Source organism: Dermacentor silvarum, chromosome 1 (assembly GCF_013339745.2).
Source record: "Dermacentor silvarum isolate Dsil-2018 chromosome 1, BIME_Dsil_1.4, whole genome shotgun sequence".
Taxonomy (NCBI): Eukaryota; Metazoa; Arthropoda; class Arachnida; order Ixodida; family Ixodidae; genus Dermacentor; species Dermacentor silvarum.
In genome coordinates, this window is record NC_051154.1 from 22,785,967 (window position 1) to 22,930,145 (window position 144,179).

General features: G+C 45.7%; 3 protein-coding genes across 5 annotated transcripts; 1 reads left to right on the plus strand and 2 right to left on the minus strand.

The window, feature by feature from the left end:
• Positions 1-12,181: 12,181 nt before the first annotated feature.
• LOC119458118 (ubiquitin-like domain-containing CTD phosphatase 1) lies at positions 12,182-38,394 on the minus strand. Its single transcript, XM_037719943.2, has 7 exons — positions 38,105-38,394; positions 36,609-36,908; positions 33,130-33,228; positions 22,414-22,550; positions 17,375-17,488; positions 17,147-17,277; positions 12,182-12,733 (listed from the first exon to the last, which is right to left on the minus strand). The coding sequence occupies exons 1-7, from the start codon at positions 38,259-38,261 to the stop codon at positions 12,616-12,618; spliced, it is 1,056 nt and encodes a 351-aa protein (XP_037575871.1). The 5' UTR covers positions 38,262-38,394; the 3' UTR covers positions 12,182-12,615.
• An 80-nt stretch (positions 38,395-38,474) lies between these two features.
• LOC119458127 (uncharacterized protein ZK1073.1-like) lies at positions 38,475-45,279 on the plus strand. 2 transcript variants are annotated; one of them, XM_037719952.2, is made up of 14 exons: positions 38,475-38,785; positions 39,261-39,311; positions 39,420-39,486; positions 39,561-39,678; positions 40,095-40,157; positions 40,247-40,307; positions 40,734-40,820; positions 40,888-40,968; positions 41,060-41,104; positions 41,184-41,302; positions 41,491-41,529; positions 41,622-41,754; positions 44,205-44,256; positions 44,336-45,279. In XM_037719952.2, exons 1-14 carry the CDS (start codon positions 38,723-38,725, stop codon positions 44,377-44,379), a joined length of 1,023 nt encoding a protein of 340 aa, XP_037575880.1. In that variant the 5' UTR covers positions 38,475-38,722; the 3' UTR covers positions 44,380-45,279. The 2 variants fall into 2 exon arrangements, with proteins under 2 accessions (XP_037575880.1, XP_049521494.1); XM_049665537.1 differs by lacking the exon at positions 39,261-39,311.
• Positions 45,280-45,281: 2 nt separating this feature from the next.
• On the minus strand, positions 45,282-101,583 carry LOC119458108 (pseudouridylate synthase 1 homolog). 2 transcript variants are annotated; one of them, XM_049665522.1, is made up of 12 exons: positions 101,459-101,583; positions 94,873-95,040; positions 94,658-94,746; positions 89,631-89,869; positions 84,323-84,451; positions 55,454-55,532; positions 53,898-53,943; positions 53,651-53,815; positions 52,980-53,099; positions 48,879-48,949; positions 45,987-46,113; positions 45,282-45,403 (listed from the first exon to the last, which is right to left on the minus strand). In XM_049665522.1, exons 1-12 carry the CDS (start codon positions 101,534-101,536, stop codon positions 45,299-45,301), a joined length of 1,416 nt encoding a protein of 471 aa, XP_049521479.1. In that variant the 5' UTR covers positions 101,537-101,583; the 3' UTR covers positions 45,282-45,298. The 2 variants fall into 2 exon arrangements, with proteins under 2 accessions (XP_049521479.1, XP_037575860.1); XM_037719932.2 differs by having other exon boundaries at positions 101,442-101,580.
• Positions 101,584-144,179: the final 42,596 nt, after the last annotated feature.

A 144,179-nucleotide genomic window follows, 5' to 3' on the forward strand; every position in this document is an offset into this window, starting at 1 on the left:
AAAGATGGCATTCAATATTTACTGATGGCTGAGAAAGTTGCTGAAAAATGTCTGTCCGTGGCTGTCGACTCAGGTAAGCAGCTTGATACTTCGTGCAGGAAGACGCGCGATGAGTTCGCTTACTTAACACGCTTATTTAACACAATAAACAGCGCATTCACATGTACAGATGCAAGAAAGCCGCGACTTCAGCTCTCCATTTAAAAGCACCGAGTCATATCTCTCGCTTTCCAAGGCGTATTTTGACAGTCAATTGGTCAAGCTGGGGAAAATGCAAGGCATAAACAAAAATTTGCGGGCTGCGGATTCGCGAAAAAAAAAAAAAAAAACATCTTGGTTCCCTCGTCAGTCAGCTGGCATTCCTTCTAGCAGATAGCGCTTGAATGCCTTCTTTCGCGTGCAGGCTTTCCATTGGCATGCTGCGCTTGAGCGCGCGGAAATAATTTTCCCGCAAAACTTTGGCTTACGAGTGTAGCGTTTCGGGCAGCATCATCCTGACAGAGGCTGGAGTGCAAAGAAGAAAAAAAAAATAGCGTCAAGGGACATCGGTGCTTTTGTGTGCCTTTTTGTTCGGCACAACTTCTCGGGGTTTCTTATAAAGCGATATTTTCATTATAGCGCGAATTATAGCGCAAATCGTCTCGCGCGCAGCCGTAGCAAGGGAGTTGAGGGGTGGGAGGCGCGCGCCGCGGTGCGGCGAAAGCAGCGGCCACGCCCCTTTCCGCAATTACACCCTCTCCGTCCGATTGGGACGGCCGGAGCAACCCTGCCGCGCGCGTCGATCCAGGCGGCCGTGGACAGACGCGTGAGGCATCTACAGCATCTCCTCCAGAACGGCAGCGGCGTGCGCTCAGACGCACGCGTGACGCAAACAGTCATGCCTAAAGGTCGTACCTTTAGTCTAGAGTGTACTAGACTCTACTTAAGTCGTACCTTTAGTCGTACCCTCTGGGTAGCGTCACATCGCGGCAACTCACTGAACTAAGGCCACGGCTCTTTAGGTGAGGACACTCCCCAGACGCGATCGACCAGATAAAGTAGCAAAGGCGCGCGCCGATCGGCCCGGTGACGGCAGCGGATACCTATCGGCAGTACGACACAACTTCAACACAGAAAACTTTTTATTGGTTTAATCTCCCGTTGGTATAGCAACCGGCGCTTCGCGGGAAATCCGAAATTATTTGAGTGACGCGCGAAAGTAGGTCACCGGGGAGAGGGGAGAACTTGGGGGAGAGTGTATGCGCGCGTTCCTTGTCCGCGCAAGCTATCACCTGCGTTCTAACTGAAGTTGCGTCGTTCCGCCCATAGGTATCCGCTGCCGTCACCAGCCCGATAGACGCGCGCCATTACTACTTTATCTGGTCGATCGCGTCTAGCAAGCAAGCAAGCCGAGAAGTGTCCCCACAGCTAAAGAGTATATATCTTACACCGTGACCAACGGCTACCCGTGTACCCGTACCCGTGTACCCGTGTACTTAGATTTAGGTGCACGTTAAAGAACCCCAGGTGGTCCAAATTTCCGGAGTCCCCCACTACGGCGTGCCTCATAATCAGAGTTGGTTTTGGCACGTAAAACCCCAGAATTTAATTTTTTTTTTAACGGCTACCATTGCGGAGCGAGCGATTGCACTGGCATTGAAAAAATAGAGCAGGCGCTGGTCTTGCACTGCAAAGGCTACGGTGGAGCGAGGCGTGCCCACAACGCTCCGCCTGCTGAACGTCACCGTGGCGCGCAGTTCAAATTTGATTTTCGATGCGAACGTAGACGCCACTACTCCCTATTTTGGCGCCTACAACGCGCCAAACTTAACGAATCAATACACACGTCTCTCTAAGACACTGTCGGGTCGCCGCCTCCTTGCCCAAATACACATCCAACCAATGCCAAGGAGGCATTGATCCAACACACCACCCTTATGGAAGAGCGAGTACGACTTCCTTTCGAGCGGAGATGCGCCCTCCACGTACGCCCTCTTCCTAACATGACACGTGAGGACCATAATGGCCGGCGCCTGGCGCGGGCAGAAGCCCTGGGCCGCCATTATGGGTCAAAACCCGGCACTTATTACGTGGACGCCTCCAGCCCCCACCACGGTTGATGGTACACGGCTGCAGTCGTCCACCAGTCCAAAACAGTTAACGGACTTACATTTCGCGCCCGCGACATAACTCATGCGGAGGAGGTCGCCATTGCACTGGCTGATACCCACTTTGATTCCAAAATCTCCGACTCGCGAGGGGCCTGTCGGAACGTCGAGCAAGGCTGGGCTCCATGCTTAGCCTACCGATTACTTCAAAATTGCACCTACACCGGGGACCCCACTCACCGGAACATAGTATGGGCTCCTGCTCATATGGGTCTCGAGGGGAATGAGGCAGCCGACGCCGCCGCTCGCGCGCTCTCTTTACATGCTTCCTTTCTCGACCCCTAGATCAGGATCCCGAATTGATTTTTGGTTTGGATAGGCACCAAACCAAACCAACCCAAAAATCAATCCCACGTATTCTTTTAAAGACCCTCGCCCGAGTAAAGGTTTATCAAAGACGGAGGAGCGGCTTCCACTCCGTCTCTATACCAACACTATGTTGTGCCTGGCAGCACTCAAACATTTTGATCCTTCCTTCACGGGCAGCTATTCGCACTGTGCGGAGAAGTCTTCGGACATCTACCACATGGCGTGGGCCTGCCCATACAACCCAGCTATACCCCTTCACCCCAACCCCACTCAGAACTGGGAGGCGTCCCTGCTCGGCTGCTATGACCTGCAGGCCCAAATGGTCTTGGTCGAACTCGCCCGGGCACGTATATTGAAAATCTAGAAGGCATCCTTAGCAACAGCGGTTGAACGCGATTGGCTGGAAATGCCGTCGGTGACGCTCTGATGTCACGCGCCGTGAGGATTAACGATAGGTTAGGTTAGGATAGGTTGTTAGGTTAGCGTAAAAGGCTTTAGGTGGCGCGGCGTACTCTCACAGCGGTTGCAAAGGGCGTCGAGCGTCGCTGGCGGCGTTTCCAGCCAATCTCGTTCAACCGCGGTTGCTAAGGCGCTGTAGCGCCTTCTATATTTTCAATATATGCCGCCCGCGTAGCGGCCGACGCCATTGGGTATTTATAGTATCGGGTACATACTAGTATTTGTAAGGGCCGGAACCTTACGGACCGGCTCATGCATGCCTCCATGTACTTCTCTTTTGAGAGCAATAAAGGTTTTTCACCACCACCGCCTTGCTGGCTCGGGCCTCGACGGAGCAGAGCGGGCGAAAGGGGACACCTGCGGCCACGAAAGCATGCCAAGTGTTGCGTAATGGCACCGCCGCGACGCCACGTCACCCTCGCTCTCGGAAGCCTGTGTTACCCGCGCGTTCATTGTCCGCGCAAGCTCTCACCTGCGTTCTAACTGCGCCTCGGTAAAGCCAAATGAAAATGTGCCAAGCGTCTCAACGCGCTCGTTTCCCCGTGAGGAGTTCGTAAGTCTAATGGCGAATTCCATTGGGAGAACAGGAGCAGGGCGCCGAGCAGTGCGGAGTCGGGTGACAGCGCAGTGAGAGCAGGGACACTCGACCCGCCACTGGAATACGGCGTGCATTCGGAGAGCAGGTGGGAGGGGGACGTGTGAGGAGAAATGTACCATGTGACTAAAGCAGTCGACGTCCCACCATTCTCGGCAGGAGAGCGGCAAAACACGCGTGATCGTCTTGTAATCTGTCGGGCGTAACTGTCACCGTTTGCGGCCACGTACTACATACTTTTGTGCAGCGCCGACGCATCCCACAACGTTTCCGCCTGCGAAGATCATCTGAAACTGCAACTTGAATCTGAAGTTGAGGTCCAGCAGCTTTCGCTGCTGTCACCGTCGAGCGTCTCAAGCACTTCAGCAAGGCGAAGACGCTTTGTTGCCGCTGTCCCCCGCGCATCCAACGAGAAGCAAGGCGGACTAGAAATGCCAGGATCTGTCGCTAAATCGCTGCGAAGCTCGCTCGTATCACCGACGTCAAAAACAGCGGTGCCAAAACGCCAACTACGCTTGGCTGCCGCCATTGCCACCGCGCGCGCCGGCTGAAGCAAAATAAAAAGAAATTAGGAGGATATGACGGTTTAAGTCACGTGACTTCCTCCGTACTCCGCTTTTCTGGCGAGAGCAGTCCGGACTGCTCCCGGCTGCTCTCGGCGCAGCGAAACTGCTCTTGTTCTACCACTGGATGACGGCTCTCCCACTCCTGTTCGACCACTGAAACACGTCGCCTCTGGAACGAGCACTTTCAGCGTGCTTCTGAGTGCTCCTGTTCTCCCAATGGAATTCGCCATAAGGACTGCTCAGCGGTGTTCAATTGGACATTAATGCTTTCGCATTCACAAATCATAAGAAATGCTTATGTGTCTTCGGATTTTTTTTTTTTTTCGTTCTCCAGCCCGGTAAAATTCCCAATGTGCAACACGCTTAACAGCCATCGGGAAGGAGAAAGGACGAGGGAGCGGCTTCAAAGGAGGTTTGCTTTTGTGAACGCTAGGCGCTCCCTTCTAATATTTGTTCTTTCCTCCATAGCGGGTGAGGATGTATGACCGAAGACCGCAGATAGGGCTAGCCACCTTGCCGCAGATCTTATTGACCCTTTTCGCGGCGCTCCCGCGGGCGCTGCCATGTTTGATCACGTGGTGACGCGTCCATTGCTTGCCTCAGCTGCCTCCGTTGCCTCCGCGTTTACAATGCAAGCGCGTGACGCCGGTGCGGCACAGCAAACCTCCGTTTCGACGCATATTGTAGACGGTGACTGTGCACACGACACGAAGCTTTGGCCACAGCTTTAGAGGAGATATGTAAGTGCTTTTAGAGCTCATTGCGCCTTGTCCAAATGGCGCGAGCAGCGTATACGGAGCTTGTACTAAAAGCGGTGCTAGAAATGTATTCCAAGCTGTCCGAACTTTCCGCTTATGAATTAAATCGGGATCAGTGTTCTTTATTTGGCAAACATTTTGAACCAGCGGCTTGCCATATTTCTGACTCAGTAAAGTTCCTCGGTGCGGCCACTATCTGATTGTTTATTTTCAGCGTAATCACTCGCGGGTAAGCTCTGCTGCGATAAATTTGTTCTTGCTGCGCACAAAGGCTTGGAATTTAAATGTTCTGTACTCTGCGGTAGCTCGTAGCATGGTCCCAAGGGATTATGCTCGTAGCAAAGACGTATTATCGCTGGTCCCTCGCTTACTCTGCGGACCGTCACGAAACATTAAGCTTCCAACGTATTCGTGTCAAGTGTGCGCCTATTCACTCACACGTTGGCGATAGGGTGGGTGTAAGTTTTCGTGCGAGTAAGGGTGGATGTGTGTAGATAACGTGCGGGAAACTTACTATGCCAGTAAGTGGCACTACTTCATTTTGTAACGAGCGGTACTCATTCCCAAGTGCCGACGTTCCGGAGTTGAAGTCCTTTCTTTGGAGGTTAGCTATACAGCGCAGGCGAATGAATTATATTTTTTTATCTATGAGGAAAGCCGTGCATCGCGAAGGGCGGCAACACGGGCTGCGACATAGGTTGATTCATTCATTAATATGTGAATCACTATTTTTGCAGCGAACTAGCGCGCACACGTCTTCCCTTTATCGTTACACATTTTTCAGTATGAATTGGGCACAGTGCATTAGCGCACACCCAGTTGCATTTTCGACAGCTGGTCGCACAGTAGCAGGGCAGAAGCAGTAATGGTTTCGTATTCGTGCGCATTCGCTGAGGCAACGTATGGCGCGCGGCCGAAAGCGCCATCTCGTTCCTCTAGAGCTAACTGCTCCGCGAAAACGGCGTTACGCGAAGCAAACCTAGTGTTGTTTCCAGTACAGTGGAGTACTTGCTGCCAGTAATTTTTTCGTTACTGAGTTTAATTGGGTATTTGTAATTAATTATCTAACTCGAGAAGTACTGTCCTAATTATCAAAATTAGAGCAACATGAAAAACTACCGATACAGCTTTCTGTTGCTCAATACATGCTACATAAAAGTGTTTTTCCGAGCGTGAACGAAGCCCGCAAATGCACGCAAAGTGCCTCGAAGGGCCAGTAGTCGTGCGGCAATTCCGCGTGTATTCGCGGGCTTCTTTCACACTCGGAAAAACGCATTTATGTAGCACGTATTGGGCAACAGAGCTGTATCGGGAGTTTTTCATGTTGCTCTACAACTTTCTCATTGACACTTTGATAATTAGGACAGTACTTCTCGAGTTAGATAATTAATTACAATTACCTAATTAAATCTCAGTAACGAAAAAATAACTGGCGGCTACTCCACTGTACTGGAAACAATACGCACTAGGTTTGCTTCGCGTAACGCCGTTCCTCTTTTTTTTTTTTTTATTATCGTGCTGCATGATAGCTGGGACACCCTGTATACAGCTGGGACACTCTGCATGTACACCAACAGCACCGATAGTTGCAGTCATATGGCGCCACATGTATCAAACGCCCGCCTGCTTTTACAGGTATAGCCCCCGTCATACTTTGCCCAAACAAGCCTTAAGCGCCTTTTCTTATTCTACTGCGTGGGGTGCTAGTGATTTCTGGATGGCTGCCTTGAATTTCCTAGTTTAACGAGTATTCTTTCAAAATACTTAATGTACGAGTGCTCCTTACAATGTTTGTCCAAGTTAAACCCCTAAAAATGTGTCTTTGTTCTAAGTCTGACGGACGGCGGCTGTACTTGGATGGTAGTGCACGAACTTGGGGGCCGGCAACTAGCAAATTAAAAAATCCGCCTATGCTTACCTTACGGCATCAATGGTGCCAAATTCTAGGCCCTCGCTTAGCTTTTTTTTTTTTCAGCGTGACAGTGCGTTTCCAATTTATACCATTTTCGTTTTGTTTAATATATATCAGCATTTTAATAGAAGTTGAATGGAGGAGCACGCAGCAAAAGCTTCCACCCTTTTCCTCTAATCACCCAGCTAAACCTAACCATTGTATGCAAGGACAGGAGTTGGCCGTGCAGTGGGACAGGCCGTTATTGGGGAATAAAAAGAATCGTAACAGTGGAACAATTCAAGGAGTACTAACCTGCAATAATCAACTTATTCTTTGCGTTAGGTGGAGGTGCTGGACCTCAAAATCCTTAGAATACTGGCAAGCCTCTAAGACTCCCTCTAAATTATTTACTATAAAGCTTTTTAATGAACCTAAATGGAGGAGCACATAGCAAAAGCTCTTCCACCTTCTCCCTCTAATCACCCAGCTAAACCTAATCATTGTATGCAAGGATAGGATTTGACCGTGCAGTGGGACATGCCGTTAGAGGGATATAAAAAGAATCGTAACAGTGGACCAATTCAAGGGGTACTGACCTGCAATGATCAACTTTCTTTGCGTTAGGTGGAGGTGCTGGACCTCAAAACCTTAGAATACTGGCAAGCCTCTAAGACCCTCTAAATTATTTACTATAAAGCTTTTCAACGAACCAGTTTCGGTTTCTAGCAGGTTACATGTTGTGATTCCAGGACTGCAGATGGGAGCAAGACATTGTGAAGTTAACACTCGTTTAGGCTAGCTAGGTTGTCTGCTACTCACTGCGCGGCCCAATGTAGCAGCATAAGACTACCTGGCAAGCGGGAACGAGCGTCAAAACGTCAAGATATCCTCCTTCCACATAACCACCTACTGGGTCATTAAATCCCGACACAATCGCTTGCTGGGAAGCGAAACCAAAACTGATTCATAGAATAAGCTGTTATAGTAAATTATTTTGTGCACTCCGAGGCTTGCCAGTATTTTTTTTTTTTTTGCGTTTTAGAAGTCTAGGACCTTCATTTAACCATTTAACAAAAAAATAAATAAAAAGATGTCAAAATGACACGCCAGTCACATGCAATGCTAAAGCATATTCTGGGTGTAGAGCAGCATGCTCTCCTGCATATGGAAACAGAGAGGCAAGTATGATGGCTAGTAGCGATCCTGCAACCCCCACCCTCCAAGTCCCTTTTTCCACGGTGTGCAGAGCTGACGATCACTACGCATGCAAACAAATAACCATAGTGACAGATGAAAATGGTGAAAGACAGTGCAGGTGCTTCAGCCTACATGCTGTTCAGGTCACCATATATAAAAAATGGCACATCTGCAGTAAGCAGAGTTAGCCAGGTGTGCAGAGAAATCAGCTTGAAGCAAAAGAAATGCAACTAGCTCAAGCTGTCACCTGCAATTCAGTAAAACCATAATACAAGGGTGCCTGTAAGATACAGGCAATTTAAAACTAAACTTTAATCCCTGAAGATTTCTGCATACATATACACACTTGCCAATGCTGTAAAGTTGAAATCAAGAAGAGCAACAGGGGGCTGGTCAAACTGTCCTGCATTTCATCAGTGCAAAAATGTGCTTCAAGCAATAGCACATACAGCCCAGACTTGAGCTGCCACTTTGCCATTGTTATTTGCTCAGACTAACTGAAAGGTTTCGTTCCTTGGACACTCTACCTGCTTCTAGTACCCTTTTGAGAAGGCATGATTTGTATGGCTTCATTAGTGACCCTTTACTGAAAGAGCTAGGTCACTAAGTGTCTTGTTAAGGATTGGTGAATGCAATTCCATTTTTGCTTCCCCAGTGGCATCTAAACCATTAGCAGCAGCACATATAACACACTGAGCTGAGCTACATGGTATGAAAAGTATCTGAAGCCAGATGCAAAGTCAACATAGAAACGGTACTGACAATACTTCAAGAATTAACAAATGAGGGAAATATTTACAGAGGGAGCTTGGATGGGATCAGAAACTGCAGCCACACAATCAAGACACATATGCAGAATCCAGGAGACTTGGCAAGTATGTATATATGCAAGAAACTTTCTTTACGTGTATGCCAAGAAAAGATACAAGAGCCAGAGACTGTCCTGTTAAACACATCTGAACTAGGACTTCCAACAGCTGCAGAAACACAGATGTTGGAACTTGATTTGTACATACCACTGGCAATGTGCTGTAGCTGGAGCTCATGTGAATGTATATACTGTATCTTGCGTCTAAAATCTCATTGTGTCTCAAGAGTAGTTACTGGGGGCTGGTCAAGGGACAGTGGACAGCTCAATGGACTTAAGTTGGATTGCATGCATGCATCGGTGTTCACAAAGCATGTACATGATCATCTTAAGTGTCAATAAATGGACATATTGGGTCTACTGCTGGCATTACATCACATATGCATTACATAACAGGTGTGATTCAAGTACAGTTTATCTCTAAATGTGCTTCATTAAAAATACAAAGGGAGGGTGGAGGAATGGTGGCATTTTCACAACCTACACTTTAATATATGCTGGGCAGAACTAATATAAAAAGCAAAGTCTGCCTGGAGGTTCGTCTACGGAATTACCACCCATGTCATGCCAGGAACCTTTGCTAAATAGTGTGGTCATAGCCGATTCGCTAAGCATGGTATGTCTCCAAGCAGAAAATAACTTTTCCTGGAAATCTACATACCCCTCAGTTATGCAAATTGAAAGATGCCAACGGGATGCTGTTTTTTTTTCCACTAGCTACTCAATAAAAGAAAGATAAAAAAAAATGTCACAGTTTCGCCCTAAGGGCGAAGCAATGAATGCGATAGCAACACAGCAATGTCAATCGAAGTAAGGTGAGCGGCTTTGGTAGCAATATGAAATGTTGTAAACATGAGCTGATTAAGTAAGCAGGTGTGCTGCGATGTAAGTAGACCAACATGAAGAGAGACTCGATGACCACGAGAAGGCGCGTGTGAAACGGTGGTGTTGATGAGAAGCGCTTCCCGTGGGCAGCACGTGCGAAGGGACACACCTGTAGCGCTGCACTGCCGATCCGGGCAGCATTGCATGTGTAGCGTGCGTTGGAAAATGTGGCCCGACTATTACTAACTGAATGAACAAGCGTGGTGTGAGCGCGCACAAACAAACATGAATAGATCACACTGAATGACTGCAGACAACGACTGTCAAAACGCTGGCAGCAAGAGCATACGCCACAGCGGGCGAAGGTACGTGCGGTCTATCGCTTCAACGGAAACTGAGCGGCAAATGCACAGCGCATAAAGGTCAGAGCCGTGTGGAGATAAGAGACGGTGCGGGCGAGCGATGAGCGCGGTTGTTGGCAGAGTAGAAGAGCGCCCCCCACCGCTCCCTCCGGCGCTGGCTTCCCACTTCCTTGCTTGCGCGTGGGAGATTGAGTGCGTTCGCTCTCCGTGATAACTGTGCGTCCCCGCACGCTTCCGCTTGGGCATACGGCGTGCGGCGAAGATTTTATCTATACGGAACCTCCCGGCGACGGCGATGGCAGAAATCCGGTTGAAGTGTCCATATAATTGCTATCGCAATAAAAGTATTGCATAATGTTTCACTCTCACCTTATCCAAGGTCGTGCAACAGTCAAGAAAGTGGTTCCTTTATCATACAGGTTAGGCAAAGTAATGCTTACATTATTCAGCATAATGCACTCTTAATTGAATTGTACATTACCCCATGTGTTAAGTTTCAGAACTACAAGGTTGGGACTGCCTAAAGACATTTCGGAGCAATTTTTGGAGCAAGTAAAATTGCATTTTGGAACAGTTTGGAGCAGACAATATTGCATTTTGGAGCGACTTGGAGCAGAGTAAATTACATTTTGGAGCAGGCCAATCTGAATTTTGGTGGAATAATGGAATATGGCAGCACAGTTTGAAACCACGATGAAACAGAGGAAAAAACCAACAAAAGCGTGTAGTAAATGCAGGCTTTGTAGCTATAGCGTACTAGAATATGTAAAAGTGGGTCGAGCGGCGGTACAGCGTTTGTTTTTCTGTAAAGCCGAAAACATCGGTGGAACTACAATCGAACTATATATTCCCGTGCCGACGCTCATGATGATAGCGGAAAAGGTTCTGAAGTTATGCGGTCCAATCGACGCGCTAATATAATTTCTTGGTCACCATATGTCCCCGCACACCCAGAGAGCCGCCGTCAACCCTGGGTTAGGTTAAAGCTACGTAAAGCTATTCCAATCTGTCTTTATTGCGATATCAATTACATGGACACTCCAGGCGCATTTCTGCCGTCGTTGTCCACCGTGATGTTCCGTATAAAGTCCAGGGGTGATAAAATCGTCGCCGCGCGCCGTATGCTGTATGTGCGAGTGAAAGCGTGCGAAGGTGAGCCGACGATGGCAGCCGAGTCTCGCGCGCGCAAGGGAGGGAGCACGCTGTCTTTCGTCACGCGCCAAGCAACATGGGGGGAGGAAAGGGAGGGGGGGGCGTTCTCCAGTGGCTGCTGCGTATGGGGTGCGCCCTATCTTGGAAGCGATCTGCGGTGGAGACAGAGTGCGAGTGCTCATAGCTTTGTGCGCGCTGTTTTCGCCGCTTAGCTCGACTTGAAGCAAGAGGCAGCACGAAGGTCTATTTGCTCGCTGCCGCGCTTCGTCGGTCATCGAGTGAGACGTGTTCATGTTTGCTTGCGTTCGCGTAACACCATGCGTGTTAATTTAGTTAGTAAGCGAATGTTTACAAGTTTACACGGCCGACAGAACTAGTATCCTTACTTCGTATAGCTGTCTACTAATTTGCTATCGCAATCAATGCTTTGCCTTCCGGACGAAACTGCAACTTTTCATTCCAAATCCACTATTACTGCTTCGCGATATGTCAAAATGTCTCAGGCCTCGCCAATGTGGCATAAAAACAGATGGGAGTATTTCTACAGTATACTGGCCCTAGGGACAGAGACGGTCACCCTCTGAACTCGCGGCAGCGTGCGCCTCCCTAATATCTAGTTCGCTCGCATTGCCCCAAGCCTGCTTTTCGTTATATTGTGCCTCAGCTAGGGTGCGCTGCGCCGCTCGTATTTTAGTACACTCTAAATACAGCCGCCCTAGCCGTTCCGACAGCAATGACGACAACCAGTGGCCGCGCGCGTGCCTGATACTTGCCGGAAGCACCGAAAAGTCCTGTGTTCACAGCATGAAAATCATGAGAAACTGTGCAGGAAGCGCCGTTGCACAGTCTGCGGAATGTGAACGGCCGCACTCTTTTTCAGAGAACGAATCAGCTCGCTGTTTGTGGCCACTGCCGGAGCACGCATGCCGAAGTCATTCTGGCACAGCGTGGCGCAATTTTGGTCAATTTTCCATCAAAATGGCGCAATTGGCGCGGGATTCCCACCCGTGGTACTAACTTAGAAATTAAACAACAAAACTGCAAAAGAAAAAAAAGAAAAAAAAAACTTTATTTCCACACTTACTTGTGTTGCGGCATCCATTGCCTTTGGAGCATAAGAAACAGCTAAAATAGCATTCAGAAGTTTAAAGGCATTTGCAAAGAGCACTCCTAGTGCTCACTGCAAATGAACCACACAAGCACACGTTTGCACACAAACATACACTGCGACCTCAACGAGCAATCACAGTATTACTCCACATAACTACACACCGTGGAATGGTATTGAACAAAACTTCACTGTTGAGGTCTGCAGGGGATGCACATGATTATAAATGCAACATATGAGATTGAAGCTTTCAATAATTTCACACCACGACACTGCACACCAGAACAAGCTGCTATGCACCTGTGAGTCAGTAGTTCATAACTCAAAAGAAATGAAAACAATAGTTCAATGCAGAATTGTTTCACACAATTTGGTTCACGCCTGTGGTTCCTCATTCCCATCATCGGATGCAGGAGCTTTGGATTTCACCACTGCAGGCAACGTTGGTTCAGCTGGCTCTGCTTCAGATGACCGCAGTGTCTTTGGCATGTAGCTGCAAATATAAGAACAGTGGCTTTGTGAACATGCATGCTCAATCAATATGGCTTTCACTTGCTTGTTTTCACAAGTGAAGCTTCAGCCTGGAGCCTGAAGCCCGTTTGTCAGGGCAACTGCTTTCTTTGAAAGTGTTAATTGCATAGCTCTACAGTATACTGAGTTTGCACATTTCTCATCGCTAATTCAACATCTTCATAAAACTGTTTTATTTCTTCCTCATTGTGACTGGAGGTTGGGGCATAGGCTTGTACTACCTTCATTCGATACCTCCTATTCAGCTTAATTATGACGACTGCTACACTCACATTAATTCTGTAGAACTCATCAATGTTGCCCGCTCTGTCCTTAGGAATTAGAAATCCTACCCCGTATTCTTTCTTAAGTGGAAGACCTCTGCAGCAGAGGATATGGCCATTAGTCAGCACTTCATAAGCCTCCCAAGTTCTAACCTCACTAAGGCCAATAATATCTCAGGCAACGTCTCATAATTCTTCAAACAGCCCTGCTAAGCTAGCCTCACTCGAGAGGGTGCGCGTGTTGAACATTGCCAGTTTCAGTTTCCAGTGGCGACCTGTCCAGATCCAGAGATTTTTAGCACCCTCTGCCGCGTCGCAGGTCTGACCGCCGCCTTGGTCAGGTAACATGCAGGTTACCTGACCAAGGCGGCGGTCAGACCTGCAACGCTAGGGACTGAGGGCCATGGGTTAATTGCAAGAGTCATGAGGGAGGCTCCTTCTATAACTAGCGATGAAGTTAGAAGGGCCTTGCAAGACGTGACCCAGGGAAAAGCGGCAGGAGATGATGGAATAACAGTCGATTTATTCAAAGATGGAGGAGACATCATGCTTTAAAAGCTTGCCGCACTTTATACGCAATGCCTCATGACTTCAACTGCACCAGAGAACTGGAAGAATGCCAATATTATACAGTGGAACCTGGTTGATATGATCTTCACAGGAACTGGGAAATAAAGCGTATCATCCGAAAATCGTATCATCGAATGTGTTATCTAACCAAATCGTATTATCGGGAAAAGAATAAAAAAAAAGTATCATCCCAAAAAACGTATTCTGCAGAATCGTATCAGTGAGGTTCCACTGTACTAATCCATATGGAGGGAGACGTTAAAAAATTGAAGAATTATTAACCCATTAGCTTGCTTTCAGTATTGTGTAAAATATTCACCAGGATAATTTCCAAAAGAATCAGGGCAACACTTGACTTCAGTCAACTAAGAGAACAGGCTGGCTACAGGAAGGGATATTCTACGATGGACCACATCTATGTCATTAATCAGGTAATCGCGAAATCTGCAGAGTAAAGTCAACCTCTCTATATGGCTTCTACAGATTATGAAAAGGCATTTGATTCAGTAGAGATACCAGCAGTCATACAGGCATTGCGTAATCAAGGAGTACAGGAGGCATACGTGAATATCTTGTCAAATATCTACAAAGATTCCACAGCTAGCTTAGTTCTCCACAAGAAAAGTAGAAAGTTACCTATCAAGAAAGGGGTCAGGCAAGGAGACACAATCTCTCCAATGCTATTCACTGCATGCTTAGAAGAAGTATTCAAGCTCTTAGACTGGGAAGGCTTAGGAGTGAGGATCAACGGCGAATATTTCAGAAACCTTCGATTTGCAGATGACATTGTCCTGTTCAGCAACACTGGGGACGAATTACAACGAATGATTAAAGACCTTAACCGAGAAAGTGTAAGAGTGGGGTTGAAGGTTAATATGCGGAAGACAAAGATAATGTTTAACAGGCTGGCAAGAGAACAAGAATTCAGGATCACCAGTCAGCCTCTAGAGTCTGTACAGGCGTATGTTTATCTAGGTCAATTACTCACAGGGAACTCTGATCATAACAAGGAAATTTACAGAATAAAATTGGGTTGGAGTGCATACGGCAGGCATTGCCAAATCCTGACTAGGAGCTTACCACTGCTATTAAAAAGAAAAGTGTACAATCATTGCATTCTACGGGTGCTAACATATGGGGCAGAAACTTGGAGGTTAACAAAGAAGCTCGAGAACAAGTTAAGGACCGCACAAAGAGCGATGGAACGAAAAATGTTAGGCGTAGCATTAAGAGACGGGAAAAGAGCGGTGTGGATCAGAGAGCAAACAGGCATAGCGGATATTCTAGTTGACATTAAGAGAAAGAAATGGAGCTGGGCAGGCCATGTAATGCATAGGGGAGATAACTGGTGGACCATTAGAGTTGCAGAATGGGTGCCAAGAGAAGGGAAGCGCAGTCGAGGACAGCAGAAAACTAGGTGGGGTGATGAAATTAGGAAATTTGCAGGTGGAAATTGGAATCAGCTAGCGCAAGACAGGGGTAATTGGAGATAGCAGGGAGAGGACTTCGTCCTGCAGTGGACATAAATATAGGCTGATGACGATGATAGGCAGGCTAGATATTATATAGCTCAATCCTTTCCAAGGGTCAAAGAGCATAAGTCGGTGTGGAACCTACTCAGTTGTTTTTTTAAACTTCTTTTTCAACTGTCCACAGCCTATCCTGCTTACTTCCTGTTTTCTGGGAAAACTAAACCGGATGCACAATGCCTGCTCACACGTGACCTCTTTGCCCCCTCTTCTATTTCCCGCTAATTAGCCCACCTAATTCCCCCTTTCAAACATTTCCAGCTCCCTGACCCAGCCATTGCCTTACTGTTTTGCACCAACTTATTCTCCTTGCTCTTTACAGTGAATGAGCTATATAAAGCCGTTGTTGCCGAGGCAAAGAGAGGTCCTCTCCCTCATTGAAACGTTGTCTCCAGGCTGAATCATCCCTCGTTTGTCCACTCTTGACCAATTCAAGTCTATGTCTTCCTGTGAACACTGTCTTTCTTGTAATGTGTGCATTTTATGAAAATGAAAACATCTTAGGAATGTTTGCAATTCGAAGAAGAACATTTATCTTTGCCAGGGCCTGAAAAATACAAATACACCTGTAGCAATGTTGGCACAAAGCTGAATCTTGCTGAGTTCAAATCATGCAAAGCAGTCCCAGCTTCTCTAACAGGCTGTTTACAGATTTCATTCCAAAGTAATGCATTTTTCTCGCAGTTGTGTCCAAAAATCCTTATCTTATATCCCTTTGTGACAGTCCCTAACTAGTCTCAGTAAAAACTGCAGTGCTTTGAATAACCTGCACTTTGGTGGGAAGTAAATCCCCAAAGCAGCTAACATTCTAGCCATTAATGCTCATAACAGGCATCAGTTTGCAGGTCACAGAAACAGGAAAATCAGTTGCAGCTGATCTAAATGCAGTGATTTAAATGTGCAAGACAAGGCACACATGAACCATCAGTGATGCAAACCTCACCTCACCAACCTAATTAAACCAACACAAGACAACTGCCCCTTCCTATGTTCTTTTTAAGTATACTTGTCCAACAGCCCACCTGTACCCACCCTATTCACTTGCAAATTTTCTTATTTCATCACTCCATCTGTTTCCCTACTTCCACCGTATGGGTTTCCCTTCTCATGGTATCCATTCTGTTATTCTCATAGAAAACCATCTGCCTGTTCTGAACACTGCATGTCCTTCCCAGATGCCCCCTTTTATTATTCGGCTAGAGCACCCTAGAACATCCTTCCCCCTATTCATATAGAATACCCTACACTGTAGCTGTTCAAAATGCATGTTGCTTTTCTTTTTTTACCTGTGGGCAACACACTTCCATAGGTGTTGCTGCAAATTAAAGCAGCCAAAATGCTGGCATGAAGAGCTGATACGTAAAGATAGAGATGCCAAAGAAAAAGCAGAAGTATTTATGCTTTCTACAAAACATGATCCAGCAAATCCTGCTATGCTCCATATTTTTTAATACTAAATAACTGAAAACTAACATTAGAGGTCTCACACATTCCTGCAATGAAAGATACTGCAGCAGTCTATTTATGGTGCCTTATTCTAGCCTGTTACTGCTAGCCCTGGATAATTTTCCATAGAATGGATGGCCACTACTAAAAAACAGTGAGTTTGGTTCGTAGAGTCTTGAATTCAGACAGGCTGTTCAGTTTGTGTACAATGAATTCTCTACATTTGGTACGCACTTGGGCTGGTTAGTGCGTAACTTAATGTGTGCAAACAGCACAAAGATGGGACATAGCAAAAGTGACAGCGTGTTGTCTACGCAGCAGGACAACATGCTCACACACACACACACACACACACACACACACACACACACACACACACACACACACACACACACACACACACACGCGTAAAGTTTTACGTGTGTGTGTGTTGTGTGTGTGCGTGTGTGTGTGTGTGTTTGCCCCTAGTGTGTGTAAACAATCCTCATATACACATTAACAGTGTTTCAAGCATCACCGACATGAGGTCCAGGGTTAACCAGAGTGGGAAGAAAAACTGAAGCTCACGTTTCCCAGTTGCGGTGGTTCAGTTCTGTGAAGTCATCAACTGAGCAGGCTATGTCCTTCAGGTACCGAGCCAGTCGTAGTAGCTCACGGTCAGTGGATCGGTGACGATGTGCATTCCGGAATGGCTTCACCTGGCAGGACAGCATTTTCATTCAACAGGTGTGAGAATGAAAGGTATGAAGATAACAGTAGCAAAATTTATTTAAAATAACACAGGCATTAGCTTACCCTCAGACCAGACTGTGGGTTCATGAGAAAATTTCTGCGAATGTCATCAATCATGACGGTGTTCTCGGGACGGTAAATTGGAACAAGGCCCCATACCAGTGCCAGTGGTTTGATCTGAAACACAGTATTTATGATGCTGAATGCTCATAGTGTGCAGAAGCCTCCAACTGCGCAAAAGAAAATAATAAATGTATTACAAACTTCATCCTGCTCAGCCATGCATTATGTTATGCTAATGCATGCAAAAAGATATTAAAATTCCTGGGAATGCTGTACAAGGCCTGTATTTCATAAAGAATACGTCAAAGGGCCCCTAATCAAACGCCAACATTTTTTTTCACACATTTCAAATGAACATGCGCAAGGCTACACGGCACAGGGACGCCGCAAATTTCTGTGCTTCTCTCCTGGCCTTTCCGGTGCTTCTCAGCACACCGTGATGTCAACACGGTCCTCCAGGTGATGCCAATAGGGTAAACACTGTCGATTGGTCAACCTATGAGAACCTACGACTTCCAGTACGTGCTGCGTGTTTAGGTTTGTGATTCACAGTGCCACATCGCGTGCGTTTCAAGTACACATCTACAAAAGTAAAATGCACACACATAATGCAAGTCCTTTTCCACACCAACGCAATTCTTCAGCTTTCATTTTTATTAGAGGCAACAGTGATGTAAACCCTGCTAACGGCAATGGCAAGTCTTGGCGAAACACAGCTATATGGTATCACGTTGGAGGTTTGGCAAAGCGCCGGCAGGTAGCCGGGCCTCCTTTGTCCGTTTGCTTGCACTTTCTCTTTTCTATTTGTGCGGTGAGTTGCAGGACCTCTAACAACGTATTCTAAACAAAGTGGGCAGTGATTGCATATCATTCACAACACAGCATCTATCGCGGCACTGCTTCCCAGCAGCACAGGCATGGGCTGGCATGGTAGCGACAGCGAGTAGCTGAAAAATGCTGAGTCGTGGTAACCGGATGTGGACGGTGTTTTGAAACAAGGAAAAAAAAAGTACTAACGTGACACGTTGGTATGATGTAGTGTCACCGTGCCATTTAGAAGAGTTTCAAGGCGTACATGGCAAGGAGAAGAGCGCACTCAAGGAGAGAGACGCGACAGAGAGGGAGAAACAAGCAACAGCCGCATTCTTGATCATCAAGCACCTGTAACTCTGCTTTTATGGCAACATTTTCAAACATTCTTGTAGCTGCATGTTCATATTAGACATGTGCACAACTGCTGTTATATGACAAATTTTTGACCTAAAGGTAGTTTAGGGGCCCTCTAAGGGGGGACATGGGTCTTCGAAAAAATATATATATATACAGTAGAACTCTGCTGATAGGTTTTTCACGGGACCGTAAAAAGAAAACGTAAGAGCCAGAAAAAACAAGAGCTGAGAAACGGGAAAAATTGAGAAATAAGAGTAGTTTTGAATTGCACACAATATTATTTTAATTCTTGCATGTGAAAAAAAGTCGTAGTTTCGCCCGAAAGCCTAAACATTGCTGTATCGGGAAGCGTTGCGCGTACAAACGGACAAACACAGGAAAAAGACGTGAACGGATAGAGCGCATCCGTTCACGTCTTTTTCCTGTGTTTGTCCGTTTGTACGCGCAATGCTTCCCGATACAGCTATGCACCAACTCGCCCAGCAAGAAGTTCTTCTAAACAGCCTAAACATTGATTGCGATAGCAAATTAGTAGACAGCTATACAAAGTAAGGATAGTAGTTTTATCGCCCGGATAAACTTGTAGACATTTGCTTATTAACTATATTAACAAGCATGGTGTCAGCGGCCACAGCAAAAATGAACACATCACACTCGATGAGCGCGGACACGCGCTGTCAAACGCTGGCGTGAAGAAGCGCCGCTGCAGCAGCAAGCAAAGTGATCTTCGTGCTGTTGTCTATCGCTTCAACGCAAACTGAGTGGCGAGAACACACAGCACGCACAAAGCTTTGAGCCGCCGACGCACCTACACTGCCTAGACTCTGCTCCCAATGCAGATCGCTTTCAAGATATGGCCCGTGTGACCGTGCACTGCCAGGCAGTACACAGTTGATGCCAGAGTACAACGCCGCCCACTATCCCTCCCTCCCTCGCTCGCCGGTGCCTTGAGTGCAACAGAAGAAGGCGCGCTTCCTCCCCGCTTTTCTTTCTTGCGCACCCGAGATTTAGCCCACGGTCGTCAGCTCCCCTCGCACGCTTTCACTCGCACGGCGACAGCGTTATCACCTTTGGACTTTATACGGAACATCTATGCGCCAAAACCAATTTTAGGGTCACAACGTGTCATAGACAGCATCTTTTGATAGCAAATACGGATCTTAAAGGTCATGCTTTTGCTGGCGGAAACTGAAAATATGTCATGGGTGTCGCTCCGGCACTTTGGGCGGCCAATCCCATCATCCAGCCACCAAGCCAAGCGACATGAAAAGTCAAAATGGCCGCTCAGGCCGGCACGGGGTGGCAGTTTAACGTATGAAGCGGGAACGGTCCCACAGTTGCGACACAACAGCGGGGTTACCAATGAATTGTGTTCTATGGGAGCTCTGCCGGGACCGGCCGAAAACGACGTAAGAGCCGGGAAAATGCAGCACTCGGGAACGTAACAGCGGGGTATATATATATATTTTTTTAATTTCTGTTATTTTTTTTACCTACATATCATGGCGCACATGTTGACATAAAACTAGCTCAAAACAAGATGTCGTTGAGGAAAATAATGCTGTATTTATACTTCGAACTGCTCAGTTTCACACAAGAAAGCACTGAAAATAACCCATTTTGTGCCGTTTGCCATTCCAAAACCATTTATTTGAGCCAGGCCATCTTGGCCTCGTTGGAAGAGCACCATTCTGGATTGCTTTCCTGTTAAAAATGATTCTTCAATGCTGCTTCAGAAGAAAAGTATATGGTTTTGTAGCTTTAATGTATATTTTTTTATTCTTATTAGGTTTCCGTGTTTTTCTTGAAAAATTATTTTTGCAAGTCACAAATTTTGAGGGCGGCACCGTCTCTCTGCTACTCATTCAATTGTCCCAAATTATTTATTTTTGCCTGTATGGTGGGGTCAGGGTCCAGAACCCCTATAATAATTATAGTATTTTAGGAGAAGGCAACATTTTGAAATCTTGTAGAAATCAATAAAAATTCGCACCTGCAATGTTGCAACTTTATAATTTCATAACTTTGTCTAAAATATAGATACAATCATTAAAATGCCAAGTTGCACTCTTTTGACATTCAGAAATACACCTGCTTCATGTTAGCTCTCTTGCTAGAGTAGCTGGGCGTCCACAACACTACAGAAGAGATTATCCTGACTCGCCGTTGCAACCAGGAACTTCACCTGAGCACCACCACTCAGGGATGCCACATCCCTATGTCGGCCTCTCTGTCTCCACGTCCCCCTCCACCACCTCTACCGCACTTTTGTCATCCTGCAGCGCACTTCTACGAATCGCGCCATTACCTCGCAACATGAATCCCTGTGTACACGCACAACGCTGCACGGCTAGAATCTGCTATTTTCAGCATTTCATCCACACTCATCCAAACCATCATTTCTATTACACAGACGCTAGCGTCTCCTCACTCGGATCTGCGATAGTGGTTCTTTCGGGCAGCTATGCTATTTTCCATAGAGAAGTCCCCTCGGTTACAGATCCCCACACTTGCTGAACTACACGCCATAGTAGCTGCATGCCGCTATCTTCCCCCCAACCAACCGCACCTGCCTATCATTTTCACAGACTCCATGGCTGCCTGTCGCTTCTTATTGTAGCGAGAGCTACATTGGCAGTATTCTTGCCGTTTCGCTGTGGCCGCACCGCGAGCTGAGCCGTTGCCTAGCAACTGCCGCAACTGGCAGCGCCGCTTGCCACGCCATCTGGCATGACGTCAGAGGAGGAGCCGGTGAAACCGCGTTGCAACAACAGAGGAGGAGTAGGCGTTGCATCGTATATATAGAAGAGGTGGCTCGGCGGGACTCGTCGGCAGATATGGAAAGCGAGTCGGAGACATAGGTCGGCAGTGTGGGAGAATACTCACTCTTAATTCTTTCCAGGCCCTGCACTCACTCACATTCACACTCACCTCCACACAAACTCACAGCACTCACTTCCACTCACTCGCACTTACCTCCACTCACGCACACTCACAGGCACTCAATCGCACTCACCTCCACTCACACTCACTGGCACTCACCCCTTTGAAATGAGTGCGAGTGTGAGTGAGTGCACTCATAAGTCACTGTGCCGATCTATACCGCTCACAATTCGTGTATATTCATAACGAAGCTTCCAATTTAACACCTGTTGCATCGGGAGTGGGCCAAGGCAGTGTTTTGGACCCAGTTTTATTTTTAATATACACAAAAGATCTGCCTTCCCAATTACATGGTAACATCCGTCTATTCGCTGACTATTGTATTTCGTACTGCAAAATTAATCACAGTGATAATTACCATATACAAAATTCTGCCTTTTCTTGGTGTCAGGAGTGGTAGATGACTCTAAATGCCCAAAAATCTGTAACGCTAACAGTAAGTAGAAAGAAACAGATATCTGAGTTTACTTACATTAATAATGACGCACTTCGCATTGCCAGCAGACAGTGACAATACTATTAGAAATTGCAGTCACTGGTAACGTTTTTGCGCCGAATCGTTACAAAAGGTAGCACTGTTCCTTACTTCGATATTGGTTTATGGTAAATCTTATAAATCGGGAAAAAATAAGTTTATTGGCGCTTGCCGAATATTAAAAAGATATTGAAGCAAATTAAATAAGGCAATAGTCCAACAACGAGAAAATGCTCTGAAATTTGTGAAGTACAAGTACTGCTGATGGGTACTGGAACAAATTCAATAAAGGGAAGTTTGGCATTCATTTTTTTTAAAGAATATTCAACCTCTTTTCCACCAACTGAGAGAAAAGAGTATTGAAAGAATACTTCACCAATATAAACTGATTTAGTATTGTTCTTAGGTGTTCCTTAAAAAAGTAGCAAAAATATTCTGGGAGTGTACTCACATCGATTACACCATATTTTGATGTGTGCAAGGTGATCATGGCTGCAGAGTCCAAGAGGAATGCAATCTTGTACTGTTCGTGGCGAGTCACGCCAAGCTCCCAAAGCTTGGCATCAATCCACTTCATGTTAGTTGCAGCTGAAAATGATGCAACGAGCACTTAGATGTACAAATTATCAGGAACACTATTTTTTACATAATTACAGCAAATGCAGCTAAAAAAAAAAAAGAAAAATATTGAGAAAGGGAACAGCATACCTGTACTTTCAGATATCTTAACTGTTTTGTTACCGTGCCTATAGAAATCAATCAATTCAATTGACAGTTTTTCTGCACTTTGTTAAACATTTCCATTGGGATTCTTCTACTAGCAACAACATTGCACCATCTGAAATGATGACTGAACTTTTGTCAGATTTGACAATTTCTGGCAGATTGGAGATTTTGGAAAAAATAAAACTTCAACTGGAGGTATCGTCGAAAGCTGCCTCCAGTGCTCCTAGCACTTCTTCAATAAAAAGACAACATTTGCACTTTCGTCAACATAAGTCACAGCAGCAGTGAAGACACGGAAGCTTCTCTAGGGTTGTCAATTTTCCAATCTGACATATAGGCTGCATTAACGATGTCTAATTATCGGGTTTTACGTGCCAAAACTACCATTTGACTATGAGGCACGCTGTAGAGGGGGACTCGGGATTAATTTGGACCACCTGAGGTTCTTTAACATGCAGCTAAATCTAAGTACACGGGTGTTTTCTGCATTTTGCCCCCCATCGAAACGCAGCTGCCATGGCCCATTAACGATGTCTCAAACAACAGTAGATGCAGGCATGAGTGCATGTTATTTTGATAATTGTGTACAACTAATATCATGAGCAACTTTACTCCCCTCCTCCCGTGGGTTGCTTTTACCCATCAGTGCTTCGACAGTGTATGTACAAATTATGAGCAATCCTTCCTGTCGTGTGGAGTCTTCCCTCACACAAGAGCACATATCTGATTTCATACCGACCTTCGACCGAAGCTTGACTCTGACATTTTGAACACTGACTGAGCATGTGCCCTTATTCATTACTGTACAATATGTACAACACTCAACATTACTGTACAGCACTGTACAGGAACTGAACAAAGCGTGTGGAGGCTCCAGCACCACTTGAACGCACACTAGACTACCTTGCCTGCACAGAAAAGCTGATCGAACACAATATTCAACTATGAGGAGACTTCTGCATGCTCGCTGACCTGACAACCATTGCTTCATAAGCCTAAAGAATGCTGTTAAAAACCACAGAGGAAGATTTTTTAGGAGTAGAAACTCCCGTCAGCGCGGGCACTCGCGTGCGACCATATAATGTCACATTAGTACGCACCGACGGGGGCGCATGCAGTGGCGGCGCCCTGCGGTGCGTCATGCAAGCAGCAGCGAAAAAAAAAAACGAAAAAAAAAAAAAGCGGAAGCACGGCGGGCTGCTCAGGCGCGTTCTCTTCGTCGGCACCCCTGTCTCCCGCTGAAAGCAGACGCCAAGCAGACGACACGGGCGTTCGCTTCAGCGTGCACACCGTAACGTTGTTTTTGTGGGCCTTTAAGTCAAACAGCAACTGTTCTTGTCGGTGTCTGTTCGAGGGCCATAATACTAACAGCGCTGATACGTGCAGTGTATCCTTGTTCGTAATTTGCTAGCCTAAGATGGGACGCAAGTGGGACGCGTGAGTGCCCTCAGTAGAACTTGTGAGGCGCGCGGCCGAACGGGAGCAACACACGTGACCGGTTGCCTTCATTTCGTTTCATTTATCATACCCTCAAGACCACAAGGTATTACAAGGCAACCAAGATGGCAATTATTTCTTTCTCGGCCGCCAGCATGATAGTGGCTCCGCGGGCTTGTGACATTTTCTGGTCGCCGCAACTGGCGGAGTTTCCACTCCTAAAGGTTTCTTGCTCCGTGTTAAAAACAAACCAGGCACCTGCTGAAATGAGTAAAAACAAATGCTCCCTGTACAATAGGAACTTGTCCGTTTTTACATTTGCAAAGCTACTGCTTTCTTCATAGCCTGGGCATTACTATGGCTAGTATTGACGCCAACAAATCCTCATAAATATCTTTTGTGTGATCTGACTTAAAAAGGTGGCAACTAGGCACCAGGTGCATATTTTGTACATTCCGGATTTTTTCACTCTCAGCACTTATACTAAAAATAGCAAATTATTACTTTCATAAGTGTTCCTCAAGGTGCTTCTTCGAAGTTTCACATAAGAATTGTTAAAAATTGTCTGAGTAGTTATTAATGCTATATATCCATTTAATTAGAGGAACAACAACAAGCTTCTTAGAGTAATTTGCGTCCCACAAGCGTTGGCAATAGCACCTCAGTTTTGCGTAGGAACAGTTTCATATCTATGGCAGAGCCAGCGATGGAAGGGTTGTTAGCGTTTGATCCTATGGATGTAGGCAGTTTGTCGGAGAGCATGTTGCCTCTGTGCCCTGGAACTCAGCATATTACGATATGTTAAGCAGTGTAAGCTTTGCATAAAGCCAAGTGAAGCTTAGTATTTACAGGATTCATATGTTTCTGTAGCAATGATAGAGCTTTAACAACACTTAATGAGTCAGTATAAATAACTAAATAACTGCCTTCTAAGCTGGATATTGTTGATGTACTTTAGAGCCAAGAGTAGGGCATAGGCCTCAGCCATAAAAATACTTGTTTCCGGGTGCAGAGCAACGGATTCCATGAACGATGGGCCCACCACTGCACAGCACCGGCAGGCAACTCTGATGCATCCATGTAGAATTCTGGGCATGAGTATTTTGCCCGAAGTTCAAAGAAGTGCATTTGGATGCGTGTGTCTGGGGCATGCTTTGCAACTTCTACAAAAGACAAGTCACAATCTATGTGCTGCCACTGCCATGATGGTAATGGCTTTGTTGGAGCCATTAGGCTCAATAAGTGGGACACTTATTTCGTCGCTAAGGTTCCTCATGCACAGAGAGAAGGGCTCTCTCACTGCAGGTTGGTTGTGGGACAGGGTGGCGTTGGGCATATCGCTTATGGTTGAATAAGTGGGATGTTCATTGTTTTCATGTTCCATATTTGCACGATTGTAACACTCACCTTTTTTTAATAAAAAGTGTGTTCAAGTTTGCATGTGCATTACAATCGTAACCAATTCTACTCAAAATCAAAAACGAAATCGCTTTTTACTAAAAAAGAAAGCTCAATGCAAGGTAGCTAGCCACACTGCCATCCAACGGAAATTATTTTATGCCTTGGTTTGCAGTCGCCATCTTCCAATTTGCTGTACATGTGGCATTTCTAATGCATTAGATAGAAATCAAGATTACTTTCTGTGGTTGGTAGACAGCGGAAAGGAGGTGTCGTCGGACACCGATAGCGACTAGCCGCTAAGATACAGCTGGGTGCGTGTCTGTGAGCCTTTGTATGTCCCATAAACTTGTTTCAACACAGTACGCGTCGACTCAGGTTTCGTTACTTGATGTGCGCGGTATAATTGGCACCAAGTTATTTTTGTTTATGTTTGGGCGGTAATATAACAGCGTGTTACAATCGGGGGCACGTTAGAATCATGCAAATACGGTGTTTTGAGAAAATACATGAAACTAGAGTACGACCTTTGAAGATGAAGTGACCATTCATTAGATCCTATGTAGAGCCTCTCTACAGGACTTGTCCTGAAGGCACTGGTCGCCAAGCGGATACCCATATGGTGAATAGGGTCAAGCATCTTCAAGGCGCTTGGACTGGCAGATTTATACACTAAGGCCCCATAGTCTAAGCACGTACGTACAATACTTTCGTACAGATTCATGAGGCACTTCCTGTCACTACCCCACGTTGTGTACGATAAAATTTTTAGAACATTCATAATTTTTAGGCATTTGTTCTTAATATATTTTAAAAGGGAAATAAACATTACTTTTGAGTCTAGTATGATGCCTAAAAATTTGTGTTCCCTGTTCACACATAGGTGCTGTCCGTGCAGCACATTATCAGGACCTGGGACCAGGCCTCTATTTCTTAAATAAGGACGCAGGAGCTTTTAGAAGGATTTAGCCTAAATTCACTTACACTCTTTATTGAGGCCAAGTTGAACCTGTCATGCGCAGACAGCAAGATTGCAAGATTTGAATCCTATGTGCACGTCATCAACAAATAGAACATACTTCGTGGAATGAACGACCATAAAGAATTCATTTTTACAATAAAGAGAATACAACTAAGCACTCCATCCTGTGGTACCCCAGTTTCTTGACTGAAAGGACTGGATAGAGCATTGCCAACTCTGACACAAAAGGTACTGTAACTTTCTATTACATTAAGCATGTTGCCTCGAATACCTATTTCTGAGAGGTCTCGCAAAATTCCAAAGCACTAGGTAGTGTATAAGCCTTTTCCATATCAAAGACACCCAAGGCACCCACCAAGATAATATGAAAATAAAGGAGAAGTGGAATGCAGCAACAACAAAAGATAGAGCACTTTGGGGCCACAATAAATATGAGGTGGTGCGTGGAATCTGGAAAGGAATAATGGTGCCGGCGCTAACGTTCGCAAATGCCATTCTGTGCTTCAAATCGGAGATCTTGTCGGGGTTGGAAGTCAACCAAAGATTGGTAGGCCGGTTGGCTTTGGGAGCCCACGGTAAAACACAAAGGAGTCAGTGCAGGGTTACATGGGTTGGGCCTCTTTTGAAGTCAGAGAAGCGCAGAGCAAAATTAGTTTTGAAGAAAGAAAGACTCGGGAACATGGATCAAAATAAATGGGCAGCTAAAGTGCACAAGTATCTGTACTTAAAAAAGCGTAGACACAGACTGGAGGAAGAGGCCAAGAAAGTTGGCAATGAAGTACAGGGTAATTGAAAGTGTAGATAGACAACCAGGAGTAATCGGAAAGAAAGAGAAACGGAGACAGGGAATAGTATGCAAAGAATGGAAACGAAAAAGACCGTGGAGATTCACAAGAATGAGAAAAAAAGAAATTAGAAGGGAAAATTGTGCGATAACACGAAGGGAAATTCCTTGCTATTTGAGGCTCGAGCTGGTTGCCTCAGGACAAAAAACATACTGGAGCAAATATTTGCAATTAGATGAGGCATGTGTATGCTGCAGCAAAAATACGGAGACCATGCAGCACATCCTAATGGAATGTGAAGGGATTTATTCAGCGAGACCAGTACGTAACGTGCAACCTCCAGAAGCGCTTGGATTTAAAGTAGACGGAAGTATCAACCGGTCACAGCAGTCGAGATAAGCAAGAGATGTTTAGAGTATTGGTAGAAAAAAAATCAGGGAAGAGACTGATACGACCGGATCCATTACAGGCAAAGGTAGCGGTGCAAGGTAGATAGAGAAGATTAAAGAGATGTATACAAGAATGCTAGAAGGAAAAGCATTGATAGCATACCTGAGTAATTCAAGCAGGCTAGGTGACGATTTGTCTCAGCCCCAGTTTCAAGGGGATGCCAATAAATCATCATCATGTACCTTTGTTAACTGTGGAAAAGGCTGGACTAACACACGTGTCAATAAATGGGCACAGAATTTCAAACTCGATCACTGCTTAGTCAGTGCCCTATATTCAAGAATGTCCTCCCAGCAGCAGAATTCCAGCATAACTCGGCGGCATATTACTGTAGCCAATGTGCGTCTCGGCGATCAACCCGAGACAGCTTCTGCAGGTGTTCTTTGGTTTCTGCTTCTTTTATTTTGAGAACAAAAGAACTGCAGACCAAATTCAATCGCGATACCCACACCACTGGGTGCCAGAGCGTGAAAAGCAAGATGTCCGATGTGGTTTCGGACTGTTTCAGAACAGAGGACGCAGCGGTGGCCCCACAATTCCAGAACTCACACAAGCCACGCCAATGGTAGTCGCTGTTGGTGAGAGGGGCTTAGAGGCAGCAATTTCAAACTGACGTTTAAAATGTGCACTGAGAGCTATTTTCTTGTGTGCATAACCATATTGGCCCCTCTACTCTGTTACAACGATAAAGTGAGTATAGTTGTCATGGCCCCTTTAAGACAACTCTGTTCATATTAATTCCTGGATCCAGTTTGGGGACATTTAAGTTTCACATCCATTCATTGAAATATTGTTAAGCTTAATTAATTTTTATGTGCCGTGTGAAATGGCAAAGAGGCACCTAAAGATGCATGGTAAAAGCAGCTGAAGTCGCTGATATTTGCTATACATGTGTGCTAAGGGGGCATGTGGGAGTAAAAAGAAGGTTTTCACCAAAAGTATGCAGCCTTAGATTTATGTTGTCTTAGATTCCTCAAGGCTCAAGTAATAAAGAAGCTTCTCACCAAGTTTGGTTACTATCTGCGCTGTAGAAAAGAATAAAATTATCTTTTTTCACATGATGTTACCGTGCGCGTGCTGCTGAAAGCACCCATGAATGCTGTTGTCAAAACATGGCTGCACAGTACAGAAGGAAATGAATGTGGAATTAATGGCTTGTTTGAAAGATGTTTTTTTTTTTTTTTTGCTTTTTAGCCATAGGCTATTTTAGCCATGATAGGCTGCAGCATAACGTGCAGAAAAAGTGCTAGAGACAAGTAATATTTTCAGCGGTGGCGAGACAGGATGAGTGGCAAACCAAAATTTAAACTTGGTTTGTTGGAAAGACAAAAAAAAAAGTGTATTTTCAACCATGGTGAGTCTGCCTTGACTGGAAAACCGATTTAAACTCAGACAGGAGGGTTACTATCAGATTACAATCGGGATAAAACATAGGTTTATGCTCACATGTTATAAATGCCAGGACACATCGTACTGCCTTTAGGAGAGACATTGCAGAAGAGCTTGTTCCTCTATACAACAAGCTTAGCCCTTCACAATGTTCCAGAACACAGATGCAAAATGCAAACAAATTATTCATTCCGTTAGTGTAGAAGAGGTGCCCCAAGACCGAATTCACGTCCTTGAGAATGGTGGAGACTAATACCCGTGCCACACGGGCAAAGTAAAGTGCACTTTGAGTGAGTGCACTTCAGCGCGCTGAGTGTCACTTTGGCAGCACGCTGCTACACGAGAAAGAAAAGTGCTCTTTCAAATTGATGGCCATGGTGAACGGGAGTCAGGCGGGAAAGCATATATTTGCTAATATAAAAATGTGTGCACGAAAACAGTTCATTACTGTTAGAAGCAACATTTAAAATCCACCTTTACAAGCGCCTGCAACGATGGCAACTTGACCAGCAACAGTCAAAACGACTCGATCTGCCCAACAACTGCGCCGCGCCGCCATTACCCGGCGTGGTCGTGAACAGCCCGAGAGCGAGAGTAATTTTTTTATGTTCTTGTTTTTTTTTTGCGGTGTGGCACAGTTTATCATTTTGTAACGTTAGCAATTTAAAACAATGTTATTAAAAATTACTCCTGACTCTGCTTTCAATAATAATTTACTTATTTCTTACTCATTGCTAACGAGCCTACACACTTCGCCGCCGCGAAGTGTGTTCGCCGAACACACTCGCTAGCGAGTGTGCTCTGCAGTGAGTGTCACTAAGCGTTCCCGTGTAGCAGCCTGCAAATGACACTAGCTGCGAAGTGCACTCGCTCAAAGTGCACTTTACTTTGCCTGTGTGGCACGGGTATAAAGCAGCCTTGGCTGTGCTTTAGGATGCAGGTGGCAAGGGTGCAGGTGACAAGAATGCAGGTGGCATCAAGAGAGTTTTCTAGAAGCTGGAACTGGCGACCGAGTATGGAGCACAGACAAGTAAGCACATTGAGGAAGCCGCTAAGGAGAGCATCTCACAAGCACTTGGCAGCTCTAAAGTTTAAGGAAACAGGAGAAAACTTCAATCAGTTGCCGCTCAGCAATGTCAAGTAGAACAGGAGGACCCAACATATGCAGCAGAGGCCTTTAATTGATCACTAATGCCAGAGAAATAAATTAGCATGCTTTGAAATTGTTTGAGTTCTCCCAGTTCACACTTTTTTGCCAAACTCAGCACCCAGGAAAACTATCCTTTCCTAACTGTACTGCCAAAACGTGCTTTCAAGGTGGTTTCTAGACTGAAATTTAGCGAGGAACAAGACTATGTGCTTCCTGAATTTCGAAATCGCTTTGAAAAAAGAAAAGAAAATCTGATTTTTGACACACACTGCAAAGAAGTAAAATTTTGTTTTCAAATGATGCAAGCTTATATAGAAGCGCATAAATGGCAAGCAGCTACCCTAAACCCTTTGAGGGTCGAATTTTTTTGCCAAATGTGACCCCCAGGGTTGATTTTTTTTATTGCCGATTTAAGTTCTTCGAAAGAACCTATTTCGAAAAAATATGGTCGTAATTTTTTTAGAGTGACAGTAAAGTGAGGAAAAAATCGTTTGTGTTGCAAAATACACAATGTTTATTCACGAATAAGAAGGTAAGCGCACTGAAAAATGATTGTGTGCACGTCCGGAAACCGAAACAAGTGAGAAGCCTTCGTCTTATCACCAAAAAGGTGTGATAGAGCTTTGCGGTCTCCAAAAAAGGAAACGCAGTCACCCTTTGAGAGATTTGAAACCAGATAGCCATCAGTTTAGTGCGTGCAACAAGCGGATCCGCCGCAGGCGAAAACCGTAACTTGCCGCCGGTGCTGCGCGCGCGCCCGGATGCGCAAGCGATAGCTGACGTGCCGTTGCCATTAAAAAAAAAAAAAACGGAGAGGCATTGGCGCCAGTAAAAAATTCCACGTGTTTCCATCGAGTGGCAGCACATGCCAAGCGAAAGAAATGACCGAAAGAGGTGCGGTTTTTAAATGTACAAGCGATAACGTACATGTACGTCATTGACCACTTTGAAGGTGTTCGCGGAGGACGTGCATGTACGCCATTGACCCTGAAAGGGTTAACCTGTACTATAGGCCATACCATGAAGTATCAAGAAAAAATGAATATTTCAACTATTTTTGGAGTGATAGTTCTTTTAAGCCGGCACGCTTAGTTGTGCAATGTGATGACCGTAATTTCTTTTTGCTGCCACTAGAATAATAGAATTTCTAATATATTCTAATGGCAGTAAGTTTATTCATCCCTGAAAATTTCCTCAAAACAGAAGCACTGGTTCGAAAGGTGATGCTTAGGGCAGAATCCCCACTTAACATTAAATTGAGCATATGAATGAATCTCATGATGTTGAGGCAATATATGGAAAACAAAAAAATGTGCAGATCCCACGCACTGCGGAAATCGATGTTATGTGAAGCTTTTCGCAGGTACCTGGCTTCTTTTATCTGGGGTTTTACGCGGCAAAAATTGTGAGGCACGTTGTAATGAAGGGCTCCGGATTAATTTTGACCACCTGGTGTTCTTCAACGTGCACTGCAAACGCAAGCACACGGGCGTTTTTGCATTTCGCCTCCATCGAAATGCGGCCGCCACAGCCGCGATTCGATCCCGCGATCTTTTGCTCAGCAGCGCAACGCCTTAGCTAACTGAGCCACCACGGTGGGTGAGGTCCCTGGCTATCCAGCATTGTTTGGGGAGTCACAAAGCGTTATCAGGCGGAGCACCGTGTTCGTTCAAATTGAGTAGATGTGCGAGTGATGATGTGGACAACTGCAGCAAGACACCAGTAAAGAGTAACTGCGGTCGCTAAGAACAGACAGCCACAATAACACAGCAACTGCATTCAAGTGAGGCCATGAGCCAGCAGGCGAACCCCGTATTACTTCTAAAAGGTGTGAGAACTAGATTATACAGCTTTGCTGTCTTTGATGCCTCAGTTGTCAAATTTGCAAATATCTGTGAAGGATTTTATTAAAGAGGCCCAAAACGAGGCAATACAGGACCCTATCTCCCAACTTATTGCAAAATACCTGGTATGAGGCAAAAAAACACTTCGCATTAAATGTGCACATACAAGATGGTTCTCAGACTGAGGACCATGTGGCAACAAGAGAGCTTGAAGAGCAAAAAATGCATCATGCTTAGCATGAAGTATGATACAAATTCCCTAATTTACATGGACATTTCGAAGTTTTTTACATAGTTGTATAAATATTTATGTGCTAAAGCTGTAAAAGCACGAGAGTAAAATGCAGCACTACAATGAACTAGAGTAGAGTGCATGCCGGCTACTTTGTAGCTATTTAGACAAAGATTAGATGTGGTATGTAGAATATTTTTTCTTGCTCCAAGAGTTAAAATGAAGCAGCAAAAACAGCTAGCAAACCTGTGCCATCATGGCAGACAGAAGGCAAAAAAAGGAACAGGCAAGAGGAAACCGACAGAGTTCATCATGGACTGTTTGCTAATGTTACCTTTTCCAACTTGTATAAATAATGTACTTCATGTCCAATGTAACAACCATGGCCTTTTATTCTACATGGCATGCTTCCACATTATGCAAATCCCAACCCATCTTTTCTTGGTCCCCAAGCTCAAAATACCTTCGAAAGAATGTTATGCTGAACTGTAGGAGATTCACGAAGATGAAAAATAGAACAGGTGACATCAAGAAAAACGTACTCCAGAAAGTCTCTTGAAAATGGAAGTACGGCAGAAAATAGCGCTGCCAGTACAGTGGACCACTTTGGGATATTGCTTGAAATGTTTTAGAATGAGTAGTAAAGATTTTAGAATAAATATAACATTTTTTTATTGTTCCTCGAATTAAATGTGTTTATGCTGCAGCTTACATGAAAAGTACAACTTGTACAGGCACTATGGCTATTATGTAGACTACATTGAGAATACTCACACCAAAATGCAATGTCATAGTCCTCGTATGCTGATGTTAGAAACTCATGAAGGAATGGTCTCATCAGCTCGACTATGGACTGAGCAGTCGTTCGATGATCTGCAATCAAGGATGGAAAATGTTAGGGGCTCAGAATGGTACTTAATTAAGCTGAACATGAAAAACTTTGCATGTGCTGTCGGGTACAACATAGGAATGCTTTCAAAAGGAGTATAAACAGCTTTTACATGTTCTCAGTATTAACCCTTTAGCCGCCAACCCCGAGCTTTACTCCGAGTTTGTACCAATATCGCCAACGACAAGTCACACTCGTCCGGCCCGATTTTTCGCTCCTTCCGCCGCCAAAGACGTATCACTGTCGTCAATTGCTTTGCTTGCAATTTTTAACCCTAGATGTGAAAAACTGCCTTTCACGCGTGTTTTAAGCCTGGCAACAGGCATTTCATAATGGCGCTTCGCAAGAAGAATGCTGGTGGTGGCGATTGTGCTTCTCGGAGCAGTACAGAAAGCAGCGTTAGTGACAACATGGAATTTGTGTCCGACAGCAACTCGGACGTTGTCTTTACCCTGGATATTGCTTCAGATGACGAGAGCGACGGCGATGACAATGACGGCGATGACAACGACGGTGACACACTGAGCAGTGCACGTGTGTGGCAGCGCGTGAACACCAATAACCCCGGCCACCTGTGCCTCCACGGTTTGCCTTCTCTTCAGTGCCCGGAATCTTGCGGCAGCCCACTGACGAGAATGACATTCTCGGCTGGTTTCATGTATTTTTTGACTGGGGCATCATTGACCTAATCGTCACGGAGACGAACCATTATGCGGTAGCGTACTTTGCTGCTCGGTGTGCCAATCTACACAGAAATCAATGATGCAAAATATATTTTCAGAATCAGAATTGCATGAAAAAATTTATACGACTTAAAAAAAAATGGCAATGTTGGTACATTTTTCGGAAGTTAAATTGGCGATTAAAGGGCTAAAAAAAAAAAAAAGAAGAAAAAGCTCAATTTCACTCATTACACAAGCAGAGATGGCCAGAAATAAACTCCAGATTTGAAATTGGCACACCAGCCTTGCAGTGAACACTGCATTAGAATAAGTGAATTAGCAGATGGGGTAGCACAACATACAAATAAGTTCACTTTTACAATGCAATAAAGTGATTTACAAACGAGAGTAAAGCTCAAACAATGCAAAAAGATAATTCCGACAGAACCCATCTGACGATGAATGCCCGACATTATTGCGATCATCATTGAAGCAATGTAGCGACACACTGCGTCTTGAACGTATTAAACGCATGCGTCTTTAATGTTAACAATATTGCTATGTTAGCAAGCCTTGTTACTGTTTTCTTTTTCTTTTACACGTGAATTTTGCTTGATATATTCCACATCTTCCTTATTCTATTTTCCGCATTTTGCAGTGGTCACTCGTTCATCAACTTCTGGTATTTGTCATTTTTTTTTTTTCCCCTCTCGCGAGAATGGTTGCAAGTGCTCATATATGCGTATTTTGTTCCTGATGCCTTAAACTCCGTGTGATACTAATCTAATGTTTGTTAAGTTGTATTCCTTCAGTGTACCTTCCATTAATCTTATTTGGTCATCGCTTTCATTTCTTTTTCTGATCATTGCATTTGTTGCATTGCTTTTGTATTTCTTTTTCATGTGTGTGTGTATATATATACATACGTGTATATGTAAATATTTATGTATTCTGCCCCTCCTGCTTGGGCCCCCATTTGGGCCTGCAGTATTGAATAAATAATAAAAAATAAAATAACTACATTGCCAAATCCTTCTGTGTAGCCGACTCGCTCATTCTCTGTTACCAACATCTTCACTTCTCTGCAGCTCAACGTTCCTTGCTCAATGCACGCTCCCAGTCCCATTCTATTCAATTCACTTCTTTCTGCATACTCGGCTGCTTTTGATGCTCACTTTTTCACTTCTCAATCACCGACTTCTTTGATTTTCTGTTGCCAACTTCACTTCTAGCCTCTTGTGCTGCTTGTCTATCCGGGCACCTACCCAGAGGCACATACCCACTCTAGAGGATCAGCCAAGAATGTTCACCAGCTAGTGTCACATCCCCAGTCGCACATATCCCATGACCCAGGTTGTCTATTCTTGCACATACCCAGTGGTCAAAGTAGGCTTGAAAGACGTTAAAAATGAACGAACACACTGAAAAGTGTGAGAAGTCCCAGAGAAGTCTAATCACATTACTAGAATGTTGCATATCACCTTCAGGCACTACAAGCACAATTGAGCACGCATAGGTAGTGCATTAAAATCAAAAGCACCGATTCAGATTATATAATATTTAAAATATGTGGCAGACATCGTGAAGCACTTCTGATTGGGCCTGAGCTGCAAGTTTGAATAATAAGTGTAAAGTGTTTTAGTGAAATGAGTTGAAAGTTAGGTGACTGGATGTTTGCCCTCGCAGTGTCAGTTTCTTTTCATGTAGCGGGTTCACTTCTTTGCCTTTAAATTTTCACATAGCGGGTTCAGTTATTTCACTGTTTTCACAATGTTTTACATCAGGCATATATTTCAAGTGTGTGAATAGTTGCTTTACAAGCAAGCCAGACATGAAACAGTTGAGATTCTCATAACTGACGTCTCTGTAAGCAGTTCTCACATGGTGTCTACATTATGTTAACTAGAGAAAACTCTTTGAAGAATAAAAAATTCCCAATTTGTTCTGCAGCTGTTCGGTTTCCACGATTCTGAAGGCACAAGAAATGCGATGAAACTAAATGTTCAATGGATAGAATTAATTGGCACTTGAAGGAGATCCAATGGTTCAAGTTTGCACATTCCAAATTAGTGAATTAAGACTATGAGTTTCTGATGTTATTTGAACTTATTTCAGCACCATTTTTTTTTAATTTATCCAAACCGGTGACCTATCTCCACTCTTTCATGCATGATGACTATGCAACACAATATAGACTAGACTAGCCCTGGGCTCTTGCTATGCTGATCTACAGTCCTAGGCCTGTGATACCCATGTTGTGGAAATGACAATTTACAGGCCATCAGGCATAATTCTTCGACCAATATAGTTTAACAATGCACACAGAGGATGCATCACAACAGGTCATGTTTAATGCAAATCTCACTCACGGGTGAGAACTGTGATGATAACCAATATATTTATATTATGTCCCTTGTCATGCATTTTCCCTATGTTCTATCCATCAATGGCCTAAGAGCACTTGACAGCAATTGAAATCATTCTATTAGACATGTTTGTTCTGCCCCACACAATACCAGATAGAGTACAAACTTGCATATACCCAGCAGTAAAACACTTCAAGTGGCATTTTCATGCGGCAATTTTTTAAGTTTCCTAGAGGCAGTACCTTACATTTGACAGCATTGTTTTTTTACTGTTTTCTCACAACTAATAGATAAAAAAATAACACAAAGTTCAGAAGCTGCTTTTGGTGGACTTGCCATAGATGGTGTAGTCGATGTCAAGCACAAGCAGCCGTTTCCCTGGCCTTGATTCATTCAGCCATTTGACTTTGTAGCTTTTGATTCGCTTTTGAATTTTGTTTAGGAACTCTTCGCGGTTTTCAATTGGTACATCCTTGTCATCTTCGTCATCATCCAAGTCATTGATTACATCTGGAAGGTCATCTGGTGGAGTAGAAGCATCCTGAATACTTTTTTCCAGGCTTCCAACCATCATGATCTTGGAGTTGGGCTCTAGCTTGAGATCTGTAAGACGCACCGATTCTGCTACTGGCTTTCCTGGGGGAGGGGCAAGGGGAGAGATAAGAAAATGGGTCACACGAGAATTTATATATATATATATATGTGGCTGAAGCGAGCAGAGAACATTTCTCTGTTATGCAAGAATGTTTTAGGCAACCAGCGCCTAGAGCCTCTTCCCGATTATATTGCAGGACGATGCAGACACGCGCCCCAAGCCCACACATTTTTCAATATTTCAGCCACTAATTTTGATTACATAAAACTTTACAGAATCGAGCACTGCGGTTTAATTTACCAAGTGCGCCACATGACGAATCCCTTGTTGTCTATCAAGACAAATGTTCAAAATTAAGAATCGCTTAGAAAGCAAATTGCGCCAAGGTTTAAATTCTGCAAAGGAAGCTAAAGTTGCAGGCTGCTGCACAAGCAGGCTGGCAAACACGGCCGGAAAATCTCCAGCTCGAACTAAACACTACATTAAGCCAGAGAGCTACAAAACGCATATAGAACGCAACGTCGCGTTGCACTGAACGCAGATTTTGGCCCCAGAAATAGCATTCAGTCTTCTCAATAACTGTGTTTTAATTAACTCCCAGACAAACACGTTTAAACTTCCCAACGAACGAACCTATTAACTGCTCAATGCACTAAAAGTTAACGCATATCCGATTATCGTTGCACGACGTAGCGTTGACACCCCGACGCGTTCAGAAAGCTCCAAGAGAGCTGCTCCAAACTGCAGAACAGATCGCAAGCACAGAACATTTCAGCGGAAGCAAAAATCTTGCCGACCAAACATACTGAACGCCAGCAGAAAATCCCTGCTTGAACTTAACGCAACTAGGAAAGCACAGCGTTCACACAACACGAGATCAAGCCACACTTTGAACAATGTTTGCACTACAAGTAGCATTCAATTTTTATCCACAGCGTGTTTTGACATGCAAACATACAAGTTTACAAGTTAGTTTGATCCAGTTTGAACCATATTGTTCTACGAGGTATAGCGACCACGACGCGTTCGAGAGAAGGGAAAAGGAAAAAGACAAACTTAAAAACCTCCACGACAGAAACTTGAAACTACAGAAATAACAGATCCCAAGCCCACAACATTCAGCAACGAAATCAGCAAGTCTTTCCACCCAAGTCGGTTGGCAAACGTCGGCAGAAAATCCCAGCTTGCACCTAAACATCACTTCGAACGCACAAATAACCAACACCACACCAATTACCTTTACACTTGACGCCGACAAGTTTTTGTCGCTCAGGAAGCACCCCAGTTTTTTCAAAAATCGCGTGCTTCAAGTCCATCACGCAAGCGTGCAGCGGCAAGTCCGGAATCAAATATTCCTTTCCAGCCCATTTTACTGTAAGGTTCACCGTGGACATCGTTCACCGGCTCGATTAACTGACCTCACATGCGGAATGACAGAACCGATATGATAACGGTGACTACATATATACACAGACGCGGCCAGAGACATTGAGCACTGAATGGCGGAATCCTGGGAGTTCGACGGCGATGATGATGATAATGTTGAATGCGCAATAGGCTCAATACGCACCTAGCGTCGCCCTACAAACACGCAACGAACAGCTCCGTCAACGGAGATGCCCGTTTCGACGACACCTGACTTTCCCCTTTACTTCTACAATACTTCGTAATTTATGTATACACCCAAAGTGACAGTATTCCGCATATACATTTTTAATATGCTACTCGAAAGAAAACAAACAACGCAGTCCGTCAAGGTAGCGGTACTGCGCCCAGCAACCAAAGTTACTGCACGCGCATCCGCGCAGCAGGTCTGTTGGTTCTCGTTTGCGAAGGGCAAAGAGAAGAGCAGATAATGTGTGACAGCAGCAAAATACCGTCACTTCGGGAACAAATTTCCGAGGACTGCTACACCGAGGCAAGTGCAGTTACGCATGATCCAGTACAGCGGAAAGTGCAACTGCGCATTGGCAGCCACTTTCTGCAGTGGTTCTCGCTTGTTCGTAGTTTCGGTTGTGAGATCACGCGCAATCTGCAAAGCGCTGGCGTCGGATGTATTTGTGACGTAGAATGCATTCAGACTTATAGCAATCTCTCAATTAAAAAGTTAAATAGAAAAGACTGCGAGGGGTTCTTGTGACACCTTCCTGCGCGCGAGCTATATTGCAATACCTACGCAATTGCGCGTGTGCATATTCTGCGTTGGCTAAAAGTGCTGCTAAATATTCACTTCATTCAGATGAACTGCCCTGCAGTTGGTGCGCCCATTTCACGTAGTGCCTGCTTGAGAATACCTGCGCAATGGCACCATTTTCTACAAATATAGATAAAATAAATGAAATAACAATTTGGATGAATCACCTGGCCTTTCAATAAACATTTGCTTTCTCCAGGCTTTCGTCGTGAAAACGCCAAGATGTGGAAGCTTAAATGTACACGTGCAGGTACGAGTCCGTAAACGCGTACATGTCCTTGACATTCGAACACCATTCATGTAATACTGTTGACAGCTAGAGCTGAATGATGGCTAATCACCTAACCTTAAATTCCAGGGTGACCTTTCCACTGTAAACCCCAGAAAACCAATCTTTCTGACTGTGCACGATGTGGGCTCAACTTGTAAGTTTTAAAGTAAATATGTAAACATATAATACACCTGGACAGTATGATTAAAATGCTTTCGTTTCTTTCAGACTTGGACTTTGTCCAGTTTGCAGCTCATCCTTGCATGACACGTGTTTGTGAGAAGTCTGTGTTTCTTCACATTGAAGTTCCCGGGCAGGCATACAATGCTCCAGACCTATCAGAAGAGTTAGTGTCCTTTGTTTCTCATTTAACAGCACCGATGCCCACAGCACAGCACATAATGCTAACTGCCAAATCTGCTCAACATGAAGTTAACACCATCGCACAGTTTCACAATTCTAAAGTAGTGCAGGAGCTGCATAATTTTGAATGAGGTCTCAGTTACCATTGCCCAGTGCAAAGAGGAGTAATTCGATCTTGAACTCGCACATATTTGCTGCTAATATATCTGATCGATGCGACACATTTTGCTGAGGTACGATTACTGCTAGAACTGATTCTAGCTGATATATATGGTGCTGTGGCAGGTCTAGAAGGCTGCAGTCCTTTAAGTTAGTGTGATGTCACTGGCGTTTTATTCTGTGCTAATTGTTGTTAAGCCATTAACTATATATAAGAGTTGTTTGGCTTTGTTTGCACAGCTACAAGTTTCCATCCATGGATGATCTCGCTCAGGATATGGCTGATGTGTTGCACTACTTCAAGTATGTGCTGTCAATAAGCTTTTGTTTTTGGCTTGCAATGGCATCACGTGCAGCAGGACAAATGTACTTTGCCTTTGATATCTTGATAGGGTTCCATACTGCGTTGCTCTTGGTGAAGGAGCGGGGGCAAACATCCTTGCTAGATTTACGGTAAGGCAATGTATAAACATGTACAGCTGTGCATAAATGGCCTGTTCTTGCATGGATACCTGCACGAACCTAGCCACTTAGTTGAAGCTGCCACCAAAAATGAGATAAAATGATTAAAATTTCTCTTTTTATTTATTTTAGCTTTTAATGCATAAAAGACACAGGGACAGTTTAGAATGACGTAGACAAAGCGCAAGCCAAATCTCTTTGTCTACATCTGTCTAAACTGTCCGTGTCTTTTGTGCGGTAAAAGCTAAAATGAATTACCAACATGCCCAAACTTACATTCTTTCATTTTTTTCTTAGATTTCGGTCCTAGCTTGCACAAGTACTCCTGCTTTGTAGTGTACTGCAGTGCTTACACTCATGCTGCATCACTTATCACATGCGTCACATACTAAGCATATATGATTTATTCTACTGCAGATGAATTGTCCAGAGCTTGTTTTGGGATCCATCTTTATTCACTGCTCTTGCACAGAAGCAAGCTTGGTGGAGCTCTTCAATTACCAGGTAGTCTTAGATTGTGCTGGACTGATTATTTTTCACACCCATTACATTCAATCACATTCTTATGCAGGTTGTCTACTGGTACCAGGGTGGTAAGAAATCTGGCCCACCACCTATGGAACACTTTCTTGTGTTTCACAAGTTCGGCAAGGTAAAAAAAAAAAAAAAAAAGCAGAGCCACCTGCAGCTGCTGCCATGACAGCAAGGATGTGTCTTAATGCCTGCGTCTCGCCAAATCTCAGGTTCTTTCTAAGCTGCTGGAACAGAGTGGACTCTCTCAGCTTGTGGTAAGGAAAGAAATAAACAGCTAGATGCATGCATATGTACATCATAATGCAGGTGGAATATTAAAATGTTTTTCTGCAGAACGCGGATGAAACATCTGGTAAAGTGGCTCAGGGAAACTCTGCACTCAGCTATGCTGAAAGCGTGAGGCAAAAAGTCAACCGAAAGAACTCAAGTTTCTATATACAAGCTTACCTCACGTACGTTATATGCTTTTGTAGTGATAACTAGGTGTGTTAAATGTGGCATGAAGCATGTGCAAAAACTAAAAGGCACTCGGCATCACCTGTGCAGTCCAATGACGTATGCATTTCACTCCACTGAATAGTATATAAAAGTAAAATGTTCTTCATTATTTTTTCTTTTGGGTGGGGGGGCCTGAATATAGTCGAAGTGACATCTCAAGCTCCTTGAAGAAAAACCTTAAGTAAGGATGCCACTTCAGTACTACTGCTGCATATCACTTTATTTACATATACATTAATCAGAGTTTCCAAGAGTATGCCATTGTCTTTACAGAACTGACATACTGCTGGTGACAAGCAGTACACAAGCGCATGCAGACACGGCACAGAACACTTACAGCAAAATTGATCCTGCAAAAGCTGCCTTGCTCAAACTTGATGACGTTGAAGACATCCTTAGTGATGCAGTAAGTTGTTTGCCTAATTTATTCATCTAAGTAGAATCGGATATCAAAGGGCAAACCCGGTCATTTTCCCACCATATTGACATAATTGCTGTGTTGTGGAACTTGTAACCCCTTCCCTTCAATACCCTAATATATTTCTGAAAATATTGTGCAGTGTAATAAACACACACATACGGACATGAAAGAAACAGAACGACAATTGAAACTGTGATGATGATGTGATGTGTAGGGGCACTAGCATAGGCGACATAGCAATGTTGCCGCTGTTGCGGGTCGGAGATTTGCATTTATCCTGCCGCTGCTACCAGTTTGTTGAGACTCGGGTAGCGTTTAGGCCGGTGATCCTTCAGCCAGAGGGATGTGTACATCCGGGAGTAAGAGCGAGAGAAGAAAGGGTTTATTCTACATATTTAGAGTGGCTCCAAATATGGAAGCCCACTCCATGGGGGGAGCACTTTGAAAGTCTCAGCTCACTACATGTTTGAGCACATATCAGAACAGGTCAGGACACACCACTGCACTCAAGGTGTCTCCTTATAAAACATCGGTCTTCCCTAGTTGACCCGACTAGGGAATCAGATGACCTTGATGCGGCCAATCAGACGAGCCGTCTTGTTCGCTGAACTCCGCCTCTAATGTTGCACCTTCGAAGCAAGGACGAGGCAATCCGGAAACAGGGGGTTGACACTCCTTCCACGAAAGTCGGTGACCTGTTTCTTGCCCTCCGACGGTCATCTTGCCAGGGTCGGGAGAATGGCCTTTGCACTAATCCCAGTGTCTAACGAAGGGTGGCGGTTGTGGTCGGTCACTTCTAAGTGAGCTTCTTTGTCATGGCGTCACTGCCGCTGTAGGGCACTGTCGCCGTCTGGACGACGCTGATGAACGAGGTGGCATCGGGGGAAGCACCCAAAGAATTGGCACTGCCAAGTTGGGGCGCTTGTTTGCCCGTGTCGTCGGTGTCTGGCACTGTCGCCGTCTCGGCGACGCTCATGAAAGGGCCTGCCTCGATGGGAAACAATCAAAGAATGCGCCCGGCCGATTCAGGACGCAACACCACATACTAGTAATGTTTGCTAGTGCACACAGCTTTTTGTATAATGTCTGGAATGGGTAAGCACATGCAAGAGTGATATTTTTTTTGGAACTCTAGGAGAATGATAGCATCAATTTGTGAAGCAGAAATGAATGGACAGGGTATCTTCGTGATGCAGTATGTGCGGACATGGCTGTAACTTTAAAATTTATTTTCAGAGAAATAAAACACCACATAGCTGTGTAATTTGGCATTAATGATCAGGACACGCATCAGAACATGCAATAAAAGCTTGACATGCGCGGCGGTGTTCAAGAAACCCCCAGAGTTGCCCTTTAAGCAAGAAATGGTGGTGAAGTCACCGTGTTTCAGCATGCCACTGCTAGTGCTAATGTAGATGTATTAGTGGACACAGAAAAGTGGCTCAGATACCTAAGCACTGAACTCAAGCATAGAAAACACCATGGTACTCTGTAAAACTCCACAGATGTCCCGGCCAGTGTTATGCAATTTGAACTCAATTACGATAGCTGAAAGGGCACTCTAATTATAGTTCACACCTTACGAGCCCCTTTAACACTGAATACTGCTTGATTCATGGGGTTTAACGTCCTAAAGAAACACTGGAACTATGAGAGGACACCGGATTTGAGGACACCAGATTAATTTTGGCCACCTGGGGTTCTTTAAATGCACCTAAATCTAAGTAAATGAGAGATTCTGCATTTTGCCCCCATCGAAATTCACAGCCAGGAATTGAACACATGACCTAACACTGAATGTTGCATAAATAAGGGAGCCAGGTATGGACAACTCTGGCGAAATCGCTGGCTCGTTAGAGCTCAAATTTTACACAGAAGTGGTGCTTGCCAAGTATGCATGATGTTAGGGTGCATTACTTGCCTCTTTCATACAGAATACATTGGAAGTATGCAACCCTGCAGTGATAAAGGGAAAAAATGGAGGCCTTCTCAGTAAAAGAAGGGTGGCATCGTATGTCATTGTTAACGCAAACTGGAGTGTGCGGTGTCATCACGACAACGGTGACAGATGATGCCACTGTTCCATTGCCGAGAAATCTTATGTTTTACGGTTGGTTTAACTGCAGATGATGCTTACTTCAGACTTTTTCCCAAGTAAACTCAAACATGGTACTGCAAAGGCATGCCATAAATTCCACCTTTGTAGGGAATTTTAATGCAAATAAGCCAGCAATATAGCCAGAAGGGTGATGTACACCTGGCTCCATTATTTACACAACATATAGCACAGAATGTCAGAAAAGGAAGTTGCTGTCTCACATTGTCATTCATTAAGGGCTTATTGCGGATGTCAAAAAAATTGTGAATCCTGGCTTGTTTTAACATACACATGAATGCTGTTCCTTGCTCTTTAATTGATGATGCATCTGTTTCAGCCTGAGAAGCTTGCATATAGCCTTGTGTTATTCTGCCAAGGCTTAGGCTTACGTAAGTACTTATTTTTTTATCCTGCTACACTGTTAGACTGGAGCTGACATTGATAAAACGTCATACTGGTCTGTTGCAGTGAGCTCGTTGCCAATAACCACCCTGACATCTCTCCTGAAATAGACGGAAACATCTGGATTTTGCCAACAAGTTTTGCACGTATCCTGCTTGAAGCGTTCAGAAGGTGCTGGTGTTATTCAAGAATGTTAGTCACAATGTTATCTCGCAGTTGTTCCTTTACAACTTTCCAAGTGAGATAGGCTGCGAGCAGCAGGAAGACTAAATATAATGAGGCGGTCATGTTTACTGCACTGCACGTTAATGCAACTTACTTCCTTAAAGTTAATTCATTGTTAAGCTTTATGGAGCAAGTGGCTTGGTTAATACTTATTTACCAAAAGTGCATTTGATCTTACTTAGCTGGAAGGACTCCTCTCTTTGTATCCTGGGCATCAAATACTTCCAAGAATGCTAATGTAATAAGAGCTCATTACATTTGAAGGTTGCAAGCAGTTACGAGACAGGTGCAGTGGCCTGAATGCAGACATTTTTTCTTGGGTCACACAGCATAAAAAAAAAAAAGACTTTGCTCTGCATTGCACTATATTAGCACCCAAATATGCTATGCTAGCACTTTTATTTCAGCCTACAATGACACCGGAGGCTACAAAGGACACAGCCTATGATGTTTGCAGACATACTAGATGAAACTGTCAGCACTAGCATTTTGGAACACTTCATGCCCTGTACAGCACAGCAACATACCACAACACTAAGGGTCTAATAGTAGTGGTGCATACTTTGTGGGCATAGATTGTGTTACTTTTTGCAGGAGTGTGCTTCTTGTGCACCTCCTAATTTATTAACTTTTTTGCCCTTGAGGTACAGACAAGCGACCTGCATTCCCAAGTGCACTATCCAAATGAGTGTACTGTAATAGTGATATGTGTGACTGCAATTTCTGTAAAAGGCCACCACTAGGCCCTAGCAAAATGTGAATAAAATAAATGTGCATAAGAACAACATGGCTGTGGTTATTTTATTATACAGCTTGCTTTTTGAGCTCTATAGATGCCTCTGCACTAGTGCAGTTTTCTCCTGTATTGTCAGTATTCTCCTTCTTGAGGCTGCAATCTTGAGTTTCCTTCTAGTGATAAGAAAAACAAAAACAGTGTACTGTTAGTACAATATCCCAACAGACAAATGTACATTACATAGCTATTACCCCCGTATTCTAGAACGTCTCTCCACTCAACACTCCACGTCGACTCAAGAAAGTTGACGGCAGTGCGGCCCCTCAACAAAAGTGCCACTGCGCTTCATTGATTCTCCGCACCAATGCTTGGTAAGTGTAGCACCTTCTTTAGTCGAGGGGTGGCGCTACACTCAACTCAGTGGAGTGGAGCAAGAACTTCGAGTTGAGGATGGTTTGAGAATACGGGAGTTAGTGTCCATGACTCCAGTTGAATTATGCATATATGCATACACAGATTGCACATTCGTTACAGAGCTCTTAACACACATTACAGTTAAATATATATATATGCATCCACAAAAGAAAAGGGAGGGAGAAGGGGGCAGGGAACGTTTAAAAAAAAAAAAAAAAAGCTGCACGAGGTTTTGTAGCACATGACTAAGGCTGACCACAATGTAATTCAGTACAAGAAAATTTTAAACAATAATTGAACACATTGATGTTTTGAGCACTGCAGAAATATAGAGCAACTTGCCTCATTGTATGGACCATCATCATCACTGCCAGCCAAATTGCATAAGTCTGCATCTTCAAGCGTTGGCGGTCCTGGCTCACGCACACTGTAGGAGTGGAGTGGCAAGTTCTCCATCCAGTTCAACATTCTGACGAGCACAGCTATCGGAAATACAAGCCATGCATGAACAGTTGATTCACACGTGAACTAAGTGCTTACTACAAGGTATACACGACTAGCCTTAGATAAATCTAAAGTGGAGGGAAGGGAACCACAGGACACACATAAAGTGAATTTCAAAATTAAGCTTTATATAGAAAGCCGTAATCGGAATCGTTCCCATGGCAAAATTCACAGTATGCACAAATTCTTAGATACATGTGAGACAAGCAAGCAAACAGCACAAGGTGACAGTACAATGTGCCCAGGGAGCCTGTGCCTTTGCTACAGAAACTAGTACTTGGTAGGGTTACGTATACAGGGTGTCCCAGCTAAAAGTAGCCATTGTTTTAAAAACGACGGAGTGTGCTAGGAGGCTCAAACCAACTCAGTGGTGTTGAGGATCGCGTGTCCTAGTCTGCGGTATTTTTTTCGTTTTGCAAAGTCAATTAGCATAAACTAATTGCCGAACTTTTTAAATATTGACTTCACCAAGAAAGTGCCAATACGAAAGTTGTAGATCACATTTAAAAATGGCTCACTGAAGTGTTTGCAATTAAGTACCATAGATGGAGCGTCTTGTAGTTGCCTTTAAAGAAAGCCTGCGAAATACAAAAACAACACTATTTCAGCGCTCCCAGGCAACCGATCAAGAAACGAAATCCGCGTATCTGTACAGCGGTTCCGGGACGGGCTTGGCGTTTCCGAAGCCCACAAGGTACGCACCAGCAACTGTCGCTAGTAAGAGATAAGATAGCAAACGAATAGAAGAACAAGACAACAGCATTTTCCTTCCCGATTAAACAGTTCCGCGGTCAACATTTACTCAAGCCCGAGCTTTTTCCCCCCCCCCCCCGCCTCCTTGCCTTGCGTGTTCAGGCTTCATTCCACAAGTGGAGCGAATTATATGTCTATGCCACGTCACGTCGAAGCGCGACACACCTTCATCACTGCCGCTCGTTCTGTGCGCCTGATCACGACAGGGCATGCGAGTGAGTCTCGAAAAAAGGCATGCAAACAATGTCCTTTACTGATCGGTCATTTGGGGGCGCTGAAATAGTGGCGCTATCACGCGGTTGTTTTTGTATTTCGCGGCCTTTCTTTAAAGGCAATTACAAGATGCTCCATTAATGGTACTTAATTGTGAACACTTCAGTCAACCATTTTTAAATGTGATCTACAACTTTCGTATTGGCACTTTCTTGATGAAGCCAATATTTAAAAAGTTAGGCAATTAGTTTATGCTAATTAAATGACTTTGCAAAACGAAAAAAATACTGAAGATTAGGACACGCGATCCTCAATACCACTGAGTTGGTTTGAGCCTCCTAGCACACTCCGTCGTTTTTAAAACATTGGCTACATTTAGCTGGGACACCCCGTATATAGGGTTGTTCGTTTTCGGGTAAAACCCGATTTTAACCGATTTTTACACCCGAACATGCTTTAGGTGAATCAGGTTATACCCGATTTCTCCCCGAATACCAAAACCAAACAAAGAGATTTGCCCGAAACTCGCCACAAAATGGTACTGCACTGTTAAAGGGAACATCTCAGACAAAGACGAAAACCGGCTATAACGTTATGGAAATTGGGAGCCGTCCTGGATCTATTCCAGAAGCGTCTGCTGAGCCAGTCATTTGATGACTACCGACCTCTCTTCAATTCCGTGACCGACGACGTGGATTCGCTTCATGGCGTGTTTAACTAGTACTTGCTGGAAGCAAGCCCCACTAACACAGCTGTCGAACTCATTGAGTATTGGCATGACTCTACCGCTCGCTACCCCAGGCTGAAAAATGCTGCACTGACGTTCTTGTGCCTGGCTAATGGAAGCTGTGATGTCGAGAGAACTTTCTCTCAACTGAGATACGTTCAAAGATCGGACATGTCTCGGATGGAGACTGACATGTTGCGCATGCAGATGATAATGTATGTTAACAAGGATGTGTAAAAAATCTATGACCAGCTTTTTGTGAATAAAATGTTTAATTTCCTAGAAGTTGGAAATACTCTTTACTGTCATTATTACTTATTAATTTCCAAACAAACGCCGAACTTAGGAGTATTTGCGAGAAAATCCTGATGTCCCCCCGATTGCCAGCTTGAAACAGATCCATAGTTTTAACGCGTTTGCGTTAGAAGCTCGTGATACATTAAAAAAAAAAAAACGAAACCCGAATGTAAACTGTTACTTAGTATATTTGTAAATTTAACCCGAAAAAACCCAAATTTCTGAATGGTTCCACAAAGAACCCGATTTTTCCCTGATTATCAGCTTGACAAATAGCACCCGATTTTTATCCCCTGAATTTAAAAAAATATAAAACCCGAAAACGAACAACCCTACATATATATAGCAGGGTTACACAGCATAGCTTGAACCAGTCCCTTAGGTATGCCACTTGAATGCAAGCATGCATTCTGAAGTTATACCTTCTAATAAACTTGCATGGAAGGATATGAAGACTAAATTAAGATTTACTGAACAGTTAGCTTCTGCTTAGCTAGTACAAAATAATTTTGCACACAGTACGAGAATTCATGTGAGGACATACTATGCAACAACTTGACAAAATCTCTGAAGTTGCAGTTACTGACAAGTATCACTGACAGTACCAACTATACAAGCTTCAAAGGCACAGCTGTCTGAATGATTGCACTTACAGCTACGTGAGGGAAAGAAAGTTGAGCTAAAGATTCTAAAAATGTGCAAGAAATTGAACACAAGCAATTTAACAGCCAAAAGGATACGACTTTTCGTTTTTCTCTGTCTCCACAATTGTGGGGAAGATATGCTTCTCCTTGAATGCTTGGATCAAGTCCTGCATTCAAAAGCAAAAGATGCTCATGGCTTGCCCTTCATCTCAATCCGCAACAAGGCAAACAAACTATTCAGCTTTCGCACAAAGCAGTGTAACAATGAAAAGCCACTTAAACATTACCAATATGCAAAAGGTCAGCCTCAAAAGCCTGGTTATATTTTACTACACTGGAATCTGTTAATAATGATCGAGTTCTGCTACGCATCAAGCAAGAACAACTCTAAAAACATTATGAAAGTAAAGTGTAGATATTGGATTAACACTGAATATACAGTACCAAAATCTGAGCACGTGCGTTACCACTGTCACAAAATTGTTCTGTATGAAATGCCTCACAAATCTGTCTGCCTTTTTTAGGTTTTTGTAGAACAAACGGGAGTATGAGATCTGGCAAGCAGCTGCATGCTGTAATGCAAGGGTAAGTTTCTGCTTTAACCAGTTAACCTGTTGAAAGCAGGGCTTCATGTTCTTTGACCATCTCATTAGTGCAGTGACTCATCTGGTCAAAGATTAGTACACACAACAGGAGCATCTAAGAAATCACAGGAACTGCACATGTTGTGAACTTAGTAATGTGTTTTGTGCCACGAATGTTAAAGTCACACTTATGCTAAGCATTGTGCTACGCATCAATGCTAAAGCACTGGTGCTTCAGCAGACTGCATATTGAATTTTGTAAAATGTAAGGTATGATATGGACAAAATAAATAAATAAGTAAATAAGTAATGAGCTCTCTGAGCAAGCAACATTACTGCTTGCGGGGCGGAGATGTAATTGCTGGTTGGTATGAAGAGCTTGTTCAAGTGTTGTTTAATTGCAATGAGCTGAAACAAAAAGTACACAAGGAAGGTGCAGCCACACAAACTAATGGGATAAGCAGTTCGATGGAGTGGCTGCCCTTTTACATGGCAGCAATAGTGTAATAAGTACTTTCACACACAACTACCTTCATAGACTATATATATATATATATATATATATATATATATATGGTAATGAATGAGAGAAGCAGACAGCCGGCCGTCCACCAGAACGCCTGTTTTTCTCTGCCTCGTCGTCTTCTCTCTCTGTCCACGCCCGCCGTCCGAGCGTGCGAGCCCTCAGTGCGTCTTTCTCTTCATTACACTTAGCCACGCTGCCAAAGATAGCTCAGGTGGTTGTCAGGGCGCGCTGGTGATGGAAATCCACAATCGACATGTCTTGGGAACAGGAGTCGTCATCGTTAGGACCGTTCGGTGCGCAACAAGCTTCTCTGGGGGTCGGTATTGAGTGTCGCACTCTGGTCGCACGTCTCGCCGACGATTATCTCATCGCACTTGGCAAAGTACGGCATACTGAACTGAGCTGGCCGCACTGACGCTTCGTGCAAACAGCGAAATCCTCTGCTCAACTGTCGCGCACCTCTTCACAACGTCGCCGGTGACTGATAGAAGCTCGCCGATGCACTCGAATCTGCCAAGCTCGACAAAATGTCGACTGCTGCCGAGTCGTCTATGTCCAAAACAGAGTCAAAAGAGATGCCTGGTCAGGAAGCCGCTATATTTTCCACGCTGGAACCAGGGAACAGCTGTTTCTGCGCTTGCATCTGTGGGCTCTTGTCTGTCTGATAGGAAGCTTTGGGAGGCACGATAAGGTCTTCGATAATTACGGTCTCGGCAATGCCAGCCGCCTTGGCTTCCTTTAGTGAGACCTCACTCAGTGCGGAGCGAATGGCCGCATGTTTGGCCAACGGTTGCTGCGAAATCCCGACGCATGGCTCTGGCGGGTCCAGAAGTATATCACTTGCGCAATCCATAGAAAGATCACGGTTGCGGACCGGTAGCTGCCCATCATCACAGCTCGACGGGCCCATGATGTTCAGAGGCATAGACAGCCATCGCTCGTGAACTCGAACTTTGCTTCCGCTAACCATTGTTATGGGTTGAACGGAGCTTCTGGAAAGCCTGAGCTCGGAGGCCGCCTGGCGGTGGGTCACAGGAAGAGCAGTGGTTTGCCGGGCTATTCCTGCCGGCTGGAGTGAAGCCGACGGCGTCACCCGATGAGCCGGCGCTTCTATGTGCCCAAGTGATGGAGAGCCTGTAGGTCACGTCGCTGACTCCTGTGGATGGAAAGTGGGCATGTCCAGGCGGTGCATCTCGCCAGCCGCGACCGCGGAACATTTCTGGTCGGAGTTGCCGCAGGCACAAGTGAGTGGGCGGAAAGCAGCTACCAAGGCTTCATTCACTCCATTCTGCCCAGGACCGGCACTTGTGGCCTTCATAGTTGTCCCACACCTTGGCACCACTTCGAAGCCACCCCGCAGCAACCAGCCATATCGTGTTGTCTGGCCAGGCATGGTGTGCCCCGAGCGCATTGGCTGCTTGTACGCACAGAATAGGGTCATTCGGAAATCCGTGGAACTACGGTACTTCCAAGGCAGCCAGTGTTGGTAAGGCTGCTAGCGGGAAACCGGATGTGGTCAAAACGATGTAATCTAGCTGCTGCAACAGCAGCGAGATGGCTCGCACGACCTTCGTCAAGCTGCCGGCTGAGCCACCTGTTGAGCCAGAGGTGGAATCCGCGCACCCGGAGGCGGCAGCAGCGGCCGCAGTACTCAGGCCAGCCGGACCAGTGGCCAAGGGAGCGTGAACGGCATCCGTTGAGCCAGGACTGGTGGCGGCAGCGGTATTCACTGCAGCCGGAAGCATGGCCAGGGGAGCATGAACGGCATCCCTAGCTGGCTGAGATGGCCATGATGTCATGGGGCAGTGATCCAGGGCATGGGAAGCGTGGACGGCATTCCTGGGCCGCAGGAGGAATCTACGATGACGAGGATCCATGTCTAAACTGCGTGGATCGGAGGACGAGGTAGTCCCAGGTGCGGCATCCATGACAAGGGAAGTGTTGACGGCGTTCCCTCACCAGAAAAGACCCAGGACGACGAGATACAGGAGGATGCAAGGCCTCCGCAGTATGGTGCTGAAGGCTGGAGCGCCTTAAGACTGGGTTTTCGTCGAGTGCGCCATTGTAATGAATGAGAGAAACAGACAGCCGGCCATCCGCCAGAACGCCTGTTTTTCTCTGCATCGTCGTCTTCTCTCTCTCTGTCTGCGCCCGCCATCCGAGTGCGCGAGCCTCAGTGAGTCTTTCTCTTCATTACAATATATATATATATATATATACACTTAATATGAGCATTACAATAAAAGAAAAATACAACTAATGTCACCACTATAAATGTAACATCTTAAAAAAAAAATCCACAGTATTTTTCTACGTGAATCAGATGCATCCAGCCATCCCATTTATCCCAAAAACTATTGTGTAGTTGTCTGACTATTTAACACACAGATGACAAGAGGAGTATGCATATGCCAAGTATCAGGGTCGCATGTATTAAATGGACCAACACTTCTGCTTAGGTCAGAGGTACTGCCATATAAGTAATAAGTGGTACTTCAATTTCAATGTATCAGCACAGAATTAATTACCAATGAGCGAAGTGGTATGAGGACATAAGCATACTGCATGTGGGAAATGAACATACCCCAGGGGGGGGGGGGGGGGGCTATTTTGTAGGAGTCCACTTAGTCGACTGCCCATTTCGGCTGTCACCGATTGGCTCCAGCTGCACGAACGAGAAGGAGCCAGCCAGTCTCCTTCCTTCTTGCTCATGCAGCTGGAGCCAATCGGCAACAGCCGAAATGGACAGTCCACTAGGTGGACTCTTACAGAATACCCCCCCCCCCCCCATGTCTGTTTTGTCATAACAAGAGAGATACATATGGCAACACACATCCAACATACACAGAAAGAAGAAAGGAAAGAAACAAAAAATAGAAAAAAAAATATAGAAAAGAACAAAAAAATGGTGGGGTTTAACGTGCCGAAATCACAATTTGATTATGAGGCACGTCATATGGAGGACTTCAGATTAATTTGGCCACCTGGGGTCTTTGACGTGCACCTAAATTTAAGTACAAGTGTGTTTTTGGATTTTGCCCCCATTGAAATGTGGCCGTCATGGTCGAGATCATGTGGCAAACACACCTGCTTTGCCTCCCAAGAAAGTGGCTCATGCAGACCGTCTCCACCGTAGCGCTTGTTGTAGCGGTCGTAGTGCAACTGCTCCAGCATCAGACCTAGCGCTGGCGCAATGGGGATGTCGAGCTGAAATTGTAAATAGACATGAAAGGTATGAAACCTACACTATGCACATACACATTTCATTTTGTACTTTTTACTCCTCACAATTGCCCAGACCTTGCGCATGAAGAAGGGTTAAATGCCAAGTTGACAGAAACATTGCAAATGCGAAAGTCCACTGAACAATCAAGGTGTTACAGAAGTTACAAAAAAAAAAAAAAAAACAGTACAAAGCTCTAATTTATTGTTATTGTACATTTTTTTTTCAGTAGTCACAGAAGCTATCAGTCACTAATTGATTCATTAAACTATCTTTAAAATATCATGTGCTGCTTGTATGCCACATTTCTGGTAGCCCCACCATTGTGGATGTATGCTGCCAATGGTTATTAAAGTACCACTCCTGCACAAAGAACCAAAGCAGCACTATATGAAATTGAGGCGTTTGAAAGAATACATCATCACTGCACCAATGCTAACAGCCAGGTTGTAATAGGCAGTTATAGTAGCAAAATGAAAGTAACTATGCATAAATTGCCGACGCCAATGCTGTGAGAAGTCAGAAATTCACTTGCCCGTTCAGGGCCCCACGCCCGGCGAATGGTGGATTGGTCTGTGTACCCACGCATGATAGCAATGAGAAGGCCAATCATCTTTCGTATCTGGTGGAGCATGAAACTCTGGCCCTTGATTTGAATCTGTAGAAACTCCAGATTCCCCTGGATAAAGGGCTTGCCACACTGAAATAGACAGGACTCAAGAGTCAACTGCAGGTGACAGAAGAAACACAAACAAGTATGGACAAAATATAAAAGTTCTTGCCTCTGCAGATATCATGAACCTCATTGCACTGGGGTCCTCAGATTTCCTGATGAAAAAAAGAGTTGTACACACTTTTTCAGCCAAACACAAAGACAGTTTTTAACACATGTACTACAGTCGAACCCGGTTATCCAGAGCCCACATATAACGAATTATTGTGTATAACGAACATCTGTAAAATCCGCCTGAAAACTTGTATAAAATCTGCATTTTATATACCGAATTACCTATACATTGAACTTTTCTTTGATCCCCTACCAGATTCAATATATCCGAACTCGACTGTATAGTGCGGGAATAAAATGTTAATGTGATAAATCTAGAAAGCAAATTGAGAAAAACTACAAGGCACATGTTTCTTTTCATGTTTGTCAGTGCGACACCGGTGCAATTAATTCACAGTAGCTTAGTATGGGGTTACAGTGCATTTGGCACTGTTTCACCACACTCACACATCACAGTTTCAAGTAATTAAGCAGAGGAGGTCTTCTACTTTCTTCCTTCCCATTTACACTTCATTTCAGAATGATAGTACTAAACCTTTCAATAGAATTGACAAAACCAACTAATAACTTGTCACGGAGGCTCAATCGGTACAGCATTCCGCAGCTGAGTGCAGGGTTGTGGGTTCAATTACTGGTTATAGCAGCTGCATTCTGATGGACTCGGAATGCTAAAACAATCGTGTACGAAGCCTTGGCTCATGTTAAAAAAAGCCCTAGGCAGTGAAAAAGTTCATCTACAGCTACCGCATTATGGCATCTCTCATAGCTGGATTGTGATTTTGGAATAGGCAACCAGTGCCGAAACTTTGCGTGCCAACAGCAGCACTGTAACACACAGCCTAGCGGGTGTAGAAAACAGTTTATCGTAGGACATGCTTCGATTTCGCATCAGCGAATTCACCGCTCATCTTGAGGTGCACGTGTCCAGCATCGGACCTGACTGAGCACCGGCGTGCTAAAATGTAGGCGCGCATTCGCTCCTCAAAACGCGCTTTGCTAAGGACAGAGCTTGGCTCAACGCACCAAATGTTACTAAGCAATGATATGAGCGCGCATCTATCATGGTTCAAGATATCGTACCATTTTCATGGTGTCCCTATTCAACGACATCAGCATATTTTAGTAGGACACTCAAACTTCTGTAGCGTTTCCTGGCCAATGCTGGTTCCCTCTATAAAGCCCCATAATTTAATTTTTACAGTGCAATAGTCAAATGGTACATGTTAAAAGTAAATGCCATTCAAGTAAAATCTGCAGCAGTTGAACGAAAGGTGCCCAAAGTGGGTACACCAAGGTTGGTTTAACCCTGACACAGTTACCTGCTGCTGAGCGTGAGGTTGCACCAAATTGAACTTGATTCACAAACTGTTGCAAGCAAAGCCTAACCTGCCTTCGTGATTTTTATTGTATTTGTATATATACAAGAATATGACCAATGCAAGGTGCAAGGGTTATCTACAAGGCCATGGAATGGGGCTAGCAATGGTTGAGGACGGATGGTTTTATATAATTTAATGCACTTTTATGAACACAACTTGACCTCAAACTTACTTTCCAGACGTAAAATTGTGGTAGTTATGGCAACCTTTGTACAGTGTTAGGATCTTATTTACTTCGTCTATTCTTTCACCTGAAAAGTAAAGAAAAGGTGATGCAAACAGCAATTAGGTATTTTTTAACCCTTGTTTAGACTACAGTGAGCAGAGATAATTTTTGCTAACACAAATGCGACCACAAATCTACAACTACAACACAAAGTGCATACTGTTCAATAACCATGTTTTCATGTCAACCATGCAATGTAAATTAGCATTACACAACATGCAGCACTGTCACAATCCCACTTAAGATTACCTAAGCTCAATGCAAATTTAGCAAGTATTGCGCACCGAACTTTAGTGAAAATTTTCCTAAAGTATAATTTTACATTTTGCCATATACAAAGTGCCCTCCTATTCCTGGGGGAAGAAAAAAAAATTCTGTAGGGAGGAACCTTAGCTCAGGCATGTTTTGTGGCTTCCAAAAGGCTAGATAATACACTTCCTAAAGTGTGCGTGAGGTGCCTGGAGCCACAGCATAGCTCAAGTGCACTTGGGAAGCTTGAAAGGCATGTGTTGGTGGGAGGTATGTCAAATGCATGCCAGTCTCTGCGTCCAGCACTTGCCTTCTCAAGATACCCACATGGGAGCTATCTTGCACATAGGCAGGGTTCATATAGAACATTCAACTGAAAATTCAAGTACAATGAAAGAATTTCAAGGATGCCAAAGGCCAAAATTCGAGGAGGTGGAAACAGACATTATTCACACACATACACAGGAAAAAAGCGAAATCTTTTTCTTAGCTGTGATTCCTTGCAGCTAAGTAGCTGCTGAGTTGGAGACACGCTTTAAACTTTTCAGGTGGCTTTTAAAAGTTGATTTCCCATTGTAACAATGTCAATCGCCTTCTAGCATGATGGTTAGTAGTGTCCGGCTTCAACCAAAGAGACTCATCGCGTTAAAGTCAAATGGCTGAAAATACTTTCCACCAGGCATTTCTAGAACCAAGGGCTAGAAAATGGAGCCATGATGGCTGCAGTGTGAACCAACTAGAAAACAAGTCATGGTCCTCTCATATATTCAGTCCTCTCAATAGTCGTGGTATAAACACGAACTTTGACCATCAGCAGAGTGATTAATTATGATTTGATTTAAAAACTGCTTTCACTAATGCATTTATTGCATATTTTAGTATCTACCTATCCAATAATATTAGCTTTCTGCTGAGCAGTTTTATCCCTATTGTCTCCAGAAACAATAAAGTGGTACAGTAGGATACAAATTAAAAAAAAAGAACAGCATTTGGCAACAAAGGCACACGGACCGCGCGGGGTTGTGTTATTCTGCCAGCCAATCACAAAAGCAAGCAATATCGTCATCATGCGACCTTTTCAAAATGGCCTCGTACTTGATATGACTGTAATTGTCATACTTGTACGTTCCACTATAACAGACGAGTGAAAAAGTCTAAAATTACACACCTATAATTTTATTTTTGTGGTTACCGCCTTATTTAGGTAACAGAGAAAGCTTGAAGTACGAACTATTTGCAGCCTCGCGGAGGAACAGTGGCTGGCGGTTATGAGGGCGTCGGTGGGGATTCACTGCAGACTTAAGTTGTATCCGACTGTAGCTTTATCTATCTTTAGGAAAAATTATTGCATATTTTAATCAACACGAAAAAGTAAACATGTTTGTGTATTTTCATCATGTCTTGGCCATTAAATACATAAAATATCTCAAAATAAATGTCCCCCTTAACTAGACATGGCAGTAAAATCTGAATGGGAGGGGGGAGTTTGTAAAAATGAGGAGAATCACCAAAACACAATAAAAGACTAGTGTCCCAAACAGCTAACCTGAGGACTCTTCTCACTGAACCAGTTCAGAGAAATTACCGAGCAGGACACTGTACCTCGAAGAACCAATTTCAACCTTAGACGAGCCTCAATGTTGATACAATATCCAGAGTTTTATGGCACACCCTATTTCTTGCACCAAAGATCCTACCAAAAGAAACTTATTAACTTCTGTTGCAAACACTTGTTCTAAAGGACCGCAGCTTTCATCCACGCTTTTAGCTTTCTAACACTCTCACTGGCATCCCATATCACTGTGAGGTGAGGTTTCAACTGCGTTCCAGAGAGAACAGTGAAGAGTTGTTCCTCTTGCAGGGATACTGTCAGGTTTTTCTTGTGAACAAGTCTTGCAACTTGTCTTGTTATGAAGTTGTGCCATTTGCAGGGTGTCTACCAAGTTGACATTTTCTGATTCCCCGAGTTTTCCAGGTTTTCCCTGAGTGATGTTGCTAAATTCCCTGAGTGAAACTGAACTTTCTTTTACATCAAAACGGGCTGACACCATGTTGCCTGATGCTGTCACTCTTTAGTAAGCATGTTAAAAAAAATGCCGCAGTTTCACCCGAAAGGCAAAGCATCAATTGCGATAGCAAATTAGTAGAGAGCTATACGGAGTAAGGATAGTATTTTTATCAGCTGTATAAACTTGGACATGCAGTAGCACCAGCAACGCGCAAACACCGTCGATGTTTTGCCCGCGTTGGTGACTGTTGCCGGTGCCTCAGGAGGCGGCTCGGAGGTTTTTGACGAGATCAGAACGGGACACTTGTCGAGCAGCGTCCGAAGTCTTTACCACCTTCTCGCCTCACAACATTTTTTATATAAATACGCATTTGGTGCTGCAGCTAAACGTCGCCTCCCCTCCCTCCCTCCCTCCATTACCGCAACTTTCGTGCCCTTTCAATAAAATTACAGCTAATTTAGTAATTTTTCCCTGATACAGGCACAAATTCCCTGAGTTTTCCCTGAGTATTTCCAGAATATTCAAAATCCCTGAGAATTCCCTGTTTTCCCGGTTTTCCCCGTTGGTAGACACCCTGATTTGGTACAGAAGAGGTGGAGGGACTCGCACTCTTGAAGTATGTGAAATGTAGTTTCAGGCTTCACAGCGCAGTGTCGGCAAAGTTTCACTGCGGGATCAGAACTTTGCTTATTAGAACTGTTTTAGGATAAAGGTTCATACGAAGGCGCTATGCACACACGCAGTCGCCATATCTCATGTACTTGGATGTGTGTGACACCCAAATGTTTACTAAAGGTTAGTTCTGGTGTGCCACCAAGTACTAGCTAGCATGACTTCAATTGAAACTAAATTCTGGGGTTCTGTGTGCCAGAACCATGATCTGATTATGAGGCATGCCATAGAGGGGAAATTCGGATAAATTTTGCCCACCAAGGTTCTTCAAAGAATGTGCACCTAAATTTATGTAATGAGCATTTTTGCATTTCAACCCCATCGAAATGTGACCACTATGGCCAGGATCAAACCCCTGACCTCGAGTTCAGCAGTGCAATTTGACAGGTAGCATGACTTCAATTCTTCCACACTTAATAGCAGAAAAGAAAGAACACCCATGACATGCATGTCATGGGCTAGTTCCATTTGTTACTGCATAATTAGCACACAAGAGTCAATAAAAGAATGCTTCCCCTTCAAAGGGACACCAAAAAGAAGCACTGTATCAGTTTAGACTGGTAGAGTATTCAATCATAAATCTAGTTAAACGTCCTTGTGGTAGGAAAAGAAAAGTATAGAAAATAAAGGCCATGCTTCTCTTCCTTGAATTTCACATCCAAATCACAGCACCGTTGACATCAACGCAATGTCAGACTTCATCGTATTTCCCTTTACTACTGTACGTATTTTAGCAGTTTTTATGAAGGATAAATTTCTGAAGTTTCAAGGTCAATAGAGAATTTATCAGCGGAAAGCCAAGAGCCTGAGCTGGTATGTTCTGGCCTGCTACTCTCAATAGGGGAAAGAAAAAAATACATCCCCTCTCCTCGTTCCTGATACGCAAATTATGCCTTTGCATAATTTATAGAATACAATATTATCCTAATGGATTCATTTCTTACTGGCAAACACTTAAAGGGGGACATACAACAGAAACACTAAACCAGTTTAGACTGATAAAGTATTCTTTCAAAACTCTATTTTCCAAATTTTTGTGGTAATAGGTTGATTATTAGAAGAGAAAACAAAGGACAAGGTTATGGTGCAAATTCTTTTAATTTTGCACCATAACCTCAGTGCTACATCACTTATTTCAAAGCATATTTTTGTATTTAGGCCACTGTAGCTAAGTAAAAGTTTTTGAAACTCTTAAGCCTTTGGCTCTTTTAGATAAAACATTAAACTAGACCCTAACAGACACCGTCAAAATCCATGACATCATGGAGAACTGGTGTGGAAACTTCCAAGTCTTTGGCACCACTCGTCTTTTGCTTTTGTGTATTTTTTTTTTTGCCTTATTAAGCCTCCTCTCATGATAAAAGTAGCTTTTTAAGTATTTTATAAAGTTGTTTTACTAATATGGGTCAAATTATTTTTATCTTTAGTGCCCCTTTAAGCAGTGTCAAGCACTTGCTGTTGAAATCCATGACACCATAATAAGCTGGTGTGGTAACTTCAAGGTGGCATCACCAGCTGCTTTCTTTTCTTTGCATCTTTTCCGGCTAACAAGGTCTCAGCTCGCAGTAACCCTGACCTGTTCAGCATTGCAGAAGTGCAATTTACTTGCCTAGCTTAAACCCCCCTAAGGGAATCTTAATGACCTCGGGTTGTCATAAGTGGTCACTTTTTGGCTTATGATGAGCTAGCCTCGTCATGGGTATTTCTCCACTTGCTGAATGGCTTGTGATGTCAGGGTTTTTAGCTTCACATAGTGGTAGACATTATATCATCACTTCTATTTTCCACGCATAAGAGTCACTTGCATGCAAGGTTACCCTTCTGCAAGATTTTTTTCCTGCAATTAAAACAAACATGGTATCCTCTGTACGGAGTGGGAATGGGATATATTCCTATCTGTCAGATGATGACAGTCAAGGCGATGAAGATATTGTTTAACTTTTGAAGTGAACATGACTGCTAGTTTCCAGTAGTTTCCATGGCATTTGTTATGGAACACTACAACTTTTACTACTGTCATTCAAAAGAATCTGCTTCTTTTTAGCAAAGTTCCAAGTAGGCAGAGAAGTCGGTGATATATTTCTGCAACTATATAATTTATTCTTTGTCATATGAGATTTGCAGTCATATTTCTGTGTTTTATTAATGTTACTGAAGCAGTTCATGACAAAAAGCTATTATGGTACCATTTTCAAAAAAAGAAACTAGCCTCTGAAGGGTTAAGGTGGGACACGGTGCAAGGGGAGGCGCTGCGGTCGCCAGAGGGAGCAGACGCTTCTCGCATCGGCTTCGTCAATTTATGATTGTTTCTGCAGGTTTTTTGAATCCTACACCCGAAAGCAGTACATCATTGGAAAGAGCAAGTCATCGCGAACCCAGGAATATTAACTTTTTGTGTAAGCGTGAACTTTACGAGTTTTTACGGCACGAAAATCGCACGAGTCCCGTGTGGGCGCGACCAGGCCTAACGACGGTTGGGCCTGGCACATCCTTCGTTGGACTCGGGAATTGAATGAAATACCACCGAGATGGAGACAGACCGAGGCAGAAACCAGGCAAATCCCGAACAACGGACCCGACGAGGCAAAACGCATTTCCGCGGGAGAAGACGCTGACGGCGTTGCGAACGGTTGGATCGAAGTTACACAGAGAAGAAGACAGCGCATGAACGCTAATGAGATGGCGGGAAAGGAGGACACCCGCTCGCGAAGCCAGATGTGTCGAGGCGGCCAAAGCATAGTGAGCAAAGTTCTATGAGCAAGTAGGATGCCCAGACTGCCGAGGGATGATATCAAGATAATTGTTCGACCGAAAGACGGGCTGAATATAAGGAACACGTGTGGAACGAGTCTCGGCGAGGCTATACGCAAAGAAGCGGTAGTGGGCGACGACGAGATGAGCACGATCTGTCCCAATCCCACACAAAAGATCCTGATGATAAGCACACCAGACGAGACAACAGCGACGAAAATCGCTAAGATCAAGGTTTTGACGATCAACGAAAGGAAGTACTAGACGAACGCGTACGCTTCAGCGCCCGAGCAAATGGTAAAAGGGATTATTCGCAACATACCCCTGAAGTATATGCAAGACCAGCTCATGCGTGGGCTGGTGAACACGAGAAACCCTTTTTTAACGTACGCCAAGCGGCTCGGCAGTATGACCACCGTGATATTGCTGTACAAGGGAAACGAGTGCCCACATGGGCTGACTTCAATAGCATCATGATAAGAGTATCTCTGTATCGGAAGCAGACTGACTTTTGCAAGGAGTGCGGCAGGCTCTGCCACCGACCCGACGTGTGCCCAAGACCGGAGGTCAAACTATGCCCGACCTGCGGATCGAAGAACCCAAGCAGTGAACACGAGTGCACGCCCAAGTGTCGGACCTGTGGCGAGGCGCACCCCACGGCCGACCGAATGTGCGAGGCAAAATACAAGTTGCCGCACATAGTGAAGCAGAGAAGGTGGCAGTCGAGAAGCAGAGAAGAACGAGAATGCACTCTGGAAGAAGGAAAGACGACCCCTCAGTGGACCCTATTCCCATCGGGGTACAGTATAGCGGAGGGAAAAGGCCAAAGTCGCTCGAGATTCGGATCCCTCTCGCCGATAAGAAGATGGAGCCGAAGTCGTAACAGACGTAAGTGCAGAAGTCAAAGCCGGAGTCGGAGTGGAAGCCGCAACCAGAACCGAAACCGCCCCCTGCCAGACGGCATGCGGGCCACACATGGCGAGACACAGACAGGGCCGCACAAGGTCACCTCTTCTAGCATAGTCGCGGGAAGAAATGGATACTCTGTAGAGAGCACCCCCCTCTCTGGCAGCACGGGGGGAAACCCCTGACTCCCTCCTGGCGGCAAGGATAGAGAAAATGGAACGAGAGAATAAGGAACTTCGAGAAGAGCTGGGTAGGGCCAGAAAGCAGAACGAAAAATCAGCAAGGAATATTGACGAGCTACAGGAGATGCTGAACGATCTCTTGAAGAGCATGAGAGGATCCTCCGGAGGGATCCCCTCCTCCTCCACCTCCCGCGAGGCCATCGAGCGAGGCGATGCGACCGCAACAGGAGGCGAAGTAGGGGAGACGGGCATGTGTTATGGCGAACAAGCACCGGCGACGGCAGGCTCCAAGCGCAAGGGCACGAGCAATGTGCCACCTATGGAAGACACTGTCGACCACGCACAAGCACCGAAGAGACCCAGGTCAGGAGCCAGAAAGATAGACGCGATCGAAGAGATGGTGAACAAACTGACAGACAAGACAGAGCGAATGTTTGACATGCTCCTGACAAAGCTGAACGAATTCGACGTGGGACGGAACGCGCAGCACGCAGCAGTCAACACCTAACTGGCGGCCATGAATAAGCGAATCGAAGATCTGGAATGCTGGACGATGCAGCTGCAGCAACAGCAACATCACCACCAGCTGCCTGGAAGGGCCGGGGTACTGTCACCACAAGCGGTAAACGTACCGGCCATCCTCACCAGCAGCAACAACGCCAATACCACCCGCACCGGAGCAGGAGGGACGCACGGACAGTAGTGTCCCCCCAACACCTCTGCATAACAATCATGGCTGTGTCCCGCAAGTCCGACAACAGACGCATAGTCTGGCAGTGGAACTGCAGGGGCTTCAAAAACAAGAAAGCAACGATGGTGCAATACATTAAAACGCTTTCGAATAACAAACTTCCTGTTGTGCTTGCCTTGCAAGAACCTTTCGACCATGCCCAGCTCCCAGGCTATGTTACGTGCAGTCCCCCCTACGAATGCACGGGAAGGGACGTCAGGGTGTGCACCCTGGTTAAGTGAGGGATGGCCTTCATCGAACACGAACTCGTGCTCCACGAAGAGTCGGACATAGACCACATCCTGATCGAAGTCGTGCCGAGTAGTGAAAGAAGGAAGACCGGCCTCTTCGTGCTCAACGTATATAGCTCCCCCTTGAAAAGAAACTGCTCTCACACTTTCGACGCCCTCTTTCGCAAAGCGATGGCGAAAGCCGCCTCCAATCCCCTTGCTGATCTGTGGAGACTTCAACGCGCTGCAATGGGAATAAGGAGCCGACTCGCCGAAAGGGAAGAGGCCAGCTGGACTGATGGACGAGCTCGGCCTGACTGTACTCAACGAACCGGCGTCGCACACCAGGATCGGACAGGGAGTGTGCCACGACACATCCCCCGACCTCTCCGTCTGGTCGGGCACGGGCGTGGTCACTTGGTCGAACTCCTTCGAGGACCTGGGGAGCGACCACAAGATCCTGTCCGTGGCTGTGGCGGAGGATGAAAGCGAGGAGGAAGTCTGCCGAAAAGCCAGAATCGTGGACTGGGACAGATTCCGGAAAAACAGAGAACGTGCCAAGGAGGGCCCGATTGAAGACATCAGCGAATGGTGCAGAGAAATACTTGTGGACATAGAGAAAGCCACCGATGAGATCGAATGGGCGGACTGGCGACAAGAACCTCCCAGAGAAGGAGGAGACAGATCCCGTGGAGTCGGGGACAACGGCGCTCTCCAACCGTCCAGAGTGGACAGCCAGCTGGCACATCTCGTTGCGGCCAAGAAATCCATGCAACGGAGAGCGAGCAAGCAAAAACTCAACAGGAAGATACGCAAGAAGATCGCCGAAATCAACCGGGAGATCGAGACGCACTACGCCCGCTTGTGCGAGCAAGAATGGCAGGAGCTGTGCGACACGATGAACGGGAACATGAGCGCGGGACACACCAGAACGGCGACCTGTGCTGAGATGGCCAAGCTGCGACACAAGTACAAGGACGACCTGGAGGCCTTCACGGAGATCTTGCAGACGCACCTCGCTCGACCAGAAGGGAAGAGTCACCCCAAGTACCATGGGGCTCCCAACGAGGAGCTGGACGAGGACTTTTCCGTGCAGGAAATTAGAACAGTCCTCCAGCTATTGAAGACCAAATCGGCGCCCGGTCCTGACAGGATTACCAACAAAATCCTGAGGAACCTGAACGACGACGCCATCGAGAAGCTCTGCGAGTACATCAACGCGTGCTAGAAGGAGGGCCAAATTCTGCAAGAGTGGAAGACCGCGGACGCTATACAGTCAAACCTCAATATAACGAAGTTGTACTTGCAGCAAAAAACTTTGTTATATTGAGAATTTTGTTACATCAATAGAACTAAGATGGGGAAATAAAAATAGTTCGTTACATAGTGAATTTCGTTAAATCGAGGTTCGTTATATCGAGGTTTGAATGTACTCATACCAAAGCCGGGCAAACCGCTGGAGGTCCGAAACATGAGGCCGATCTCCCTCACGTCCTGCATGGGGAAAGTGATGGAACATGCCTGCCTCAACAGGGTGAAGAAGCTTCTCGAGAAGCGGGACACCTTCGGCAGCTACATCATCGGTTTCCGGAAGGGACTTTCCACGCAGGACGCCATGCTGCAGATCAAGGAACAGGTCGTGAACGCTCCAAGCACGCACGTGAGTGCCCTGCTCGGGCTAGACCTCAAGAGCATCTTCGACACTGTGAAGCACATGGCCATACTGGACAAGATCAGCCGACTCGATCTCGAGGCAAGGTTCAATCGATATGTCAGCAGTTTCCCGAATGGGCGCAAGGCGACGGTCAAGATCGACGGGGTCATGCCGTGAATGATCCGAATGGGGGGTGTGGGAACGCAGCAGGGCTTTGTACTTTCCCCCATGCTTTTCAACCTCGTCATGATTGGCCTGCCGGAGCGTCTTGACGTGATAGAGGGCATTAATCACATGATCTACGCAGATAAGGTGACGGTGTGGACCACGGAGAACACGAGCATCGGCGAAATGCAAGACCGGCTGCAGCAGGCCGTCCGGGAGGTGGAGCGGCACCTCGAAGACACGGGACTCGTCTGCTCACCAGACAAGTCGGAGATCCTGCTCCAAAGACCGTGCAAGAAAGGACTCCTCCTACAGGGCGTGCGAGACGCCCGTCGTTTGGGTGTCCGCGTCACGACAAGGGAGGGGACCCGAATACCGACGGTTTCCAAGTTGTGAGTGCTCGGCCTGTGGCTGGAAGAGAATGGTGCCAACCGCGAGCTGGTTGCCAGACTGCAGAAGAAAGTGGCTGCCGCCACACACCTCGTGCAGCGGGTCGCGAATAAGAGGAAAAGAATGAAGGAACACAATGCGACGCAGCTGATACAGGCGTACGCGCTGAGCCACATAGCGTACATCGCTGCGCACGCCGACTGGAACAGGAGCGAAAACGAGAAGCTGAACGTGGCGATCCGCAGGGCGTTCAAGACCGCCCTGGGTGTACCCCAGTACACGGCCACCCACAGGCTCCACGAGCTGGGCGTACACAACACGCTCGAGGAGATCGCCGAAGCACAGAGAATCGCGCAGCTGGAGTGGCTGTCGGGCACTAGAACAGCAAGACGAATCCTCGACCTGCTCGGGATTCGATACCACGAGGGGCGGGGACAGAAGGAAACACTTCTACCAGAAGTCAGGGACGCCATACAGACGGAAAACATGCCGAAGAACATGCACTCGGTGCATGACGTGCAAAGACGTAATGCAAGGCGGTAGCAATCTTCCAGGAGCACAGAAGACGAGAAGGCGTCCTCTTTGTCGATGCAGCCAGGTACCCGTGGCCCGCCGGTGACGGTGATGGCGACGGGGGACGACCACCACCACTGCTGCTACAACGGAATGTGCGAAACGAACCGGAGTTACCATCACCACCATCACTACTACTGCTACAACAAAAACGGCAGCAGCAACAGCGGCAACATCAACGATAAGGCTGGACGGCGGTGGCGGCACCTGCCTTCTCCATGGTGGTCGTAGATACGAAGGGAAGGATCCGAGGCACAGCATCAGCGAGGCTGCCGTCAGCCGAAGCAGTGAAGGAGATGGCCATAGCCCTCGCGGTACTCCACGGAGGTGCGGAGGATAGCCTGATCATTAGCGACTCCAAATCAGCAATTCAGAACTACACCAAAGGTTGGGTGTCCGCGGATGTGGCGCGCATGCTCAACGCTAGGGCCAGGGTCTTCGGGTCCGCCACGATTACAAACAAGTCCCTCAAATCGTTCCCCGCGCACATCGGGGAGCTTGGTAGCAACAACAACAGCCGAGACAACTACAACAGCAATGCCAACGGCCGAAGACACACCGACACCCCGCCCAACCACAATGAGCGCCCACCTCGTCGCCAGACAGCTTACCCGCCACGACGCGGTCACCCAGAGGGCAGCCACCGCAGTTGTTGTGCGGGACCCCAGCGGAGGAGTGGCGGCGATGGCGGCGGGCACCGCGTCCAGTGCCGCCGTTGTCGCTACCAACAGAACCGAAATTGCGGTGGACGAAGCTGGGGACCACGGGGATGCCGACCGCGATGTCGAGGAGTTTCCGGCCACGTACCGAGAGGTGCTTGGCCACTGCAGGAAGGAACGAAAGAAATATCCACAGCCCCACAGGCGGCTGGACAGGTCCTAGGCGGTCGACCTGAGGCGGTTGCAGACGGGCACCTTCACCAACCCCTACCACCTGCACCGCCTGTGTGGCCCGCACTGCATCCGTCACCCGGCTGCCCGTGGTGCGAGCACGAACGGGCCGATATGGCCCTTTGCTTTGGGAATGCCAACGCCATGAGGACGAAGGACCAAAAAAATCCGGGAAGACAACAGCAGGACCCTCTGAAGCAGGGCACCTCGCTGAGAGATGGCAAGCCGCCCTCCTCAGTGAGGCACCCGAAGACCAGGAGTGGGCCGTCCAGCGGGCCAGGGCCATTGCCGGGGATCTCGGAAGATTTTCTTCCAGCGATGCACCCCTGGCAGCCTAGCCCCGGGCACCAACAGCAATAACCGTTGGACAATTAAAGTTTTTTCCTATCCTATCCTATCCCACGCTGCAAGAAATTATAATTTTTCAGTTAAAAAAGCACCTTTCAAATTTTTGCAGTTTTGTGCTCTTTCATCATTCACAATTGTGTATATCAACAGAGTATTACCACATTTTTCAGATTAAAGTCCGCACCCGCTGGTCTACTGGGATGAATTTCGACTGAAAAATAAGCTTTTTTGTAGATCGTCCACAATTAGTAGACAACCAGTTTTGTTACCTTGACTCTGTCAGTACATGCTCAATTTCGCTATACATATCCCTTAGTACAGTAAAAAGTTGCAAGCACAGTTGGGCCTGTTTCCTTTTCTTTTTTTTTTTCAAATGTGTCTACAAGCTTAAAAAAGTAATGTATGGTCCAGACCCACTGAGAGTCCCCACTGTGCCAAATTTCAACATCTATAGTCTGTGCATAGTCCTGAAAATACGGTACTTGCAGCACTGCTTTAGAAAACTAGCCATCCACATTCACTCAGCAGCCGGTGCTGAGTGGTCCTTTTAGAAACAACTGCAATTTTCAAACTGTGCTTGCACAGCAAGAGAACACACCCGTGCCACATGTCTAATACTGTTAAAAAGCTTGATTTCCAGAACTTTTCTAGGTGCCAAATTCGTACCAATATATATATATATATTGCAGGTGCCACTGTGATGGCAACTATATGGCTATGAGAAGAGTCAAGTGGCCGATAAAAGAGGCACTATATTAGCAATACTAAATTTCGATTGGGAAGCCATGCCACTTCACCACAGTAAAAAATAAAGGCACAGAGATGCGACAATGTATGCTTTGGGCACTGTCGTCTAACCCTTACCGAGCCCATCATCAGAGAGAGACATATCATTTCTTCTCTGATGCTGTTAGTGTGAGATCTCTATACATTGCTTTCTACAACAGTCACTGAGCTAGATAGAAAGCCCATGCCCACTTAAACACACAGCTTAATAGGCACTATTGGACAGCTGCTGTGAGTCACGGCAGCTAAGTGTATGTTACCATTTTTTATGTGGAACTTATAAAAAATCATAGGTGAAGCGGCAAGAAGCTCCTGCTGCATTTCACTGCATTTCATCAGGACATCAGTTTTCAGACAGTTTCCTGCAATAGTGGCAACTGCTAAGCCACAAGAACAACTTCCTGATGGGTCACTGAATAAAGTTGGTGGAAGTGCTTGTGTGATGCTTAATTACAACTTGAAAATATTTAAATTGAAATTGTTTATTTGCATCCTGTACATTTACAGATGGGGGGGACTGTAGAAAAAAGCTATCCTTCAATAGCTTGACGTGTCTACAATCCCTGTTTCTGCAGGGAGGCAGCATAACATATGCGCACATACATATACAGTGTAGACCGCTTATAACATAAGTCTCCAGAGTCGCGAATATCCGCACTTTAAGCGGTACCGCACTATAACCAAAGCAACAATTTTCAAGGCCCGCACATATGCAAAACATGTGCACCGAGCCGCCATGCGTATGCGACAGTCGAGGAATGCGGCTAGAACGTTTGCATTCAATTTACAGTCGAATCTCGTTAATTCGAAATAATTCACACGGCGGCACCTCCGACCGGCATTGCTCCGGCACCGCCATAGAGTAAAGGGTTAGGAGAATGTCGCGCGCGAACAAAAAAAAAAAAAAAAAGAAAGAAAGAAAGAAACAAAAAATGCGGCGGAAATTTCAATTTCACCCTCTCTCAAATGGCAACGTCGCCGATTCTGCGTTGCGCCGGAACATTCGTGTACGTGTCGACGTCCCGGCCACGCTACCGTAGCCACGCGTAGAAAATGTCAGTGAACCCTTCTTTATCCTTTATGCTTCCTCTACTTTCTAGTCACGTGTTGACCTTGCACGCTACGGCTACGGCGCAGAGGGAAGCAGCGGCGCTGTCCCAGGCCGGCCAACGAAACTGCCCACGCCTGCAAACGCCCGCTTCCCGATAACGGCAGAAAACGAAACTTCGGGGAGCTGGCGGCGGGCGCGCACAGTGACAGTCGAAAGTGAGCGAGCTACGAGGGGAGCCACCGAAGCGGCAGAGTTGCCGAGGCGAAATCCGCTTCCCTGTCGCCCTCCTCCCTCACATTCCACGGTCTCCGCGTGCGCCCTTCGCCGTGCCGTGCCGGCGCCACCCGCTCCCTGAAGTTTCGTTTACGGCCGTTATCGTGAAGCGAGCGTTGGCCGCCATTGGCAGTTTCGTGGCCCTCGCTCGCTATGCGCACCGTGATATTTCACGACTCGCACTCAAAATTCTGGTTTTAGCCTCACTGGCTGTTCGTTCGCTACGTGCCCTTCTCCTCCACTTCGTCTCTCTTTCTTCCTCGAGCACTCCTTGGGGCGCCCGTTTGAGGGGAGTGTTCGCCGTCTCCGGTGACTTCCGTAGTCCCAGGCAGCCGCACTGTAACCGATATTTAGTTTCCTGCAACTGCACTATAAGCGATACGTGTATACATGGAGTGCTATGGGAAAAGTAACGGGAGTCTGAAAAGACCGCACTATATCCAGTCCTGCACTATAAACGGTTACGTTATAAGTGGTCTATACTGTACATACATATACATACATATATATAGCTGTATACATAACCTCACTGACATGTTTCTCACTCACACTTTGCTTCATGTGCAGAAACAAATGCAAAAACACAGATACATAATGCTACCAGATGTTACATCGAAACCGTACACATCAGTTTCAGTTCCTTGGATGACGTAAAAAGATCAAATCAGACGGAATTATAATAATTTAACAGTGTTGGTATTATGTATTTAAGGCATTGTTTCCCATAGTTTAAACGTTGTGTTGGTACTAACGAATCCTCAAAGTGTCTTGTAACATAATTTGGAGCTTTTCTCTGAAGTTGGGCTAGAGTACGGAGGTTGCTGATATTTCGATGGATTTCCAGTTTGTATACATGACTCAGACAATATCTGTAGAGATTGTGAGCTGGGATCACACCAGAATTATTAAAGAAAGTTATTGTCGATGCTGTGTATAGGAAGCAGCGTTATATGCATGGCAGAGATACTTCTTTTGTAACAGGTGAATAATGTTCTAGATTGGTGGATGTTGTGTTAACCCATACTAATTGGCAATGGTTTAAATGTGATTAGAAAAGTGAATTGTACAGCAAGAGTTTAATGCGTGTGGAAAGAATGTATCTCATACGACCTACTACACCAGTTATTCTACTTATTTTGCTTAGAACGTATTTAACGTGATTGTCCCAAGACATGTTCGCTGAAGAGATGACACCCAGACATTTGAAAATCTCGACTATTTCAATACTCCTTGAGTTTAATACAATGTCTTGATGGGGAGGTATTTGCTTGTTTTTTGGTCTGAATATAACTGCTTTTGTTTTGTTTGCATTTACCTTCATTAAATTCACTCTCGACCATTCCTCTAAGGATTTCATTGCATTGTTACATTGTTCTATAAGAACATGAATATTATTACCAGTGAAAAAAATACTCGTGTCGTCCGCATAAATAACAAACCTTGCCTGAGAGTTAATATTGATGACATCATTCAGATAGATATTGACCCTTTCAGGGTCAATGACGTACATGTACGTCATCGCTTGTACATTTAAGAGCGCACCTCTTTCGATCATTTCTTTTGCTTGGCATGTGCTGCCACTCGACGGGAACACGTGAAATTTTTACGTTTTTTTTTTTTTTTTAACAGCAACTGCACGTCAGCTAACGCTCCAGGGCGCACGCGCGCGGCAGCGGCGGTAAGTTACGGTTTTCTCCTGCGGCGTCTCCCGCTTGTTGCACGCGCTAAACTGGCTATCTGGTTTCAAATCTCTCAAAGAGTGACCACTTGTTACTCGATCGTTTATCGCTCACTGCGACGCGATTACACCTGTTCCCAAGCAGGTGCGTATATACACAAACAATGCTGCTGTTTTTGCATTTCCTTTTTTGGAGACCACAAAAGCTTTATCGCACCTTGTTGGCGATACGACGAAGGCTTCTCACTTGTTTCGGTTTCTGGACATGCACACAACCATTTTTCAGCGCGCTTATCTTCTTATTCATGAATAAACATTGTGTACTTTGTAACACAAACAATTTTTTCGTCACTTTACTGTCACTCGAAAAAATTCCGACCATTTTTTTGTGAATAGGTTCTTTTGAAGAATTTAAATCAGCAATAAAAAACATCAACCTTGGGGGAGCATTTGGCAAAAAAATTCAACCCTCAAAGGGTTAAAAAGTAAAGGCCCTAGAATACTTCTCTGTGGCACTCCACAATGGACAGCTCTAGCCTTAGAAGTAAAGGTGTCAATTTTCAGAATTTGTGTTCTATTAGATAAGTAGGATTTGACAAGAGATAATGCCTGTCCTCGTATTCCATAATAGTTTAATTTCTCCAATAAAATGTTATGATCAACTAAATCAAAGGCCTTAGAAAAGTCTACAAAAATACCAACAACTATAGCTTTGTTTTCAAACTCTGTTAATATACATTCTTTCTGCTCTACTAATGCTAACTCAACTGTTTTTTTCTTACTAAAACCAAATTGGTGTGGTGTTAACAGGTTATGTTTTTCAATAAGCTTTGTCATCCTCGAATGCAAAATTTTTTCAAACACCTTTGAAAAGATTGGTAAAATAGATACCGGCTTGTAATTTCCCAAGTCATTGCAATCTCCTTTTTTTTATAAAGAATGGTTACTTTCGCAGACTGCATTTTCACTAGAAAAATTGCAGATTCAAAACAGATGTTAAAAATATGGGTGAGTATTGGGGCAATAATTTCAACTACATGTTTAACTGGGCATACTTGAAAACCGTCAATGTCACAACTACTGCTATTGTTTAAGGTTTTTATAATTGACACAACTTCATCCGGTGTGACGGGCTGAAGGTATATTGTGTTCTCATTGTGAGTGCAAATATATTTACTAGCATGACAGGTCGTAGCGTGAGTACTAGCCATATCTGTGAAAAAATTATTAAATGCATCAGCTAGTTCAATACCTGATAATTCTTTGCCATTAATTTGTAACTGCGATAAAGGCTTGTGGCAATCACTACGATTCAAAAGTCGGTTCAACCTCGACCACAGTGGACTTTGTTTATGGCTTTCAATGTCCAGGAAAGAGGAGTAGTAAGTATGCTGTGTGTGCATGCCGTAACTTCTTAGTTAACTTGTTTGGATACTTTTTAAATATGGCAAGGTCATCTGTTGATCGCGTGTGGAGGAAATGTTGGTACAGCTTGTCCCTCATTTTCATTTCATCGCGTAAATCAGGTGTAATCCATGGTTTCTGGGTTTTTCTACTTTTCCTACGTGTCCTGGAAGGAAAGCTGTGCTGGTATAGGAGGTACAATATATCAATGAACATATTGTAAGCCTCAATGGCATCTGCTGGGTTAGTTATCACATCCCACTCTACTGACAAAAGGTATCACAAAAAGATTTCAGAGTCGTGTCTGTAATTAATTGGTATGAGAGTGGTGGGAACTTCTTTCCTCTTAATCCGCTTATTTCAGCACACAGAAACACCGGCAAATGGTCACTGACAGAACAAGATAAGACTCCAGATTTATTGTGTGATTGTAAGGAATTAGTGATAAATAAATCCAGAGTTGACTGGCCTTCAGGCGTAACCCTAGTAGGCGTGGTGAATAAGTTGGCAAAACCGTTTGATAAAAGTTGCAGTGGCTTAGCTCGGCTATGCCAGGATATACATAGCGTTAGCAAAGGTTCAGCTGATTATTCTTAGCTTTCCTGGTTGTCTAGATTGTCAAGGATTAGCTTGATTGTCATGCTTACTGCTGCTCCAATGACACACACGCGGTATACGTATTATGTGGCACATGTATTCATTCCTCCTACGCTCAACCGCTAATTGCCAGGCAACTACTTCGGGATCCGATGAGTCAAGCTTCTCCGTTCTTCTGCGCTGTTGAGCAGCATTTGCGCTCTCCTTCTCCATGGCTATACCACACTGGCAAACGCCAGTCAGAAGCGCAGCGGCTCCAGCGCAGTGTCAGACGGCGACTGCAAAGCGAGCGCGCGCCGGCGCCAGTGCGTCTACCACGGCTACGACGTCACTCCTCTGGAATGCGCAGACCGGCGGCGGTGAGTCGCGCGCGGCGGCGGCGGAGTGCGCGAGAGGTGCCGGCTCCGGTGGCTCCGGTGCGCAAGCCGTGTGACATCACTGATCCTTGCGCATGCGCAGCACGGCTCTTGATGTGCCGCGCGAAACGGGCTTGGCTAGGCCAGTGTAGCTAACGCTACAATATAACCATATTGAAAGAATTCGATGACTGACTATTCGAACACATGTCAATGTTGAAATCTCCAACAGCTATTGAAGTTTTGCAATTATGATTTTGAACCACATATGCAAGAAATTGATCGTAGAACTGTATAAACGCCGGTATATCACCAGTCAGTGATCGATAGCACACAGAGAATACATGCTTACCAGTGCACAGTGACAATATTTCATAGTCAGGTGAAAGCACAGTACAGTGTAGACCACTTATAATGTAAGTCACCGGAGTCGCGAATATCCGCATTATAAGCGGTACCGCACTATAACCAAAACAACGATTTTATTGCGATAGCAATTATATCGACACTCCAGGCGCATTTCTAGATGCCGTAGCTGTCGCCGCGAGGTTCCATATAAAGTACAAGGGCGATAAAGTCGTCGCCATATGCTGTATGTGCAACTGAAAGCATGCGAGGGTGAGTCGGTGATCGCGTCTCAATCTCGCACATGCAAGGGAGGAAAGTGGGAAGGAAGCGCGCCGTCTTCCGTCGCGTGCAAGGCTTGGAAGGGGGGGGGGGGGGGGTGTTGCGTTTACTCTGAGCGCGCATGCCCGCCCGCAGGGGCAGCTGTACCTTGTATGCCATCTGCGATGGGGGCACAGTCCCCTGTGCACTGTGTTTTTGCGGCTTAGTTCGCTTTGATGCGAGCGGCAGCTGCCACGCTTCCTCACTATAAGGTTCTGATAGCAAGTTTCCGCGATCATCGTGTGAGATGTGTTCATGTTTGCTTGTGCGTGCATGACACCATGCTTGTTAATGCGCCGAGGGCCGCGGCGACAGACGTGCTTTCGAGCGCTACCGCCCTTACGTCATTCTACCCGCACCTCGTGAGGAATGCTGGGATGCGTGGCCGGCACGGCTTGGTGCGCCAGGCGAAAAATATGAACGGAGCTATTCATGCGCAGCAATGTTGGAACACGCCCGATCGCGCGAGACGCGCCGGTTGTTCGCCACCGTGACGTTGCGGAGCTCGACGTGTGTACTCGCGTTACGTTGGAGTATATCTGCTGCTTGAGGGAGCGTTCGCTGTCTCAGTTGACTGCCAAACTTCCAGGCAGCCGCACTGTAACCAGTATTTTGTCTCCCGCAACTGCACTACAGTTAAACCTGGATATAACGAAATTGACAAATTCCCGAAGAACTTCGTTATAAAGAGGACTTCGCTATATGCAGGTTCAGCACGAAAATTTGAAAAAGAAATGCTTAACGTATGTACTATCGCTCAAGATTTACTCCCAATACACTAAAGCTGCAATGAACAAAAAAAGTCCCAGTTTCGCCCAAAACGTGAAGTATCGATTGCGACAACAAATTAGCAGACAGCTATACGAAGTAAGGATAGTACAGTCCAACCTCATTAACACGTACCCGCGTAATGCGTAATTGTGGTTTAAACGTAGTCACGAAGATTCCCCCCCCCAGCCCCCATTGAACCCAATGTATTGGCTGACCGCTTAAGCCGTAGTCGCTCATTGCCCACCAAACGGTTAGTGCGTACTATTTTTCTTGTTCTACACACACAGGCACAAAATCGGCAAAATCTCATGTGCGTAGACGTTCCGATTCTCGAGTTGCGACGCCTGGACGACAGTCGCCAGCGATAGTGAACTTACAACATGGCCTACCATGACGTATTTCCTGCTCGTACAGTTGTTTCCGATTGCCGCGCACAAAAGCATGGCCTTTGAGATAAGTTCCCGGTAACGCGGAGAAGCTGCCGGTAGGGGGTGCGAATTCGCTGTCGCCGTCGGAGTAGTAACCGCGCAGAAGCACATTTTATTGCGAAGCGCATTTGTGCAGTCACCGTGGACATCGCTTTGAGGTTCCGTGTAAAGTCCAAATACGGCAACATCGTCGCCGCAGGGTACGCTGTGTGTGCAAGTGAAAGCTTGTGGGGGTCAGCCAACTCAGTAACAAAAGAGTGGCACTCCCAGCACGTTGAAAAAAAAAATCTTTTTTTTTTCCTTCGGCAACATCAACAGGAAAAGGAGAGTGTCGGCTTGGCGGCCTGGGGCAGCTGCAGCAAGGGGCGGGATCAGGTTTGAATGAATGGAGGGGCGAAGGTCACACCCACGGCGGCAAGATCGCCGGGTCGAGGGATGCAAGCCCACGTCGCACACGCACGCACACGTGCGTTTGCTCTCGATCGCCTCGCAGTCGCCGTGAATTCGAACGCGCCAAGCGCGCCACCGCCGCTTCGCATTCCATCGCGGCGGAGAAGGTGCTTCCAGTTGCTGCTCGCGCAAAAATGACAAAATTTTGGCCGAAATCTCTAGGTTGTCGGCGGGGAAAATTCGTTATTTTGAGAGGGTCTCCCGCTGCCACTTCGTTACGTAGAGGTCTCAAATACATGTGCTTCTATGGAGTCACGGCGGGGAATACAAAAACTTCGTTATATCCAGGAATTCGTTATATGGAGGTTCGTTATAAGCAGGTTTAACTGTATAAGCGATACGTGTATACATGGAGTGCTATGGGAAAATTAACGGGAGTCTGAAAGACAGTACTATATCCGGTCCTGCACTATAAGCGGTTATGTTATAAGTGGTCTATACCAGGCGCGTAGCCAGGGGGGGGGGGGGGCTGATGGGGCTTCAGCCCCCCCCCCCCCCCTCCGAAATTTTTTCGTGGTGTAATGCACCGCCGACCAGAACAACCACTGGCGCCGGGAATCGTTCTGGATTTTGTCTACAATGTCTTTTTGACGCTCGAAGAGACATTTCGGTGCGAACATTGCAAACTCGGGCTGGATTTCGTGGCAACGCCCATGCACTTGGAGTCCCATAACGCAAGGAGCCCCAGCCGAGCACAAAGTTTCAAGGGCTTTTCGATAGCGAGCGGGCGCGTCACGGCATCTCGCAGCGGCACCGGAATCTACGGAGCGCATGGATTTCAATTCCGAAACTTGATGGGTATTAAGTTCTCATACAATTTTGACGAGAAAAGTGCACTGACATTTCCAAAGGCGTGCTTCTGATTTTTAATTCTGGAACTTTCTGGGTTTAATGTTTTTATAAACTTGGGCCACCATGCACGCACTCGAACGTGCGTGTCCAAGCCGTTCCAGAAATGGAAGCACGCGCTCGCAATCTTCCACACACACGAAAATATTAAATATCACCATGACTGTCAGCTGACATCTGATAATTTTCTCCAAAAATTTTCAGGAAGCGCGCCCAATGTGATCAATAAGGTGGACCAGGGCAGGCAAAGTAAAATAAGAGAAAACAGAAGAAAGTCAACGGCCTATTTAATTTGAGACAGTTCTTTTTTGCGGGCGCCAAGGTCTGGCTCTCCGTGGCGTTAGGGACACTGGTCTTATGGATTTAAGCAAAGCCCCCGCTGAAAATACTGGTATTTCCAGAGCGCTTCTACGCATGCGAGTTGATTGTGGAGACACATATCTCAAGAACCATTTGTAAAGTTGCCCCAGTAATGCCTCGTATTTAAACCAGACGTACAAAACCAAATTATAGAAATTTGTGGTGAAATTATCAAAGAAAGCCTAGATGCAAAAGTGAACGCTGCAGGCTGCTTCTCCGTACTTGCTGACGAAACGACGGATATTGCTGGAATCGAACAGCTTACTGTTTGTGCAAGGTACGTAAACAAGGATGTCAACGATATCGAAGAAAGGAAGGAAGGAAAATAAGAGGTGAAAGGCAGAGAGGTTAACCAGGTTAAGTGTCCGGTTGGCTACTCTGCACAGGGGGATGGGGTAAGGGCAGAAAAGATTAGAAAACAAGAGAAGATTAAAAAGAAAAAAAAAAGAAACGCACCAGTCCGCACATTCTATAGTTTTTCACTAAGTCCTGTTTCTTTTAAAAAGCGTACTAGCGCTTTTAAAGCAGTTCGTTCCGACGTCGGCTGGGACCAGGGATCAAGAATTGTGGCTTCCGTAAGAGGACGGCTGTCTACCTTGTCGAGCGTGGTGCTGAGGAAACAATATCGAAGTGTTTTTAGGTTTTAGTACAGGAATAGATGCCCTCTCTCATGGAGACTGCAGGTTATATGTACATGTGTACAAACTGCTGCAGATTCTAGTCACCCTTCCAGTGCCACTGCCAGGGCAGAGAGATTTTCAAACATGAGATTACTAAAAAAACCACTTGCGTGTTACAATGTCTGAGGAATGCATCGTTATGCTGGCGCTTCTATACACCCACAGAGACGTCACCATCAACGTGTCCGAAGTTATTGAACGCTTCCCTAAACCTCCCCGATGAGTGAAGTTTATCGTTTAGATAGCGAAGCAGCAAAAGTCAATGCCTGTAAAAATATCTGTTCCTTCACATTCCTATATAAGCTCGTAATTATGAATACGTATGACTGTTTATTAGCTTTTAAAACCACAGAAGTTTTCACCGTTTATTGTAACAGTTAGCATGATGATCAAAATTATCCTGGGAATACAAAAATTACGGGGACATCAATAACCAGTTTTGACAAACCTTGCTCATTGAAAGCCCGGCACATGCGGCGTTTCCCCAAAACACACTCGGATGTTGGGTAAATCAACTTGCCGCATCATCTGTGGCTTTCGTTTGTCCTTTTCTTTCCTTTTTAGCTACATGTTCTTACTTATTTTTTGAAACGAAGCAATACCCTTCTTCAATTTGGGGCGCAGAATAATTGTTGCCGCTGTGCAGGCAGTTAAAATACACATTTTCGTATTGATTTCTGCATTCTTTTTCTATTATTCTAGCCACATGGTGCTGTCGCGATCGCAGCATGGCCCAAATGCATATCACGATTTCTGAGATCACAGTTTTGTTCTTGCCTGGATCGTCTGTCTTTATACTCGTATGCGTGAAGTTTACTATCTGTGACTGCGCAACATGTTTATTTGTCCTGTTTGACGCATTATTTAGAGTTACGTTTCCTTAGATACGTAAATTTATTGCAGACTTATACGTATATTTAAATATCTTGTTGCGAGGTTTTATGTACACAAGCAGTGAACTTGGTTTCACGCGACACTTTCTTGCCGTTTATCTTGGCATTTGTATGTTCCATTCTATCTTCGCATTTCTAATGTATATTTTGCGGAACTTCTGCTTTTTATATGTACTCACTGTTGCGACTATAACTTCGGTGCAATTACAATATACGACCGGTAACATCTGCTCCTGCGCAGTCCATTGCAACGAAGGACAGCGTCATTGCGGTTTTTCCCTGGTCGTTGCATTTGTACAAAAATGTAAACAAGGTTGTTGAATGACAAAGATTCATCAAAATATTTGTCCTCAACTTGTTCATTTTAGGGCGTTTACGTTTTTCATATCAGCTGCATGCACTACTTCGCTGGTTTCGAATTGATATAGTTCCAATGTTCACGTGATATTTTTTTTACTTATTAGATAGACCAAAAAAAAAAAAAAATATGGAAGCATTGATATCAGCTATTTCTGCCGCAATTTTTGGGACATACGAAGCTATTCTTTTATAAAACAAACACGTAATTTACTTGTCTTGACAGCTCGTAGCGTTAAATAATTCGTTTTCAGCATCTAATTTATAATGGCATTGGCAATGGCATTGCGGTTATTATTCATGTATTTGATGCCTCGACAACTTTTACAAGGAGGAAGCCGCGTTGCAACTTGAGCCCCCCCTGAACAAAATTTCTGGCTACGCCACTGGTCTATACTGTATAAGAATCAAGGATTTGACATTCAATGTCATCTGCAATCAGCAACGCTACTCCACCCCCTCGAGAGTGTGACCTGTTTAAATAGTATTATAATTAGGCAACCTAAATGTATCACTTTCAGAAGTGCTCCATGTTTCGGTTAGCATGATAACCGAAAATTGAAAAAAAGGTGCGGTAAACAGCTCCTCCAAGCATGACATTTTGTTTCTCACAGATCGCGTACTTAGGTGGATACATTTTATGGAGGCTGTAGTAAATGTTGCTACAATTTCATTTACATCGTTTGGTAAGTAAAACTCCACTTCATCATACATCCTTCAGGTATTGCAACCAACTGCACTGTTTAGAGCTCCTCAAGTTTATCCTTATCCTTAATGTGAACTGCATGAGCTCCCTCGGTCTTCCGAACAAGGACTTTGCCGTTGACGTGCCAAACAAACTTATAACCCTTTTGTTTTGCCGCTTCTTTCGTAGCCTCCCATTCGTTTCTTCCATTATCATCCCCCATTGTGACCCTCTTTCTTCCACTCTTCCCCTTCCCTTACGTAGAGTAGCAGGCCAGATGCTCCATTTTCCGGCCGACCTCTCTACATTTTCCAATTATTAAACTACTTCTTCTTTCGTAGCCCGCAGAAAACTCCCTGCTGTACTGAGTCAAATTTTCTTGACAGAAAATTCGAGGGTTGTCGCCATTAAGGAGTGAGTGAGTGAGTGAGTGAAATAACTTTATTGAGGTCCAGAGAAGACCCAGGGGACACCCCGCGCCACCCGGCTAGTCCCACGTAGGGACCGGCAAGCCGAGCTTGACGGCCCGATCGCGGGCACTCTGGACGGCCAGGGTTTGGTCGTTGAGTTCGGAGCTGCCCAAAAGCGCAGCCCACCTATCCTCGCTGAAGGCGGAGCCGATGGCTTCACACTCCCACAACACATTAAGGATGTACTTTTTCTTGAGCCACGCGTCTCTGGTCTCTTGCTTTGTGAAGCGAATAATAATTCCTGGTACTTTGCCTTGCTTAGCGAGCAGCCGATGGAGGGATGCAATATCAGCCTTTGTAAGCTGAGGTACTTTAAGCTTATCAGCGACTTTATTTAGAGAGGTCATCAAGTTTTCACCCTCCACAACAGAGATTCCGTGAACTTCCAAGTTCAGTCACCTACTTCGGAACTCAAGATCATTCACATGCCGTATATAAGGTCGCATTCTGCAGATACATGTACCTTTTCTCTTATGTTTCATATGTCAGGGGTTTCATATGTCATGAAATTCACAAAGCTCGAAAGGTACTGCTAGGCAAAAGCGCTGAATTCTAGACAATAGCCTAAAATATGCCAACGATATGTTTCAAGAAACATATACATAAGCATTGGTAAGGAAGGGTGACATTTCTGATACATGAAGCTCATTTTTCTCACTGAGTTTTTTTCACATAAGTCTGAAGTAAGAAAGTAAGAAACACTATGCAAAACTTTCTTAACTCTAGGCTGTTTTATGAGCTAAAATTTATTCATGAATGAAACTTTATTAATTTCAGCTTTAAAAGGCCCCACGTAAGATGGAAGCATTAGTGTCAGTTAAAGAAATGTTTTCTTTGCAAAAGAAAAAAGAAAATGAATTTAATAATAAAAGAAAAAGAAATCCATAGTTACATACCTTGGGCCTTCCTTAGACAAACAAAAACAAATACACAGTTACATACATTGGGCCTTCCTTAGACATGAAGCGGACTACTATATATATTTTGGCACAGTCGACGACGAACATGTGGGTTACGTTCTGCATCGACCAGACGTCGCCGCAGCATGTTGTCTTCAAGAATTACCAAGTGCAAGGTGAGCCGGTTTTTCTCGTATCGATCTTTGTAAGGGGTTTTGGCAAATTCCACTTACTGAGGACACAAAGAAGTACACCGCATTTGTTACGCCTTTTGACTTATTTGAGCACAATCGCCTGCCGTTCGGTTGGAAGAACTCTCCGGCTTGGTTTCAAAAGATTATGAATGACATATTGAAACCGCACCTAGGTATTTTTTGTAATGTCTACATAGATGACATCATCGTTTTTTCAAAGACTAAAGAAGAACACCAGAATCATCTCTCTCAAGTCCTGAGTGCCCTCAGCGACGCCCACCTTAAAGTCAACTTCAAGAAAAGCGCATTTTTTCAAGAGAAAGTTGTGTTCCTCGGCAGGGTGTTCGACGGGTCTACTAAAAGCACGAAGCACGACTCTGTTGAGAGAATTTCAAAGTTGGTGAAACCATACGATGTCCACTCTCTCCGGGTGTTTCTAGGCCTTGCTGGACATTTCAGGTCCTTCATCAAAGACTATGCGGTCAAGACCAGGTGTCTTACACGTTTGATGCAAAAGGACGTGCCTTTCCAATGGGATCTGGAGTGTGAAAGGGCCTATGGTGAACTTGTCGAACTGATATCGTCAGATCCCATCCTACGCATACCAGACTTCTCATTGCCTTTCGTGCTCAATACTGACGCGTCGCACTACGCAACGGGCGCAGTTCTATATCAGAAGCCACCACGACAATCTGATCATCAAAAGCACTACGTCGTTGGATATTACAGCTATACATTGAAGCCTGCTGAAGTCAATTATACTACCACAGAAAAAGAAGCGCTGGCAGTTTTAAAAGCTGTGCAATATTTTAGAACCTATCTAGAAGGCGCGAAATTCACTATTTTTACCGATCATCAAGCTTTGACTCATCTCCTAGGCATGGCACAACCAAAGGGTTGAATCGCGAGATGGGTTAATTACCTACAACAGTTCGACTTTGACGTATCACATCGGCCTGGCCCACTACTGACAGATGCGGACGCTATGTCTAGATTACTTGTCCACGAGACAAGCGAACATCCACAAGAAATAAATCACGTAAAGTTGTGGGAAGGCACTGAGGAAATGAAGTTTGTGGACGGAAGATATCACGTGCCATCGACAATGGTTCCCAAGATAGTTCAACTATACCATGACAGTCCAGAGTCGGGGGGACATGACGGCGCACTTACAACAAACTGCTGAAAAGGTTTACTTGGCCAAGTATGAAGGACGACATCAGAAATTACATTCGCACGTGCCACCTATGTCAAGTGAACAAAGTGAAATTCAAGCAGGCGACAGATGTGATGATAACCCCAAAGCATTCAAGCATCCCATTTGAAGTCATTCACTTAGACTTCGCGGAACTTAAAAAGAAGGGAGAAGGCACAAAGAAAACTCAAGCGTTTTTACTCAGTATCGACGAATGCACAAGAATGATCACTGCCAAGGCAGAAAAAGAAGTCGCCAACAGTGTTATTGCTCTTCTTCAAGCTCAATGCTTCCAAAATACAAAGGCGATAGTGTGTGACAATGGCCCGGCCTTTCGGAGCAAAAAGTTAGCCAACTGGACACGAGATCATGGGATAACAGTAAAATTTTGCTCACCCTACCATCCTGCAGCAAACGGCCTTGCTGAACGTGCTATAAGGGACATCAAGCAATTCATGAAGATGTACCCAAAACTCCGAGGTGGCTGGAAGTGCTGCCTGGAGGCTGCTTCAAGACACCACAACCGTTCTTATATGAGCGGTTTAGGATGCAGTTCTATCTTTGCCACTTCTGGAATTGTGCCTACTCTTCCTGCGGATTGCGAACTCAGCATCCTGGAGAAGCTTACGCTTAGTGAAGCCAAGAAAAGCGAGAAACAAGAAGACGCCTACAGACAGCGCATGAAGAGGAACTTCGACAAGAGGCGGAACAGCGACATACCAGATATAGAAGTAGAAGACCACGTCCTAGTCAGGAAAGGAATTGGAAGTACCAACGCTACGTTTTACGGACCTTTCCCCGTGGTTAAAACGGCATCGCAGCACGGTGTATTGAAGACTATTTGGTACCTGGGAGCCACCGGCCAAACAGAGTGCGCCTCAATCGGCAATGTGTTCAAATATTACACCAGGAGGTGTAAATAAAAGAGGCCGGGGAGGGTGAAGCGGACTACTTCTGGAATGTGAAAAGAAGACGAAGAAGAGAAGGGAGAAGAGGAAGAAGAGGGGTCGGCGAAGAATAATATTAAATGGCGAACAACACCCGTCTTACCGAAGTTATGTCTGGTGATTAGTTATTCTACTCGGACCGCTACAAGACAATGTAATGCATAATCTTTGCAAGCCATCCTTTAATTTCCAAACAATAGTTTTTCCAAGCAAGTGCTTGTATGAGCCAACAAACTTGCCAAAATTGGCCCAGAATAATTAAATGTGATAAAGAGGCTTATAACTGGCGTAAATATATCCTTTAAAATTATTTAAACCTGGCTGGCAGTTTAAAATTTCCCTTTTCATGCACTGTGTCCTCCAAGTTTAGTGTGCTTTTAATTCCACCAGAAACAGAGTCTCTTCCTCTCCTTGCATCTTGAATTCTGACTGTTCAATGAATTCATTTCGCCCATGCAAGTTCCAACAATACTGCTCACACTTCACACTGTGCATTGTAAACAAATGTTTTGGGGCACAATCAGTAGCACTCACAAAAGCAGGGCCCTCCCCTGTTTGACACTTTCAGCACAGGCGAAGTTTTGAGGAAGGGTTGCAAAAATCCTTAAACATTCTCCACAGTGGGTAGAGAGTGTTCTTGCTTTATTTTTTAGAAATTCATCGCAGTCAGCAACAACAAAACAAAAGCCTAATCATTTATAAATTATCTACAAACCCCCTTGCAGCTTCTAAAATGTACTTCAGCAAGCCCGGGGTCAGAGGAGCAACAAGTCTCTTCTGGGCTGCAAACCAAAAGGAAAAAGGCCTCGACAAGCTTCACTCGAATTTCATACATATTAAAAAAAAAATGTTATGTGGATCTTGTGTCCCTATGAAAAGGGTGAAAATGAATAAAAAACATGCCTGTCAATCTCTAGTGTGCTTGTCACCACTAACACAGCAGAGACCCTATAACCACTAAGTCTCTTTAACTTCCCAGTTTGTTACCTCTGTTTCTGCTTGCAAGCATGTTTGTTACTTAAAACATTCATCCAGCCTCACACCTTAATGCCACAACAATTATGAAATAAAACATACTTGTAATGCGGTAGGACTCATCAGGCGTAACTCCTGGCGGTGCAAATGAAAATGATGGTAACATGTAACTGTAGGTGCGGGAATCACAGTTGTTTTTGCAGTTGAAGCCTCTTGTTGTGCGCTTGATATCTAGAATGGCAATTACAACATTGTTAGGGCCACAACAAAACAACAACATTAAAGGCAGCAGCGTGGACAAGGTGGAGAGGCACAGTCTTCGTAAAACGTTTTGGAGTCACTTCAAAAACAAGGTTTATTGTGCTGGGCCCTGTTGTAGGGCTTGCTCCTCTACACAGTTGGTGTTCAACTGCACATAAAGATGTGCAGCAGTTTACTTCTTAATGTTTGGGGTTTTGGGGCAACTGAAGTTCTACAGGGGTTTCGGAACACAGTCCCATTGTAGATCTGGTCATGCAATATAAATGCAACCCAATTAAGCGACCACATTAGCCTGTATTCTACTTGCTCATAATGCTGAATGCTTGCATCTCGGATACTGGTAAGGCTGTCCACAAGTTCTAAAACAGCGTTGTGTAACGGTTCAAAACTTTTCACAACAGACAAATCATTATCATAGATGGCGCTAGACATTCTGTTATGGGGAGGCACCAGAGATTTTCAGGGAGGCGTAGTGTTTTGAGCACTTGTTTCATGATGAATAGCTGCTGCAATTTGTTCCAGCAAAAATGGAGACCTCTGTAGTTGAGCACTGCACGGGTTCGGGCCAACCCGAAAGCCCGGGCCGTCCGAAGCGTTTGTCGGCGGGCTCAGGCCAGGCCCGGGCTTAAAGCTGCGGGCCAGGGCCGGGCTCGGGCTTGAGGCCGCGGGCCCGGGCCAGACTCTGGCCCGCTCATTAAAGGGCCTAAGTAGGCCTTCAGGCACACGCGACCGTTATGCATTGCATGGTGCAATGCATTCTGTGCCAAGCTGAAGTGACACGTGCAAGATGACTGTATATCTATCAAAGAAAATAGCAAAACAGATGAAGTTCTCATTTTTAACAGGGGAGCTGTTTCAGCCGGGCGTAATGTGTCTGCTGAATCAAAAAATATGGGCCGATCCTGGCAGTGCAGAAAGGGTCCAAGCGCAATGGCACATACACCTAATGGTGGGGACTACTTAAACTTAGTCTGTCATCGATAGCCAATCGATAGCCAATCAATAGCTAATCAATAATCAATCAATAATCAATAAATTCCAGGAAATGCTGGGGATGACTTGGTAGTGCTTAGCCTAGCCCAAATACATGGCCAATATCTTGCAAAAGACTATCGATAGCCAATCAAAAGCTAATCAATAATTGATCAATAATAAATAAATTATAAGTAAATTCCGGGAAATGCTGGGGATGACTTGGTAGTGCTTAGCCTAGCCCAAAAGCCAGGACTAGCTAGGTGCCCATCAGCTCCGCTGTCTCTTTAGCATTGCGCCGCCAGTGCAAGCTATGGAAATTTTTTTCTTTTCCACAAAAACGAACATTGTTTCCGCGTAAGGAAAAATAAATTATACAAAGAATCGCTCCTCAAACCATTTCCATGCTACCGCTTTTGCGATTGCACTATTACCAGTGTCGATACTTAGCATTATTTTAGTGGTAAGGCCAGTTACTTTAGTGCTTTAATGCATAAAACAGCGTTTTCCTCAAAAACTTAACAGGAACGCTCGTGTATTTCGTCGGACACTTCGAAAATTAATGTCTCGGAACTGGTTCAGTCCTGAGAATTCGTTCCAAGTGGATATGCCTTGCGAACTCAGCGGCTACAATTCATAGATTAAAAGATGTGCCGTAAAATAATTAAAAAGTTATTTAGTGTAATTACATTAATTATTCAATTTGGCATTTTGACCATCCATTAGGCCACCCATGTCAGAATTAGCTTGGAACTACATAAAACAATTAGCCTCCTTAGAGTGTCGTCGCATTAATGCGAACGCAAGAAATCCTGAGATATGGTCAATTCCATACTTCAGAACACTCTATAAGCATCAGTCGTTAATACATAATCTACCATTCACTTTGAAGAAATACAAAAATGTTGATAATTTCAGTAAGAAAGAACTCAGCTCATACTTTGTTCGCTTGTAATGTATCTGATGTGATTATTATACTGCCTTTGTGTATGGTTTTGAGTATATAATGTACAACCTGTTTCGTTTTCTTGGCAAATGTTAATATCTCGAAACTGGTTTAGTGCTGATAATTCGTTCCAAGTGGATACGCCTTGCGAACTTAGCGGCTATAATTCGTAGATTGAAAGATGTGCCGTAAAATAATGAATTAAAAAGGTAATTAGCGTAATTATGTTAATTCTTCAATTAGGCACTTTGATTTCTCGTGGAAGTAATGGCCGCCTCATCGAGTAGTTGAGATCAAGGATTATAATTGTGCATTCTGCCACAGGCAATTTTTTAAAATTTCGTTCAGCTAAAATGAAACACCCTGTATATTTGCATGCTAAATGACATCATAGAACCATATCGTACAAATCAAGGTTAGTGCATGCGCACCAGCGGAAAAACAGCAGCACAGGCAACGAGCCGGATTACTGATGTTCCCGTGGGAGAAACAAAGATTTTGGTCTTTTATTGTTTATATACTGCAGCTGATTAAACCTCGAGAAGGTGAGGTTGACAGATACGGTACAATCTGTAAGTAAAAAAAGAATTTTTTTTTCTTACAGGCCAGGCCTGGTCATGCACACGTGGGCCCTAGCTAAGCTTAGTAATGAACACCCAGGCCAGGCCCGTGCTCAGTAACGTGGGCCCGGGCTGGGCCCGGGCTGGTCTCGGTCATGTACTATCGTGAGCAATATGAGCTCGAACACGGGAGCGCGTGGAAAATAGCCTCAAAACCTAGATAGCGTCATACGTGGATGGCGCTGCCGAAACCGGAGGGGAAAGGACTCTTCCGCTAACTGTTGGCACTCCCGCTTCGCTAGCGTACAAAATAAAATGATAAAAGTGGCGTATCCGAACGCTCAGCCAACACCGCCTAGATTTAATACAAGCATGACCTGTGCATTATGGCAGTCTACGTCACAGCCGATATCTCAGCAGCTGCATAGCCTGATGGGTCATTTGATGTAGCTGTGCACGTTGATGTGAATTGATATCACCGCTCGCGGCCAGTGACAGGCTACACGCTACCGTTTTGCAGCAATGATATCGAGGCGGGAGTGTGAACAGCCAGCGGAAGCGCAGCGCCCTTTCCAATTTGTTTCCAAAAGCGGCCGCTGCAAATCGGCCGATGTAGGGTTCGAGGCTATTTTCCACGCGCTCGCGTGTTCGAGCTCATATTGCTCACGATAGTACATCCGGGCCTGGGCCGGGCTCGGGCCGAAAAATCAGGCCCGTGCAGTGCTCTACTCTGTAGTACCAACCAAATTTGTGAGTGGTTATAGTAATCAAATTGTATAGTACAATGTTTTCACTGCTACAATCTTGATTGTTTTACATGCTAGGTACCAACACATGCCAGCATTATCTGCCATTGCTTCCTTGCACTCATCATGGGAGCTTTAATGACAATTCTTTTCTTACGAAGTACAGCACCCAAACTTCACTGCCGTCACTCAAGATTACCTAAGTCTTTAATAAATTCTGTACAACGTGTTAGCATCCTGTCAATGACGGTAAAAAAAGTCAGCGACGATAAAAAATGCTCACTGAGGTAGGGGTGTCAGCAAAAATTTTAGGGAGGTGTCTAACAACTAGCCTTCTCTGGGCACTGTCCTTGATCATGAGAAAGCTGAATTTCCTTGCAGCCTAAGTATGCACTAAACTAAAGAAATGAATGGCAGAGTGCCTCACCACCACAGGGCACTTCTGTGTACTGTGTGCCCAGGAGACAAAAATATTGTTTTTTTCATAGCTTTTATGTTCCAAAACCTTCTGTTACCACATTTATGCCACTAAGGAATGTTCAACAGTCAAGGCATTACAGCTGAAGTCAGAATTAACCCTTTAATGAAGGCACATATAAATACTGGAAAATAATTTTTATTTGTTATGGAAATGTGCAAAACACATCGAGAATAACCACAATCAGCGAAAAAAAAAAAAAAATTCGCAGTAGCTTTTCCAGCATTAGGGGGGAAAACACCAGGCAGAAAACTGGAAGTGGGCTTCACCCCAGGCCGCATATGGCTTCATTTAGAATTTGTACAGACAGTTGTCTGTCATGTATGAACTAAAGGTGTACATTTCAATTGCTTTACATCACATATGTGACACCACTACAGCCGGAGATCATTCATCAATCTGTCTCCTCTGACCATGCGTTCAAAACAAAGCAAGTTGCGTGCTGAACTACTTCTACCTCGTCATGTCTTGCTGCCTGTCATTCAGTGTTGACCGAAGACATAGCAAGGAACTTTGTACTCAATACCGAAACTCAGCAAGAAAAAAACACTTTTTCTGCTATGTTGCCTGTAGACAGCATTCGTCTAAAGCGTTAATAATACACTTGTATTGCATATCAGATCTGCTGACAACTATCACCATGTGGTGCATCTACTGAATAAGATCATTTATAGCTAAACACAGGTGTACCAAGGCAAACTCATTTAAGCAGCCATTTAGTGTGGCCAGGACGTAGAAATTCACATGTGGCTAGGAAATATGAGAGACATCCTCTGGTCAGTTTTCGACGTCAGTGTACTCTCATTGTCCCATGTCAAGCTGCTCAGAAAAATATACAGCTCCTGCAATACACTTGAACTTGACTGAAATTAGAGTTTCTTACAAAAACTAGAGGGAACTCTGGCGCTAGTGTCTAAAGGAGCTGCAAGCATGGTATTTCAGCCTACATAGAAATCATGGGATAGTATATGGATTTACCAAAACTTCATCCTGGCTTCAAACGGCTTTGCAACTTGGGAAAATAATCATTTTCAGCAAAATATTGCATTATAAATGCAACAATTTGCAATGATTATGCATGTGCACATAAACTTATTGAATTCATGCATTTAAAAAATGTGAGTGCTTGTAAGCTTATAAAGTGTAATAGATAATGTCACAAGAATGTATGAAGCCACAAGCACAAAGATTAGCAAAATTTATGTACGACCCATCAATTTCATGGCAGCTGAATGACCGCAACACCAGAGTCAGCACCGCAGTCTAGTAATTTTTGTAGAAAACTTTATGACTAAAACTGCGTCTGGCCCCTTAAAAACCATCAGAACAATGGTACTTGAGCATCTTGTTTTCCTGGCAAAGCTATGTAATACTCCTCTAGTGTAGCCAACGGCATCACAATCCTGGAACTGAGGGTACTGAACTGACAAGGCTGTTTACCACTCACCAATGACTCTTATCTGATCCACAAGGTGGCTGTTGATCCTGGTCACCATTTCATCAATGCTGATATTGGTGGGTAGTTTGAGGGACACCACTTGTCGCACAGCAGAGACTCCTTTGTCTGTACGAGCTGCACGCTGAAACTTCACATTCTGTGGAATGTCTATGTGCTCCTTCTGTATAAGCTGCCCCTTGTACAAAGCAGTGAGCAGGTCATCCTCTATTGTCTTGGTTCCTGGATTCCTGTCAAAGTATTTACAAATCACTCATCAGGAATTGTGCCTTAGGGTTGGCACCAGCAAGTGACAATGTTGTGTTGTAAGTGCCATGTGTAAAAGATGGCATTTATCAGAGATAAGCCTTTGTTATTAATAAATCTTTTCAGTTCCACTTTCACATCACAAAAATTAACTCATTTCCCTTTTCACAGAAAAACAATACATTAACATTGAATGAGGTAATATACATATTCCAAATTCGGTGATGAGGGGGAGCAAGTCATTTCTCAATGATCTGTTTAATCTGCTGGCTGCGCTGTAGATTAAACAGCTCAATGAAAAACACAGCCCCAGGGATGCTCTAGAAAAGCATTGTTTCTCCAGAAACACTTCGAGGCTCGCCCTGTGTATGCAGACCGCTGAGCCCCTCATGTTTCCACAACAGCAGCAGTCATGAAGCCTGCAGTATACCACAGATCCTCTTTAACATCAACATGGTATTTTGCAGGGCTAGTGCAATAATATGCTGGCTGAATCAGTCAAACTTCAACAATGGAATTAACAGATATCCTAGAGGTACTAAGATAAATCTGTATCGGTGTTTTGCGTCAATGGACTATATTTTCAGATTCTAATACCCGTGCCACACGGGCGGAGGGGTGTGTGCTTCGCCTCCTCTCCATGCCGTGCACATGTTGCCTTGAGATGGGACATGGGACATTCATTCAGGAGGTCCCCCTGACAGTTGTTACTTCGGGACCTCCGAATGTGTACTTACACCCACCTTGTATTTGATTTTGTCGTCAAAAATAAATATTGATTGATTGATTAATGAGATGGAAGGAGAGCATGCACGTGGGTGCGCACTATGCTCTGGAGAGAGAAAGAGACAGAGAAGGAAATTGTAGCAGCACCAACGAGGCAACGCGCACAGCTGCTGCCGACGCCATCCGTGTTTCCCCATTCCCCCATGTTCGCGCAGAACGTGTGCGGTGTACGTGACTGCAGCAGGCGCCTCGGGCAGACCAGCCACGCCCTGTCAAGTGTGGAGGCGCAGCTTGGCCGTGACGTAACCGGGGAGATAAAGCTCAGAGCCGCCGCGACGGCGGCAGAACTTTCGTTGACTCTGTGGCGAGTACATGTAGCCTTGACATGGGACGACCAAAGAAGATCCAGGCACCCGAAGAAGCCGCCGCTCATCTTGAAGTGCGTCGTGCGCCCAAGCGAGAATCTGCGCGTCGGCGGCGAGCCGATTCAGAATGCCGTGCCTAGCAGCACTTAGCATTTCCTAGCAAAACTTAGCCAAGCCTAGCAAAACCTGGAAGAAGCTAAGTCGATCACCAGCTCCGCTGCTTACTCCAGCCTTGCACCACTAGTGCAAGCATCCCACGTTTTTTTTTTTTTTTTGCTTTTCCATCCCCTTAACCCTCTTTCCCACACAAAGTGGCAGGCCAGAGACGAAGCTCGTCTGGCTGGTCTATCTGTTCTTCTTACGTATAATGATGTTCTCTTTCTCATTTGATACCAGCCAGCTAGGAACAAAATCCACTATTCTACAGATTTAAAGAAGATGTACGGATCCCAGGCACTGTAGGAATTAGCAAAGCCAAAAAAATGTAGGCAAGGTGAGTTGCTTATCAGCAAGTGCGATGGGTGTAAAAGAACATGCACAGTGGATGGGCCATTCAGTCAATTTATGCTGTTATTTTCCATGTTCATGCTAGACTTCCTAGCCTTTCTACCTACAGAGAGCATTATTCGAATACTATACTGGTGGCAATTAGGAATCTGCAACAATATAACTGCAGTATTTTACTAATGCACGAATAGAGGACTACGGTCAGCATTAGTGTTTGGTGGCTAAAGTCAGACAAGTGCTCTTCAAAGTCAACCTCAGTAACGCTAGATTGCCTGGCACCACCACTCAGTTAAGAGAACGGCTTACATGGTCATCCGAAAGCTGCTAACTGCCTGCCTCAAGTTGATTTTCCACTTCCCATATTATTGCACTGTCTTGTAGACTATATTTAAGATCTCCTCAAAACAACTTTTACTAATGTCTTGAGAGCCTTTGGTAGTGGCACCAAAATTAACTCTTACTTGATTGATTTATTTCAGTTATTGTTCAGACCCTCTTGATAGTTTACGGTAGAACTGGGGAGGTATTCGTAAATGTCCACCTAGTAGACTGTCCATTTTGGCTGGTATGAGTGAGAAAAAAAGCTTGCACCTGCCTCCTTCTCGCGTGTACTGCTATAGCCAATCAGCAGTGGCCAAAATGGACAGTCCACTAGGTGGACACTATGTTTCTGACTTATTTTGTGTGGTTCTAAATAAAACTCAAGCACCCATGATCAATACTTAGATATGGAGATACCTGTGCAACAACCTACACATTACATGTGCTGTGTTCACACATTGTTAAGGGAAGCCCATAAGATACCTCAGTAATTATCTGTGCTGTCATAGTCTAATATCTTTATCACATCACATACAAAAAAATACCAAGTACAGTCAAGTTCACTTATTGCAAACCTGAGCACCGTACAAGATTACTTCATTATGCTCTGATATCCACAATTTTAAAATTTACTTAGAATCATCTTGGTCATGCAACTGTTCTTGAATGTGGACACAATAACCATGGCTTCTGGACTATTCAGTTAAGATAAGTGGTCATCACCAAGGGCTCCGGTGCAGACCAATTGCTTTGAGAAAATAGTGTGGAAATCTGACTGAGTACACTGACAATTAATGACAGCCAGTCTTAGTTTAGGTTTAGCAAACTGAAGTTTCCTAAAAGATTAGTTTTTTATGGCTTAAACAAAGTTGCTTACAATGGTAATTTTTGCTGAGAGCTCCACAGCCTTTCTTCTTGAGGTCAATGATGAACCTCGTGTATAATGATGAACCTCGTGTACAGTGAAGTGGTGAACTGACAGTGTTTGACAGCCAAATAGTACTTTGGCACACAGTTCAGCAAAGGGAAACACATGTGACTATAGCAAGAATGAGACAAAACTTGAAATTGCTAACTGCACGCCTGCACAATTTATGTTTTCACATCTGGTTAGATTAATTTGACCTCGTGCACTGTCCAGTGGTAGAGCAAAATCCAAAAACTGAGGAGGAAACGAGGCACATAAAACCAAGTGTTGCTTTCCCAGGCAAGTACGGAGGCCTTGTGCATTCACATCAAACCTCTTATGTCTGTACATGTTCATTCTGAGACAGTGTCATTGCTCGCATGCAAACTACATTTTTTTAAAACTGGGGGGGGGGGGTTAAACGTCTAGAAACTTCACAGTGAATTATGAGGGATGTGAATATGGAGGGCTCCCAATTAATTCTGACCACTTGGGGTTCTTTCAACATGCCCCCAAAGCACGATACCATAAGCATTTTTTCATTCCACCCCTATTGGAATGCACCCACCACAACCAGGATTGAACCCACAATCTCATGCTCAAGCGCAACGCTATAGCCAGTGAGGCGGGTGAAGGCAAACTATGATGTATCATTTACTATAAGTGGTCTTGCCTACAATAGTGATGCAAGTTACACACAGAACATGAACTTAGAATGAACACAGAATTGAATATTACACACTAACTACTCGTATTTGAAAATGAACTATTTGGTATTTTTTAATACTCAGAACTAGCCAGATATTTCACAGCAACCTATGTACTGTAAAAGCCTTGCTACTGTTCTATGCCTGCTAAACAAAGTATTGCAAATTATCAGAAGAGAAGCAGTGCAAATGAAAAATTTCGAGGACGCTCAAGTTTCGCCTTTAAGAGTGGAACGCGATAGCATTCAAAGAACCCTGACTGCTTCTCACACTTCCTGGCAATGCAGCTTATGTAACCATAATGTTTACCGGAAAACACTGGCGGTGAACGCTATGCACGAAGGCGAGCTTTCTGCTAGAAAAGCGGCCTCTTGTGTGGGCCAATCCCGGAGGCAGTGCACAGCCGCGCCAAAAAAATTGCATAATTTTCAGGTTTCTGTTATTGTTTCGCACTTTTAATATTTCCGTCCGAGAAGATTTAACATAAAAGGCATGTGCTGTTGGCACTTTGTTTCATGACATTTGTTTCTGGGCTGCCATTCTCAAAATTCAGAGGAATAACTTTGTCAAGAATGTGAGACAAGGTATGAGCAACTTAACGCTATCGCGTTAAAATGGGCAACACAAGCTTTGTTTTTGGGTTCATGCGGGAGCCTACACAATCGTAATTTTGGTTTGTAGTCACTTAGTGCTTCAGGAAATTCAGTCATGTAGCAGTTTGATAAATAAATATTCCTGCTGTAAATATATGTGTATGCGTTTGACTATTCGATATTTAATACTTCCTATACATATTCGAAAATGTTGATATTAGCCCACCTCTACAAAAATGCTTTTACAGCTACGACAATTCAATGGAAGACAAAAGAGAAGAATGCGCAAACAAGCTGTCAGGCATTATAAAAAGGAAATTGTCTATTGATTGTTATTCAGTAAAAAGATGGATTTAAAAGTCGGGACATTTGGCCACCCCAATTGGGTCAAATCGGGGCTTGGGATCCCGTTTACACAAAAGTCAGGCCTGTCCCACTAAATCTGGGACAGTTGGCAACCCTAGTGCTGTGTCATCTTCCTGTATCCTTGTCTCAAGTGTTGCTCGAGTGTCATGAACCATCAAATGGCTCAACGAAATCTGTCAGCTTCAAAATGCATGCACATTCTGCAGAAAATAATGAAAGCATACATGGGTGCAATTTCATTAGTGTATACCATGTTAACTTGCTCGAATACAGTAGTTACCTTTGCATTCCTAGATAGTCCTTTCCATTGTAACACATACACAAGGCCATCTTCTTTGCCTTCACTCTTAGGAATTCTGCGTTTTGTGCCTTGGGTGGACAAGAAAAAAAAGTAGGGTTTGTAACTCAGAACAGAGTACAGAACAGAGAAGGAGTAATCCATTCTGTGTAAAAGTAAGAAAATGTGTAGATCATAAGGACAGAAAGCAACAATACCTCACTATCTGACTTCAGCCGCTTGGCATCTTTTTCTCCATCGTTGTTGTCCAGTGCATGTTTCTTTTCTATGACATTCTGCAGTTCTGACATGATGCTGGTTATGAAGGGCCACCTAACTGATTCTTTCTTCCCAAATGCCAAGCCTAAAAGGTGCCTCAGTGTCCCCTGCAAATCAGAGCATCCCAATCAGACAGCCATAACACAACTCTATTAATGACACAATTACCTATCTAAATTCAGTCACCAGTGTCCTTTAAAAATTAACAGAAGCATAAACATCCATTCTGAAGGGTCCCTGCAAGACATTGTGGAGGTGGTAAACAAACCTGCCCAGTTGGTAGATAGACAATGCTGTCATTCACACCTAAGCCCAAAATTATTCCCGTGTACACAACAAATAGCCTATAACATTGCTTGAGAAACAACAAACAACCTGCCCTTTCACACAATGCTTTAAAATCTCTGCCACTTCTAATACTTATATGGGCACAGAAAAAAGGATGATTACTGGTTGAATTTACACATTGTTAATTAAATAAAATTCTGGGGTTTTACGTGCCAAAACAATGATCTGATTATGAGGCATGCTGCAGTGGGGGAGTCTGGATTAATCTTGACCACCTGGGGTTCTTTAATACTAGTGTCACAGGTACACTTCTGATCGTGATCGGGGCCGATCCGGATCGGATTTCTTGATCGCGATCAATAATCATCTCTGCTACACGGTCCAACGATCCAGATCAAGTTATCGTCGGCAACTCTCACAACTGCATAATGCCTTGGCTACAAAAGAACTTGGTTTCCAGTTATTCTTGTGTTCTTGACCTTGCGTTTGTAAGCAGCTCGCTCTCGGACTGCTTTGTTGTTGTCAAAGATGGGATATCTGATCACAAATTACTCATTTTAGCGCATCCTATTTCTGGCTTGCGATCACCAGTTAAACCTTCTGACACTTTTATCAGGGACTATACGCATGCGGATGATGATGCAGTGCTTAGCTATATGGAATCCTTGTTCCCATATTACAGTGAGATAAAAGATGTTAATGAGTTATGGTCATGTTTTCAAGACATGATATTTCACTGTGAGCGCAGTTATGTGCCGCTAAAAAAGAAACGTATCAACAGGAACTACCCATGGATGAATCGAGATCTGATTCATCTGAAACGCAAGATTAAACGCTGTCGTAAACATGGCGACAATAAACAGCTTCCAAGTCTAGTACACACTTTTCAGGAAAAAATGCACCGTAGCAAGAAACCAACTTTTTTCCTGCACTTTGTCCTCTTTCATGTTAGAACCCAAAACATTCTGGCGCTATTTGTCTAAAGATAAAAATGGTATCACAGAGATAAAAGCATCAGGTATAAGCATTGATGATCCCCTTCACAATTTCTAAAAAATTCCACGCATTTTTTCAGTCCATTTTTACGCTGACGGCGTCGCACGCACACATGCACTTGTTACACCAATGCCTGAAGTTCACGCACACATGCAATTCTTACACCGATGCCTGAAGTTAACTTAAGCAAAGACGGTATCCTTAACCTTTTGCGTGAACTTAATTTAAAGCAATCACCCGGTCCTGACAAAATATCAAACGTTTTTCTTAACAGATATGCGATTTGGGTGGCAGAGTATTTGTATGCAATATTTACAACCTCGTTAGAATCTTGTGTGATACCCGATGACTGGTGCTCCGCAAGGATAGTCCCAATTCATGTCTGGATCTCCATTAGACTTAAACAACTACAAACCAGTTTCCCTAACATCCACAATTTGTAAGCTGCTAAAACATATTATATTTAAGGCGATTATGATACATCTAGAAAATAACCAACTGCTTCACGACAATCAACATGGCTTTAGGTCTGGTCTGTCCACTGCAACTCAGCTAGCCGAGATAATCAATGATTTCGTAAATTCACTAAATATGAAGAGTCAAATTTACACAGTGTTTTTTTAGACTTTTCTAAAGCGTTTGATGCTGTTCCTCATGATAATTTAGTAACTAAACTGCATGCTACTAGTATTGAACACAACAATGTTCACAGGATAGCATGCTACTTAGCTTCAAGGAAACAATATGTGGCTGTTAATGACTACATCTCTGACACACTAGATGTGCACTCAGAAGTACCACAAGGGTCGGTGCTTGGTCCACTGTTGTTATTGGTTTATATCAATGACATCTATTTATCAGTGCAACCAACGGTGAAGATCCGACGTTTTGTGGACGACTGTGTTGTGTATACTAGCATCAATCAGCACTCTGATCAAGTCAGACTAAATGATGCGTTGTATTCAGTCAGTGCATGGTATGACAAATGGGGCTTGAAGCTCAATACTTCGAAAATGGCGAGCATAACATTTAGTAACAAAAAAGAGCCTTCAGAATTTGCTTACACCATTAAAAATGCTTATGTTAAAAAACTCGGCAAGTGAAGTATTTGGGTCTTACACTCACGAGTAACTTAAGTTGGGAATCCCATATAGATAATCTTTGTAGTAACGCACTGAAAAAGCTGGCATTTTTAAAACGGAAACTGTGTCATGTGCCACTCGCCGTAAAGTTAACAGCATACAAAGCTCTCATCGGGCCAAAATTAGAATATGCGGACTTAATCTGGCGTCCGTATCAACAATATTTAATTACAATAATAGAAAGGGTGCGGAACTTAGCCTTGAGGTTTATCTATTCTGCCTATTCATGTCTCTCGAGCGTATCTGTCCTTCGCGATAGGGCAAAGATGAAAAAACTCGATCATCGTAGAATGGTGTCCAGATTAAAATTTATCTATCAGCTTCACCATGGTCACGTTAAAATAGCATGTGAACGTTATATAACCGAGCTGTCCATGCGCTTTGATCGCACAGAGCACAGCAAAACAGCTAGGCAACCATTTAGTCACCTAAACATACATCAATATTCCCCATTTCCTCATGCTATTTCACTATGGAATAAATTACTACAAGAAGTAGTTAACGTTAATATGACACAATCGTTCGTTCATCTTGTGAATAACTTTTCTTTTGATTGTACTACACTGCAATGAAGGAAATTAATCAATTCTCGTGTCTGTTTTATATTAATATTAGGTAAAATGCTGAATGCAGTGTACTGTTGCGTGTGCATGGTATATCACTGCCACGGCCGCTGGATAAAAAAAGGTGCGGCCTGCCGCGTCGGGCGCGCTGCTATGGGAGCGAACGTGACGGCCGTAGTTGCATTGTCGACCGCTTGGCTGTGCCGAACGGCGCTAGCTGAGGGAGATGGAACGCGTCGGCTTGCACGCGCGACGGCGTTGCAAGCGCATTCCTGACGCATTTGCTATGCCAATGCCAGACAACAGTCCCTGGCGTGTGGCGCCACGGCGGATCACACCATTTTCGATGCACGCGGCAGGCCGCACCTTTTTTTTTATCCAGCGGCTGTGTCATTGTTTTTTAGTTGCGAACTACAACTACTGTTTCTGCTTCATATTTATTGTTTATAATTCTACATTGCAAATGTTGATGTCCCTGTATTTTTGTTTCTAGTCTTGTTTATTACAATTGATGTAACCACTCCTGCTTGGGCCCGAATAGGGCCTGCAGTATTTGTAAATAAAAAATAAAAATGCAGATTTGCAAAATATGGTTAAATTTGGACAATATTTCAATTGTACAGTTTACTATTGTTGATAAAAAGGTTTTTGAGCGTTTTTTATTGAACTACCTTCACTTTCTGTTTTTAGCACTTTCAGAATACTTCGCTAGAGGGCGCAGATGTCAGCCTGCGATCGGATTCACAGATTGCGATTGTCCGGATCCAAATCCCACAAGATCGTGATCACAAATGACCGTGTCGCAACACTAGATCCGGATCAAGCTCAATGTGAATTAGCCCTGATCGCAATCAGAAGTGCCCGTGTGACACCAATATAACATGCACACAGGCGTGTGTGCATTTTGCCCCCATCGAAACGTGGCCGCCCCGGCCAGGATATGATCCCGCGACCTCGTGCTTAGCACTATAGCCTACTGAGTAACCACGGTGGGTACACATTGTTGCTACAAATGCCCCTGTTCTCAGTAAAAGGTACTCAGCAATGCGATTATTTATCAGCTTGATTTTGATGAATAAAAATTTATGTTCATTAGGCCAAAAGTAGCGAGACACAACTTCTCACCCCTCACCTCAAAGAGCAGTCCTCAATCAAGTTGTGCAGCAGCCTATTTCTTGGCAAACAACACTGTCATCACTAAAGTTTGTCTTGATCTGTCTGCTTGTGCGTGTGCATACTCGGGTGCCTTTCGTGTCCATGCATCCTATACAAGCAATAAAACTCTGGGGTTTTATGTGCCTCGTATGATTATGAGGCACACCGTAGTGGCGGATTTCGGATTAACGTAGTGGGGGATTTCGGACTACTTAGGGTTATATAACATCACCTACATCTAAGCACACGAGCATTTTTTAAGTTTGCTGCCACCAAAATGTGGCTGTCGTGGCAGAAATTGAACCCATGACCTCTTCCATGCAAGCATTGTGGGGCCATTTCAACAAGGACCAACATGTTTGTTTGTACACATCAGTGGTGCCTTTTTACTTGTAGTTCATGGTGGGTCAACAACCTGTTTAGCAACAGGAAACACATGCTGGATTAAAGGTCAGCCAAAATATGGCTGAACAGCTGCAGCAAGACCTGACAAAACATAACGAAAAAAATCTAAGCACTTCAGCACTTCATGCGTGTTCAGTACCAATCTCAACACTCAGCACAATTATGTGTGCCGGGAGGATCATGATGTGCATCACTATAGACTGCCACACACCTTTCCGCACTGTAAAGGAACAATGAAAATGGGGGAAAAGCAACAAAGTCATTGTAGGGACAACACTTGATTGCCAATAAGTGCTCTCATTACAACAGCGTTCCATATCTTTCCTGGAAGGTACCAGATAAGATCTGTTAATATCGTGCATGCATACTGCGAACTGCTTAGTTGTGCAAGAGGGTCCACAGTAAAGGTTCTTCATAACTAACCATTTGCAAAAATATTGCTGCGCATGCACAAGCAACAGTATTTGTAACCATGTAACCTCGAAAATAGACCAGTGTAACAAACTATTGTTCCCATTCAACATCTTGCCCTTTACCACTGGTGAACTCAGCACACGCCTCTACTTTGCCAGAGCCTGCGTGTGTGGGGTAACTATGAGGACCTGGAATTTTCACAGAAATTTTTGAAAAGCTTTTGTGCTTGTGCTTTCTCCCTGGAAGGCCAGGGGACTCAGAGGGAGAAATCGAGCCTGAATTAGAGTATGTGGTTAGAAAACATCAGGTGGCGCTCACTATTTTGCAAATTGTCAACTGCATTTAACCTCAAGACAACATTTTTGAGAATGGAAAATCAGCTCCAAGGAAACCATAAGGTAAAGGAACCTTCATGAAAGGGCAACACTGTCATCCAACCAACAGTAGCATGAACAACAAATGTTTTCCCTCAGGGAATCTTTCAGAACCGATTTGCCACATTCAGTTCCCTTTGAGTTGTCAATTCGGCCTTGCTTTGCAATCCAGTATCCTCCTAGCTAGTTCAAATAATAGAGCAACCACCCTCTGAGAAACACAAATTTCTGGTGGAAATTTGTGTCATAGTTAGCTCCATTTTCGAACTTGTTGGATGTGAAAGTTGTCTTCCACAGCCAGTTAGGTGCAAGCAGTTGCACAGTCCCTCTTAGTACCGTAAGTTCGTTCGGTGGTCAGTGTAATGGCAAATTCGCAAATTCAACTTGCCATTTCAGAGTGTGTATTGTTCGTACATGAAAGTTGTGCCAGGTAACTTAAAAGCCACGTTATGATGAGAATAAGTGGGTCAAACAATGCCAATTAGCCTTCATTATCACTGTTTGTGCCCACTTACGTAAACTCGCAGTAATGCTTATTTGGTGTCTTACACGACCTTTGAAACGCTGCAGGGACGCTCTGAAACAAGTCAAATATGATCTGCTTAAGTGACGAAGTTGAAATTGCCCCCATGATCGGGGCTAGCGCTCTCCTGTGCGTCGAACATGTTCTTCTGCAAGTTCCGGTTGATATATTGAACGATGAAAGACTACTCGTGTTAAGAGAAGTTAACACTACGTTGGCTCGACTACAACTGTAACAGGTCGAATCCTACAAGCATGTCACACGCGAGAGACTGAAAACTTTGCCGACGCAGGTAGCCCTATTGTTCTACGATGCGTAAAACGTTATTTTATAACACGCCGTGAACCCGTACGTGTATTCTACCCGTGTGGACACGTGTATTCATCCCGTACGCCAGCGCACACACAAGTTGCGCGACTCAGCATTCCAACAGCAGTTCCGTGAAAAACGGTGGAAAACAATACAGCAAACTAAACTTTAAAAAGGCACTTTTGTACTTGCAGGTGCATGCTCAAAACACGCAAAAATCAGCGTCGAGTTTGCACAGCATCCGGATGAACACGAGTCCCCACCGCACAGTTGCTAAAGCAGCCCTCATCCCAATGATGTGTGCCAGGGAAAATCAAATGTTTACAAAGATCAACGTACACTCATATGACCCTCACCACCATAGAACCGAAGTCACCAGGATAACGAGGCAAGCGCCAAGAACAACTTTCGTCCAAACGATCGCGCACAACCATTCGCCATGCGGTTTGGAGGAGGAACGGATAAGGAAAAAACAGAAGCAGACGAAGACGTTAACCTAGATCAGTTACCTACATAAAGGCAGCACTGCTCACGTTTAAGTTAAACTGTCAGTCCCCTTATTAAAAAAATAATAATAATAATGAATATGCGTGAGCGTAAATAGCGTAAATTTAAACACCATGGCGACAATGACGCACTTTCGGTGTCTGCAATCGCTTCCGGCGCTAGCCATGCGCTTGCAGCTTGAAGTGCGCGAAAATGACACCCTAGGGAAAGCATAGCCTCTGAGATTCGCAATGATGATCACTACTAGCGAGCGTTTGATGGTAAGTTCACTGGAAACGCTAATTCACCAATGTGACTAGAGAGTAATGGGTCACTATAGTGGCCTAAAATACTAGCACAGTGGCCAAAGTGATTGGTGGGGTCCAAATTGCATTTTTATATACGTCTTCTTAACTCTTTTTTTTTTTTTTTCTTCCTCAAGACTTCTCTATCTACCCTGTACTGCTAGCTATGCCTGTAACAGATCACACAGTATCAATATCTTTCCTGTTTTGTAGCGTTAGCTACACTGGCCTAGCCAAGCCCGTTTCGCGCGGCACATCAAGAGCCGTGCTGCGCATGCGCAAGGATCAGTGATGTCACACGGCTTGCGCACCGGAGCCACCGGAGCCGGCACCTCTCGCGAACTCCGCCGCCGCCGCGCGCGACTCACCGCCGCCGGTCTGCGCATTCCAGAGGAGTGACGTCGTTGCCGTGGTAGACGCACTGGCGCCGGCGCGCGCTCGCTGTGCAGTCGCCGTCTGACACTGCGCTGGAGCCGCTGCGCTTCTGACTGGCGTTTGCCAGTGTGGTATAGCCATGGAGAAGGAGAGCGCAAATGCTGCTCAACAGCGCAGAAGAACGGAGAAGCTTGACTCATCGGATCCCGAAGTAGTTGCCTGGCAATTAGCGGTTGAGCGTAGGAGGAATGAACAGAAGAAGACAACTCCAAATACTGTGTTGGGGCCATAGAGACGGCAGCGTGTTACTTCACTGATCACCGAGCCGTCTTTGTGGCAATAGAGAAGCAACGTGACGTTGAGCAAAAATAAATATACATGTGCCACATAATACGTACACCGCGTGCGTGTCATTGGAGCAGCAGTAAGCATGACAATCAAGCTAATCCTTGACAATCTAGACAACCAGGAAAGCTAAGAATAATCAGCTGAACCTTTGCTAACGCTACGTATATCCTGGCATAGCCGAGCTAAGCCACGCCAGTATTTTTTTTTTTTTTCTGTTAGCTATCCATGCCTCATAAATTGACGCCCTCTGAACTTAAATTAGAATGTTAAAGGCTATGCTTTTGTTGGTTGCATGAGGCGGAAGCGATTTCGGGAGCCTGAAAAACGTCATACAAGGTTGCCTCTGAGTAACAAAAACGGACATTTTTGCAGACTGCATGCGCCGAAAGTAATGGAGAAGCCAGAAAACGTCATGACCACCACGCTAAAAAAAAAAGAAAGAAAAGAAAACGTTTTTGCGGTTAGCAGTCGCCAGAGGCACTGCGATGCTAAATCTCGTGTGCGCTTCCGCTCGGGAAGCGGCTGCTACACGCTGCGTAACGCATGCTCCGTCAAAGTGTATGTCGCCGCAAAGTAATGATTCTGCAGCACTTTGCTGCCCAAAGCAAATCAAGCATTTGTATATTGTGCTCTTTATCCTATCTATACGATTGCGGGCTTGCCACTGCAATGCTCGGCTGTACGGCTAAGCGGACATGTAGGGAAATATACGGGGAAGGCTGCCAAAAATTAAAAAAAAAAAAAAATTGAGCGCTCAAGACGAAAACGCGATTTTTGGAAAACCAGGTTATCGGAAAGGCCGTTATCAGGTGACAAGCTATGTGTTTTAATTTTGTCGCTAATTAATTAAATATACTATAATGATATCTATCACCTCAGGAACAAAATGGGGCCCCTCAGAGTCATCATTGCTCCAATTGTACCAAGCACTATTCATCGCAGTAGCGCACCCAGGATCTCTGCCAGGGGGGGGAGCAAGCACTTTGCATAATATGCAATTTCCTTGCTTTAGTCAGAGGAATCAACAGGAAACAAAATGCCTAATAATTATAATAATGACACCAAGGATGATGATGATGATGCTTATTTTTTCAGCGTTTTACTCAAAGTAATTTAAGAGTGAATGAATATATACAAGATAGTGATACAGTGTTTTTGTTAATCAGGTAAATTCGACCTCAAGCCACCGCCCGAATTGTAATGACAATGTGAACAGATCACTGAAGGTACATGTTGGACTGGTGGGGCTGCAGTGGGTGCGTGGGGGGGGGGGGGGGGGGTTACAACACCCGAAATCTCCCCCCCCCCCCCCCTTTCGGTGCGCCACTGAAGCATGGGGTATATACGGTACAGCATGTCGGCGCTCTCAAGCATGTGACTTAGCTGTGTGCGCACACTGGAGAGCATTCAAGCTCAAGCATTGCGCACATGGTTGGGCCTCCCCCGATGCACGTCAACCAATGGAACAATAGCAGAAGCTCGTGCTTGTCCTATTGTTGTATACTTACTCTGCGAGCACCTTCGAAGTAACTTCGCGTGTTGACCCGACACATTTACCATCCTTTGTCATCGCTCCCGGCCACCCACCCAGGTTGCAGCTTTTTAAGGACTCTATCGCGTCATCAGAATATTCTACCGTCAAGATTTCCTCGCGCCGGTACTCCGAGAATACCTCCGTGGATACTGCCTAAACCTTTCGTCGCTCTGCAGATTCCTAGCTGGAATTACAAAAAGTCATCCGTTGCATCCATTGGCCTCAAGCAACTTACCCTGTTTCACATTTATGCGGAGTACGGAGATACTGTATACATGTATACCGATGGCTCGGTCACACCATATGCCTCCACTGCAGCCTTCGTCATCCCATATATGATCATCGCACGATGGTTTAAACTAGACCACGGGACAACATCAACTGCCGCAGAACTTGTTGCTCTCCGAGGAGCGTACTTGCGCATGGACGATATACTGTGATTCCAAGCCAGCTCTTCAAACCTTTGACTGTGTCCTCAGACGGGGCCCGTATTTTTCAATGGGTATAGAAATTACAGAGCATCTCGACCATGCAAATAGAAATAGTCATAATATCACCTTTCAGTAGATACCTTCACACTCTGGCGTGATAGGGAATAAACAGGCAGACGCTGAAGCGAAAACTGCTTTAAATAACGCTTCTGAAGTACGCATTCCATTCTCACGAGCCGACACAAACGCCCGCTCTGCTCCGTCGAGGCGCGCTCGTAACATACCGTCGCAGCCAATGGCAATTTAGGTGCCGTTTCGCTGCTCCAGACGACAGACGCCGGCTTTTTCGCTCAGTGGTCCATTTGACGCATTCGCACCAAAACATTCGTTGTTCTCTTTCATATTGATGATGACTGCACGTCATGGACAATTTTATGCAGTGCCGATGTTAGTGAAGCCGAGGGCAGGCCAGGAGCCGTAATCACCACGTTAAAATAAGAATGATGGTTCGGCTTGCGGAACGTGACGTCACAGCCAATGAGAATTTAAGCGCCGTTTCGCTGCTCCAGACGACAGACGCCGGCTGGACCCAACCAGATCGACGACACAAGCGATTGCATAAATGGGACCAAGAAATGAACCCCCCCCCCCGTATGCCTCACAAACTCAAAAGAAACCAAACAAGCATGGTGCACCGGATTCGCCTTGGTGTCGCATTCACCAAGCGTTATAGGCCCATATGATAGGGTGCAGTCATAGTAGCCCAAATTGTGAATACTGTCAGGTAACAGAAACACTTGATCATATAATTTGCGTTTGTCCCGCGCACGCGCAAGAACAACAGAAACTGGTGTCTTCCATTGCAAACGTCGACAAGAGACCACTATCAGACGAGTTTCTTTTAAGTCCATTGCCCAATGCAACCAGCGCAGCCATTATAACCAGTGCCGCTATAGCCTTTCTACAAGCCACTTGGCTGGACACACGGCTTTAGAGATGCCCCAACGTTGTCAACTTGTATATACGCACCTTGTCCTCATCCATCATCATTCATCAGCCCTTCTCCTCCCCGTCCCTTTTCCCCAGTGTAGTGCCAGGCAGAGCAAGCTAAAGCTCAGGCTAACCTCTCTGCCTTTCTGTAAATAAATAAATCTCTCTTTTTGTTACTTCAGATACATAACTAGTGTCAATAAAGTTTGTACTGCTGACCCCCGAGGCAGTCTCATATCAATTTTCACATTGCGCAGAAAGTCCTTTTTCTAAGCCCTGCGGCAGGAGAAAGTGTCACACTTTCTCGCTGGAAAACATGAATCTCGGTGCTTGAGAAGCCCAGGAAACCTCGTGCACAAGGTCAGCTGTGGACGTCAATTATGACGTCGCCCGGTCTGCGCCACGCAAGCCGAACCATCATTCTTATTTTAACGCGGTGATTACGGCTCCTGGCGAGCCCTCGGCTTCACTAACATCGGCACTGCATAAAATTGTCCTGACATACAGTCGTCATCAATACGAAAGAGAACAACGAATGTTTTTGACGCGATGCGTCAAATGGACTACTGAGCGAAAAAGCCGGCGTCTGTCGTCTAGAACAGCGAAACGGCACCTAAATTCCCATTGGCTGTGACGTTACGAGCGCGCCTCGACGGAGCAGAGCGGGCGAAGGGGAACACCTACTGCACCGCTAGTTCGCCAGGTGTTGCGTGAGGAGAGAGGGCATCGCCGCCACGCCACGTCACCCTCGCTCTCAGAAGCAGGCTCAGTAGTAGTAGCAGTAAACGTTTTTGACAAACAGAAAATAAATACGGAGAAAAATGTACATCGAGTGGAGTCTTCACTCGCTTGGATTACCAGTCCGCGCTGGGTCGCTAGGTCGGGGATGGACAGAGTGGCCTCCCACTGCTTTTCATTCTTTATTTATTCTTGAGACAACTTGTTTTACTCTTTAATGGTTCTAACAAAAAAAAAAAAAAAGGATTTTGCGAATAGGTCCGTCTTGGTACGCAATTCCCTTATTTTGAAGACATGGTCAGTTCTATATGAATGGTAATGGGGTTCTTTGAAGTATTTTTCTTTGTTAATTCCTGTTTTCTTATTAAATATCCGAAAAAAGAATTTCAACTGCAGTTTTTGTCGGCGCGAGGAAAGCAGTTCCCACTCAAGTTCATTTTTCATTTTAGTGTAGCTCGCTCCCCTCTAGCTTGTACCGTCCCAAGACGAACCTAGCTGTCCGATTTTGAATTTTCTCTAGTTCAATCAGGGTAACTTGCGAAGGATCGCATACGGCACAGGCATAGTCTAGTATAGGTCGAACACATGTTAAATAGGCTGTCTTTTTAAAGTTTAGTTACGAAGTTCTTAAATTGCGTTGCATAAAATTTAGTGCCCTTAAGCTCTCCCAACCACGTCGCTTACATGTGCATTCCATGAGCAATCAAATGAAAAGACTACAACTAGATATGTATATCTAATTTCGTTTTTTACAGGCTCATTGTTTAAGAAGTACTCAGTCTTCATTGGATTCCGTTTCTTTGGAAAAGAGACGTGGACACACTTTGTATTATTTAGGTTCATTTTCCACATAGAGCACCAATCCTGAACACGTTCCAAGTCAGTCTGCAGTTGGGTAACGTCACTCTAACTCCTTATTTGTCTGTACACAACGCAATCATCTGCAGTATAAGATGTGATGAAATACATACTGAAATATCATTAATATACACTAAAAATAAAAATGTCTCCAATACAGTGCCCTGTGGGACTCCCGACGTCACATCAACGTATCCAGAGCTTTTTCCATTTAAAATGACACATTGTCGACGCTAACACAAATACATTTCTATCCACCTAAGCACAGCAGGGTCTATGTTTAGTAGTTTAAGTTTGTTGCAACGAAATGAATGCGTTACCGTGTCTAATGCCTTACGGAAATCTAAGAACATACAGTCATGTCTAAGAACATACAAAAAATTTTCTTCTTTTTCTTTCTTGACTTTTTGTTACAAGTGCCTTCTGTTTGCCCTAGGGATAGAGGCAGTTTGTGATAGCTCACAGTCGTAGCTCTGATTTTAAGTGGTGCCTAACAACATGCAACTTTTACTGTGCCTTCTTTATTTATTTTGAGACGTTGGTTTTCTGTTTCCCGCCTTTCTTGCATATCTTTTCGCTCCCCGAACCAGCCGTTAGTGAGCGCCCGTGTTGTCGTCTTCCCAATTAGTCCTGTTGTCTGCGCTGTTTGTTGATAATGTCGATGTTCAATAATGTAGCCGAAATTCGCTATCTTGTACTGTCGGTTCCTCTTTCTCTGTGCTGTGTAGTGAGCGCTGTTTTGTACCATGTCATACTTATGCATGCACTTTTCTCTCAATTCAAATACTCGCTCTTACTGGTAACATTTACTTTGTAGTAAATGTTGCTCATAAGGTCTGACGTGGCGAAAATTAAAAGCTGCAACAAGCTTTCTAAAAGAATCCATCCCAAATTCTCAATAAAGAAATTCCTGTACGGGTACTTCCCATGTTTTCATTGTGCTTGAATGATTACAGCGTTATATATCATGTTCGTTATGTTGGTAATAAACTGTACGTATTTAGAGAAAAAGACTCTCGGGAAAAAATTATTATTTTTTACGCAACCAGAGTCGCAACAACCAAAGACGAAAACGCGAAGCCATCACCACCCTTCTCGCACGATCCATGTTTTGAGGCAACAACAACAACCTCGAGCCAACGCGGGTACCGTGCGTTCAAAGTCAATGAAGAAACAGGTCGAGTCAACAGCTCTGCAACAGCAACAACATGTCGACGGCCAGTGTTACGTATCAGCTGCGCTCGTAACGTCGGCGCGTTAGGTCCCGTCGAGAGGCTCCAGATGGAGACGAGGAGGCGACGGTTGGCCTCGCACGAGGCCGTTGCGCCGTAGAGAAGGTCGTATACGTCCTTCACGCAGCTGGACCGCAGCGCGAGGCGATGCACCGTGCGCTTCTGGTTGCGGCTTTCATTCCTCCGACACGGGGAGCGGCCCAGGAAGCCCTCGGCTACAACTACGCGTACTCCACGAACACAGCGTGCGGTCCGGATATTCCGACGGCTGCAGCCTGGGAGCTCCCGTGCGCACCGACGTAACGCGAGACCCCGGCGCAAGTAGGGCCATGCAGAGCCTACAACTGACCCACCGCGAACGTGGCGACGCCTGTACTTTCCGACGACGTGGCTGTTCATGGACCTTCAAGTCCGCAACCAACCAGTGTGCCTGCTGGCCAAATGGATGCGACTCCACGGCCAGCACTCCGCCAAGGCGCATCGACGCCAACTATACCGACGCTCTCGTAGAATGTGCATAAATGGACATTCTGCATACGCCCAGGTCGCCTCTACTTGCTTTCTGCAACATCATCACAATCCCACTTTAAAACACTCTATTTATTAGGAAAACAGACAGACAGACAATTAACTTTATTAAAGGTCCTGAGGAGCACCGCCGCCGTTCAGAGCGGCAGCGCAGCGGGCCGCTCCCACGTGGGGACGGGGAGGCCGAGCCTCACCGCCGCGTCGTGGGCCCTCTGGACAGCCCTTAGCTGGTGCAGTAGTTCGGGGCTCCTTAGCTCGGAGCTCCACTCTTCTTCGGTGATGCGTTGAGGGCCACGTAATGAGGGACACCGCCAGAGCATGTGCTCTAAATTGCAACGCTCGCCACAATTGGGGCATTCCGGTTTAAAAGTGTCCGTGTAAGAGCTGAGAGTGGAAAGACTAGGATAAGACCTGGTCTGCAACATTCGGAACGTTGCTGCCTGCGGCCTGGAGAGTTTCTCGTGCGGAAGAGGAAACGTTCGCCTGCCCAGCTGATAGTGCTTAGTAACTTCGTTGAATGTGAATAAAGTGTCTCTAAAGACCTCCCGACTTGTCTCCGAGGTACCACCTCCGTCCGACCCGGCACGGTGGGTTAGCGCGCGCGCGCGGGTGTGGGCGACCTCATTGAGGTTAGTTACAGAGGACAAGTGCGACCCGAGGTGAGCCGGAAACCAGGTGATGGTGTGTGAGGAAATGACCCTATCGCCTAGGATGCGAGCGACCTCGGGCGAAACGGAACCTGATGCAAAGGCCCTGATGGCCACGCGAGAATCGGTGTAAATTCGATGTCTACTGTCGTCAAGTAAGGCGAGAGCTACCGCGGCCTGCTCGGCTCTAGCCGGGGTGGTATACCTGAAAGATGCAGAGTTGAGAACTGCGCCACTGTGATCGACCATGACGGCCGAGAAGTTTGCCGATCGGCCGTACTGCGCGGCGTCCACAAAGCACGCGGAGTGTGGGTCGTCGCGAACGTGTTTTAGTAGGGCCTCGCCTCTGGCCCTTCGCCTGCCCGCATTGTGCTGAGGATGCACGTTGCGGGGAAACGGGGAGACAGTTATACCGGCTCTCTGCTGCTTGGTAAGGCAAATCTTGTGTTCTTCCTCCAGCGATGGATTATAGCCCAGAAGCGCCAGAATCTCCCTTCCAGCGGCCGAAGAAGACAGCCTGGCAGTCTGAGCCGTGTGCTGCGCCTCGATGATTTCCTCTAACGTGTTGTGAACCCCGAGCTGCATGAGGATCTCTGCGCTGGCATTCATCGGAATACCCAGCACGCGCTTGATGCTTTTGCGAATGAGTAAATTAAGCTTCGTCTTTTCGTGATTCTGCCAGCAGTGCATGGCCGCCACGTACGTGATGTGGCTCATCAAGAACGCGTGGAAGAGCTTCATGAGATTGTCCTCCCTGATGCCGCCGCGACTGTTTGAAACCCGAGTAATTAACCGTATCATGCTATCTGTCTTTGCGGTAATTTTGGCGATGGTGTGCCGGTTACAACCGTTCGACTCGATGAGCATTCCGAGAACCCTGATGACCTTAACTCTGGGAATGAGGTGTCCATCGCTCGTGCGGAGTGCAAGGTTAACTTCCGACAGGGGGACCCAGCCCTTGGGCTTAACCCCCCTCCTACTAGGTCTGTACAGAAGTAGCTCCGACTTGCTCGAGGAGAGGCGAAGTCCCGCCCCCGCGAGAAAAGCCTCTGTGCGATCCAGCGCTTCCTGAAGTGCTTCCTCCACCCTACCCTCGCAGCCTCCGACGCACCATATGGTGATGTCGTCCGCGTATAGAGTGTGGTTGATGCCCTCGACTTCCGAGAGCTTCTGAGACAATTTATACATGGCAATGTTGAACAGTAGCGGAGATACTACCGAACCCTGCGGCGTCCCCCTCGAGCAGAGCTCAATGGGCTCTGACTTGAGGTGCCCAATCTTTAGCGTGGCCTTTCTGTGTCTGAGAAACGAGCCGACAAATGCGTGAAAGTTCTGGCCTAGGCCCAGATCCGAGATGGAATCGAGTATGTGGGCATGCGAGACGTTATCGAAGGCATTCTCTAGATCTAAACCCAGGATTGCCCTGACGTCCCTCGTGTTCCTATCGATGATCTCATACTTAATAAGCTTCATGGCGTCCTGAGTGGAAAGGGACGGCCGAAAGCCAATCATGTTATACGGAAAGACACCGCGGTCCTCAATGTGCTTGGAGACACGGTTGTTAATCACATGTTCCGCCACTTTGCCTATGCACGACGTGAGCGAGATCGGCCTCAGATTGGTCAGGTCCGGAGCGCGCCCCGGCTTCGGGATCAGGTCGACCGACGCCAGCTTCCACGATTCCGGAACTGCGCCCCGTTCCCAGACCCGATTTATTTCCTCGGTTAGGAATGTGATTGACTCCTCGTCGAAGTTGCGAAGAAGTCTGTTCGAAATGCCGTCCGGACCCGGGGCAGATCGTCCGTTGAGGCCCGCGAGGGCCTCCCTCACCTCAGGGACGCTAAAGGGCTCGTCCAAAAAGGCCATCGGAGGACCTTTGTAAGGCGGGTAGTCCGCATCATCCGAAGTGGGGTTCTAACCGGCCCCTAAGGCCGAGTTAACCGCGCTGTTACTGACATTCCTGAGTTCTCCCACTCCATCAGTCATAAGTGGCCTCCTCAGACACTGCCACCACTCACGGCTTCCACGACCGTTTTAGGTAAGAGCTTCAACGGATGACCACGTGCACTGATCTGCATACGGGCCTCTTGGCCCTATCAAGCTCTTTAAAGACTGAGTAAAACGCTGAAGAAATAAACATCGTTTTCATCCTTGGTGTCATTAATATTATAATTGTTAGGCATTTTATTTGCTGTTATATTCCTCTGGCTAAAGCAAGAAAATTGTATATTATGTAAAGTGCTTGCTCTCCCCCTCCCCCCCAAAAAAAAAATTCATCACCCCCCCTCGCATAGATCTTGGGTACGCTACTGCCGACTATAGTTCTCTTTGTGCAATTGCTACTAGAGCCATTCAATGTTAAGATACCCGAGATCATTACCGCGGAAAACCCATATCTATTATCGAGATTCAATTTGATGATATATTTCCTACGAATTCTAACCTTCTGTCCACTGAATATTTAGGCAGCCTATTATAAGATCATTTATCGCATTTGGGAATCAATAACGTAGTTCTGACCGACGCGTCATTGTGCGACGCGAAAGCAGCTGTGGCCATTTTCTCCGCGTCATTATTCTGGTCTTATTTATTACGTCATTCTACTTTTCCACCGATATTTTTGGCGGAATCACCGGCAATAACTTTCGATCGCTGAAAGAGTCCATTATATTCTTTTACAGTTTAAATTCTTTCACGGGGACCGATTCCCTCTCAGTCTGCGCCCTCATTCACCTCGTCGTCACATAATACCATTTCTAATACATTAGAATCATTTATATTTTTGAACTTAAGCGTGCACGCCTCATGAGATTTATATAAATACCAGGTTACCATCGTTTAATTTATACTTGAAATGACTGAGAGTCTGGTGCGTATATCTTTTGATGTACCAGCTATGTCTTTCCTGACGATTCGGGTTGTGACACCATGGTTTCATTTACAATTTTTTTTCTGTTTGGCTATTCTAATAAAAGACTTCAGCTATCTTCTTTCCCCATGGGAGAATCAATGGTGTCCTTGGAACTCTGCCTCCCACCTGAGCACTTCCGTATACCGCCATTAATTGTTTATCTATATATACAGGTCAGACCTCGCGCCATCCCCTCTAAGTCATATCGGCAGAGAACCCACAAGCACTAATTATTTCTCATTACCATGACGGCGATTTACAAGCGAGAAAAAGAAAGTATTTTGAAATTCCACTGTGACACTGCGGCATTTTCCTAAATTCTCAAAATACCTTCCTTCGTGTGAGTTAATGGGTGAGCTACGCTTCGTTTAAGGCCGCTAGGAAAGCCATTTGCTGCCCTGATGAAAACAAGTCACCTTGAAACGTTGCCACCAGCGCCATTCCTTGTTAAAGTGATAGTTTAGTTTCGCTATTTCAGTCTCTTTGAGCATTTGGACAGACTCGTACAATAAACATTGGCACATACCCAGTGCGGTGCTGGAAAAAAAAAAAAATCCTGCAGAAGCCATCTCAAAATGAATGTCGAAATTAATGCGATTATCATTGGATCAAAGTAGCGACACTGGGTTGCCAACGTCGAAACGTGTAATGCAGCCGGGTTCCTCGCGCTTCTCACTGCACACGCTTCACCATCGAGTGACGCCGCCGCGACGCCCGCGTATGCTGCAGGTTTGTTTGCGCCGAGCACTGGACAAATTGAAAGGATATTTTTTTTTTTTTTTTGCCATTGAAGAGCGGCATATACGCAGTGCAACATGGCCACTCAATTACCCAAGTTGGCGTCAGAGAGGTTTACTGAAGAGGTGCACATATCTAGTGGTTCGTACCCAGTCACCCAAGTTGGCGTCAGGTTCACTAAAGAGCGGCACAAACCAGTTGGCGCATACCCAGTGACTCAAGTTATCTGACGGTGGGTATCGAACCCTGTTCCTTGAGCTCGGCAGCCCGATGCGCTACCCATCATACCATGGACTATACCCAATCCCAGTGACCCAAGATGCCGGGAAAAAGGTCAGACACACCGACATAAAGATATACAGAATCAGCACCCGGAAATTTCATGAGGTACCAAAAAGTGCAAACCAAAAATAATAAATCAAAGATTGCACAATGTGTTACTTTACTACATGGTGAAAAGCGAACATATCAAAAGGACATCTTGCAAAAGTTGGGCCCTTTTCTTCAATACGACACTGCTTGGCGTCAATCGGTTCATGTTGTCCGCTCTATTTTATAGCATTAGAGCTGTCAAACCATCCATTAGTTGCTTGCTGGACGTACTTCCCAGTTTGGATTCAACAATACAGCTCCAGTTTCTACACCCTCTTGATATGTTGCGCGTATACCCTCATTGAAGCCTACCACAGCCAAGGCTGCTGCAGTCTCCAAGGTTCTCGGGGATGCGATCCCTGTCTTCTGGCAATCGTTTTACACTAACGCATTGGATGATTTATTTACATTATGAGTCTGCATAGTATAATATGATTCAAGGAGATCTGGATTATTAAGACTTGTATTGAGACAGTAGTTCTTTGGCAATTTCTCTACAGTAAGTGCGTTCTTTTCACCTCGCGTTGGTGGCACCAGGGCTTTTTGCTGATCGCACTCCGATTATTCACCGATTCTAATTCACTACCCTGAATTTGTACATATAATTATTTATGCCATTGAGCAAATTTCCGAAAAAAAAAACACTAATCGTATTCCACCAACGGGAGTTTCAGTATTGGTTTGCCAGTTAATTCAGACTCGCCGTGATTGGTAATTTGACTTTATGCCCAACGCAGTTTGTTTCGGTTTCCTACTTGGCAGTCACTACGCTGAGGGTCTTAATAGCATTTACACTATTTTGACGGGCCCCCTCAGTGCTGAATTGAGGGGACCACTTTTTATTCCATCGCATATGTTAGGTGCACGGAGCTTTGCTAGTCAGTGGATGGAAAAAGGGGGGGGGGGGGGTGATGGCGTATCACTGGGGTGCACAGTAACAACGTAAGAACACGTTATCATTTATTGGTCTGAGGCCGGGAAAGCGGCATTTACCTAATGCCCCCCCCTCCCCCCCACCTCCTTGGGCTACGCAACGGTTTGCTTTGCTCCTTTTGTCAGGAGCCCTTCGTGTCAGGCGTGCTGGTGAAGCATAGTAGAAAAGACACGAGAAAGCCAAACGAGAAAAAAATCAGTAGCCCTTTACCCTGTCGAGGAAATGGTGGTAAGCGAAGCTTGTCGGGCGTTTCTTCGGTGTTCCGCCGAACTAATTGTTCCAAATTGAAGTAATTGTAACTAAGTGTTTCTCCAACGACGTTCTGCTCGAACCGCAACAGGTCACACGCACTGCAATTGGCTCCGAAGTTCCGGTTGAGAAACTCGCCTTCAAACGTGGCCGTCGCACCGGGGAAGTTGGCGCTAGCGTTGCAGAGGCGTGCACCACCCTTGTCGGATTCCCGTAGGGCTGACGACGCTGACGTTTGGCCTCAACATCGCGCTCCCGCAACTCGGGGTCGGTAGCCCTTCGCTGATGTTTGGCCTCAACATTGCGCTCCCTCAACTCGGGGTTCGCGGCTTTTCGCTGACGTTTCGCCTGGGCTTCGGAAGCCCTCACGGAAGAATTTCCCGAGCGCAATTATTCTGGATTTCCAATATGACATTTCTTGAAAATTAAATCTGTCCGTTACGTAAGACAAATAATGGCTCATACCCCCTAAAGCAATGGCTCATACACCCGCAAACGCGGCCTCCCCATTACGACGACAGAATGAAATTCTACGCTGGAATAATTAGCGGCTACGCAGCCAGCTGTGGAAGCAGACGACGAACGCCGGAGCAGTGGCACGAGTGCATGCCGAGCACGGCGCGTGCCGACCACGTGCGCATTACAACTCTGTGAGCAGCTGGTTTATTTAGCGTTACAACGACGGCGGAGCTAGCGTGTATATATGCTTCGCTTGAAAAGAAGAATGCAGCAACCCTTCAACAAAGGATGTCCCACAATAAGATTCGAACCTAGGACGCCACAATCATGAGCGCCGCCACCTTATCCGCGGCGCCTTGAAACCAGATGGAAACGCTGGCTATTACACAGGTTCTGCCTCGGCTGCTTTTACCCGTCAATTTACTGCTATGGCTATCCTGAAGCGCCCCCTGACTATAGTCAGTTCTTTCCCACTTAACCCCTGCTCGCCACAGTCGGAAATGTTACTTTTATTGCGATAGCAATTATATGGACACTTCAACCGGATTTCTGCCGTCGTCGTCGCCGTGAGGTTCCGTATAGATAAAATCTTCACCGCGCGCCGTATGCCCGAGCGGAAGCGTGCGGGGACGCGCGCTATCACGGAGAGCGAACGCGCTCAATCTCCCACGCGCAAGCAACGAAGCGGGAAGCCAGCGCCGGAGGGAGCGGGGGGGGGGGGGGGCACTTCTATTCTGCCAACAAGGCTCCTGCTCCACCCCGATAAGCTGCGAGTCGTCCTTCTCCGCCAACGCCGGTTGCTATCGCACCTCCGGCTGCCTTGGTCGCCTCATGCCGAACGGCCCGACGGGTTCGCCGCCGCCTGCGTGTAGATACTCCTACGCTTTCTGGCCCGCCGCTCCTGAGCCCAGCCGCTGAACCGATTTCGTGTCGGACTCTGCCTGCGCGGCCCTGCCGCGTCATGCTCTCCGACTGTCAACCGCCGCCCCGACTACTGAAATGGCCGCCGGAAATTCGCCCAATGATGCGGGCCCTTCCAGCGATCACCAACTGACACCATCGATGGTCAACCTCCCTGATGAAGACTCCGATATGGATTCACGTGAATATTCCTCCCAAGATCCAGGCCTCCTGACATCGTCGTCCGATCCTGCTGCGAGCTCCCCTTCCCACGGGCCTGCGTGGGATTTACTCTCTCAGCAAGCATCGGGCGAAGAAGCTCCGCAGGGCCGCCCGGGAAGCTCAGATCTCCTCATCATTGGGTGCAGCTAATTCCGTGAGTGACACTCCGTCCAATGTCAACGTCCCGTCCCCAGACATAACCCGAAAGCCCGGTCCTCGTCGCCCTAGACTTCCACCCTTTCCAAAGGGAGATCTGAAGGTAGTTATCCGGCCGACAAGAGGCCTAGCCCTCAAGCAATACCCCAACCACGCTATCTCGGCAGCAATTGTCATGTCCTGCCAGACCCCCGCCCGTGTGGAGGGGAAATACGTCGTGCGCCCCACAAGGGCTCAAACATCCTGATAGTCAGCACCCCGCACGAGGAAACTGCTGACGAGATCTGCCAACTTACCCACCTGAAGCTGGCCAACCAAGCCCACTCGGTGAGAGCGTACGTGCCGTTCTCACCGCAAACCATCAGAGGTGTCATTCACGGACTCGACCCCAACAAAACAAGAGAAACCCTCATGAAAGGACTGTGGGTGCGGGACACCCGCATCAAGATCCTGGACGCCCGAATCTTGGGCACATCTACAACGGCACTGCTCACCACAGACGGGCCCCACCTGCCCAGGCTGGTCTATCACGGCGGGTGTGAATACCCATGGCACCAGTTTAGGCCGGCCCGGCAGTTCTGCCAGATGTGTATGCAGTCGGGACATCGTCCGGACGTGTGCCCAAACCTCAACACACCGGTTTGCCGCCAGTGCGGCATGCAGAACCCCCCCCCCATGTCTGTGAGCCGAAATGCGGACTCTGCGGTGGTCAGCACGAAACCGGCACCAAGGAATGCCCCAAGAGACTGAAACCAGCAAGGATGCTTCAGCCGCCACCCGCCCGCAACAACGCAGAGAAGAGGCCGTCTCGATTGGACGGCCTCCCCAAGATCTACAATAATCGCTGGTTCTACTCCGAGGACAGTGACTCAGCGAGCCGCAGCCAGTCCAGGAGCCGGTCTGGGTCCGGAACCCGAGCCCGGCAACAACAGGCACAACCACCACAAATTCGGACACCGCCCACACCGATGCCGAGGAAGAAGAAGCAGCAGCAACCCGCCCAAGACACAACGAAGCAGGTGAGCTGGAAAGGCAAGGGCAAGGACTCCCCTGCTACTCAAACAGACCCCCGAATCCCTAAATTACAAGCTATTATAAAAGTGCAAAATGCTAAGATAGCAGAACAAGACGCGAAGCTCACAGCGCTTATGGCCAAACTTGAACAATTAAACACAACACCGCGCCGCCACCAGCCACACCCCCACAGCAACCCAATGAAGTAGTGACACACCAAACGCTACAGCGAACACTACAGGGCATGGAGAAGACACTAGTCAGCTCTCTCATCGAAAATGTCACCCAACTATTCAGCGTGCTTCAAGCAAAAATCGAGAACATAGCTGCCAACCTCACGCAGGTAACTGCTACACAGAACCAACACTCCAACTCCATACAGGCGCTCCAGACTCAACGCCGAAAACGCGCCTCGTCATGCGAACAAGGCCCCTCCCGCAATCGCAGCCGTGCCAGTTCCATCGGGAGCGATTCAAGCCCGCCAGCCCACCTAGTCCCCCAATATGGCCCCAAACCATAAGCCAAACACTACTGAACACATCGAAGTATGGCAGTGGAACTGCAGAGGTTTCAGAAGAAAACAGGGTCTCCTGAAGCAATACCTCTGCACCACCCCCGTAAGACCTGACATTCTCTGCCTGCAAGAGATAGGAGCCGACAGAACCCCTACGCTAGCCGGCTACTACACGATCCACCAATCCCACATGGCGAAGGTTGCAATCCTCGTCGCAAAAGACATCACTTATCGAGCACTCGTTGTCAGAACCGGAGGTTGAGGACTTAACCATAGAGATCGTGCCCAACAAACGGGGCCGAAAGAGCACGTTCGTGGTTAACACGTACAAGCCACCAAGGCCGGCGAAGGCCGATTTCACCAACCTCCTTTCCGAAGCCAGTCGACTGGCGCAAGCAAACCAGCTTATTGTAGTCGGGGACTTCAATTCCCCTCACCGGGACTGGGGGTATCAGTCAAACTCAGCAAGAGGAGTGACAGTCGCGCGAGCAATAGAAGCCCTACGAATGGAACTCCTTACCGACCCTCTATATCCAACCAGGGAAGGCAACAGTGTCACCCGTGACTCCTGCCCCGACCTCACCCTGATCAAGAACGTCGCCGAGGCCACGTGGACGAACCTAGGAGAAACCCTGGGCAGCGACCACTGTATACTCAGCACGTCCATATCATCTAGCAAAATTAGAAGACATCTGGGTGCCGCCCATATCACTGACTGGCCCAAATTCCGCAATGCACCCGTCCCGTCAGGTCCAATCCAGTCGATACACGTCTGGAGCGAGGACATCAGACAGGCATACAAGACAGCCACAGAAACAATACACCGCACACCGGAAGCCCCAGAGGTAGACCGCCACCTTCTCAAGCTATGGGAAAAGCGCAGCCGGCTCGTGGGAAGATGGAAAAGGCAACGGCTAAACAGATCCCTCCGCCTGCGGATTGCACAGCTCACAGAGGGCGCTCAGACATACGCCACCAACCTAGCACAGCAAAACTGGCAACAGTTTTGTGAGTCACTGCGGGGAACGCTGGGAACCTCCCGTACGTGGGCAATCCTGCGGAACCTCATCGACCCTTCTAAACCAAAATCTGAATCTACACGCACCCTGAAGCGTATTGCTCACCTCTTTCCGGGAGACAACGTAGCCCTACTTCTGGCTCTAAGGGACAAATACATCGGCACCAGCACCGCGCCACCCTGCTCTGCGACCTATCAGGGTGAGGAAAATCCGGCACTCGACGCTCCCATCTCCGAAGCCGAGGTGTACGCCGCAGTACGATCGTGCACCCGAAATACTGCGGCTGGAGCGGACAAAATTAACAACGCCATGATCCGCAACCTGAGCAAGGCACAGATCAGGGACCTCACCAAGTACCTGAACGACTCGCTCTGGGAGAATGAAATTCCCTCCGAGTGGAAACACTCGGAAATCATAGTAATCCCGAAACCGGGCAAGAAGCCGGCAGTGGAAGCTCTACGACCTATATCTCTCACATCGTGCCTGGGCAAGCTCTACGAGCGAGTCGTCCAGATGCGCCTTCAACACTACATAGAAGATAACGACCTTTTTCATCCATCCACGATTGGCTTCCGGTCGGGCCTGTCGACACAAGACGCCTTCCTTCTCCTGAAGGAGGAAGTACTCTCTAACATCCCGAGGGGTGGCGAACACCTCATTATGGCGCTGGATCTCAAAAGCGCGTTTGATAACGTGTCTCACGAGGCAATACTCTCCGAGCTCAGCAATCTCAACTGTGGCGAGCGCACCTTCCAATATGTCAAGACTTTTCTGTCCAACCGAACGGCAACAATAGGAATGGGTGACACGAGATCGGATCCTCAAGACATGCCCAACAAGGGCACACCACAGGGATCGATCATCTCCCCGCTCCTATTCAACGTCGCCATGATCGGCATCGCAAGGGCTCTGCAGCAGGTTCCGAACATCGGATACACCCTGTATGCGGACGACATTACGATCTGGACAAACACCGGCTCTCTAGCCGAGAAGGAAGACACACTCCAAGCGGCAGCAATCTGCGTCGAAACAGAGGCCATTCGATGCGGACTCCACTGCTCCCCCGACAAATCGGAAGTGATCCGCATACAGGGACACCACTACAAATCGCCAGGCAACCTAAACATCCTCCTACATGGGGTCCCAATCCGGGAGGTACCACTCATCCGGATCCTGGGCCTCTGGCTGCAGAGCGACGGAAAGGCCAACCACACACTCCAACTGCTCAAGACTACAACACAGCAGATCTCTAAGATGATCCGCCGGGTGGCCAGAAACAGAAAAGGCATGCGGGAGGAGGACACGATCCGTTTGGTGCAGGCACTGGTCATCAGCCGGCTTTCCTACGGGCTCCCTTACCTCACCCTGCTCCGAGCAGACTTCAACAAAGCCAATGCGATGATACGTGTAGCCTACAAGAACGCCCTCGGTCTCCCACCGTACACATCCAACGTCAGCTTGGAAGCTTTGGGACTAAATAACACGTTCGAGGAAATTCAGGAGGCGGTCCTCCTGACCCAGAGAGAACGCCGCCTGTCCACAGCGACAGGCCGACACATCCTAAAGCGCATCGGCTACCCGGCGGACCTTGACGCCATCCAGTCGACCACAAACATTCCGACATCGTACCGGGCCAGAGTACACGTGGCCCCGCTCCCAAAAAACATGTCACAATCCCACAACGAAGGCAGAAGAAACGCCCGAGTGGACTACCTCAAACGCACAGTGGGACGGAGCCCGAGGACGGTGTACGTGGACGCCGCCCTATATAAGAATACATCGAACGCAGCAGCAGCCGTGGTGGTGGACTCTTCTTACGAAGAAGTCTCCAGCATCTCCATCCCGCACTGCACCGTCACAGAAGCGGAAGCTGCAGCGATCGTGCTGGCCGTTCAGTACGGGGACGCGACCAACCGAGACAGACAGACAGACAGACAATGAACTTTTATTGAGGTCCTGAGGGACTAGCCGGCGGAGACCCGCTGGGGCCCCCGGCTCGCCGCTGGCTGCTCCCATGTCGGAATCGGGAGGCCAAGCCTCTCCGCTCTTTCACGGGCCCTCTGGACGGCCATGGACTGGAGCTTGAGTTCCGTACTTGAGATGGCCTCGTCCCAGTCCTGTTCGCTGGTGAGTGACGTATCCCGTAACGCAGGACACTGCCAGAGCATATGTGCTAGAGTGCTAAACACCTCCCCACAATCCGGGCACTGTGGGTCAATATCTGTATTAATCCTGCTTAGGAAACCTCGCGAGGGATATGACCTCGTCTGAAGCATCCTAAGCGTGATCGATTGAGCTCTACATAGATTTGGGTGTGGAGGCGGGAAGCGCCTGCGTTCCTCTTTATAGTGGGAGACGATTTCATGAAATGTAAATAACGGGTCGCTGTGGCCGAGCTCCTCCGGATCCAATGAAGCCTCAGCGCCGTCGCGGCGCGTGAATTCTCGCGCACGGCGGTGAGCAATCTCATTGGGGTTCGGACGGCCCGGCAGCACGTTGTCACCCATGTGAGCGGGGAACCACGTAATGTAATGCACGGGGTCAGAATAAGTTCTTGACTTGCTCTTCAGAAGCGCCTCCGCCTGTCTCGCAACCATGCCCGAAGCGAAAGCCCTGACGGCCGCGCGTGAGTCAGTGTAGATATACGGCCTTTTAAAATCCTGCATCGCCAGCGCTACCGCCACCTGCTCTGCCACGTCGGCCGTGACAGCGCCTACCGAGGCCGCAGATAGGAGCTCGCCCTTCTCGCTGACCGCCGTGACCGCGAATTTACCGGAGCGCCCATATTGAGCTGCGTCCACAAAGGTTTCCAGGCCGACCGTTGTCTTTAAAATCGTCCTGGCACGAGCTGCTCGCCTGCCTGCATTATGCTGTGGATGAACGTTTCTAGGGAAGGGACCGACGACGTAGGTCCCTCTGGAGCTCTCGTCCAGCTGAACCGCCTCACTGTGACTGTAACACGGCCGCAAGCCCGCCGCATCCAAGAGGCGCCTACCCGCGCTGGAGCCCGAAAGCCTCGTGATCTGCGCCGCTTGTTGCGCCTCTATTAGTTCGAGGGTGGTGTTATGAACGCCGAGCTGCATTAGCCTGTCCGTGCTCGCCGTGACCGGAATACCCAGTACCTTCTTGACGCTTTTCCGCATCAACGTATCAAGCTTGTCCCTTTCAGTCTTAGTCCACTGCAGGGCCGAAACCACATAGTTGATGTGGCTCATAAGAAAAGCGTGATGCGACCTAAGTAGGTTGTCCTCGCCTAGGCCCCCCTTTTTATTGGAGACTCTCATGATTAATCTGAGGATATTCTCGGTTTTGGCGGTCAGATGCGCAATGGCTTTAGCATTACAGCCCTTGGCATCGAGCAACAATCCTAGAATTCTGATCGAATTCACCCTGGGGATCTTCTGGCCGTCCCGCGTGTACACATCTATGGGGATCTGCTCGAGCGGCACGAGCCCCCGAACCCCCTGCCTTGCCGGTCTGTATAACATGAGCTCTGACTTGGTCGGGGAGAGTCGGAGACCCGTGCCCTCCAGAAAGGACTCGGTCACATCCAAGGCCTCCTGGAGCGCCTGTTCCACAGCCGCCTCCGAGCCTCCCGGGCACCAGATCGTAATGTCATCGGCGTACAGCGCGTGTCCCACATTTGGCACGGCGGCCAGCCGCTTCGAGAGCCCGTACATTGCAATGTTAAACAGGAGGGGCGAGATCACCGCCCCTTGTGGTGTGCCTCTGTTTCCTAGCGCGAATGGTTCTGATTTGGTCTGCCCAGTAGCGCACCCAGGATCTCTGCCAGGGGGGGGGGGGGGTTGACAGTTTGCCAATACCATCTAAACAGCACTAATTTCGATTTCTGCACGGGAAATTGTCAAAAAAATGCGCTTTTTGCGAGTGTGCAGACGATTGCGCGTCTTACATCTTAGTTGCAGTACTCAAATGCGTAAGGAAAGAAAAGGGGTTAAACAAAAGGGGGGGTTAAGTCGGCCTCAGGGGGGGGTTCCAACCCCCGAATCCCCCCCCGTCGGTGCGCCACTGGGTCTGCCCCACTTTGACGACCGCCGTCCTGCCCCTCAGGAAGGACTCCACAAACGCGAAAAATCTACCGCCCAAGTTCAATGCCGAAATCTCATTTAAGATGAAGTCGTGCGACACGGTGTCGAAGGCTTTGGTCAAATCTAGTGCGAGAATTCCCCTGACGTCTCTAGTCCTGTTGTCAATAACCTGTCTTTTAAGAAGTAGCATGACGTCTTGCGTAGAAAGTGATGGTCTAAACCCTACTATATTGTACGGGAACAAACCCTCGCGCTCTATGTGTTTTGAGATCCTGTTGTGTATAACGTGCTCGGCAACTTTACCTAAACATGACGTGAGTGAAATGGGCCGGAGGTTGTCCAGGCTTGGGGGCTTTCCAGGCTTAGGAATCAGTACCACCGTCGCCTGCTTCCACGAGTCCGGAACATTACCTTCCTCCTATACCTTGTTGATTTCCTTCGTATTGGTGCTAATGGACCGGTCGTCTAGGTTCCTCAAGACCCGGTTGGTTATGCCATCCGGCCCAGGGGCCGACCTGCCATTGAGATTGTGGAGGACCTCCCTGATATCTGCCTCCGAAAACGGATCATCGAGCTTTGGTGCGTCCTTCCCCACGTATTGAGGGCATTCCTGTAATTCCTCCTTCCCTATCGGAAGATACTTCCTTGCCAGATCTCGGAGAAGGGACGCATCAGAATGACCCCCCTCTTTTTGCTTATGCACTAGCCTATCTACGGCGAGCCTCTGGTTACCCTTGGTCTGTTTATCATCGAGCAGGTGCTTAAGTAGGTTCCATTTTCCCCCCGTGCGCATTCGCCCGTCTGCTGCGGAGCAGGCTTCGTTCCATTGTTGTCTGTTGAGCTCCAGACAGTGTGCCTCTATGCTGCGATTAAGCTCCGCGATCTTCTTTCTCAGCCTGCGGTTTAGCCTTTGCGTTTTCCACCTCTCCAGCACAGACCTCTTGGCCTCCAGGAGATGCGCCAAGCGCGCATCCATCCTGGGGGTCTCGAGGTCCGTGGATATTTCTTTGGTGGCCCTTTCAACGTCTCTCTTGACCTGCGCGAGTAGATCGAGAACTTCAAGTAATAACCGACTCCCAAGCGGCGTGTCGGCTCCTTCTTGCAGGTAGAATACCTCAGAAATTAGCTAGATTCACGACTAATCCATTGGCTAGAAATTCATCACTCAAACATCAGATCACGTGGGCTCCGGGGCACTCGGGGCTGGAGGGTAACGTGGCCGCGGACAGGCTAGCTCGAGGTCACACAAACCGAGCGGCCACAATCCTCGATCCCACTACTACCCTCCCCGTACCCGCGGCTTACGGCGCGCGACTTCAACACCTGCGCAAACAACGTCAGCTTTACCCCCCACCACACAAGGGGCTAAATGTACAGGAAGCACGGGACTGGAGACAGCTCCAGACCAACACCTTCCCCAACTTACACAAATACAGCATTATCTTCTCAGAACACTACAAAGACGCATGCCCATGGTGCAACGAACGACCCACCGCCTACCACGTCACGTGGGGGTGTACAGGCCCCAAACCCCCAGACATACAAACACAACAACCGGAGGAGCAGTGGGAGGCCACACTGTCCAGCCCCGACCTAGCGCGGACTGGTAATCCAGGCGAGAGCGGCAGCCGCCTTCACTGGGGTCTTGAAATGAAGACTCCACTCGATGTACATTTTCCTCCGTATTTATTTTCTCTGTGCGAATAAACGTTTTCTACTACTACTACAACCGCGCTCGTCGCTCGACCGCACCGTCTCTTATCTCTCCCACGCGCAAGCAAGGAAGCGGGAAGCCAGCGCCGGAGGGAGCGGGGAGGGGGGGGGGGGGGCACTTCTACTCTGCCAGCAACCGCGCTCGTCGCTCGCCGCACCGTCTCTTATCTTCACACGGCTCTGACCTTTATGCACTGTGCATTCGCCGCTCAGTTTCTGATGAAGCGATAGACCGCACGTACCTTCGCCCGCTGCAGCGTATGGGCTTGCTGCCAGCGTTTTGACAGTCGTCGTCTACAGTCATTGATCTATTCATGTTTGTTTGTGCGCGCTCACACCACGCTTGTTCATTCAGTTAGTAATAGTCGGGCCACATTTTCCAACGCACGCTACACATGTAATGCTGCCCGGATCGGCAGTGCAGCGCTACAGGTGTGTCCCTTCGCACGCGCGCTGCCCACGGGAAGCACTTCTCATCAAAACCACCGTTTCACACGCGCCTTCTCAAGGTCATCGAGTCTCTCTTCATGTCGGTCTACTTACGCCGCAGCACACCTGCTTACTTAATCAGCTCATGTTTACTACAATTCATATTGCTACCAAAGCCGCTCACCTTACTTCGTATGACATTGCTATGTTGCTATCGCATTCATTGCTTCGCCCTTAGGGCGAAACTGTGACATTTTTTTCCTGGCGTTTTTTTGTGCGTGCCCGGCCTCTTCTGGCTCAAAAGCACAAAGAACAATTTTTCGAACGTATTAATGAATGCTGGCGTTTTACGGGCCCGAACCACTACTTGATTATGAGGCGCGCCGTAGTGGGGGACTCCGCATTAATTTTGGCCACAAGGGGATCAAGATGGAACGCGTCGCGCGTGCAAGCCGACGCGTTCCATCCCCGTCAGCTAGCGCCGTTCGGCCCAGCCACCGACAATGAAACTACGGCCGTCAGGTTCGCTCCCATAGCAGCGCGCCCGACGCGGCTGGCCGCACCTTTCTTTTTTTTTTTTTTTTTCTTTTTATCCAGCGGCCGTGCACCGACGCTTCCAACGGCAAGCACGCGCCACCTCGTGAAAAGCATACTTTTCTTCTTTTAGACAGCGCAGCTAACACCAAAGTTGGCCGAAATCTTCTTGATTAGTTGAATGAAAAACGAGACACATCTAAAAATATGCTTTTTAAGTGAATACCATGATTTATCCCCGCATCCTGCCATAATAGCCAGATTTTCGGCCAGTCGGCGTAAAGGGTAAGGGCCATGGTGGAAGGGGCAAGAAAGGAAAATCCAGCACGCGCCGCGAGCCACCGCACGAGTCTATGCTTTGAAAGAAAAAAGAAGGCACCAACGACAACGAACGCCAGGATATCGAATACGTGTCAGTGTATCGGCTCGACGAAGAGCAGCAGTGCGTCGCGTAGCATCTGGACAGCCTGTGTTCAAGGCAAACTGCGTAGCACGGAGGCGGCGGGCTGCTTTACCCGTACGCCGAAAACAACTGGGAACTGGGGTCGCGCCTGCAGCCGGCACCGAGCGTAAGGCGATACACCATGAGATCTCGTCGCGTGGGCCAGACCTGATGACCCCTGGACCGGCCGGAAACGTCAGCCTGGGACAAGGCAAGTACATCACGAGAGGACGAGGCAAGGGTTCTCTCTCATCGCCAGGTTATCCCAGAGAGCAGACTGGAGTCCTTCAAACAGACAACCAGTACCTCGTATGTCCTCCGAACGCCGCCCAGTAAGGAAAAAAAAAAAAAAAAAAAAAAAAAAAAAAAAAAAAAAAGCTTTTTCAATAGGAATCAACTGGGACGAATAGGAACCAATTGGAAAATGCTTACTTCCAACCAGTTACGATTGGATCAACCGATTGGAGTTGCCAATTGAAATGAACTGGAGCCAATTGGAACCGATTGGAAAATCCCTAGTTCCAACTGGTTACGATTGCGTCACAGTGAAACCAATTGAGTCCGATTGGACTTGCCAATTGGAATCAACTGGGCCCATTGGGAAATTCTTACCTCCAATTGGTTACGATTGAGTCATGGATGGAACCAATGAGTCCAATTGGACTTGCCAGTTTGAACCAGCTATGCCTACCTTACATTCCCAACTGAGTCTAATTGGACTACCAATAGGAATGAACTAGCTAGAATGTAACCAACTGGGAAATCATATTTTCAGTTTATGAACCAATTCAAGGAAACTGGAATGAGTCATAGCTATATATGCATGCAGTACTAAGGCTATAGCAAACCTATTTCTGACAGCTGGAATCCTATTTAAGTTTGCTTTGTGGGGTATATATGCGTTTGCTCACTGGTGCAATTGGCCATTCCAACCAATTGGTTTCAAACCAATTGACACCCATTGGGTACAATTGGTCACTCCAACAAAAACCAATTGGTCATGTTCCAGTTGGTTCAATTGGTCCAGTTATGTACTAATTTACGATTGGAAATTTTCTAATTGGTACCAATTAGAAATTTCCCAATTGGAGTCAATTGCTTTTTTTAACTGGGCAGGAACTGGCCAGAAAGTCGGCATGGCAGAAATCAAGCGCATCGCTACCCACGAAACACAAAACGTCTTGACAACTTCTCGGAACGGCGTCAAACTGCTAAAGACGTCTTGGTCTACGCGAAGACGTTAAAACAGATGTTCTTGGAAGCACGTAGCAGGAAGTACGGTTAATCAAATATGCTATTGTGTTTCAGCTGTGGTAACATCCCACCTCTGGTGTCACCAGAGTATACATTGGTGAACGTTTTGAGAGCGTCTAACTCAAGAACTTATTTAGACGTTTTTGTCAGAAAATGTGCTACATGCTTGGGCGTGCGCCGTGAAAGTGAAAAAGATTTGAAATGCGCGTGCCCGACGCGCAGCGTTACATTTCGTGCAACTTTAACAAGCCATATGCAATCCATTAACGTCACGTCTTATAGCCCTTCGCTGCTTTCCCCCTTTGGGTAAACAAGCAGAAAAATCCTACGGGGTTATTGCTATCTTGCTTCTCCTTTGTGTAGCTTCCAGCACGCTAGCAGGCAGGAAAATAGTCTTGCATTGGTGTAGTAACTTCACTTATAGTTGGAGGATTGGAAAACTTTTTGCGGCATGAGATTTGTGAGATGACTTCCTTTAATATAGTGAGGCCATTCTATGATTAGTTAAGTGTTTAGGGTCCCTTTAGGAAGAGAATGGTTTTATTGGCATGTGGTACAATATCGCAGTGATACTGTAAGAGACACACGGAAGGAGCACTTACCGGCCTTGATTGCCAGCCTAAGCCCACCTTTTGCTACAACCTACCAACATCACTACCTAAATAAAAGTAAAGTACTCTTGTAAGAGATTTGTTTGCAAACCATCTAACTGCTAATGACCTACTGCAAGTCGTGTGTGGATTAAACCATTTGCCAGTTTAATTCTACAGTAGCTTTTTCATATCATGTCTGCAACTTAATGAACGTCATCATACGGCATAAGATTTTGAGAGAAAGTATTGCTTAAATTTATAAAGTAAATATGACCAAGGTAAAACAACGGCACATATTTTGCTATTTGAAATACTGAATTGCACATCTTTATTATAAATCAAGTGTACTCACTTTTTTCTTCACTGTTGTATTACAGAGCAAACTTCTCTGGGCAGCTAGTGGTATCCTAGAGGTAAGGGACCTGGATTCCTGTGGTTACTCCAGCAACATCTTATTTTATGTGGTCACCTTTTCTACTGTATTTAAAAATGTTTAAAATCATTCTGCATGTCCTTTGATTTATTAGTCAATAAAGCCGCTTTCTCACCATGTCAGGTTGTAAGTTTTTCTGCATTTTATGCACATTTGCTTTGTATGTGTATTGCACATTTGATATATGTAAAAAAAGTTTATGCAAGTTATTATAAATAATATAATGTAATGCTTCAATTTAATTTTCAGTTCTATATAGTCACATGTGTACTATGAAGCTAGCATATGGAAGCATGGTATGCTGAAGAAGTGGCCATTAATTTTGCTTACCACGTCACTGTAGGATGACAATCTATAAATGCTGCTTTAAAGACAGCTATAGAAGGCTGCATATTGTTTCTGAAGTTATTATACGTTATGCCTTCAGAAACAATATGCAGGCTTTTATACCTTCATTAAAAATTTTGTTAGACGTCCCCAGAATTCTGTTATAACAATTCTGGCAACGTCTAATAAAATTCTTGACTTGTTCTTGTCAATATGTTTTATGAAAGCCTGCATAATGTTTCCGAAGCCATTATTACAGAATTCTGGGAACGTCTAATACAATTCTTGAAGTTGTTCTTGTCGAGATGTTTATTAGCCAACTTTTAGCGTAACGTTAGCAGGGCTTACTGAAGTACCTGCAGACGTCCGCGGCTAGAAAATGTCTTGACCAGGACAGCTATTAAACTTTTGAATTATTCGTTCAAGACATCTTTTAGACATCAAATAGCTGCTTGTGTGTTTCGTGGGTACAGGACACGGCGGAGGTGATCGGTCATCGCCTGCGCGCCCAGGTGATCGGCCGGCTTCCATCCCGGCAACGGCGTTGAGAATGTGTGCCCTCCAGACTCCAGGACGTGCCCAGAACGTCGGTGGGGCACAAGTCAAGTACATCGGTAGAGCACGTGGCAGAGGTCCTTGGCCGCCAGTACGCGCAGGAGATAGGCCGGCTTCCATCCCGCCATTGGCGTGTAGCTCGTCTTTACTCCAGACTCGGGGAACTTCCCAGAACTACGGCAAGGCAGAAGTGAAGTACATTGGTACAGGATGCAGCAGTGGTCCTCGGCCGCCTGTACGCGCAGAAAATCGGCCAGCCTCCATCCCAACATCGGCATGGAGCATGCCAGTGCTCCGGACTACAGGAACTGCCCAGAACGTCGGTGGGGCAGAAATCAAGCGCATCGCTACAGGACACGGCGGAGGTGATCGGTCATCGCCTGCGCGCCCAGGTGATCGGCCGGCTTCCATCCCGGCAACGGCGTTGAGAATGTCTGCCCTCCAGACTCCAGGACGTGCCCAGAACGTCGGTGGGGCACAAGTCAAGTACATCGGTAGAGCACGTGGCAGAGGTCCTTGGCCGCCAGTACGCGCAGGAGATAGGCCGGCTTCCATCCCGCCATTGGCATGGAGCTCGTCTGTACTCCAGACTCGGGGAACTGCCCAGAACTACGGCAAGGCAGAAGTGAAGTACATCGGTACAGGATGCAGCAGTGGTCCTCGGCCGCCTGTACGCGCAGAAAATCGGCCAGCCTCCATCCCAACATCGGCATGGAGCATGCCAGTGCTCCGGACTACAGGAACTGCCCAGAACGTCGGTGGGGCAGAAATCAAGCGCATCGCTACAGGACACGGCGGAGGTGATCGGTCATCGCCTGCGTGCCCAGGAGATCGGCCGGCTTCCATCTCGGCATCGGCGTGGAGCATGTCTGCCCTCAAGACTCCAGGACGTGCCCAGAACGTCGGTGGGGCACAAGTCAAGTACATCGGTAGAGCACGTGGCAGTGGTCCTTGGCCGCCTGTACGCGCAGGAGATTGGCCAGGGTCCATCCCAACATCGGCATGGAGCATGCCTGTCCTCCAGACTACGGGAACTGCCCAGAAAGTCGCTGCGGCAGAAGTCAAGCACATCGCTAGAGGTAACGGCGGACGTGATCGGTCATCACCTGCACGCGCAGGAGATGGGCCGGGGTCCTTTCTGCAGCCAGCCTGGACCTTGCCAGCTTCGCGGATGCCGGGTACAGCATACATCATATCTTCGGCTAACTCCACGTGGCCGCATCAGTGAGCGTGTTTGGTCTGGGAGTGATGACGGCTGCATCCTGGGAGCTCCTATGTTGCCCGACGTACTACCTAGAGCCGGCGACAGGAGGGCAGGGGCCAGGCTCATGCGCTAACGGCGCCTTGGCAAGTGTGGCGACGCCTGCTCACTCGGACGAAGCGGCTGCTGTGGTTAACGGAGGCTCTTCTGTGTACCAAACAGCTCCAACTTCGTCGATAGGGCCGAGCAAGGTGCAACTCTGCAGCCAGGCATTGCAACCTGTAATCTCCACGGTGACACAGCGCAATGGAGCTCTCATGCTGGCTACACCGACACTCTTGGATATGTCAATAAAGTTTGTCCAGAGGCCCAGGCCCCCATCTTATTTCTGTATATAATAACAACACGACAATACTTTGCCATTTTTCTGGCTAGAACAACAAAAATACTTGATTACTTTAAGTTGCCACACCTTCGCAAGTCTGGCATTACATCTGCAACCTCGCCAACTGTACACTGAACATATTTTAGTGAGTCGCGTCACAGCAATCACTATAAGCTCTTCCCCATTCCACTGGTAAGAAAAGAAGTCTTCTTTCCAGAAAGCTCATGGTGTTTTAGACACATCCACATATACCTGTAGATATAGCGGCTGTTTCAGTGACCACTTTCTAAAATTTTTAATGTTTGCATGGGGCAGATAGCAAAATTCGAGTTCGTGAACGGGTCTACTCGAAGAGGCGGACATTACGTGCACAAAAAATTGAAATGCATAATCGACAAATAACAATTTCACTTATTAAGTTTTAGCTAAATATCTCATGGCCCTTATTGCAATTTACAAATTCTAGCCGTGGAGTTCGCAAGGCAGATTCACTTGGATCGGATTCTCAGGATTGCACCAGTTTCGAGATAATTCCCGAACTTTGGGGAGAAATTTATTTATTTATTCATACTGTAAGCACAAGCCAAGACAGGAGTTGCGGTTACATTGCTGTCATCTACAAACTAGACATAGTGCATGTTTAAATAATTCAATGGAAGGCAATCAAGATAGGATAGGAAGGCACAGCATAGAAACAAATATGAAGCAATAACAACATTAGTCACAATTAACAAGTTACACCACTATATGGTCTAACAAGAAGTAATGCACCAAACAACTGCAACTGACAAACAGCTAACAATAAAACGTATTCTCAACCATTTACAAATAATTGGTAACAGCCTTAACAAAAGATTGTAAATCAGTACACTCTACTATATCTTGTGGCAAGTTGTTCCAATCGTCTATGCTTCGAACCAAGAACGAATTTTTGAATGATTCGGTTCTATAATTAAGTGGCTTAATATGTTTTGAATGCTTTGTTCTGGGGTTAGCAGGTCTCTCTAATGTGATGTGTTTTTCTAAGTCTACTTTATAGTCTCCGCTTAATACGTGAAAAAAGAATGTCAGCCTGTTAAGCTGCATTTTCTGCTTGACAGTCATGAAACCAGCTCTATTTCTAAGTTCGGTGACGGACTGGGTTCTAGCGTATGCGTTAAAAATAAACCTCAAGGCCTTGTTTTGTACGCACTCACATTTTAGTGTGTTTTGTTGAGTGTATGGCTTCCAAACATGACTTGCATAAGTCAGTACAGGAAGTACAGTCATTTTGTAGGCCATTGTTTTTACCTCTGGGGTGGCGTCGTGAAGTTTTCGTCGTAATGACCAAAGTTTATGCATGGCCCTATTGCAGATGTTGTCGACATGTACCGACCAGTTCAAGTCATGTGTGAGATGAATCCCTAGGTATTTAAATTCCTTAACCTCAGCTAATTCGGCTCCGTTAATGCTGTAGGGGAAAATTAAAGGATCTTTTTTACGCGTCATACGCATACAAACAGTTTTTGATGTATTCAGCTCCATTTGCCACTCGTCACACCAGAGAGTGACTTTTTGTAAATGGTTACTAAGCTCCTGTTGATCATTAGGAGTGCATATTTTAGCATATACAATGATGTCATCTGCATAATGTTTGATGGCTATTTATGGCGAAAAACCTGCTCCCATATCGCTAATATAAATGGAAAAAAGTAAAGGGCCTATAACAGATCCTTGCGGCACACCCGATCGAACTGATTTATTGGTACTGCAAACAAAATTTAATGAAACAAATTGTTCCCTTTCTGACAAATAAGCCTCAATCCATTTTAATAGCTGAGTGTTACCTAAGAAACAAGACAGCTTCATAAGCAGCTTTCTGTGGGATATTCTGTCGAATGCTTTGCGGAAATCGATAAAGATAATATCTATTTGACCCCTTTCATCAATACATTGACCGATTTCATGTGTAACCTCAGTGAGAATAGTGAATGTGGAGTACCCTCGGCGAAAACCATGCTGGTTTTTACCCAAAATGTCGTTTTCTTCCAGAAATTTAGTTAGGTGGGTGGTTAAGATATGCTCTAGCGTTTTGCAACATGTATTTGTCAAAGAGATTGGTCGGTAATTAGTGACATCATGTTTGGAACCCTGTTTGTGAATCTGTACTACTTTAGCCCGCCTCCAGTCTCTCGGAACGTCGCCAGATTCTAGAGATTTAGTATAGATATCCGAAAGAAAACATGAGCACCACTCGGCGTATCTCTTTAAAAAAGCGTTGGGAATTTGATCAGGGCCAGGGCATTTTTTTCTAATCTAGTTTAAGGAGCAGGTTCAAAATGCCGTCTAGTCTAATAGTTGGTTTAGATATACACTGCTTAATGGAATGCAGTGTTTGAGGTGTAGAACCATCATCCCACATGAAAACTGATTCGAAATATTCATTGAAGAGGCAAGCCATTTCAGAGCTGTTCGTGATAGACTTATTTTCACTTGTCAGAAATTGAATGCCGGAGTTGGGCCCTGAAATATACCTCCAGAATTTTTCCGGAGAGGTTTTAATAAAATTGCTAAGTGTTTCATTCATGTAACAATGTTTCGCTTTAATAATTTCCATTTTAAGTTCCCGTGAAACCAAATGAATACAATGCCGTGTTCTTGTAGAGAAGAATTTTTTAGACCTCATTCGTTTCAAAAGACGCTTTTTATTAATTATTTTCCGTGTAATCCATGGGTTTTTTCTGTTAACTTTCTTGGGGCGCTTGGGAACAAATAGTTCTATTGATTCCAATACCACACTTTTAAACTTCTCCCAAGCATCGTTCACTGACGTAGTATTTAGCGAAATAAAATGGCTGAAATCATCATAACCGTCCTCTAAACGGTCCAATACTGCAACATCATCTGCTTTAGAGATATCAGAGACTAGCAAAGTTTTATTCTTTTCTGTTCGGTTATATGTGGTAGAGACATACGTGATCACCATTTTGTGGTCAGAAATCCCTTCTAAGACTTCACACCAGTACTTGGATTGTGTGACAGATCTGCTCAAAAACACCAAATCAAGTAGTGATTCTCCTAATTCGTAGGTTCGTGCGGGCATAGTTACTATTTGTGTTAAGTCAAGGGAAAAAGCCAGATTCAGAAGAACACGAGACATGGCCTGATCATTTTGACCTTCCCGATAATATACCCAGTCAATATGTGGTAAATTAAAATCTCCGGCCATTATAATCTTACAGTTGCTGTTGCCAAACTTTTCAAGTAAGAAATCATTCAGCAATAGCATGTATTCTTCGGTAGTGCCAGGGGGGCGATATACTGCAACAATTACGAAATACAAACCACCGATCTCTGTAGTACCCACAATACACTCCAGTTCAGGAGGGGATGAAATTTCAACGAAGACCATTGAAGTTTTATAAACAATAGCAACACCTCCTCCTCTGGATCCTCGGTCTTTTCGACAAGCCGTATAGTTCGGAGGAAGGAAATCAGCACTCTCAATCGATTTATTTAACCAGGTTTCAGTCACAATAACGATATCCGGTTCATGTTCCATCAGGACAGCTTCCAAAAGTGAAGATTTGTTGCATATGCTCCGTGCATTAACGTTTAAAACTACTAGTCTGTCAGGGACACTCTTCACTGCTGTCAGAGCTGTTTCCCTTCTCGAAAGATTTTTCTCTGCTGCTTATGTTGCTGTTTTTGCCATGAAGACGAGGCTCTCGACAGGGCCTACGTGTGGCCGTGTCATCATCCCAGTAATACGCCTTGCTGTCCACATAAAGCCTGTCATAAACTAGGCGCACTCGCTTTCCACTCGACTTCTCATTTTTAGCGCTTTCCCAAAGGCACTTTCTGCTGTGCACCACGCTCTTTGAAAAGTCATCGCTTATCGAAACGTTCATGCCTTTCAGCTTGGGACAATTGCGCATAATTTCCTGATTTTCCTTGAAGTCATACAGGCGGAAAATAACTGGTCGTGCTTTTGACTGCTTTTTTCCAAGACGGTGCATGCGCTCAATGCTGTGGGGAGAAGTACCAATCACAGAAAATATTTTGTCCTGCATCAGTTTTGATAAATCTGCCTGTGTTTCATTGTCTTGTTCAGGCAAACCGAAGATGATAAGGTTATTGCGGCGCTGGCGATTTTCCATATCGTCAACTTTTCGAGATAGCACTGTGACTTTTTCATTTAGACGAGACACCGTCCGCTGTGTGTCATCAAGTTTAGAAAAAGAAGACTCAAGTTTAGCTAAGCGGTCTTCAATGTGTTTTATAGCGGCACCATTTTCTTTCACTTCTTTTTGAACTGCTCTCTGACCACGTTTAATGTCACTTAACGTCTTGCTCTGGTCTTTCAACGTTTGCAAAATCTGTTCAAGTTTTTCATCTGTAGTCAAACCGGGGCCCGGATTCAACTCGACATCACCGCTTGTGATAAGCTTGAGACAGGCAGACCAACAATCACATACCAGCAACGCTAGAGTGCGGGGGCACGGCACGACGATCAGAGTCAAATGATTACTTCTAAGTGAGGTAGTGTTGTGTCTCACCTGCAGACAAGCAAATACGAGCCCATTGGAAACCATGTTCGCATGCGTGCCGTGCCCGCAACTGAGTCCGTGGGGGTCCGGGGGCCAGTTTAAGTAGGGGTCGGTCCGTGACTTGGTCGTCGATGATTGGTCGATGCTTCCGATATACATATCGCCGTCGCACGTGCCAAGTAGCTGCATCTGCAGTAGATCCAGATGATTTGGTGACAGCAGTTGGCGTTCCGGCTTGCAGTGTGTGGTGATGGCATTTGACTTCCCGGCGGTGACGAGAAAAGGGACCTGCAGACAAGCAAATACGAGCACGTTGGAAACCATGTTCGCATGCGTGCCGTGCCCGCAACTCTGCACTGCAAATGCACTGGTGTTGCAGTTTCTTTTGTGTTTCAATGCATAAAAAGATGTTTCTTTTTAAGAGAAAATAAGTGGAACGCCAATGCATTTCTCCGCAAAGTTTATTCTTTCCAAGCGACGGCAGACCACGTTACCTTGGTTCTGTCCAGTTACGTGGCATTTGCATATTTTTAAATCTTGGTGCATGATAGTTGGGATACCCTGTATATGTTACACCACTCGTTGATTGCAATATATTTTCTCAGAACGATATTATGCAACAATAAAATAGTGGAAACTTGCTTGTTCACAGAGCGAATGTTTACGACGAACACAGCAGAATAGTGCTCAGGGTTGGGCGAAATATGAACACGTAAGTCACGCTAAGCGATTGAAAAGCGGTTGAAAAGAGCGATTGATCCTTACAGTTCAGTGAAAAAATATAGTCGCACATCATTGATATTTAGGGCGGTTCTCCGGAGGTCACTGAGCAAGTCCAGAAATTTAGAACACTAATAACTACTGTTCATAGTGACCGCAAACTGGAAACAAGCGCGGTATCTATGTGAAAGCGTTGTACGCGAATAACGAGACAGACGAGCAGTGAACCGGAAACATTTCCGAGCACATAGATTCGATATGGCCACACATCCTAACTTTGAAATGACCGTTTTTCTAATGCGAGCAGGCACCTGTAAATCACGAACACCGACAGGTGATTTTTGCAAGAACAAACGAACTCGAGTGCGACAATGGCATCCAACACTCAACACAGCCGGGAGATAACACCGATTCGTTAAGGTTAGGGTGCCGCGCACGTCGAAGCACCCTAGTTAAGAGGAAAGAAAGCTCACTTTCAGTTCACAGCAATGCGAGGTTTTACGTGGATCCACAATAGTTCTCACACGGGAAGGTAGAACTTCATGGCGTAGATTTCCTGGTACATCATCGTCATCATCATCAGCCTATATTTATGTCCACTGCAGGATGAAGGCCTCTCCCTGTGATCTCCAATTACCCCTGTCTTGCGCTAGCTGACTCCAGCTTGCGCCTGTAAATTTCTTAACTTGATCACTCCACCTAGTTTTCTGCTGTCCTCGACTGCGCTTCCCTTCTCTTGGTATCCATTCTGTAACTCTAATGGTACACCGGTTATCCATCCTACGCATTACATGGCCTGCCCAGCTCCATTTCTTCCGCTTAATGTCAACTAGAATATCGGTTATCCCCGTTTGTTCTCTGATCCACACCGCTCTCTTCCTGTCTCTTAACGTTAGGCCCAACATTTTTCGTTCCATCGCTCTTTCTGCAGTCCTTAACTTCTTCTCGAGCTTCTTTGTTAACCTCCAAGTTTCTGCCACATATGTTAGTACCGGTAGAATACAATGATTGTACACTTTTCTTTTCAACGACAGTGGTAAGCTCCCAGTCAGGATTTGGCAATGCCTGCCGTATGCACTCCAACACAATTTTATTCTTCTGTAAATTTCTTTCTCGTGATCAGGGCCCCTGTGAGTAATTTACCTAGATAAACGTACTCCTTTACATACTCTAGAGGCTGATTGGCGATCCTGAATTCTTTCTCTCTTGCCAGGTTATTTAACATTATTTATGTCTTCTGCATGTTATTCTTCAACCCCACTCTTACACTTTTTCGGTTAAGGTCCTCAACCATTAGCTGTAATTCGTCCCCATTGTTGCTGAATAGGACAATGTCACCTGCAAACCGAAGGTTGTTGAGATATTCGCCGTTGATCCTCACTCCTAAGCCTTCCCAGTCAAAGAACTTGAATACTTCTAAGCATGCAGAGAATAGCATTGGAGAGATTGTGTGTCTATGCCTGACCCCTTTCTTGATAGGTATCTTTCTACTTTTTTTTGTGGAGAACCAAGGTGCTGTGCAATCCTTGTAGATATTTGCCAAGATATTCACGTATGCCTCCTGTACTCTTTGATTTCACAGTGCCTCTAGTATACTGGTATCTCTACTGAATCAAATGATCTTTCATAATCTACGAAAGCCATATAGAGGTGAATTGTACTCTGCAGATTTCTCTATTACCTGATTGATGACATGGGTATGATTCATCGTAGAATATCCCTTCCTGAAGCCAGCCTGTTCTCTTGGTTGGCTGAAGTCAAGTGTTGCCCTGATTCTATTCGAAATTATCTTGGTGAATATTTTATAGAATACTGAAAGCAAGCTAATGGGCCTATAATTATTCGATTCTTTAAGGTCTCCCTTCTTATGGATGAGTATAATGTTGGCGTTCTTCCAGCTTTCTGGTACACTTGAAGTCATGAGGCATTGCGTATAAAGGGCCGCAAGCTTATCAAGCATGATATCTCCTCCATCTTTGATTAAATCGACTGTTATTGCATCTTCTCTGGCAGCTTTTCCCCTGGTCATATCTTTCAAGGCCCTTCTAACTTCATCGCTAGTTATAGAAGGAGCTTCTCTATCCTGTTCATCACTACTTTGAATGAAAGTAGCTTGGCTGCTCTGGGAACTGTACAGGTCAGTAAATAATTCTGCTGCTTTCACTATGTCATTGAAATTACTGATGATATTACCCTGCTTATCTTTCAGTGCATACATTTTGCCTTGATATATGCCAAGTTTTCTTCTTACTGACTTAATGCTGCGGCCATATTTTACTGCCCCCCTTCCTTAATCTTTTCCACGTTATAATTTCGGATATCCCTTACTTTCTTCTTGTTGATCAATTTCAACAGTTCAGCGAATTCTATCTGATCTCTCGAGTTTGACACTTTCATGTATTGCCATTCCTTTATTAGGTCCTTTGTTACTTGGGAGAGCTTACCTACTGCTTGCCTTGGTGCCTTATCTCCCACTTCAATTGCTGCTTCCGAGATCAGCCTAGTTACGGTTTCATTCATTACCTCTATGTTGTTTTCATCTTCCTGTTCTAAAGCTGCATATTTGTTTGCGAGCACCAGTCTGAAATGGTCTGCTTTTACCCTTACTGCGTCTAGGTTGGCCTGTTTCTTTTTGACCCGCCGTGGTTGCTCAGTGGCTATCGTGTTTAGCTGCTGAGCACGAGGTCGCGGGATCGAATCCCGGCCACGGCGGTCGCATTTCGATGGGGGCGAAATGCAAAAACACCCATGTACTTAGATTTAGGTGCACGTTAAAGAACCCCAGGTGGTCCAAATTTTTGGAGTTCCCCACTATGGCGTGCCTCATAATCAGATCGTGGTTTTGGCACATAAAACCCCATAATTATTTTTTTTGTTCCTTTTTGACTAATTTTACTCTTTCTCTCTTCAAATTGAGAGAAATTCTGGACCTCACTAACCTATGGTCCCTGAACTTTAGCCTATCTAACACTTCTACATCCTGCACTATTTATTTATTTATTATACATACTTTCAAGGCCTAGTAGGCACAATAGAAAGGAGTGGTGAAAATATAAATATTTGCAGTACAGAACAAGAACAGAAAAATTTAACTACAAGGCACTTTGAACTGCAATCTTCAAGTTAGTGGCATCACAAATGGAGACTGTAGAGGCGGGAAGGCGGTTCCATTCATTGGCGGTTCTTGGCAAGAAGGAAGAATGGTACAAATTAGTTCGACAAGATGGCACTTCAATTTTGTGTTGATGGTCGATACGAGATGATATGTAACTGGGTGTGGTGAAAAGGTTTTCTTTAAGAGAAGGGTTAAGGTAATATATTCTACGAAAGAGACAGAGACGAGAATACTTGCGACGTAATGAGAGGTCAGGCAGATCTAGTATTCTTTTCATGGACGTGACGCTAGAATGATGTGAATAATTTGAGAGAATAAAATGGGCGGCGTGGTTCTGAATGCTTTCAAGGGAAATGACGAGATTGGTATGAGCAGGGTCCCATATGGCACAAACATATTCTAATTTCGGGCAGACGAGAGTTTTATATAGAGTAAGCTTTAGTGAGGTGGATGCTGATGCAAAGTTTCTTCTCAAATAGCCTAAGGTTTGGTTAGCATTGCTAGTGACATTTTGAACATGCATGTTCCATGAAAGGTTGTTAGTGATATACAGGCCAAGATACTTATATGAGTTAACAACCGACAGGGCAGTGCCAATAATAGAGTATGGGAATATATCAGAGGGGGTAAAGCTAAAGGAGACGCGCACACTTTTGCATTTAGTTATGTTAAGCTGCATTCGCCATTTGATGCACCAGTTGGATACACTACCCAGGTTGTCCTGTAGCTTACGGGAATCACTAAGGTTAGTTGTCTTGCGATAGATCGTCCGCGAACAGCCTAATGGTTGAATTAGAGATACAGTCAGGAAGGTCATTAATGTGGATGAGAAAAAGCAGGGGACCGAGTACCAATCCTTGTGGTACACCGGATGTTACGGAACAAGGTCTGGATGTAAATTCGTTAGCGGTGACATACTGGGTCCTGTTAGAGAGGAAATCCTTTAGCCATGCAAATACCTTGGGGTCAATATTAAGAAGGGAAAGTTTGAAAATCAGTAAATTGTGAGAAACAGAATCGAAAGCTCACGAGAAATTTAGAAATATGCAGTCGCTGTTGAATTTCTGGTCCGCATTATTAAACAAGTTGTTCGTAAAAGAAAGCAGTTGCGTATCACAGGAGAAGAATTTTCGAAAGCCATGCTATGCATTGTTAAAGAAAGAGTTGGTCTCGAAAGAGTTGGTCTCGACATGATTTATGAACCGGAACCACCTTTCCCACCTTCCAGTCTTTGGGCAGGGCAGCAAGCTGCAAGGACTGGTCAAAAATCTTTGATAAAATAATGGATGAAAACAATTCAGTGCATTTTAGCATTTTTGAGTTAATGGAGTCAGGGCCACAGGACGAGGAAATTTTTAGATTGCTGATCAGTTTGCCAACACCGACCCAGTCAAAAAAGATAGAATCCATAGGCGGAAAACTTGAATCTGATAAAAGAGGCACAGCTGTTGCAAGCGACTGCTGAAAAAATGAGGAGAAGGTCTCATTCAAGATATCGCAGCACTCATGGGGCAAAAGAGGCACATCAGACCGCACTAACTGCAGGGAATTCTTTTTAGTACCTGTGATAACAGACCAAAACTTCCGTGGGTTTGAAACCAGAAATGATGAGAACATATTGCTCAGAAAAGTTTGTTTGGCATTAGCTAATGCCGAACAAAATTCATTGGCAATGTGGCGATAATGAGACCAGTGATCAGGATGATTTGTAACTTTGGCGCGGCGAAACACCTGCTTTTTTTTTTGTTGTGCAGGCGCTTTAGCGAATTGTTAAACCACAGTGAACGGGGATTAGAAGGGACCCTTCTTTTAGGCACGTAGCGTTCAATTAAAGATAGAAGTTTGTTTTTATACAGAAACCAGTTTTCATCTACAGTTCGCTGTGAAAAATTCACGAGGTAGTTTCCAATGAAAGACTCAAACTCGGAAGTTATTGAAGAAACATCGGCTCTGTTGTAATCTACTATAATTTTTGAGCTTTTCTTAATGCTAACATGCACCTTAAGAGTGAAGTGGATCATCAAATGGTCGCTTATTCCCTGCAGGAACGTTAGAGGAGAAACCAAGTTGGGTACAGTGGTAAGAATAAGATCCAATGTGTTGGCAGAAGTCGGTGTAGAACGCGTGGGGCAGTACACAAGTTGAATCGAGTTAAAATAGTGGCAGAGGTTTAAAAATTCTGAAAATTGGGGAGAACTTTGTTTTACAGCAACGGAATCATGCGACCATTTAACATTTGGAAAATTGAAGTCCCCAAGTAGTAACAAAGGTAAGGTAGGGTATCTAATAATAAAATGATTATTTACATCATCAAGTTCGTGACAAAACAAAATAGAAGCAGCAGGTGTCCTGTAACAGGCACAGAAAATAAACTCACGGTTTGCAATGACCACTCGTACACACACAAGTTCTAATGATGAAACAAGTGGAATGTTTTGCAACACAAGAGAATCTTTTATAGCTATCAGGACTCCCCCTCCTGATCGAATATCGCGGTCAAATCAGTAGATTATAAGATTTTTCACAATCCAATATTTCAGTGCCTTTTATTTTTGCGGACAGCCATGTTTCAGTAAGGATAAGAATATCAGCAGTACAAGAATCAATGGCTGACGACAAAGCTGCGCGTTTGTTGAGGACACTTCGTGCATTTGTGAAGAGAATCGATAAGTCTTGAGCTTTCTGGTGCACAGTAGATAGCTATGTGGAATTATTCTGCTGAGTGACTGTAGACTCAGATCCGGCCAAGCGCGCATTTAGGGACGGATAAATTTCGCAGATGCTATCGGTGGCTGCGCAGTAGGCATATGTTTTTTTTATTAACGGTAACCTTGTTGTGACGAAGTGCGAAAGGATGCTTGCTAGCGTTCCCAAAATCGATAAGTTTTTTACGCAACTGCCTCGTACTTTTGCAGAAATCTTCACCAACAGATACACCTGAGCCTTTTAGTTTTGCCCTCTGGGAAAAGATACTCTCTTTAATCTTAAATGCCGAAAACATAACAATTATGGGGCGCGTCTTATTCGCAGCAAATGACCCCAATCGGTGCGCTTGAGATATAGCCGTGTCCGGAATATAAATATTGAGATGCAGTGAAAGTATGTCCCAAACTCGGGTTTCAGATATAGCCTAAGTCTCTGTGGGACTGTCAGCAATTCCGTAAAAGAGCACATTATCCCTCCTTGATCAATCCTCAAGATCGTCAAGGCGAGAATTAAGGGCATTATTCTCATTTTTGAATGCTTCCTTAACTGCGTCATCAATTTCGGACATAGGTGGCGAGTTCTTAAAATCATCAACATAGGATTCAACCTTAGTCAGTCTGGTAGTTAAATCAGACACGTTTTGAGTGAGCGCCTCTTGTTGTTTAAGATCACCTAGAGCGCCCATAACCTCAGCGTGTCTCGAGTCGAATTTAGATGACAGGTTGCTGATTGCTGCAAGCATTTCATTATACTGTGGATCATTGAGAGGCCCAGGATTCACCTCATAACCACAGACCAGTAACTTCTTCGCTACTATGCTGGGATTGGCAGAGAGTATGGAATCTATTTCATTTCTTGTTACTCCATTAGGGCTTTTCCAGGTCCACTTCCTGTTGCTACGCTTCCTGAAGAAGGCATTCAATAACCGGAGCCTATTACTTTCCATGAATTCTACCAATATCTCTCCTCTAGTGCTCTTAGATGTCGTAGTTGCCAATTGCTTGTTCGTTAGCCTACTTTTTCCCCACTTTTGCATTGAAGTCGGCCATGACTACAGTATACTGAGTTTGAACGTTTCTTATCGCTAATTCAACATCTTTGTAAAACTGTTCTATTTCTTCATCATCGTGACTGGAGGTTGGGGCGTAGGCTTGTACTACCTTCATTCTATACCTCCTATTATAAGCTTTATTACGACGACTTCTACCCTCTCAATAATGCTGTAGAATTCATCAATGTTGCCCGCTATGTCCTCAGGGACTAGAAATACTACCCCAAATTCTCTCTTATCTGGAAGACCTCTGTAGCAGAAGACGTGGCCGTTAGTCAGTACTGTATAGGCCTCACCAGTTCTTCTAACCCCTCACTAAGGCCAATAATATCCCAGGCAATACCTGATAATTCCTCAATAGCCCTGCTAAGCTAGCCTCACTCGATAGGGTGCGCATGTTGAATGTTGCGAGGTTCAGTTTCCAGTGGCGGCCTGTCCGGACCCAGAGATTCTTAGCACCCTCTGCCGCATCGCAGGTCTGACCACCGCTTTGGTCAGGTGCTCCACAGCCGCTGGGGGCTGAGGGCCATGGGTAAATTGTAGGAGTCACGAGGGAGGTAGTGGCCGAATACTGCACCAGGGAGGCCAATTCCTGTTCTGGTGAGAAGTGACTTTGTTGAAACTTAGTGGGCCTTCCTAATTTGGTTGCACTTTGACTAGTAGAGCCCCACTAGCTCTCGGTGATATTTTTTTCGTTTTTTTTTTGCCGGTGCAGGTGCCACTCCATGCCTGATATATATATATATATATATATATATATATATATATATACAGGGTGTTAACTTTAGCCAGAGTTTAAAAATATGCTGATGCACTCTAAGACGACGTGACCAACTGCATGTTGCTCACTTTTGTATGTAGTGTTTCACGCTATTTTTTCTATTTTGCTTAATTAGATAATTAGACAATATTATTTAACCAACTTCTGAAGCAACGAAGCTAGGAAAAAAATTCCAATGAGAATGTTCCAGAGTGGTTTGCAAAATGTCTGAGTAAACAGTCTCTGTCTTTCTATCTATTAAGTATTAGTGTTTTTCAGCTTACTGTGGATGCCCGCGAAATACAAAAAAAAAAACACCAA

Excerpts from the sequence above, each read along its gene's own strand:
- LOC119458108 (XM_049665522.1), bottom strand. The coding sequence starts at position 101,536 with ATGGTTGTGCGCGATCGTTTGGACGAAAGTTGTTCTTGGCGCTTGCCT. Across the intron at positions 84,452-89,630 it reads GGATCAGATAAGAGTCATTG|ATATCAAGCGCACAACAAGA; the intron begins GTGAGTGGTAAA and ends TTGCCATTCTAG. Across the intron at positions 46,114-48,878 it reads ACAGAGAAAAACGAAAAGTC|AATGTTGAACTGGATGGAGA; the intron begins GTATCCTTTTGG and ends TGTGCTCGTCAG.
- LOC119458118 (XM_037719943.2), bottom strand. The coding sequence starts at position 38,261 with ATGTCCACGGTGAACCTTACAGTAAAATGGGCTGGAAAGGAATATTTG. Across the intron at positions 17,278-17,374 it reads ACCCACAGTCTGGTCTGAGG|GTGAAGCCATTCCGGAATGC; the intron begins GTAAGCTAATGC and ends CTGTCCTGCCAG. Across the intron at positions 12,734-17,146 it reads AACCACCGCAACTGGGAAAC|CTACATGCCAAAGACACTGC; the intron begins GTGAGCTTCAGT and ends TTATATTTGCAG.
- LOC119458127 (XM_037719952.2), top strand. The coding sequence starts at position 38,723 with ATGTGTGACAGCAGCAAAATACCGTCACTTCGGGAACAAATTTCCGAG. Across the intron at positions 39,312-39,419 it reads GCTTAAATGTACACGTGCAG|GGTGACCTTTCCACTGTAAA; the intron begins GTACGAGTCCGT and ends CTTAAATTCCAG. Across the intron at positions 44,257-44,335 it reads CTGCCAAGGCTTAGGCTTAC|TGAGCTCGTTGCCAATAACC; the intron begins GTAAGTACTTAT and ends GGTCTGTTGCAG.